The sequence below is a fragment of the Hypomesus transpacificus genome, chromosome 6 (genome assembly GCF_021917145.1).
Source record: "Hypomesus transpacificus isolate Combined female chromosome 6, fHypTra1, whole genome shotgun sequence".
NCBI lineage: Eukaryota > Metazoa > Chordata > Actinopteri > Osmeriformes > Osmeridae > Hypomesus > Hypomesus transpacificus.
In genome coordinates this window covers 405,360-549,538 of record NC_061065.1, presented here as the reverse complement: position 1 = coordinate 549,538, position 144,179 = coordinate 405,360, and the positions used below count along the sequence as shown (strand labels likewise).

Sequence of the window (144,179 nt, the reverse complement as noted above, 5' to 3'; positions counted from 1 at the left end):
TGTTTCAAAGTTTACATGTTTAGGGTTTGAAAACAGAACATCTTAACAATTGATATATCACATACAAAGTATGTATGAATAGATTATAATATATTGGAGGTGTTGAAGAGGTAATCAATATTAGCATTAAATGCCTTAGTTGGCAATGGAGTAGTATTTTAAATGAGATGACGCATCGAGGGATTAGCCTTGACTTTAGGTATATTCGAATTCATGCAGCGCCGGCGGCACCGACAGCCGGCCTCGCTGACTTGAAGGAGTGAATGCCATTGGCTGGTCCGCGCCGCCGGCCCTGCATGAAGTCGAACACACCTTTTGTGTAGGCTAGGGCTACTTAAATCATGGTGTATGGCAAGATTTGTTGGTAGCTATATTTAGCCTTTTTGGTTTGTCATAATGTGTAATTTCGCATAATTAGAAACCATCCGATTACTTCGTTTTACGATTGTTTGGAATCTCGTTGGTTTTAAAGAACTACAGTTAGCTATCAGTAGCTTTCAGCTAATTCAGGGTTCCGTTGGGAGGATCCCTATTTGCGTGGTTTATATGCGAAATATTCCCACTCATTTCTATCAACAGAAAATGCGTCTATAGGTACATTCGACTTCATGCAGCACCGGCGGCGTCGACAGCCGGCTGCCTTGAATCTGAGAATACCATTGGCTGCGTCATGTCAGCCGGGCTGCAGGCGACGCCGGCGCTGCATGAAGTCGAACGTACCTTATATTACACACAGAACTTCAACCTCATCCAGACTCAGATTTTCACTAATGGTCACTAATCAATATTAAATATTGAGATGATAGTTGTCTCGAGTTATACAGAGTTAAATCAGAATTTTTCAAAAACAATCTGGATAATTGAAATATATGATGAATAAATATATGATGAATAATAAATGAATAATTTATCCCCATCATTTCCCAATTGCCCAATCTGCCAGCCAACATAAATTGAGTCCAACCACGCAAGTCAATGTATGTAAAAAATAATACGAAAGTTTATTGAACAGAAAAACAAGACTGAGTTAGTGAAAATAAAACCAAAACCTGGGAGCCGCTGGCGCTCCCCACAATGGGAAGGCGGAGCCAGCGCGCTCCCTTACCTAACAGTGAATCTAAAACAAAAACCCGAAAACGTTAGCTTGGTCACCAACTCACCCATGTTACAAGTTAAGTGTTATGTTCTACCACTCATTTACAAATAATGCTCTGTGCTCTGCTGCAGTCATGCTCTGGAGGCAGCCTTTGTTGCAATTGACTCGCCTGGGCCATTACAGGTAAAGATCAAAGGGAGAGAACACACAGTATACATTACAGTATATCAAGTTAGGTCTCAGGCGATTACAGCTGTGACTGAGTGATTCAGATCCAAGTGACTTGAATTCAATTCTCTGCATCCTCCTCCTCATCACTATCATCATCATCCGAGCTGTTGCCACGTTGCCAGTCCATGTCTTCTTCCATTTCCCTGTCCTCCTCTTCCACCAGCCTGTTACTTGGTTTGAGAGTGCATCTGTAGGTGCCTGCTATGGTCTGCTGTTGGAGTCTCAGGTCTTGCAGTCTTCTTTTTAGTGCACTGATGAGGCCCTTGGACCCCTTCTCGGTTAATCCATTTGGCAAGCCTGGAAATGTTGTTAATTTATGTTGAAATTAATTTACCGAAGACTATACTTGCAGGATTGGTTTCCACTTAAATAGTTTGACCTATATATTTGAAAATGCATGTAGCCAGATCATTTGATTTACACTTACTTCCTGTCTGTGTGCTCACTAAAACAGTGCCCATCAGTGTCTGGACCTTTGCCACTGAGTCCTTGAGGTACTGGCAGTGCTGCAGCATCTCCTTCACAAGGATCTGCTTTTCCTCTTTTAGTCGTGAGGCAAGCATTACGTGGTCAAAGAGCTTCTTCTTTGTAAGGATGTCCACACCGTCTGTCAAGGAATAAAAACATTTGACATTAATAAACTAATTTGATGACATTTTATATGCATACTTAAGTTAAATCTTGATGCAACACCTGTGTTCTGTTCCTGCCAAGGCCAGATCATGCTCTCTGCAGCTTTGTTAGAGAGTTTCTGCACAACTAACTCTGTGTCCACAAGGTCACCATCAGTCTGTTGGTTGTATCTCTGGATGTCTTCCAGCAACCGTTTCTTTTCCTGGGCTATCTTTTGAGTTATTTTCTGTCGCCTTTTGTTGCGATCTGCAAATACAGTAAAAACAATAGTACGTAAAAAGAGCTGCCATGGTAATGAAGATATCAGTATAGCCTAAGATTTATCTGCATTGGTTATGTTTACACTATACATACCATTTTGTCTGTAAAGGTAGTGCTTTTTCTGACAAATGCTCACAAAGAGTGCTTCGATTGTGATCTGCAAACTTTGAGCATCAACAGGACCAGGTGCTGCGCTTCCTTGATTAGAGATAAAATAAATACACTTTTAACATTTAAGCTACAGATATGCAAATATTACAACCAAGTGACTGAGAGTGTTTATGAATTAAGTATTTTTCTTACTGCTACTGGCCCACTGCTTGACATCAACAACCCATTGTTTCAGCATGTCATCACAGCAATGCAACTGCTCCTGCATTGTCTTCAGGCTCTCAGCTACATCCACAGTCTTCTCTACTGTCTGAAAACAGCAATACAGAAGGTCTTTAAAACTACCAGAGGTCCTGTACCACTACAATTTCTACTAGGGGGTACTATAACAACCTGATGCATTTTGGGTATAATAAGTAAAAGTTACGTTTATATGTAACTGCTTTAAAAAGTTAATCATCTTCAGTATGTGAACACACCTTCTTGAATCTAGAAGACAGGGCTATATGGAGGCCATTCTCTTTCCGTTCATTCCACCCCATAGCATGGACAGTCAGCATGTCAGTTCTTACTGTGAAGAACAAAACAAAATCACAATACAATTTTGTAAAACAAGTACATTTGCAGGCTGGCAGGGGGAAATAAGCTTACAAACCTGACTTGGCCATATACTTGGTGGTAAGGGCACATCTGGAGAGAAAACTATTCACTTGCTCTACTTCTTCACCGAGAGTGGTGCCGGCGCCCTCCTGGTTCCTTGCAGTCCACAGAATCTACAGGAAGAAGATAATGTGTAAAGCGGTGTGGACACACGTTATTGAAGCATATCCTGAGATTACCAACTTTAGAGGGCAGCACTTAGGGGCTACAGAAAAACTTTAAACACACTCCTAGGTTGTTGTATGGGTCAGTCCAGACCACTGTGGTATGGCTATTGTCATTTATTATGGCATTTTACACTCAGTTTGCCACATCATACTCTAAAATGTACGGTCAAGTAGCTAAAAGCATCACCTCGCATTTTGTATTGTGGGCTTTGGCATGCATCACAGACAAGCAATGCCTCATTTCCTGAAGGGGTTGAAGATGCGTCAGGGCCTCTGACACTTGTCAAGTATGGCACATATCGGCAGGTTACATCCATGGCCAAAAATGTAGCACTCTGGAACTCTTTTTGGAGAAACATTGGATATGCAAAGATTTCTCCTCTATACATATTCAGACCTTTAAAGAAAGCACAATGCACATGAAAGAGGATTTAGATCATAATATAAATATATATTATTTTATTTTTTTACTACTACTTAATCAGACCCATACCAACCTTTGAGAAGAAATCCATGTCTACACACAGCAATTTCCACACCTTCTTCATGTACTGTGCCCCCTGGATAAGAATCTAGTGCTGTATCCCCACCTGATCACCTACCTCCCCTCCCCTTGTAACTTTCCGGCGCAACCTCCGCTCGCTATCCCCCTCCCACTTCTCCTCTATTGTAACATCCTCCCTCCCTCCCATTGACGTGTTCTCGTCCCACCCCACTAACTCTGCCACCGACACCTTGCTAACCACTTTAACTGCATCACTTGACTCTCTCTGTCCCCTGTCTACCAGGCCTGCACGATCTTCTCCCCCCTGCCCGTGGCTTACGGATGTTATTCGTGAAGAACGGTCCACCCTTCGAGCAGCTGAGAGGAGATGGCCCAAGTCCAAAGACGGTCTGGACCTTGATAAGTATCACTCCCTCCTCAAATCCTTCTCTTCTCACATAACTGGTGCCAAAACCCTCTACTTTCTTAACAAAATTAACTCCGCTTCAAACCCCCACAAACTTTTCTCTACCTTCTCCACCCTTCTTAACCCACCTCCCCCACCCCCTCCCTCCACCCTGACAGCAGACGACTTCTCCTCTTTCTTTGAGAAAAAAGTTGCCGACATTAGCAGTCGGTTCCCTAAACCCACCCTTCCTACCCCCTCACCCTCCATTTCTGACCCAACTAAATGTCTAAACTCCTTCTCTCCCCTGTCCGAGGCAGAGCTCTCTGACCTCATTCTCTCTCATCGCCCCACCTCCTGTCCCCTTGATCCTGTCCCCTCCCCTCTCTTTCAAACCATCTCCCCCTCTATCATAACTTTTCTGCTCCATGTTCTAAACTCCTCTCTTACCTCTGGCACCTTCCCCTCTGCCTTCAAACAGGCCAGAGTTACCCCTTTACTCAAAAAACCCTCCCTTAACCCTGCCGTCCTCCAGAACTACAGACCGGTATCATTGTTGCCCTTCTTTTCTAAAACAATTGAACGTGCTGTATCTAACCAACTGTCTAACTTCCTTTCTCAGAACAAACTGCTCGACCCCAACCAATCGGGCTTCAAGACCGGCCACTCCACAGAGACTGCCCTCCTTTCAGTCACCACTGCCCTCCAGTCTGCCAGAGCGGCTTCCAGGTCATCCGTCATCATTCTGCTGGACCTTTCTGCGGCGTTTGATACGGTTAACCACCAGATCCTGCTCTCCACACTTTCTGAGATGGGCATCACTGGCACTGCACTCCAGTGGATCTCATCCTACCTGTCGGGAAGATCCTACCAGGTCTCCTGGGGAGGCAAACTGTCAGGCCCACGCCAGCTCTCCACTGGTGTCCCACAGGGCTCCGTCCTTGGTCCCCTCCTCTTCTCTCTGTACACCACCTCACTTGGACCAATCATCACCTCCCATGGCTTCTCCTACCACTGCTACGCTGACGACACGCAGCTGTACCTGTCATTCCCTCCGACCGATCCGGGGATCTCAGCTAGGATTGAGGCCTGCCTCGCAGACATCTCCGCCTGGATGACTGAGCACCATCTCCAGCTGAACCTTGCCAAAACAGAACTTCTCATCATCCCGGCCAAACCCTCCATCTCCCATGACTTCTCAATCACCCTGGGATCTGCGACGGTGACCCCCTCATTCTCTGCCAGGAACCTTGGGGTGACCATGGACGACGAGCTCTCCCTCACGGCCCACATTGCTGCGGTCTCCCGGTCGTGTAGATTCACCCTCTACAACATCCGGAAGATCAGGAGATACCTGTCTGAGCACTCCACCCAGCTGCTTGTCCAAGCACTTGTCCTCTCCAAGTTGGACTACTGCAACTCGCTGCTCGCCGGTCTCCCATCATGCGCAACCCGCCCTCTTCAGAGAATTCAGAACGCAGCGGCCCGTCTGGTCTACAATCTACCCAGACGCTCCCACGTTACCCCGCTCCTCATCTCCCTCCACTGGCTACCCATAACGGCCCGCATCAGATTCAAGACCCTGGTACTGACCTTCCGAGCAGTGAGTGGAACTGCGCCCGACTACATCAAGTCTCTCCTGCAGCCTTACACCCCCACCCGCCACCTACGGTCTTCTTCAGACAACCGCCTGGTGGTCCCACCTCTCAAGACCGCCCGGTCCCAGCACAAGCTCTTCTCCTGCCTGGCACCTCAGTGGTGGAATCAACTCCCCACCTCCATCAGAGACACGGACTGTCTCTCCACCTTCAAGAGAAGGCTCAAGATGCACTTGTTCCGGGAGTACAATGGTACTTAGGAATGGTTTGCTGAATCCAACGCTAGTTTCCTCAAGGTTCACAATGACTCTTGCTTAGACTGTTGCTCTTGTTGGTTAGTGGTAGCTGATTTAAACTGTTGTATTCTTCTTTTTTAGTTAATCCTATTTTTATTGCTTTCCTACAGGTACACCTGCACTTAGAGATCAATGTTGTGTAATTTTAACTTGTTTAACTACATGCTCTTATGGTCTCTTCCCTTTAGCACTATTTTTTGGTTGTTCACAATATGTACTTCTTGTCTTTGACTACCCGCAATGCTGTGGGGCTATCTTGTTGTTATTATCAGTGACCTATGCACTTTGTGAAGCTCTCTCTTGGAAGTCGCTTTGGACAAAAGCGTCTGCTAAATGAATAAATGTAAATGTAAATGATCATAGACTCCCTTCTCCAAAGGCAATCGTGTTTTCTACTTTAACTTTAATTAGAACAAAATAATCCCAATAAATGTTGTTCATAATAATGTAAAACGTACACTCTTGACAGTTCCCCGGACCTCCTCAACAAAACTGGACACCTCAGAGTCTCGGGCTAAAAACACTCCATCGAAGAACCCTGGCTCTTCACTCCTTTAAGACAATGTTTAAGACAACTCTTTAAGACAAATTTCAGAAAACTTCTCTGAAATGCATCTGCATTCACTTTGCCAGTCTAAAGAAAATAATATAATACAGCTTTCAAAAACGATAAACTACATCTTTATCTTTGTATGTTTTGTGTTTTGTATGCAACTTTTCAAATCCATAAGGATGCAAATGACTATTTTGTGTGGTAAGGTCTTCAGTCTATAATCTGAAATATGTACTACCTACTACAGCCACTTGTGGACCTTGAACTGCTTTTTACTTACTCTTCCATATTGCTTTGTTCTCTGGTCCAACATTGCTGTAAAGGCTTGTCTGGACATTCCTGGAGCTGCTGTCTTCATAGCCTCAAAGGAATGGAAGAGATCCTGGTGGAACAGTGTCTGTGCCTGCATGGTAGCAGGCCAGTAACTACTCTTTACAAAGTCACTGACTTCTGGAGCCCATTTCTGGTTGCAATGTTTGCATGTTAGCACCGGAACGTGAAGATCATAACGGCCTGAGAGCACATGAAAGGCAAATCAATAACATGAAACCAAAGTGACGTGTTAGTAATATAAAAAAATTCAACAGTTTAACAAGATCCTACCATTTATGCAAACCAGTATGATGGATCTACCAACAGAGACTGCTGCATCAGCGGTGTCACAGGAGCATATCCTTTGAGGTAGAGCTGTTGGCAGAAAACAATCTGCAAGGCAAAGAACCATAAGGTATACAATTAATAATGTTTGGGTTGTGAGTAATGACTTAAATAACACATTTCAATTTCAGATAAGAATGATCTGTTAAGAAAATTGACAATCAATTGTAAAATAAATGCCAACCTTGTTCACAAATGCTGTATTTTCCAGTGTCACAGAGTGTCACTGCCTCTGTTGGTGGGATGTATTTGAAAAATCCATCCATGATGGTTTGCCTGTTGTGTAGAGTGTGGTGTTTATGTACCGAGCCATCACACTCAGCACAAAACCACTCTGAGGGCATACATTCCCCACAACGGATGACAGCTTCTTTCACGTGACAGTGATTGCATGTCATCTGTACGATGTTCTCAGCAGAAAGTAAATTGTCAAGGTTCTGTGGCCTCGCCTGTTGCCAACATTGTTGGACCTCTTTCTGCCTTTGACTCCAACTGGACAATGGTGGCTGCTGAACAAAATCTTGCGATTCCATGTTCTCTGAGTCCTGTAGAAGGTCCTCAAGCTGCCGCATATTCAAATCTTCAAAAGGGAGGAGAAAAAATAATACTATCGTAACTCCAACATCGCCACAACACACTGTTGAAATACAGCATTTGGAACGAAAGATTATTCACCATGGTCTAGGTGTTGGCCATGGTCTAATGGCGGTGAAGAAGAAACATGTCTTCCTTCGTCTGGTCTTTGTGATGTTGACTGCTTTCTAAGGGCTTGTGGGCGCTGGTGAACAATGTCCCCATTGTGGTCCCTCTTCTTCCAATGAACAGGCTTTGGTGATGTGGTCTTAGTTTTCTGTCTGTTCTTCTCTGTTAGAATTACAACTTGGTTTAAGAAAGGTTTACCAATATGGGAAATGCCTTCGGACTACTGACAGAAAAAGCAGTTAAAGTAGTGTAACCCTTCTGATTCATGTCTTTTAAATACGCCTCCATGTATCTTATATGAACTGGTAAGAAGGAATACTGTTAACTATAGACAAAACAGAAGCTGCTTTACCTCTTCTGTCTTGAGATGTTCAAGAAATGTATCTACACTCTTGAGCTCATCCTCCAATTCCATCAACTGCAAATCACTCATCATTGAGTTGAAAGAGTAGACAGACAAATGGGCAGATGGCGAGTGGGATGTTTCTTTGGGACACAAGAAAGTGCAATATTAGAACACTTTGAATACAAATAGTAGATAATAGACTCGGAAGTACAAGGAGGCCAGGAACGTAGGTACCAGGTTGTAAAAACAACGATCTGGCGGTGAGTGGAGGGCAAACCAGGGTATGTCACCGCAAGTTATTGGGAAACTGGACCGCAGGTGTGGATCTTGTGCAGGTAGGGTGGACTGGATCACTGGAGCCTGGAGATTCACACAAACACAGACAAACAGAAAGACAAACAGAAAGACAGGCAGAGCCTGTGGAGGGCGTAACAGAGGTGGACAGAGGTAGGTGGACACAGGTATACACAGGTACGTCCTGACAAATTATTAAAATAGGCAGTAAGGCAAGGATATGGTGAGGTAATAATATGGTGAGGTAATAAGGATATCGATATCGTTTCCAGAAAATGCGTGACTTCAGCTGCAAGTAAGAAAAGATAAAAAATACAATACAATAAATGTCATACCTAGCAAGCTATGACATGTAAAAAGGACCACGCCAGCAAAGATAAACATTGGTCTGAGGCTAATGAAAGTGCACCGGTTCATGACCTTGCATGACATTAAGTTAGACTAGCTAACTAGCTAGCACAGTGTATTAGCCTATTTTTGCAGTTTACAAAGTCAATTAATTTATATTGGTGATGCAAAGCACCGGGCAATGTACGTCAAACATAATAACATTAAACCAACCTAAAAACAATACAAAAAACTGTATAGTAGGATCGTATCTTAAATATACGTTTACCTCATCGATAATAGCTTACCTTTTCAGTACGAGAGAGCGGAGGTTTGGGTGACAAGAAGTAGTTCCAGCCAGATATTGAGCGTCAAACTTTTAGGCGACTTGTGTGTAATAGTAAAATTACAATAATGTTGGATAATTTATAGGTTTTGCTGTCAGTGCATTTGACATGATTGCTTACATGCGCTTAAAATTATGATTAAAATAAAATGATATTCCTCCCCCGATGGATTCTATTTTTCTTTTCTTTTTTATGCATATAGGCCTACCTTTTTAGATCGGTTTATTTGGTATCAGTCCATTTTATAAATAACTTTTATGTCCTTAAATAAGGTTTATGTCATTGATAACGTTTATGTCTTGGATATAACAAAAAAAATCATGTTGAAAGCACATCGGCCAGATTTTTACGAAATCACCCGACTTATTATGGTGACGTTTCGTAAAAATCCGAAAGCCGCTCATCAAAATCTATGGGAGACCTAATGCGTCAAAATACGACGCCATAGTTCACAATTTTCTACGGGAAAAGCCGAACATATTAACATGGAAGTCAATGGGCGTCCCTAGGCGTCAAAAAACGACGAAAAAGGCGTCCCCCGGCGTCGGTATAGTGACGCCAAAGGGCTCTGCCCAAGCGTCAATATTTGGGTTGAGTTGGGATGAGACTGGGTTGTAACACCAGACAGGCAACCTAATCTAACCTTCTATTGTAAATTGTTGTAACATGATCATTCCTTCAGGCGGCTTAGGACCAGATTTGAGAAAGATGGGGACACGGCGGACAAAAGCACCAAATTCTTTCCACAGGTTCTTTATCATCATACCTTTCAATTTTGAGGGGGTTCCACTTAATCAATATGGTGGATGGCGGCCATCTTGGATTTACAAAACGTCTTATGCTAATAAAAAACATTTTAATAAATCCGCTTCCAAGCCACTTCGAAGGTCAATCTTGGTGTCAATATATACATTTTCTTGGTCAATAAATGCAATTAAGGTATTGAAAATATCATTAGATAATTATTTATGCCAAAAATATATTAGTATATTCATTCTGGACACAATATAAAGTTATACTGAACTTTAATGATACACGAACAGGGGAAACAAAAATAACAAACCCCTTCCCTAAAATAATTTCCCTTTGTGATAAAAAAATCTTTTAATCTAATCCTTACAGCAGGTATGCTCACTGCAGCTCCCCCCTGGATTTTCATTTACCTTCCCCCCTCCCAAAAGCAACCCTCCTTTCTTACAAGTTTGTATTCAGTCAATGTCACATTTGCAACTGCAAAGACCGGTGCAATTCCACTGTGCTTTTTTGCATGAGCACCTTGCCGCACAGTCCTTTGTACAACTGCATTTGATCAGTTCACTGCAGGCTTTTGATGCGATTGGCAGAGTGCTCCACACAGGAAGCCAGGCCTGGCTGACTCCATCCAGTGTCCATCCCCATCCTTCAGGGCTGGGTATTGGCTGCTGGGTTTTTTCAGATGTTGACCAGATCCCAGACTGGTAAGTGACTCGTTTCACGTGTTGTATCAGTGCTCCTTGAGTTGGTGGAATATGTTCCATTGCTTTGGTCTTCTGGCAGAACAACTCTCTTCTTGCATCATTGACCGATTCCAAGTCACTTGTCTTGTCATAAAGGACAACAGTGTAGCGCTCCAGACATTGAAAGTGTTGGGCATCTGTGGTCACAGGAGTGTGCAGATTTGCTGCTATGTAGTTGAAGGCCTGGGTGACCTCTGGGTAGGAGTTCCAAGCAATCCATGCTGATTTCTTCCCCTTCCCGCAGAATGCTGAAGTTGTGTCACAGCCTGTGAAGCAGTGGAAGACTGGAAGAGCGGTTGACTTGTCTTTGCCCAGAGCATGGCTGATGGTGTTTATATGCAGATGGGTGTAGTTCTTGCCAGAGCCAAAAGCAATCCAGATGCTTGCAGCTGAATACTGGGTTAGCAGGGCATGGAACTTACCAATGAGGATAACGACAACATCTGTATCCACGGTGCCCACCAAGCAGGTAGAAGAGCCATGCTCCAGGGCATCAAGCAGGTGGATCAGTATCCTGGTGTCGGCCTCTTCATGGTTGCATGGCAGCATGGAGTGGCTGCTGTCTTCGCCGACCACTCTGCTTCCAGATGTAATAAGGACTAGCTTCCCCTCTGGCCACATGGTGGACTCAATCTTCCCTGAAAGAAAGGTGAAGAGTTCCTCCTTGTTCTTAGGGTCATGTAGGAAATCTGGCCAATTCCCCGGCAGCTTGTTTTGACCAGACACCTTCCGTCGTATCCTTTTGCCTCGCTTCTCCCTGGTTGACTCTTTTATACTGCTGGGGAGGTAGGTATCCCAGATGACGTCAACCCTTTCAGAGGTCCCCAAGTGTTTCATGATGTGGGGAATAAAGACACAGCTGGCATATTTGTCAAACGTGGTGATGTTGGTAGGGGACAGGAAGTGGACCACAGCAGCTCCGTCAAGTACTTTCACATCAAAAGTAACAGGAGGTTCCTGTTGTGTCTTCTGTGTTAGGACGTTTAGCAGATCTGACTTCTTTCCCAGCCGGAGTTTCCCTCTGTCGGATAGAGAAGGAGGGTATGGATGATTTTCATGCTCAAAGAAGGTGCTCAGGTCCCCCTCTCTGTGTTGAGTGGCTATGTATAATCGAGACAAGAGTGCCACATCATCCTTCAACATTGAGATCTGCCCTGCCTGCTTGCTCTTGGTCTTGGGTGTTGGGGATCTGAAGAGCGGCAGTGAGTTATTTTTGATGGGCTCATGGATGGAGTGTGTGCGGTCCACTATCACTGTCTTATGGTATTTGTTGTACTGATCCCTGCCCACTGATTCCACAGTGCGGACGGTGTTGACCACAGACCCGTCAATCACATTCCGTTTGTCCAGCGTAAGTAGCTCTGGGGTATCGTCTAGGAACGGATTGCTCATCCCACTGATGGTGGTCACCAGAGTGAGGGCTTGGCCTTTGAATATCTTCTGTGTGGACAGTCCTTCTTCGTGGTGTTGTTGTTTCTTGCCTGCTTCTGAGATATACTCCTGCTCAAACTCTTTTAGGAGTCGTGCTTGTTCAGGCCCTGCGATCATCCACTTCTTGAATGCTGAGGAACCCTTCACCAGATCGTTGTTCTGCTCATGAGCCTGATCTATCGGCATGCTAGAGAATCTGTTTGTGGTCTTGTTAACGACCCAGTGGCCATGTTCTTCATATTCCCTGTGAATGGATGAGGGCAAGCTTTCCATGTCGTGAATGTGGACAGGGATCCATCGTGCGTAGTTCTGGTGATTAAGGGCAAAGAACCATGGAACAAGAGCCTTGAGTGTCTCCACATAGAGTGGAAAATCCTGTTCTCTATGGGCCCGCACAAATATTAGACCCAGAAGTTCCATGTTGAGGATGCTATCCCAGTACTGGAATGTTGGACTCTTTCTGATCATGTCTTGTCTCCAGGCTTCTTTGGTCTTCTCATCATGTGGTCCCTCAGGCATCATGTCCAAGAAGGCATCGTGCTGCAGCTTTGCCAGTGCCAGGGCGCTTACTTGATGGGCATGTCTTGTCCTGGTGAGGTGGGATGCTTTGAGGAAGGAGTCAGCTGTGCCAGTGGATGCGATGCCCGCCTCAGTCAGTGCTGTGGTCCATCCAGAAGCTTCCAAGTAGTCACCAAATGTCTTCCACATTGCCATTTTGATATGGAGGCCGCCCAACATGACTACACATTTGTCTTCACCATGTGTTTGAGGCCAGTTCCACTGAACATATTTGGCCAGTGCGTACAGTGGTGCGTCCACAGCCATTACTGAGATCTGTCCTGGATTCAGGAACTGAGTGGCTTCATGCTGTACATCCATCCCATGCTTGATCATGGAAGCTGTAGCAGCCTTCTCGTAGAACAGTGGCAAGAGCTGGGTGAGAGCAGGCTGCAGGTCATCTGATACATCATGTAGAGATGCATGGTAAGCTGACCAGGCCACAATGTCTCCCTGGTCTAGCTCCTCCTTTTCGATCACCTTCAGTGAATGCTCAATCCAGCATTCCTCTTTCACATGTGCTCCACTAAGGTGTCCCTCGATAGTTTTTGTCGGATTGGGTGTCTTGGGAACCGCTACATTAGCCTTATTGAGTGCAACTGCTGGCACATTGGTGAAGTTGTCAGGTAAGCGATGATTTCTCTTTGTTTCTGGCGAAGGCATGCCTATTCCATCCTGGCAGTGTCCCACATTAGACATGGGGGGGAACTGAAAAAGGCTGATGCCTGTGCCATGGAAGGACCCTTTGGCTGTGGTGCTTGATGGGTTATGATCAATGTTGTCGAGAGCACTAACAGTGAAGAGCCCTTTGCGTAGCTGAGCAGGACACACAACACCGTTCTTCTCAATGTTCTCACAGACAGCTGTAGCCAGCTGATTCTCCACTTCCACCACCCGATCATAGCTGACACTGAGGCCCAAATCATAGAGCTGTGTTATCACTTTCTTTGGTCTTCTTCTTGGTCTGCGTGTGCATACTTCCATGTAAAGTGGCAAGGGTGGTTCGTACTCCAGTGAATGTCTTGATTTGGAAGTTGAAGCCTTCTTCTTACAGTTAAACAAGATGGTCTGTGATATAGTGAGGCAGGCCTGGGAGTCAGTAGTGCTCTGATCCTTCAGGTCTGCACCGACCAGCATCATTGTCACCAGGGTCTTGAGACTGGTGGGAACAGAGTTCTGCTGGCATTCCGAGGGGAATGAGGCATTGAACTTGAATCCATCAGAGTTGAATGTATCACGCCGCATGAGTTTGGCAGCCTTGGCTAGAATCAGTGCATCCTCGGTATGGTCAGAGTTTAAAGCCTGCTTCAACATTTCCTGCATTCCTGGTTCAAAAACAAGTATCACATTCTTTCCATCACTCTGCTCCTCAGCATAGGGAAAGTACTTCAAGACTTGTTCCTTGAAGTGGACCTTGTTGATTTCCTTTGTGATATTGAGCTCGAGCAGGCGGTTTTCATACAGTTTACGCAGGGATGAGAACTTGAAGTGGAATTGACCACCTTCTACATAATTCTCCACATGGCTGATAAGCTCTACAAAGGCTTTGGATTTGATTTGACTCTCTTGTTTCTTACAGTCTGAGGAGTTTTGGCGTTGCCTGGTTAGCAATCGATGTCGATTTCGAAATCCAGTCAAGCAAGTCAGGTGATATTTTGCCTCTAAAGCAATGACGTCACCACCTGCAAGTCTGCTTGATAGTTCCGTATCTCCCAGGTCTGTGGCCTTAACCTTGAGATTCTCATCTGCATCAAGACTCTCATAGTTGTGAAGTCGTCCATCAGACTTTCCACAAAACAAACATGCGCTCTTGTCAAGAGGCTCATGTCGCGGTCGTTTCTCAGCTGCAGCACAGTTCTCAGAAGATCTAGCTCTAGCCCTCTTCCGTGCTCTTTCCAGTTTGTCTGCACAGAATTTAAAGTGACAGGACTTATGCCACTGTGCACGATGCCTGGCGAACTGCTCCACATTACTGGCCTCATCAAAAGGAAGAGGTACTGGCAGTTGATTCAGCTCCCTGAAAGAATTCACATTGTCCAGGAAGGATTTGTATGGCTCAGAATTCTCTTCAAATCCATCTGCGTTTAAAGGGCATCGGAGTGGTTCATGGGTAGACTTTTGGCATACAATACACAATGTCCAATCCATCATGTGCACAGACTTCAGTCGAAGGCAGCCACTGCAACATACATTTGACTGGTTATTATTGGCTTCTGACATGACAAATTATTTAATTAACCAATAATTATTATTATTACACGGCTGTTATTAATGCTGATTTGAAGCTTAAAGAATGTTTCTCTGGCATTTATGTTAGAATATTACAACTGCAGCAAATGAAACGTGACAGCTTAAGTTAGCAACACAAAGCGATTTTGATCAAACTAGCAAATATTACATTGATTAGCCTTTTTTAACTAATATAATTCAAGATTATTAAATGTGATTAAATTTTCATTCAATTTTTGCCTAACTGGGTGGGAATGTTAAGGAAACATACGTATATTGATAAAAATACCATGAATAATTTGATACTTACATTTACCTCAGGATCAGGCAACAAGAATGATGACCGGAATCTTCACAACAATATTATTGTACAACATTTAAAGGGACAGTAACCACAATAGTAGCCTAACAGTAGCCCTTCTATTAGCCCCCTTCCCTCATCACACACACAAATAGAAACACAGACAGACGTATATTACATTTCTTATCACTTTCAAATTAATAGGAAATAACAATATGGCCATTGTAACTAAGATAATTGTCTACTAATTTGCCTAATTGTGTAAATGTCATACCAAAAAAATCATCTACTGTTGGTAAAACATCGATTATTGATATTCCTAACATCTTTACTGCATTCATTGACCCAGAAAATGTACATTTTGACACCAAGATTGACCTTCTAAGTGACTTGGAAGCTGATATATTGACATTTATGGGTTTTATATGCGAACAGCTTGGAAATCCAAGATGGCCGCCATCCGCCATCTTGATAAAGTGGAACCCCCTCAAAATTTAAAGGTATGATGATGGAGAACTTTGGAAAAAAATTGGTGCTTTTGTCCGCCGTGTCCCCATTATTTTGCTAAGCCACCTGACTATTAATCCATTTAGGAAGACGGGTTGGCTAAAATTGCTGTGATGACGTTGTTCTGGTCATGGGACCACAACAGATCTTGAGTGCATTTTCATTTGAACAGTTTTTAACCTATTGCAAGTGACAGTTTTGAAATATAATAACCTACTACATGGATTTCAATCACGCACAATAGTGTTGCATCCCAGCAGGTATAAATCTAGGCAATGTCATGTAATTAATTGGCAACGCAGCCTTACATAGTAGTCATTCATTTTCTCCTCTACAGAAACAAAGTATGACGCAAAGTGTTTATTCGAATCCAACACGGGATTGATTCCAACAAACGTGACTGACTGACATTTTTCTCCGAACATTTGCTTATATATTTGTTCTCCATTTTTTTGTCACATTTTATCATTGGTACATTATATGTGGTCACAGATTAATGTATGCATTTCACACTCGGTTGGTCCATTGTCACAGAATTTGAATAGCCTGGACTTTCCCTAACTTTCTCTCCTTCCAGGGCCCACAAGAGGCCTTGCAACCCAGCTGCACAGGTTATACTGAGTTTAAGGACATATCTGTCCCCTGATGTCTGGCGCTTGTAGTTCTCAATATCTGGGCCTTGTAGTCTTTCATGGGAGAGGCCTACACACACTTCTCTCTGTTGCACTCAAACCCTATCTATCTGGTCTTCCACATTTGGCCTCTATGTCTTCTATGTTTTAGTGGTAATACTAATCAGTCAACAGCTTTGCATCTGGTTTTCAGTAATATAGCATATAAAAGTAAAAAGGTGATTAAGAGGTTCATTTTAAATCATATAATCTATAACCATTTATCCATCTTCATAAATACAGCAGTGTGATGTTTTTTCCACAACACAGTCTGGTGATGATCCTGGTGATGCCCCAAGCCCTCCGCAGGGGACCAGGAGAGCTCTTCAGAGATGTGGACAGCCAGAAATTTGAAACTGGAGACATAAAGTTACATTTACATTTACATTTATTCATTTAGCAGACGCTTTTGTCCAAAGCGACTTCCAAGAGAGAGCTTCACAAAGTGCATAGGTCACTGATAATAACAACAAGATAGCCCCACAGCATTGCGGGTAGTCAAAAACAAGAAGTACATATTGTGGACAACCAAAAAATAGTGCTAAAGGGAAGAAACCATAAGAGCATGTAGTTAAACAAGTTAAAATTACACAACATTGATCTCTAAGTGCAGGTGTACCTGTAGGAAAGCAATAAAAATAGGATTAACTAAAAAAAAGAAGAATACAACAGTTTAAATCAGCTACCACTAACCAACAAGAGCAACAGTCTAAGCAAGAGTCATTGTGAACCTTGAGGAAACTAGCGTTGGATTCAGCAAACCATTCCTAAGTACCATTGTACTCCCGGAACAAGTGCGTCTTGAGCCTTCTCTTGAAGGTGGAGAGACAGTCCGTGTCTCTGATGGAGGTGGGGAGTTGATTCCACCACTGGGGTGCCAGGCAGGAGAAGAGCTTGTGCTGGGACCGGGCGGTCTTGAGAGGTGGGACCACCAGGCGGTTGTCTGAAGAAGACCGTAGGTGGCGGGTGGGGGTGTAAGGCTGCAGGAGAGACTTGATGTAGTCGGGCGCAGTTCCATTCACTGCTCGGAAGGTCAGTACCAGGGTCTTGAATCTGATGCGGGCCGTTATGGGTAGCCAGTGGAGGGAGATGAGGAGCGGGGTAACGTGGGAGCGTCTGGGTAGATTGTAGACCAGACGGGCCGCTGCGTTCTGAATTCTCTGAAGAGGGCGGGTTGCGCATGATGGGAGACCGGCGAGCAGCGAGTTGCAGTAGTCCAACTTGGAGAGGACAAGTGCTTGGACAAGCAGCTGGGTGGAGTGCTCAGACAGGTATCTCCTGATCTTCCGGATGTTGTAGAGGGTGAATCTACACGACCGGGAGACCGCAGCAATGTGGGCCGTGAGGGAGAGCTCGTTGTCCATGGTCACCCCAAGGTTCCTGGCAGAGGATGAGGGGGTCACCGTCGCAGATCCCAGGGTGATTGAGAAGTCATGGGAGATGGAGGGTTTGGCCGGGATGATGAGAAGTTCTGTTTTGGCAAGGTTCAGCTGGAGATGGTGCTCAGTCATCCAGGCGGAGATGTCTGCGAGGCAGGCCTCAATCCTAGCTGAGATCCCCGGATCGGTCGGAGGGAATGACAGGTACAGCTGCGTGTCGTCAGCGTAGCAGTGGTAGGAGAAGCCATGGGAGGTGATGATTGGTCCAAGTGAGGTGGTGTACAGAGAGAAGAGGAGGGGACCAAGGACGGAGCCCTGTGGGACACCAGTGGAGAGCTGGCGTGGGCCTGACAGTTTGCCTCCCCAGGAGACCTGGTAGGATCTTCCCGACAGGTAGGATGAGATCCACTGGAGTGCAGTGCCAGTGATGCCCATCTCAGAAAGTCTGGAGAGCAGGATCTGGTGGTTAACCGTATCAAACGCCGCAGAAAGGTCCAGCAGAATGATGACGGATGACCTGGAAGCCGCTCTGGCAGACTGGAGGGCAGTGGTGACTGAAAGGAGGGCAGTCTCTGTGGAGTGGCCGGTCTTGAAGCCCGATTGGTTGGGGTCGAGCAGTTTGTTCTGAGAAAGGAAGTTAGACAGTTGGTTAGATACAGCACGTTCAATTGTTTTAGAAAAGAAGGGCAACAATGATACCGGTCTGTAGTTCTGGAGGACGGCAGGGTTAAGGGAGGGTTTTTTGAGTAAAGGGGTAACTCTGGCCTGTTTGAAGGCAGAGGGGAAGGTGCCAGAGGTAAGAGAGGAGTTTAGAACATGGAGCAGAAAAGTTATGATAGAGGGGGAGATGGTTTGAAAGAGAGGGGAGGGGACAGGATCAAGGGGACAGGAGGTGGGGCGATGAGAGAGAATGAGGTCAGAGAGCTCTGCCTCGGACAGGGGAGAGAAGGAGTTTAGACATTTAGTTGGGTCAGAAATGGAGGGTGAGGGGGTAGGAAGGGTGGGTTTAGGGAACCGACTGCTAATGTCGGCGACTTTTTTCTCAAAGAAAGAGGAGAAGTCGTCTGCTGTCAGGGTGGAGGGAGGGGGTGGGGGAGGTGGGTTAAGAAGGGTGGAGAAGGTAGAAAAAAGTTTGTGGGGGTTTGAAGCGGAGTTAATTTTGTTAAGAAAGTAGAGGGTTTTGGCACCAGATATGTGAGAAGAGAAGGATTTGAGGAGGGAGTGATACTTATCAAGGTCCAGACCGTCTTTGGACTTGCGCCATCTCCTCTCAGCTGCTCGAAGGGTGGACCGTTCTTCACGAATAACATCCGTAAGCCACGGGCAGGGGGGAGAAGATCGTGCAGGCCTGGTAGACAGGGGACAGAGAGAGTCAAGTGCTGCAGTTAAAGTGGTTAGCAAGGTGTCGGTGGCAGTGTTAGTGGGGTGGGACGAGAACCCGTCAATAGGAGGGAGGGAGGATGTTACAATAGAGGAGAAGTGGGAGGGGGATAGCGAGCGGAGGTTGCGCCGGAAAGTTACAAGGGGAGGGGAGGTAGGAGGGGTTGGAGGGAGAGAGACAGTGAATTGGATAAAGTAGTGATCAGAGATGTGCAGTGGGGTTACAGAGGTTAAGTCGGTGATACAGTTGCGTGTCAGGACGAGGTCTAGCTGTTTGCCTGCCTTGTGGGTCGCCGGTGTGCTCAGCAGCGTCAGGTCGAAGGAGGTCAGGAGAGACAAGAAGTCGACAGCCTGCGTTCCTTGGAGGTGGATGTTGAAGTCCCCAAGGACTATCAGGGGGGTTCCATCATCCGGAAGGACGCTGAGGAGCATGTCCAGCTCCTCCACAAAGTCGGCAAGCGGTCCTGGTGGGCGATAAAGAACAATTAAGCATGCTTTAATAGGATTAGTTAGCATCACATAATGGTGTTCAAATGATTTGGCAGTAACAGAGAGTGGTGTGGATGTGTATTTAATATGAGGGGATAGAAGCAACCCTGTCCCACCACCCCGCCCGGTTGAGCGGGGTGAGTGAGTGAAGGAGTGTTTGACGGAGAGAGCAGCTGGAGTTGCAGTGTTCTCTGGGCGGATCCATGTCTCAGTCAGCGCAAGGGCATGAAGAGAAGCATGGGATGCAAACGCCGGGATGAAGTCTGCCTTGTTCACAGCAGACTGGCAGTTCCAGAGCCCTAAGGAAAGAGACAGGGCAGGTGGAGAAGAACTGGATATGTAGTGAAGGTTAGAAGTTGACCGAATATACTTTGTGACATATCTACGTCTACGGGTAGTGTAATGAACAGGAATGCTAAGGAAACACATGCTAGCTATGAATAAATTCTAGGTAGAATATAATCTAAATATGAATATAAATAGGTTGATGCTTATCAGAAGAGGTGATCCGCCTCGTTGGCCTTCCTCGGTGGACTCCGCAGGTAGACTCCTTGTCTTTGTTCGACTGAGTCTTCGTGCGACGAGGCTGGCAGACGAGGCTGCCTCTGTAATGCTAACCGCCTTAAATATGCTAATGCGCAGATACAACGCCCCCAATTACTGCCAAACAAAAGAATATCCTGAGTACCCCGAAACCGAAAATGACTCACTGGCTAGCTACTCCTTGACCAGTTTCAACTGGTTATCTAACTGCTGGCCCTTCTGCTCTGCCCAAGAGACTAACTTTTAGCTAAACTCAATAATATACTAGTCTTGATCACTCGCAGTCAATGCAGCGCTCTCGAAGTTCTCTTCAGTATGACGCTATACGCTCTCAGCTGATTCCAGGCGACTTCGGCTTTTAAACCAAATTCTACAACGCCCCCAATTACTGCCAAACAAAAGAATATCCTGAGTACCCCGAAACCGAAAATGACTCACTGGCTAGCTACTCCTTGACCAGTTTCAACTGGTTATCTAACTGCTGGCCCTTCTGCTCTGCCCAAGAGACTAACTTTTAGCTAAACTCAATAATATACTAGTCTTGATCACTCGCAGTCAATGCAGCGCTCTCGAAGTTCTCTTCAGTATGACGCTATACGCTCTCTACGCTCTATAAGTTAAATTGTATTAGGCTAACACTAGTTTTACAGTAGTATTTAGTAGATCAATATCTCTATATTAAGAATTATTGGGGTCAAAAGTTACATTGAGAGAATACATGTGAACATTACAGCCTACTAGTGACATCAAGAGTCCATGAGTGGAAAACAATGTTTCTGCATGTTTGTAACATATTCCCTGTGTTACCTATGAACACAGTAATGGATATGACACATATGGCATAAAAGTACAGACCTACAATGTAGATTGCCCAATTTAAAATACATCACAGTGCAATCATGTAAATAAAATATAATAATCAGTAACAACACAAGTGTTATATTTCTTGTATGTCAATAACATTTACTGTTAGAATTGATCGCACAGGCCTGGCCTGGCTCGTGAATGGGTTAACAACATTCAAACGCTAACGTTATTCTTTGCAGTTGGTGAAGGTTTTCAGCAAGACAAGACAGAGATAGATTAAGAGACTTTTAGAATATAGTTAGCCTATAGGTTTATAGTTGTATTTAGTCGTTAAATAATTTATATAGAGTAGTAGTTTTCAATAGTTCTTAGGGTTAGTGGTCCGATATAGCGTTAGGTTGTTATTTTAGCGAGTAGTGTAGGCCTACAGTAGCCAAGTGTAGTTAAGAGTGTAAAGTAGCTTATAGTAGTTTTTGTATATTTAGTGTAATAAGTTGTTTAATAGTAGTGTTTTGTATTGAAGTCCACAAGCTAGCTAGCTAGTCTAGGTTTTTACAGTGTTACAGTAGGCTGACCATCATCAACATACAGTATTGTATTATTTTAGTCGGTAGCAACAAGAAGCACAACTACTTTTTGTAGAGCAAATGACAACCTGCCAATGGACTTTATGCCTGATGTTGTGAGTATTTGCATGTGGAATATCACAAACTAATGAGAGCATCATATGGCTTGTTATATTAAATCCTTTATCTTGGTGGTACCCAGAAAGGTCTATGATGGTGTTAGTACTAGTCTAAGAGCCCAATATTATTTGAAAAAAAGTGAAGATTGAATTGTTGAAAAAGTAAGTTATTTGTATATTTGTGTATTTTGCCTAAACAACAGGGAGCCACTGGAGAGAGGAGATTGGGGCGCAAGCGGCAGGCCACTGACCACTTATATTCATTGCCTGCTTCCCCTAAGGCTATAAGATCCAAACTTGAAGTTGCCTTAGCGCGAGTGAGGAAACTGCAGCTGGAGAATAGTAATGCCTTGAGGAGAGAAAAAAGGTCCAAGAACAACATGCAGGCTCTTCTGGAGGAACTGAAGGAGAAACATCTCATCAACGAAGAGCTGAAAGACAAGCTTGAATGCTATTCAGGTCAAAAAATAATATGACATTGAATATTTTGTGTATTTTATGTTGTTTTTGGCTTCCTAGTTAATATTAAAAGGAGACCTACTGATTCACTTTTGCTAATTGAATTTTAGATCTTCCGGTTCATCTCCTGTCCAGGAAGGGTGTAGAGTACACCAAGGCCCAGAGAGATTTTGCCCTTACGCTCCATCTGCATGGTCCAAAGGCATACCACTACCTGAGAGATACTCTGCAAATTCACCTACCACATCCCAGTTCATTGCAAAGGTATTGTAACGATGGCGCTAGGGGTCTATATTGGAGTGGATGCGTAATAATCGGACGCAGAGAAGAAGACCTTTTTATCCTGTGTCCCATACACCGCTCGACTACAGGTTTTATTACTACACCAACAATCACATGTGAATGCCAACAACAAGTCATTAACTCACATACAATTCACAGTTATGGCAACAACGATAACTTATAGTTACTAATATCCATACATCATCCACTGACAAACCTAATTGACAGAACAACAACACTCAACTCAAACATGCATACAACATTAACCAAACATGAAACAAGTATGTGAATTGCGCCACCCACAATCCTTTGCGCCAACAGCGCGAGTTAACACGCGACCAATCCGTGGGTCGCTACATAGCCCCCACCTGAGGGGTCAGTCGTCCCCGACAACCCCATCACCCAACAGGTAGTCTCTTAAGTGTCCTGGCCGTAACCGCCGCCGAGTTGGCCTCCTGGGACTGGTAGAAGGTGCCATAGGGGGGGGGTTACATTGTCCAGTGGGAATGGTGCCGCTGGTGTCGTTCTCTGCTCCACCCGTCTCTGGAGCAAGCGGGCGATATGGTGATAGTCTGTCCTGGTGCAGCACCACCACACGCCCCCGACCAGGCATGCGCACCCGATACACCACCTCAGAAACCCGTTCCATAACCTCACTGGGCCCCTGCCAGTGACTGCATAGCTTGGGTGACACCCCCTTCTTACGAGTAGGGCAATACACCCAGACCTTGTCACTGGGCTTGAAGGTCAGCTTCCGACACCGGGTGTCGTAGGCTCTTTTCTGCCGCACCCCAGAGTTAGCCTGGGCCTGACGAGCGTACTCATGGACTACTTGGAGGCGATCTATCAACCTCCGGTAGTAATCCATCTCCTTTCCTCCAGCAATCTCCGGCTCGGGCGGGGTCCCGAAAACCAAGTCCACCGGTGTCCGTAATTCCCGCCCAAACATGAGGGCAGCTGGTGTGCACTGGCTGGACTCTTGGACGGCCGTCCGGTACGACCACAGGACCAGGGGCAGGTGGCGATCCCAGTCCCGCTGATGTTGGCTGGTCAGGATGGCGAGCTGGGTAGCCAGGGTGCGGTTGAACCGCTCCACCAGCCCATCGCTCTGAGGGTGGAGAGGTGTCGTCCTCGTCTTGGATACTCCCAGCCGTCGGCAGACCTCGCTAAAGACCTGGGACTCGAAGTTCCGCCCCTGGTCACTATGGAGTTCCGCAGGGACCCCGAAGCGGGCAAACATCTCCTCTACCAGCCTTTCCGCAGTTGTGGTGGCACTCTGATCCGGCACCGCGTATGCCTCCGGCCATTTGGTGAAATAATCCATGGCCACGAGGACGTAGCGGTTGCCGGAATCAGTCGCTGGAAAGGGCCCAAGTATGTCCACCGCTACTCGCTCCATCGGAGCCCCCACCAGGTACTGCTGCAATGGGGCATGGGAGCGCTGCGTTGGCCCTTTCTTAGCAGTGCAAAGGTCACAGCAGTGCACATACAGCTCCACGTCCCGTCGACAACCTGGCCAATAGAATCGGCCCCTGAGGCGGCGGAGGGTCTTGGCGATGCCGTAGTGCCCCGCCCCCACCGAGCCATGGACGGTCTGAAGGACCTGTTGGCGGAGTTCACGGGGTACCAGCAGCTGTAGGAGGTCGCTTCCCCGGCCAGGAGCTTTCCACCTCCGGTGCACCAGCCCGTCATGGAGCTCCAAGTTGCCCCACTGTGATTGGTAAGCCTTAACCTCCGGTCCGTGGGCAGACACTTCTGTCCATTCGGGACGCCGCCCCGTCGCCAGCCAGTTGATTACCACCGCCAAGGTTGCATCGGCCTCCTGGCATTGTTGCAGCTGAGCGGAGGTCCATGGAGAACTCCCCTCGCAGTCAGCTGTCTGAATGGCTGCCACCGTCAGTGGTTGGTCCCGCTCCTCTTGTCGTTGGCAATACCGACATTCCAAGACTGCACAGGGGCGGCGGGAGAGGGCATCAGCATTAGCATGCAACCGCCCTGGTCGATGCTGGATCTCGAAGTCATACTCCTGTAGGGCCTCCAGCCAGCGAGCCACCTGGCCCTCCGGGTTCTTAAAGTTCAACAGCCAGGTAAGGGAAGCATGATCGGTGCGCACAAGGAAATGGCTGCCATGCAGGTACGGCCGGAATTGTCGCAGTGCCAGGACCACTGCCAGCAGCTCACGCCGGGTCACACAGTAGTTCCTTTCAGCTCGGTTCAGAGTGCGGCTAAAGTAGGCTACTGCGCGCTCCACCCCTCCAACACTCTGGGACAGTACGGCGCCAACTCCCACGTTGCTGGCATCAGTGTCCACGATGAAGGGCTGTTCCGCATCTGGGTAGGACAAAATGGGAGCCTCGGTAAGGTCAGTTTTTAGCTGGGTGAAGGCTCCGGCACACACGTCGTCCCAGTCAAAGGGCTGTCCCTTGTCAGTCAGTCGATGGAGGGGTTTGGCAATCGTGGCGAAGCCCCGGACGAAACGCCGGTAATAGGACGCCAGGCCCAAGAAGCTCCGCAGTTCGGTGACGTTGGCAGGGGGTGGCCAATTCTGGACTGCGGCCACCTTAGCGGGGTCGGTAGCTACCCCGTGCGCGCTGACCACATGGCCCAAGAACTGCGTTTCTCTTGTCAGCAGGCGACACTTGGCAGGGTTCAACCGCAACCCAGCCTGACGAATGGCTTCAAAGACCTCTTGCAGGTTACCCAGGGCTCGGTCAAAGTCGCTGGCATGCACCAGCAGGTCATCCAGGTATACCACACAACGACTCCGTGGTATTTCAGCCAGTACCCTCTCCATCAGCCGTTCGAACGTCGCTGGTGCATTACAGAGTCCAAACGGCATAACACGAAACTGCCACAGTCCCTGTCCAATGGTAAAGGCAGTCTTTGGTCGTGCGTCAGGGGCCAACTCCACCTGCCAGTAGCCACTACGCAGATCAAGGGAACTGAACCAGCTGGAGCCTGTGATATGGTCGAGGGCGTCATCTATGCGAGGGAGGGGGTAAGAGTCCTTCTTGGTCACCGCGTTGAGACGTCGATAGTCCACGCAGAACCGCCAGCTGTCATTCTTTTTTCGAACCAGGACAGCTGGTGCGGCCCACGGACTGTCAGAGGGCTCAATTACCCCAGCAGCAGCCATCTCCCTAACTTTGTCTTCTGCCACCTGTCGCTTGCCGAGGGCCAGCCGGTGAGGCCGCAGGCGGATGGGTTGGGCGGTACCGGTGTCGATGGAATGCTGAACCAACCCCGTCCGCCTACAGTCCTCATCCTTTGCTGCAAAGATATCTGCATAGTCCTCTAGGAGGTGCCTCAACTGGCCGCACTGCTGTTGGTCAAGGCCATCACTGCTGCGGCGGCAGAGTTCCCTCACCGCCTCAGACGTCTCCGCCGATGTATGGTTGGTAGGCTGACCTGGCATGGAGTCGCTGGTGGCAGCTGTTTGGCAGCTGGCTTGCTGGTCTCTGACCTTTGTGTTCTTGTCCTGGCCGGCCTGGAGCGCCACAGTCTCCCCACCAAGGGTGATGGCTGCCCTCAGGACATCAACATAGGCACCCCAACGGGACAACAGGTCCAGGCCGATAATGCACGAGTCCTGAATATTGGCAAGCCAGAACTCGTGCTCCGCCTCCTGGTTCCCAGCCTGGATCCGCAGATGCTTCTTCCCCTTTGTAGCAGCCTTTCCCTCCAGCGCCAGGGCAAGATGAGTGGCGGCTTCCTCGCTGCTCCAACCACCATGCCACACTGCCAACTGGAACTGGGCAAGATATGGCTCCAGGAGCGTCTCTCCATTGAACTTGGGCACCTTCGCTGGTGTTCTTGGCATGGCAGTGGAACGGGGCAGGATGGCCCCAACATCCACCTGTGGGGACGCCCCAGGTAGGTCAGGTTGGATGTCCACAGCTATGGCTGTGTGTTCTGTGGTTCCACTCCCAGCCTCTAGGGGGCGACAAGGCCGTGGCACACTGGACCCATCAGCGTGGGACGACGTTCTTGCCCTGGAACGCTCCATCTTCAGCCTACGTTTCTCCAGGTGTAGCTGAGTCCTCTTAATGGTCTCTTCAAGATCTGCGATTTCTTCCTCCATCCTGCGTGGTTGCGCCATCCCACTTCTGACACCAATGTAACGATGGCGCTAGGGGTCTATATTGGAGTGGATGCGTAATAATCGGACGCAGAGAAGAAGACCTTTTTATCCTGTGTCCCATACACCGCTCGACTACAGGTTTTATTACTACACCAACAATCACATGTGAATGCCAACAACAAGTCATTAACTCACATACAATTCACAGTTATGGCAACAACGATAACTTATAGTTACTAATATCCATACATCATCCACTGACAAACCTAATTGACAGAACAACAACACTCAACTCAAACATGCATACAACATTAACCAAACATGAAACAAGTATGTGAATTGCGCCACCCACAATCCTTTGCGCCAACAGCGCGAGTTAACACGCGACCAATCCGTGGGTCGCTACAGTATTCTTCATGATGTCTAATTTTACACTGAATCACATTAAGCACTACAGACACTATAGGGATGCTCGGGTTAGTGGTTAAATGGTTACGTGGTTAAATGTCTACTTTTTAATTATACAAGGTGGCTGAGCTATTTTGATGCCAGACCTGGTCTCAATATAATGATGTTGGACATGCTGGAAAGACGGCGCCAGGAAGATGATGTCAAATACGGATGTGTCACTCTGATGCTGGATGCCATGTCCATCAAAACACACGTTCAACATGATCCTTAGACACAAACAATGTTTGGATATGTAGACATGGGGGATGGCTTGAATGAGACTGATATAGCTTCGGAGGTTCTTGTGTTTATGGTGGTTGGGCTTCAATGTTATTGGAAAGCTCCAATCGCATATTATTTCCCTAAGTCCCTCACACCAGAATCACTGAAATTGTTGGTAGAACATGCATTAGAAGAGCTGCATCATCGTCAGATACGGGTGGTGTGCATGATAATGGATGGTCAAATATCAGTATGTGCTCCCAACTTGGGTGCAATCTAAAAGCAGACCCCTGTGAGCCCTTGAAGACCCATTTCCCACATCCAGTAACCCATGACAATGTTTTTGTTATGATGGACGCTTGCCACATGCTGAAGCTGACACGCAATATGTTGCAGGTACATGCTCATTGTTGCCTATCTGCTCTGGTTGACTGTTCTGTTTTTTATACATTTTGATTGTATTTACATAATTGTGCAGACTATGGTGCTGTACAGTTGACGTGTGCAATGAAAAAAAAAAAAAAAAAATCTGATTCTGCAGGCATACAGCCCAATTAGAAGCATTACTGGCAGTATCAATTGGAAGTACATAGTTCAGCTGAACAATGTCCAAAAGAAAAGTGGACTACATGCTGCCAACCGAGTCACAGATAAGCATGTGAACTTTGCTAATCAGAAGATGAAGGTATGTTTGCATGAGGATTTATGTATAGAGGGCCGCGATAGAAATGGGCTCTAGGGCTTTGTTGTGTTTTTATACTTTTTGTTTGTATCTTGTAGCGCTAATGTGCTCTTCCTTTCTCCTTATAAACTCAATCAAGGTCTCCCTGGCTGCTCAGACTTTGAGTAACTCAGTGGCAGTGGCGCTCTGCACCTTGCAGGACGTGGGCTATGCAGAGTTCAAAGATTGTGAGGCTACTTCAGAATTAATTAAGGTAATGCAGCTAAGGTTTTGCATCATTGACCAAAAACATTTCCCAACATTCTACTGTTCTTACCAACATTTGAGTGATTAATTGCTTTAACCCTTTAACACCCACCCTCCCTTTGTAGTCGATCTGTTGGTCAGCTACCCCAAAACGAGGTTGACAGGTTTAAAGCAATGCAGCAATTTAATTTAAAAAAGCAAAGCCACAGAGGAAATGGAGAGGACATTAAGAAAAAGCAAACTATGTGTCTACTTGGTGTTTACTATCTGATACCTGTTGACACTAAGTTAAAGTGATGTTTTTCAGTGCTTTCAGTTAATTTAGATATTTGTTTATAGATAACAGACAGGCTGTTTTACATCATGAACAGTCGCAATCCCAGAGCCAAAGGATTCAAAGCCCCCCTTGGTTCTAGGAATTGGACAAGCACCAGGGAGTTCTTGGTAAAAGCCAGGGGGTACTTGCTCACTTTGAAGATGGAGGATGGCAAACCCCTTTACTGAACAAAGAGGTCTTTTAAAATAGTGACTGTTCAATTAGTGATGCACTGACACCATTTGTAGTCGTCAATACCCAGTACAAATTCTTAATTACAATTTAATTATCAGAATGAGACTACTGATTTAGAAATATAGATTTGTTAGATGTATACAAGTAGTCAATTTACAAATCATTAAATTATCTAATGTAAAACTCTACCGGTTTCAGTGCAACCCTCAAGTCCCTGATATAAGTTCAACAGATGCTCTGTTCTCTTGTTTATCTACTATCTTTGCATCTAGTTCAGATGCTCTATCCTCCTGTCTGCATCGAGTTAAGATGCTCTATCCTCCTGTCTGCATCGAGTTCATAAGATAATCTGTCCTGTAAGTTTGCATCCCTGCTTTCTTGTGTCCTGTTTTGGCAGAATCATCATATCAATATTTGCTTTTGAAGGTCCTGGGCTACATCATCAACATTGACACGTTGATGTCAATGGTTCCTGTGCTGATTGAAGGACAGCGATATGTCCTAACCTACAGATTCAGCCAGGACCACTTGGAACTTCTCTTCAACTCCATCAGAGCATCCGGTAGGGTTCATAATTTATATTTCCCAGCCGCACACTAAGTGACACAAAGTTTCAATAAATACAACTCCGTATAGGTTGGGGATTTGAACATGCAGCATTTATTGATGTATATTTGTAAAGGGAAATATTGTACCGATTTTAAAACATTATTCTATTTTTTATAACATACCATTATTAAGTAATAACTACATCTCTGACGTTGATAACAAACCAAACCGTTTAAAAATCGGTTGAAAATTGAGCAAGTTATGGTTATTTAAAAAGTACATGTTGCATCAACACAATGTTATGGGTGAGCGAGTTCCCTGTAGCAAGATGGCCGCCATGTGCGGACGTTCGACTCCGTTGTCCGGCAACGCGGACGAGACATCTAGTGTTTATATATATCTATGTTTGTCATATACAGGACTGTCTCAGAAAATTAGAATATTGTGATAAAGTTCTTCATTTTATGTAATGCAATTAAAAAAACAAAAATGTCATGCATTCTGGATTCATTACAAATCAACTGAAATATTGCAAGCCTTTTATTCTTTTAATATTGCTGATTATGGCTTACAGCTTAAGAAAACTCAAATATCCTATCTCTAAATATTAGAATATTTCCTCAGACCAAGTAAAAAAAAGATTTATAACAGCAAAACAAAATCAAACATTTGAAAATGTCCATTAATGCACTCAGTACTTGGTTGGGAATCCTTTTGCACGGATTACTGCATCAATGCGGCGTGGCATGGAGGCAATCAGCCTGTGGCATTGCTGAGGACTTATGGATGCCCAGGATGCTTCAATGAGCCTTTAGCTCATTTGCATTGTTGGGTCTGGTGTCTTTCAGCTACCTCTTCACAATACCCCACAAATTCTCTATGGGGTTCAGGTCAGGGGAATTGGCAGGCCAATCGAGGACAGTAATGCCATGGTCAGTATACCAGTTACTGGTGGTTCTGGCACTGTGGGCAGGTGCCAGATCATGCTGGAAAATGAAATCCTCATCTCCATAGAGCTTTTCAGCAGACGGAAGCATGTAGTGCTCTAAAATCTCTTGGTACACAGCTGCATTTACTCTGGACTTGAAACACAGTGGACCAACACCAGCAGCTGACATGGTTCCCCAAACCATCACTGACTGTGGGAACTTCACAATGGATTTCAAGCAACTTGGATTTTGCTCCTCTCCAGCCTTTCTCCAGACTCTGGCGCCTTGACTTCCAAATGAAATACAACACTTGCTTTCGTCTGAAAAGAGGACTTTGGACCAATCTGCAACTGTCCGGTGCTTCTTTTCCATAGCCCAAGTCAGACGCTTCTTCCGTTGTCTTGAGTTCAGAAGTGGCTTGACCATGGGAATACGGCTATTGTAGCCCATTTCCCGGACACGTCTGTGAAGAGTGGCTTTTGATACCTAGACTCCAGCTTCAGTCCACTGTCTTTGAAGCTCCCCCAAATTCTGGAAGCGACTCTTCTTCACAATGCTGTTAAGGCTGCGGTCATCTCTCTTGGTTGTGCAGCGTTTCCTGCCACATTTCCCCCTTCCAACAGACTTTTTGTGGATGTGCTTTGACACTGCACTCTGTGAACAGCTTGCTCTTTGAGAAATTTCTTTTTGTGTCTTACCCTCCTGATGGAGGGTGTCAATGATGGTCCTCTGGACAGCAGTCAGATCAGCAGTCTTCCCCATACTTGTGATTTAGTTTACTGAACCAAGCTGAGTGTTTTTCAAGGCTCAGGAAACCATTGCAGGTGTTTCGAGTTAATTAGACGATTCAAGTGATTAGTTGAATACCCTACTAGTATACTTTTTCATGATATTCTAATATTTAGAGATAGGATATTTGAGTTTTCTTAAGCTGTAAGCCATAATCAGCAATATTAAAAGAATAAAAGGCTTGCATTATTTCAGTTGATTTGTAATGAATCCAGAATGCATGACATTTTTGTTTTTTTAATTGCTTTACAGAAAATAAAGAACTTTATCACATTATTCTAATTTTCTGAGACAGTCCTGTAGTTTTTGTCTATCGGAAAATAGTAGGTTGAAATGTTCAGAATCACACGTGTGACGGTACTCTGTGGGGCCCGCGTTCGAACGACCACATCTGTGACGCTACTCCTTAAGAGGTTAAAACAAAAAATAACTTAACACCATCTTTTTCCACTTTCATATTTTTTTTAGAGCTCCAGGGAGCCACTAGGGCGGCGCTAAAGAGCCGCATGCGGCTCTGGAGCCTTAAGTTGCCGACCTCTGCGGTTAAACAAACTACTGCGTAGGAAACGTTACGTAACGGAGCTAGCTTTGGCTACAATCAGATGTGAATTTAGGAGGTAGAGCTAGCTAGCGTAGCTCTGTCAAAAACGCCAGTGTGTGTATTAACGTTAGCGTATTTAACAGGTTCATAAATATAATCCACTTCTGTAAGTGATCCCTGCAAACGCTGAATCCGGGGGCAACTGGCGGGCTTTGGCGCTGTATAGCTAAGCCATTTTCGTAAAACCGGTTGCCGCTTGGGTAGGACATGATAGTGAATGCCTTCTGTCTTGTAAAATTTGTTTGTACAACCAGCCAGTTAGATCCTACTTTGCACCTTGTTTTAGCTGGTTCGTTAAATGATTTATAATACATTACAGTAATATTCATGAACTGTCATCACCAGCTGCATCACGGGCACGGCACTATCCATAATTCCAGTTATTAATATTTGTGACATCTTAATCACTGAATGCATCACGGGCACTGTGCACTAGTGAATATAGCAACGGGAACAATGCTCGTACGACTTTATAAAGGATGCATTTATTAAAGTGATGTATTGTGCTTATTAAATTTATGTTTTATGAACTTAGAAGTGTGCTCAGGCTTAAACATTGTGAATTTCCAACTGCTGCATTAAAGCTGATATTATCGGACCTCTGCGACTCCAGACCACACTTTCTAGAACACAGATTTGTGTCATTGAATACCATCATTACATATTGGATTAGACACAGATTTTAAGTCCTTCAAATGGTGACCCCGACGCTGAAAAGAGGGAGTCCAGAGGGTTCCAGCCCGACCGACAGATCGGGAGAGAGACCCATACACCGGTACGAGGAGGCAGACGTAATCGTCAGGTGCGCAAAAAGGGCTAGAGTCCCACTGTATGTTACTAAGGGTTGAGAGGCCTTGAGGTGAAACTCTTAAAAAAGGGTTAGAGTCCCACCGTTTTATGTGTCTTAAGGGTTCGAATCTGTGTACAGTTTTGTGTGTCAAAGGTGTTAGAGTCCCTTGAGTCCTTACAAGGAGGGGTTAATAAAAGGACGACATCAGTGTGGCCATTTCAGCTAAAGCTAGCTACTGTAGAGCTAGTAGTGTTGTGCTGTATTGGCACATACCTGAACAGCCAAACTCGTTTTGTCACTGAATGGTCATTAAAACGACTGAAGTGGTAATGGTTTGATTTAATATTGAATAATTCCATAAATTATATCTGGGTTTGGTTATTGTGTACCGTGTTGAATGGGTTTTGGTCCTGACACGTCTTGGTTAGTTGCAACTTTAAATTGCCAATAATAACAAAGCGTTAAGAAACTTGTCTTCAATTTGAAGAAGTAGCCGGGTAATGTCTGGAATGGTCTGGCTTCACTTCAGGTCTCGTCTCACTAAATGATAATACATGGCATAATGGTGAGGCTAGATAGTTATAATTGGGTGCCTTATCGACCTAGCTATCCACATAATAGCAGGGCGATGTAGCGGTGGTGGCAGTGATTGTCTTCTTTGTTGCTAGCTGTGTTAGCTAACATTACCTGGCACTTATCACCCCCCACTACCTGTACATCTTGCACACGAACATAATATAATCGATAAGTCTCAAACTATTTAAGACTTCAATATCTATGTTCTGTAGAGCACTTATCCGCCCAAGTACCTCTACAAAATCTAATATCTGTTCCAAAATAATATATCCTGACAAGCCATGCTTTTCGGCAGTGCGATTCCACTGTCACCCCCATACAGGTAGCATAGCTATCTGCTGCGTTGGTCTGACGATAACCACGCCCCTCTCGTTTGCATGTGAGATCTGAAATAAATACAGCACAGAAATAAATGTGGAAATACATGTGGCGTGTAAAAGTCTCAAAAAATAAATACATGTGGCATTAGTAAATAAAAGTTCCATGAAATAAATAAATGTTGTCTTTACAAAAACGTCATTTTGAAATAAATACATGTATTTATTTATTGATGTCGGTAAATGGATTCAGCTATGTAATTATATAATGCCATATTTATATATTTATTGCAATCTTTTTTTTATTTCATAATTTATTCCATAGCCATATTTATTTATGTATGTATTTATCTATTTATTTATTGATTTAATTTTGACTAATTTGGCATTCCATAGGTTTGAGCTAATTGACTCGTTTTGAACTGCAGCAAAACCAGTTATTAAGTTCTACCTATCTGACCTTTATAGATAATATAGATAAAAAATGTTTGACTCATAGCTACATAAAGAACATTGTTTGGTCTATATTTCATTTAAGAAAAGTACAGATTCCATTCTGGTTTGGCATAATGAAAATTGCTTTTATCATATCTTTAATGAAAAGAGTTGTGATTTGGTAAAATGGAGAATCTGAAATAATATAGGTCTTAAACTTATATTTTAAAAGGAAAAAAAGTTTTTAGAAGTGAAAGAAACAAGACTAACAGTTGATTTTGTTTAAATAAGGAAACAAAGAAACAGATTGTAAATTCTGGTAGGTTATGTAAATTCACAGGAGGAACTTATATTACTAAGGAATCTGTTTCATTATGTGCTGATTTGAGCCATGGGATGAATCATGTCTCAAACAGGAGGGATGAAGATAACGAAAGAGTGTTTATAACATATGGATTTAAAAACTATTCAAGAAAGCCTTAAGATTTTTTTTTTGCATACCCCATTTGTGCAAACATGATATGCATGAACTTTATTGAACTAAAGACATGTGAAGGGGAAAATACTGCCTGGTAATTATAGATACAGTATGTTTACTATGTGAATTAAAGTCTTTCCCAGTCCTATACCAGATTCTTAACACCATTTGAATTGATTTATAGAAGAATATTGAATTGATTTATTCTCATTAGATTCTTTGTAAACCCACAACTTAAACCTTTCACATAGCATGATGAAAGAGGCTAATCAAATGGTTAACCGATTTTATAAAAAATGCTAACTAGAAAAGAGATAGCTTCTGCTTGATTCTGTTCCAGGTGAAGCTGCAACCTAAAGAGTGGAGGAGTTAAACCAAGCATAAACCAGCATACCGCTTTTGACCATCATCTGTCAACGAATATTGAAGTTTTGCAATTATTATTTTAGTTTGACATTGTGTATATTTACAACTGCTTCGCAAGCGTGAAGATTCTGTTCTTTGATGAAGAAGAAGACAATAAAAGACATCAAAAGTCAGTCATCTGGGTCTTGTGAGTAGGAACTGTGGATCAAGAGCCACTATAGAAATTGCAAGCTAGCCACGGATATGAGTCAGATCAACCTTTCATCCTGCACACATGAATAAGTGTCAAAATTAACAACTAAGATTTAAACCCGAAATGTTGTCACTACATTAAAGTCAAAAGCTTGCTAAAGTCGAAAGCTGACAAAAGTAAATTAAAGTGGTTAAGTCGAAGGACTGCAAAGAGCTAGGAAACGTTCGCCCATTGAAGCTAATGGAAGCTAGCAAAGAAGCTAAGTGGATGACTCAGCAAGCATTGGAGTCAGTTTAGCCACGCGGTTATCAAGAATGCAGTGATTTCGTTAAGTTGAGCTAAATGAAAGTGCTTATCAAAACGGGATTTTATGCGGATTCAACTTGGACGTGACTGAGCTGGGTTTTGATGGACTTGTAAGGATTTGTATTATGTTTATAACCGAAGAAAGTTGTGTCCGACTGAAACAAGGCTTGTGATTGAAGTAGATGCAACGTTGTGGACGATCAACGAACTATGACGAGTGAAAAGGACGACATGGGTGTCAATACTCGTGAGAGGACGTTGACAGCTAAAGGAGTAGAGCAGGGGTCGGCAAGTAACTTGGGCCACGGGCCAGTATTTTTCCTCGCCACTAGACGGCGGGCCAGAGTCTGGGTTACTGCCTATTTAGACGCTGCGATAGGTGCCCTTGCGATACGTGCATTCGCAACAACTAGGCCTATATGGAGAATGGGTAGGTCTACTACAAATAGCTAACGATAATAAACCATGTGCATGAGCCCATTGGTGGTCTGTTAACGAACTGTATCAACATGGTCGTCACTGTCATCCCAACGTGGTGGGTCGTCATCGTTGGTGCACATAAATACTGTCATCAAGTGAGAATAGGATTACTAGGACCTAGTCAAGGTTTTAATGTGAGGTGAAATCGGAACTTCACATTAATGCGAGCAAAAATTTAATTTTTTACCTGGCTTTTTCAGTTCCTCCTGGGATCTTATCCCTTCCATTTTATTTTTTTCGCTTCAGCTTAATCTAGCTAACTCCCTCCACAACAATAAATTATGGTTTGTGTTTGAGAAACATGCGCGACAACTGAACTGCACTTTTTAATGCACGGTCTGATCATGCGCTTAATTAGATTAAAACACAATGTAGCCTATTAGCTTACTTTTCAGTCACACAGTAACTTAACAAACTTAAGGCATATCCTGTTATTCGGTGTGTGAAAAAAACAAAGAGAAAGCAGGCGATCTTCTGGCCCAATTTATAAGCGGGCAAAGCGGCCCACCGTGAATTCTCCCTATTCTCCCGATGGCCATTCCGGGCCTGAAACTATAAATTAATAAGCAATGTCGTGGGGGGTGCTATCGGGGTGCTTTGGTCTTTCTTGGGGGTGCTGAAGCACCTGCTAGCCCCTTCCTAGCGCTGCCATAGAGAGCGCTGCCCATGATTACTAACCATAACTGTGCTTTCACATCAGGCGATCTGTCAGCCGTGAGGTGTAGCGATCATATGGTAGCGATGACATGGCGAAAAAATACTTCAGAAAAGTCAATAAGTGTATTCGACTTCATGCAGCGACGGCAGCGCCGACAGCCGGCTGCCTTGAAGCTGAGAATGCCATTGGTTACTTCAAGTCAACCGGGCTGCAGGCGACGCCGGCGCTGCATGAAGTCGACAACATCTAATTACACCATACCCAGTTTCCGGTTTCAAAATAAAAGTTGACGGGGAAAAAAACGTTATAAAAAATATATAATTGGAAATATTTTGACGGGCCAAATAAAATCGCTGGCGGGCCACAATTGGCCCGCGGGCCGCCTGTTGCCGACCCCTGGAGTAGAGAATAGACTGAATATTCTCATAAACACCAGAAGAGGTAAATTGTCACAATTGACTGCAAAATCAAACGAAATTGAGCTATTTTTGAACAGTGAAGAATTGCCTACTGTATATGACATTCAAAAGGAATTTCAAGTGTACAAGGAGCCAATATGAAGAGTTTATTGAGTGCAATTATGCAGTAGTATCATGTCTCAATGATGAAGAAAAAGGGGTTGACCAGCAATTTTGGTTTCTATCAAAGACTGAACAATGCTTCCAGTTTATGGCTAAAGTTAAAAGGTGGATTGAAGCGAAGACATGTGATGAAGAGGTAACGCATTGGGACAGTGTGTCTAGGGTGTCAAAAGTGTCAAGTGCCTCTGCAGCCCGCATGAAAGAAGAAGCCAATAGAGCTGTTCTGATGGCACAGGCAGCAGCTTTGCAAGAAAAACAAGCATAAGAATGGAAGGAGGCTGAAATTAAAGCTGAAAAGGAAAGATTAGAAGTTGACACAGCTCTTGCAGTTTCCACTGCTAAAATGAAAGTATATGAGGAGTGTGAAGAACTTCGATCCCAGACGGTACAAAAGAACCTTTATTGCTGTTGGACAGTGTTAAACGTGGGCCAGGACATGGTTTGCTATCCACCAGACCGAAGAAACCATCATATAGTCTGACTACTAACCTGGCTGGGGCTTCTGGAGCAGGTTGTGGACAGACTGATTTTCCACCACCTATCCCTAACCAACCTAGACCTGTGCCTCAACCTGATGATGGAGCAAGACAGATGTACAACATGATGCAACGTCAGACAGACATTACAGAGCTGTTCGCAAGGAACCAACAACTGTTTCGCTTACCAAAAAGAGATGTGCCAGTGTTTCAGGGAGACCCACTGGAGTTCAGATCCTTTATAAGAGCTTTCATACATGCCATTGATTCCCGTGCTGAGAGCAATGCTGATAAACTATACTTCTTGGAGCAGTACACCAGAGGCGAGGCGAGTGATCTTGTGATGAGCTGTCAGCATATGCCTGACCATCGTGGATATGAAAAGGCTTTGAGACTACTGCAAGAGAAGTGTGGAAATGAGTTGAAGGTGGCTACTACGTTAATTGAAAAGGCTTCTAAGTGGCCACAAATAAAATCTGAAGACACAAAGGCGCTAAATGCTTTCTCAGTTTTCCTTGTGAGTTGTCGTAATGTTATGGAAGACATTGAGTATATGGGAGAAATGGACAACCCCACAAATATGAGGGTCATCATTTCGAAATTGCCATTCAGAATAAGGGAGCGATGGAGAGTTCATGTATACGACATCCAGGAGAAGCAAAGTAGAAGAGTCAGGTATGCAGAGCTGGTAAACTTTGTTGAATGGCAAGCAAAGATCATGTCTGATCCTCTCTTTGGAGATCTTGACCTGTCAGTGAATGAAAATAAAACCACAAAGAAGAGTCAACAAGGAAGCAAGTACAGGAAAGAGGGGAAGCAAGGAAGTAGCTTTGCTACTAAAGTGGAACAAGTTGAATATAGTGATAATCAAGGTGAGTCATCAAAGTCAAAAACTGATGTGTCATTCAAATGTGCCTTTACAAAACCATGCATATTTTGTGAAAGGAACCACACACTGCAAGAATGTCATACAATTAGAGAGAAGCCACACAAAGACAGAGTGACATTCTTGAAGAAAAATGGGCTCTGCTTTGGTTGCTTATTCAAAGGCCACCTGAGCAGGGAATGTAAAAATAAGATGTCATGTAAGATTTGTTCTCTGAAGCATCCCAGTATGCTGCATTTCTCAAGCCAGGAGAAAACTGCAAAGGAGAAGGCAAGTGAAATTGAGGTCAGCAAAAGCAGAACAGCCAGTGCACCAACAGGTGTCTATGAAGAGACAAGTGCCTGTACTGGGGCTGGAGACTGTTGTGTGCTTGCCATCGTGCCAGTTAGAATTAAATCCAAAAGGAGTGATGAAGCCATGGAAGTCTACGCATTCATGGACCCAGGCAGCTCCGCGTCATTCTGTACTGAAGCTCTAGCAAGGCAACTGAATGTTCAAGGAAGACGAACTGAGCTTACGTTAAGCACCATCAATGCTAGAAGGCAAGTAGAGAGCTATATCCTCACTGATCTGAAAGTTGGCGGTCTAGAAGACAACAACTTCATTGCTCTATCAAAAGTCTTCACTCAGAAAAGGATTCCTGTTTCCAGAGAGAATGTACCACTACAGAAGGAGGTTGAGAAATGGCCATACCTCAGTAAAGTAATACTGCCTCACATTGATGCAGATGTGGAACTTCTCATTGGAACCAAAGAATACAGCATCTTGGAGCCATGGAAAGTGATTCCATGCAAGGACGATGGACCATATGCTGTTAAAACAGCACTTGGATGGATTTTGAACGGACCACTTAGAGAGGCAGACACCAGAGTTAATGACAGCACACAACCATCTGCTGCTGTGAACAGAATTGCCATTGACAGTGTGGAAGAGTTGCTCATCCAACAATATAATCACGACTTCCCTGAACACAACTGCGATGACAAATCTGAAATGTCACAAGAGGATAACTACTTCATGGAGGCTGTGAATATGTCTGCTCATCTTAAGGATGGACATTACTACTTAAATCTTCCCATGAAAAAGTTGAATGTTCAAATGCCAAACAACAGAAGTGCTGTTATGCAGCGTGCACTTAACCTTAAGAACAAAATGGTGAAGAATCCTACGTTCCATGAAGAATTACGTTACATTCATGAATGACATGTTGAACAAAGGATATGCCACTGAAGTGTCTGAGACAAAGCTGAACCGCCAGGATGGTAAAGTGTGGTATATTCTCCACCATAGGGTATACCACCCACAAAATAAAAAAAGCTCTGCGTAGTATTTGACTGTGCGGCCAGCTATCAAGGAGTCTCACTTAACAGTGAGCTTCTACAAGAACCGGATTTGACCAACTCGCTTGTTGGAGTGTTGTCTCGCTTCAGGCAAGAACCAGTCGCTATGATTGCTGATGTGGAAGCAATGCACTATCAAGTGAGAGTTCCTGAAGATGACACAGACCTACTGCGCTTCCTATGGTGGCCAGCAGGAGACCTAAGCCAGAACATCGCTGAATACAAGATGGTTGTTCACCTTTTCGGTGCGACTTCTTCTCCAAGTTGTGCAAATTATGCACTCCGAAGAACAGCAGAGGAGAACCGTATCACGTCGTCACCTGAGGTTGTGGACACAGTTCTGAAGAACTTTTATGTAGACGACTGTTTGAAATCAGTTGCAAGTGAAGCTCAAGCAGTCAAACTGTGCAAAGATCTCACAGCACTATGTGCAAGTGGAGGATTCCACCTGACAAAATGGACAAGAAACAGCCGTGCCTTACTTGCCTCTGTTCCGGACTGTGACAGAGCCAAGGATGTCAGAGACTTGGACTTATCTCATGATGTGCTACCAATGGAAAGAGCATTGGGTGTGCTATGGTGCACAGAATCAGATTCACTCAAGTTCAAGATCAATGTCAAAAACAAGCCCATCACAAGACGAGGAATTCTCTCAGTCACAAGCTCGATCTATGATCCGTTGGGATTTCTTGCCCCTGCAATTCTGCCCGCAAAGATGCTCATGCAACAACTATGCAAAGAAGGTCTTGCTTGGGATGATGAGATTCCAGATTGGTTGAGTAGGAAGTGGAATGCTTGGCTACAAGAGCTACACCAGTTGTCAGCTGTAACCATACCCAGATGTGTGAGACCATCAGAGTTTGGACCTGTAGAAACTGCACAGCTCCACCACTTTTCTGATGGAAGTGAAAGTGGATACGGAACAGTCTCTTACCTGAGATTGAAAAATAGGGATGGAAGTGTTCACAGTGCTTTCATGATGGGAAGATCACGTGTGGCACCACTGAAGCAGACCACTATTCCACGAATGGAACTGACTGCAGCAGTGGTTGCTGTGAACACAGACAAAATGTTGAGGAAAGAGCTTCAAATGGATCTCATTAACTCGACATTCTGGACCGACAGCACAACTGTGTTGAAATACATAGCAAATGAAAAGCTTCGCTTTAAAACCTTCGTTGCTAATCGCATTGCTGTCATCAGAGAGTCGACTAAGCTTGAGCAATGGAAATATGTCAATACTTCAATTAATCCCACTGATTGTGCTTCCAGAGGGCTTATGCCGACCAAGTTTATGAAGAATTTGAGCTGGTCTCATCGTCCAGCGTTTCTCAAAGAACCAGAATTTCAATGGCCAGGCAGATTTGATGATACAATGGTTAATGAAGACAATGACAATGAGGTGAGACACACAGCCACAGTTAATCTTACAGACGCATCTGAAGATGTACAGGCTGTGAACAAGCTGTTGAACCACTACTCCAGTTGGTACCGGGTGAAAAGAGCTGTGGCGTGGATTCTCTAACTTAAAGATCTCCTTCTACAACGTTGCAGGAGAAAGACAGAAGATTCACAGACAAGTCACAAGATTAAACAAACAATAGTCAATAAGAACAAACAAGGTGACAAATTGACGAAGACACAGACTGTACTCACAGTGGAGGACTTGACAACAGCAGAAATGGAGATTATCAAGTTCTGCCAAGGTGAAACGTTTCAAGAAGAAATCTGCCTGCTTAAGAAAGGCATTGGTGTGAAGAAAACTAGTCACTTGAGGAAGCTTGATCCAATCATTGAGAACGGGGTACTGAGAGTTGAAGGTCGTCTCTCTGCTGCTGCAATGGCGGAGCATGTAAAGCATCAGCTATCATCCCAAAGGACTTGCATGTCCCACGTTGATTTTTCAAGATATTCATGAGAAGGTCACAGCGGAAGAGTCTACATGCTCTCAAGTGCGCCAGAGATATTGGATTCCCTCAGCTAACTCAGTGGTGAGGAAGTTTCTGTCAAAGTGTGTGATTTTCAGAAAAGTCAAAGGTCAACCCCTTGGACAGAAAATGGCAGATTTACCCAAAGACAGACTTCTACCTGACAAACCACCCTTTAGAAATGTTGGGGTCGATTATTTTGGGCCTTTTGATGTGAAGCAAGGCCACAGCACTGTAAAGAGGTATGGTGCATTATTCACCTGTCTTACCACAAGGGCAGTGCACATTGAAATATCGCACACATTGGACACTGATTCATGTCTAAATGCAATCAGACGCTTTGTAAGCAGAAGAGGACAGGTATCCGTTATGCACTCAGACAACGGTACCAACCTAGTTGCTGCTGAGCGTGAGCTGTGTAAAGCCATCCAGCAATGGAACCAGTCAAAGATCCAAGATTCACTCATGCAAAAGGGAATCCAGTTGGTATTTAATCCTCCTGCTGGGTCACACATTGGAGGGATCTGGGAAAGACAGATCAGGTCTGTCAGAAAAGTTCTGAGGTCTGTACTAAAGGAGCAAACAGTCAATGATGAGTGTTTACTTTCACTTATGTGTGAAGTGGAATCAATACTAAACAACAGGCCACTGACTACAGCAACTGATGATCCTATGGATCTAGAAAGCATTGACTCCTAACCATTTGCTACTCATGAAGAAACAGCCAGTTTTGCCCCCTGGACTGTTCAACAAGGAAGACTCACACGCTCGCCAACGATGGAAGCAAGTGCAATATCTTGCTGACTTGTTTTGGAAGCGGTGGGTGCATGAGTACCTACCCATGCTTCAGGAGCGGCAAAAGTGGACTCAGATAAAGAAGAACTTGGCCACTGGGGCATTGTTTTGATTATTGATGATTGAGCACCACGGAGTTCGTGGGTGTTGGGACAAGTTCTCCAGGTCATGCCTGATGCCAAAGGACTTGTAAGGCGTGTCCTCATCAAAACGAAGACTAATAATTTGGAAAGACCCGTGGACAAACTTTGCTTGGTTTGTGAAATGGACACTTGAGTGATTGTATAAAAAAATAAAAACGTAAAAAAAGGATAAGGTGTCAATATTGTACTGTATAGGTATTTGTTTATTATGTATACAGTAATTTGTGATATTGCTTAGTTGGTATATTTACTGCATCTAATGTTGATTGACAAGTGATACCTAATGTTTGAGGATTGTTGGATACCTAATGTTTGAGGATGTTGGATTTATTTGGCTCTATTGATAAGTGAGTAATTGTCAGTCTGAATGCCTTCCAATTAGGGGCTGGAAATGTAGGAGCCAAATTATAGGAAAATGCTTTATTAATATTTTTCATTTGAATATTTAATTTACAATGTTTAATTTGGTTAAGAATTTATTCTGAATGAATATCGGACAGTTAGTGATTTAAAGTCTGTAATTAATGGTAAATGTTGATGGTAAATTTCTATTGGATAATGTATATCCTGTGCTGCACATGTGACGTAAGTGATTCGAGAATGAGAATATATGACTAGATGAGAGAGACGTGTGTAGCTGTGGAAGCATACAGCTTTTGACCATCATCTATCAACGAATATTGAAGATTTGCAATTATTCTTTTAGTTTGACATTGTGTATATTTACAACTACTTCGCAAGCGTGAAGATTCTGTTCTTTGATGAAGAAGAAGACATCAAAAGTCAGTCATCTGGGTCTTGTGAGTAGGAACTGTGGATAAAGAGCCACTATAGAAATTGCAAGCTAGCCACGGATATGAGTCAGAACAACCTTTCATCCTGCACACATGAATAAGTGTCAAAATTAACAACTAAGATTTAAACCCGAAATGTTGTCACTACAATTGGTGTTTGACTGTTCGCATCTCATTTGACTCAGTTACTGCTTGATCATTACTCTGTAGTCCACCAAATTAGATTATTGCAAATTAAGGATAACCCAATGCAAAACAACACGTACATTTTCGTTTATTACCCAGGACACAAATGTTGAATATAAAACCTTATATCGATGCATACAAAAACCCCGCATGACAACTTAACATTCCAATCATGACAGCCTGCCCTGTATCTAGGTTAAGACAAGTCTTGAACTTAAAAAAATGTCAAAGAATTAAATATGATGGCACAAGCAATTTGCGTAGATGGAATGCATTTATAAAAGTGGTTCAGGACTCTTATTTTAGTGGTGTGTCTGGATGGGGGACTGTAAGATGGATGAGCAGTCTTGCAGTCTCAAAAACTGAACTGGTTCTTGATGTCCTTGATCTGTTTCATCATTTCGGCTATGTGCTCTCCCCTTGAAAGTAAAAGAAGAGAGAATAACATTTTCACACAACTGACAACTTTCCCATGTTTGGTACGATTCCCCAGAGGTCAACAAAGTTACTTAAAGACTATACTTCAAAAAAATGACATGACAATTAAAATACAATAGATCATCCATATGATGACATGGGTTGAGGCAGTCTGATCTTTGTGCCAACTACAGTTTCCACTGAGCCAATACTTACTGTTCTTTGATGACACCCTGGACACACTTCCTCTGGTGAATGTTGAGGGAGACAGTAGCTCTGGCTGGAGACACGCCTTTATCCATCTGCTTCTTTTGGTAGTCCATCTTCATGTTCACCTAGAGACACCAAGCCAACTCGGGTCATTACAGAAAGCAATGATGTAAATCGGCTGGTACAAAGTCTTACGTATATCGCCCCTTTGGTGATTATATATTACACCTTTCCATCAGCTGTGACTAGGCTGGCTTCTCACTATTGACACCCCTACAACCACCCATACCTTTCAAATATCTGTTGACAGTGCTCCCAGGTCTCGCTCCCAAGCCCCTCACCTGTTTGATGCCGTTACCCAGGTGTCGTAGCTGGTCATTGATAGTCTGCAGCTCCTTCTTCATGTCCTTCTCACTGTCTGACAGGACGGGCAGCTGACTCCTCATGCTCCCCAACACCTGCTTCACCCTGGGGGGAGGGAGTGGCAACAACATAGGCTTTCAGCAAGATCAGGGAGAATTGTTTCTTTATTTTTATCCTCAGTTTTTTTTAACAAGTATCAACGGATTGCAGGAAGGGAGTTTGTTAGCGTCAAAGAGTGCAGTCCCATGAAAATGAAAGGCAGACTTTAAATCCACGTTGTGTGAGGCATTACCTGTTCATGATGGCCTCCTGGCGGTACTTGGCGTCTTCGTACTTGTCGGCCAGATGCTCTGCAGCCTCTCGCAGGCTCTTCCTAACAAAGCACCATGTTGGGAATACATCTGGCCATTACTCTTGTGTGCTCATCCTAGATACTCTCTAACAATGTGCTAATATTCAGCTTGCAGTAGCATTATGAGTTATTTTCAATAACATGATCATAGTCGTTATAAGTTGCGGGACACAATTTTAGAACTAGTGATCATTTTCTGTCGTTATCCTTTGGAACAGAAGCCTAGCTGGTTTTGAATATACTAGAGTGACAGCAAGTCTTGGAAAAAGACACTGTGTCACATTGCATTGTGTTATCCTGTAGTTAAGTGGCATTTCCCTGTCTGCGGGTCTATCTGCTCTGGCTCATCATGCAGTGCTTCACCCTGTCTTTTAACTTCACCTCTCTCTGTCAAATCTGTAAAAATGGGGGAAAAGGGCCATGTCTAGATCTTGTGATGTCTTCTTGGGACGGAATCACAATTGCTGAAGGGCCTTGGGAAGATCTTTCTCTGGAGCAGACCTGGGCCACATCAGCCCCACGCTACCTGCTGTGCTACCTACCACGCTGTGCCCTTTCATCAAGTGCATGCAATACAATGAAACCAGTCAAACCGCCCTCCCAAAGGTAGGGCAGTGGTAAGCGTGAGTTTCTGTCCGTGCGTACCTCTCCTCTTTGCACACAGCCAGGTCCTCCTGCTGCTTGTTCTTCTGTCCCGTCAGGAGTTTCACCCTGTAGGAGAACGGACGGTCAGCCCCCCCCAAAAAACAAGCCTTTGTCCACACACCATATCCAGGAACAATGTATGTGTGTGTGTGTGTGAGAGATAGCGACCTTCTCTGCATCTCCTCCCGGGCCATGTCCTGTTTAAGAATGTACTCTTCTCTGAACACCTGTGTGGCTCTGCTGAGGAGCTGGAGACACTCTGGGGGGGGGGACAACGTGTCCTTATCGCCCGCCCTGACGCAAACACAAGTAGTAGAGAGCAGAGCATGGAGTAGAGCTGTAGATTAAACTAAATTGGAAACGCCACACTCAGTTTACTAGATGCCTCAGGGTGCGGGTATAGAGGGAGAGATGAATGTTTTAATGCTAGAGACATAGTGGGACTCATGTACAATGCATTTATCTTAATAATTGCTTTCATTCATTAACTATATAGGGAAGGCAGTATACAATCCCAATTCCCCAAAAGTTGGGACACTGTGTAAAATGTAAATAAAAACAGAATGCAATAATTAGCAAATCTCGTAAACTCATGTCATGAGTCATTCACAATAGATCAATGAAAACATATTAAAGGTTTAAACGTAGGAAATTTACAATTTTAAGGAAAAAATAAGGTAATTTGGAATTTGATGGCCGCAACACGTCTCAAAAAAAGTTGGGACGGGGGTAATATGGCTGAAAAAAGTGTTACTAAAATTAAACAGCTGGAGGAAAATTTTGCAACTAACTGTGTTAATTGCAAACAGGTCAGTAACATGATTGGGTATGAAAAGAGTATCTTAGAGAGGCAAACCTGCATCTACATATTGTGGAACCAATTCAGAAATATAGCTGCAAGCAGCGATGCGGGTTCCTCCGCAAAATGGCAAAATATTATAAACATGTACACTGTAGAAGATCGAGACTTGGACAACAATAGAGCAAAACTACTTCATGTTTGGTCAACAACAATAGGCTGAACGGGGATTAGAACTCATAAACATAAGGTCACAAGTCAGTCTCTCTATCCTCTCTGCTATACACCAACTGCTGAAATGTTACGAACAGAAAGGGCAGAGCATTAGACTTTTGTGATATTGAAAGTCTTCTTGAGTTGATCTCTTTCCAGAATCTCAGGCAGTGCACAATTAACAGTAGTCATGTGGTCAGCTGGGCTGGGCTGGGCAGAGCTCATGTTCAGCTGCTTGCGAGAATAAGTTGTGAGAGTACAGCAGCCGACTCTCTGGTCCCATTTAAATACACAACATGCACAATCAGGGTGACCAACAATATTATATTAACTAACAAACAATAACATTACAAACATCTAACTGAACGAACACAACAACTGAAATCCCTCGCAAAGCTGTTGTACCCGAACTATTTTCCACAAGTCTTTGCGTTTTTGGACATGCCGCACTGCATGCTGGGTACCCAAGTGGCTGACGCTGATTATCTAGCTGTGTACCGACTGCGTGATATGAGTATTAGTTTTTGGTCAGCTTGGACAAAGGTTAAGAAACGGTTGACATTTCAAAGTGAAATTGCTTGAAATTGCGCGTGGTTTTTCAGAATGATGTCTGCCTGTTTAACTAAACAAGTAATCAAAATTATGACAGGCCAAAAGACTTTGCCTAGTTTCGAACCTGTGACCTTGCACTTTGCAGGACAACGTTTCAACCCATTGAGCTACCTGCAAGGCTGGGAAATTCTGGTCAGGTTCTGTATAGAAAAAGAAAGCCGTTTCTCCTGCAGCATGGATTGCTCGATTCAGCCAAAGTTTTAACAGCTGTAATTCAATGATCTTTTGACATATCAAGGTGAAATTGCGCATGGTACTTCAGATCGATGTCATCCTGTTTAACTAAACAGATATTCAAATTTAAGACGGGCTAAATGACTGTGGCTGGATTCGATCCTACGACGTTATACTTTGCAGGTGGCCGTCCCAGCCCAGTGAGGTAATCTCAATGTTGAATATTTTTACGTTCAGTTACTGTATAAAAAAAGTACGCTGTTTCTCCTGTGGTAAGCAAAAGTTGAAACAGCTCTAATTCAGTCATATTTTGACATACCAAGGTGAAATTGTGTACGGTACGTCAGAGTGATGTCACCTTAAAGCCTATTAGGTTTGAAAAACCATCATTCAAAAATGACATTTGATTTAGTGACACAAACATATTGAGGCAATGTGTACATTTACATAAATACACCCCTTTCAGCCATTTTGTACTTGATTCAATTGCCTTAAGTAACATTTTTAAATACGTCAATGATACATATATGTACCAAATTTCAAGTCAATTAGAACTTTGGTTCAAGAGAAAAGGGATTTTGAATGTTTTCCCAAATTATCACTGTAGAGGAAAATCCATCAGGGCAGACCTTATGGGTCCCTGAGGCTTTTTTGTTCCTCATGAAAAATGAGGCATGCACACCAAGTTTTAGAAGAATTGGAGGATCGGGGTGGAAATGCAATCACTTTGAAAAGTGGACATTTGGGCGTGGCCTGTGGCGCCCCCTATGGTCTAATGCGGGCCAGTCTGTGTTTGGCCGTAGTTGTGGCATGTTGTATCAATATGCCAAATTTCAAAACTTTTTACCAATGTGTTCATGAGATAAATTACGATAATAATAATAAATATAGCTGCAAGCCACGATGCGGGTTCCTCCGCAAAATATTATAAACATGTACACTGTAAAAGATCGAGAGTTGGACAACAAGAGAGCAAAACTACTTCATGTTTGGCCAACAACGATAGGCTGAATGGGGATTTGAACTCATGAGCATTAGGTTACAAGTCAGTGTCTCTATCCTCTCTGCTACAAACCAACTGTTGAGATTGTATGAATAGAAAGGGCAGAGTATTAGCTTTGGTCAGCTTTGGGACAAAGGTTAGGAATTTCAAGGTGATATTGCATGAATTTGCACAGGGCATTTCAGAATGATCTCATCCTATTGAACTTAACAGATAATCAAAATTATGACAGGCCAAAAGATTATGGCTGGATTCCAACTTACGACCTTATACTTTACAGGTCACCATCCCAGCCCATTGAGCTATTCTCAGAATTGAATATTGTCATGTTCAGTAACTGTATTAATAAGTAGGCTGTTTCTCCTGTGGTGAGCGTTGTTAGATTCAGCCAACGTTGATACTGCTCTAATTCAATCATATTTTGACATACCAAGGTGAAATTGTTTGTGGGACTTCAGAATGAAGTCATCTTATTGAACTAAACAGATAATCAAAATGATGACAGGCCAAAAGATAATTAGATTCAGCCAAAGTTGTAACTGCTTGTACATTTCCTATGAAAATGGGACAACGGGATGACTGGGTTGCTGCTGTAAAGAATAACTTACTTATAGTTTTTTTAAAAGGTTGTTTGGAGTGCCATAGCATTGTCAGATTTGGTCCAATTTCAAACAGCTGTAATTCAGTCATATTTTGACATATCAAGGTGAAACTTTGCATGGTACTTCAAGGCATGTCACCTTAAAGCCTATTAGGTTTGAACCATAATTCAAAAATACATTTGTTTTAGTGACGCAAACATATTGAGGCAATGTGGACATTTACATAAATACACCCATTTCAGCCATTTTGTACTTGATTCAATTGCCTTAAGTAACATTTTTAAACATGTCAATGATACATATATGTACCAAATATCAAGTCAATTAGACCTTTGGTTCAAGAGAAGAGGAATTTTGAATGTTTTCCCAAATTATCACTGTACAGGAAAATCCATCATGGCGGACCTTATGGGTCCTTGAGGCTTTTTTGTTTCTCATGAAAAATGAGGCATGCACACCAAGTTTCAGAAGAATTGGAGCAATAAGGTGGAAATGCCATCACTTTGAAAATCGGACTTTAGGGCGTGGCCTGTGGCGCCCCCTATGGTCCGATGTGGCCCATATTTGGTGTGGGGGTACCCACTTGGATTTAGTATCAATGTGCCAAATTAGAAAATTTATGACAAGGGACTTTTTGAGATATTGGGGCGCAAGGAGAAAAAAAATAATAATAATAATAAGAATACCAACAATAACAATAGGTTCCCTCCTACAAGAAGAACCTAATAATAATAGGAATACCAACAATAACAATAGGTTCCCTCCTACCGGAGGGACCTAATAATACCAACAATTACAATAGGGTCCTCCTGACGAAGGAACCCTAATAATGTTCCTCAATGTAAAATTGTGAAGACTTTGAATATCTCATCATCTACAGTACATACAGGGTTTCCCGCAGCACTTCTCAGCTAAGGCGGCCGAAGCAACACACACCTGCCACCTTAACTACATTGTCGTAAAAAAACTAAACAAAATGTATATGAGCGATATCCGCCATTACTCTGTCCTGTTTTCTCCCTGTCATTCCAAACCGTGACCAACGCCAGTCTCCCTTCTCTGCCAAACGCATATTATTATTTATTTTTTTAAGTGCCATGAATTGGAAAATAATTAGTTTTTACAATCTTTAAATATGTGATAGGCCTCCGAATCGTGTGATGTGTCAGAACAGCGGCATCTGGTGGTGATTGAACATCATAGCACTATCATCGTTCGCCAAACATTCTACAACATTCTTTATCGGGGAGCATCTGGGGGCATTTGGATAGCCGACAATCAACCAGTCGCATCAAGGAAAGATAATTTAGCATAATGATCTAAATTCTATTAGTACTACTAGAACAACCTGTCAACTGTTCGCTCGAAGTATCTGAAATTATTATGATAGACAATGATTTCTTATCAAGGCTAGTTGCGTTTACACATGGTTGTCTCATAGCTATACGCTTGACGATTGCACGTGATTTTCTCTCGCATTGTACCGAAAAACAACTTAAATTTGCGGGCGAAGCAGGCCTACCTCTCTGGAGTCAAATTAGGGAGAAAGATTTTGTAAAAAGGTTTTGCATCCATAGAATTAGGATCCGTAAAAAAGTGTGGTATTATGCAAAATATTTTTGACCAACACTTTTTTTAATGATGCAAAACTATTTCTGCAGATACAAATCTTTTTCTACGGATACAAAAATATTTCTACGGATGCAAAACGATTTCTACGGACACCAAATATTATTGACCCTAATTTGACTCCATATACCAAATGCAGGTTAAAGCACTATCATGCAAAGAAAAAGCCATATACAAACGTGATCCAGAAACACGGCCATCTTCTCTGGGCTGAAGCTCATTTAAAATGGACTGAGGCCCTAACCTGAAGTGGGAAACAGGGGCGTCGTTAGACCCTTTTTTACTAGGGCACGTGCCCCAGTATAAATCTGCTGTGCCCCAGTAAAATCTTAAGTTTGAGTTTTAACAATTTACTTTAGTTGAATTTAGTCAATGCATTAATTTACATTAATAATCCCGGAATACACAGTATCCCAATCAACGCTTGTAAAATGGGCAGCTTGTAAAATGGGAAGCTTGCACATTTGGAAAGGCACCATTAATGCTGAAAGGTATATACAGTACAGGTTTTAGAGTAACATTTGCTTCCTTCCAGATCTTTTTCAGGGAAGGCCTTGCATATTTCAGGAAGACTATGTTAAACCACATACTGTATCTGTTACTACAGCATGGCTTCATCGTAGAAGAGTCAGGGTGCTGAAATGGCCTGCCTGAAGTCCAGACCTTTTACCAGTTAAAAACATTAAGTGGATCATGAAACAAAAAATATGATAAAGAAGACCCAGGACCGTTGAGCTGCAAGAATCCTGTATCAGACACAAAAGGGACAACATTCCTCTCTCACAACTCCAGCAACTGGTCTCCTCAGTTCCCAGACATATACAGACTGTTGTTAAAAGAAGAGGGGATGCTACACTGTGGTAAACATGGCCTTGTCCCAACTTTTTAGAGACGTGTTGCTCTCATCAAATTTAAAATTACCTTATTTGTTCCTTAAAATTGTACATTTCATTAGTTTAAACATGTGATATGTTTCCTATTTTCTATTGTGAATAAAATATGGGTTCGAGATTTGCAAATCATTGTATCCTGTTTTTGTATTGTATTTTACACAGCGTCCCAACTTCTTGGGAATTGGGGTTGTAATAACAAACAGCACAAAGTCATTAAAGTTGTTGGCGATGTGTGCGGTGTGTGTGTGTCGCGGTACTTCCTGGTTACCACACCTCAGCATGAGGGGATTGGTGGAGCTACGGGCCAGGATGCTGCGGATGTGCTGTTCAAAGGAGTCATCGGCCAATCCCCGCAGAGGGGAGCTAGCCAAATCCATCCCTGACTGGGAACAGAGTAGGGGGGGCGAGGGGGGGCGAATGGAATTCCTGAAAACATACACACGCGTATGCACAAACACTTAACCAGCGACTTATTTGAACCTCAATGAATAAAGAATGTTCAACTGCCATGAGAATCAATTCAATACATTCAGTAAAGGACAGACAAATATAACGTTGTGGTACACAACTGCCAATTTAGTCAAGGATTGGCGAAATTCAAATATAACTTGTTTTGTGTGCGTTTTGTCAAACCGTACAGCAACGGCAGCAGAAGACACTCATAAGTGTTGGTGATGCAGACCATGGTGGCTCCCAGAGACAGGTCAGACACAATCCAGAAACCACGCACCGGGGCTGACATGCTGGGGTAAGAGGATGACGTGAGAGGGAGGAGAGGGGCAGGAGGATGACAGGAGAGGGAAGGAAAAAGGGAAGAGGGAGCAGGATGACAGGTAAGGGAGGAAGAGAAGGAGAAGAGAGAGAGAGGAGGGAGCAGGAGAATGACAAGAAAGGGAGGAAGGGGGCAGGAAGATGACAGGAAAGAGAGTGAGGGACAAAGGATGGAAGGGAGCAGGAGGATGACAGGAGAGGGATGAAGCGAAGGAGAGAGTGAGGGAAGGGAAAGCAAAAGAGCGAGATACAGACGCCATCATTATTGAGGTGACAGTGCAGCACATGACAAGAACAACCCAATTTCTAACATATATCTTGGGGGAGGGGGTCGAGTGACGTGGAGCCCTGTAGCTGGCTCTACCTGGTAGTGAGCGGCCGGGTGCAGAGGATGTGCTCCACGATGCAGCGGTGCTCCCAGGCCAGCTCCTGGAGACTATCCTTATCCTCCTCATCTGGAACGGGACACAGACAGGGAGCAGTTTGAATCATGTAGACTCCAATGAGAGTCCTGGGCCCTGTTCCATAAAGCGAGTTTACCGAGTAAGCCAGGCTTATGTCAGTTAGTCGGACTCATTTACAGGGCTCCAGACTAACTTTTAACCTTGGTTGCACTGGTGCGCCAAACTTTTTTATTTAGGTGCACCAGCACAAAATTTGGGTGCACCCACATTTTTCCTTGCGTCGCCACAATGTCAAGGTCACTTTATCACTAAGGTGTCAATAAGGTGTAGGTTTATATTTTTTTTAAGCACACTTACAGTGCCCTCCAAAAGTATTGGAACAGTGAGGCGAATTCCTTAACGTTTGCTGTAGACTGAAAACATTTGGGCTTGACATCAAACGATGAATGTGAAACCAGAGATCAACGTTTCAGCTTTTATTTCCAGGTATTTACATCAGGATCTGATGCACAAATTAGAAAATATCACCTTTTTGTTCGAACCCACCCATTTGTCACGTGAGCAAAAGTATTGGAACATGTGACTGACAGGTGTGTTTTGTTGCCCAGGTGTGTCCTATTACATACATTATTCAATCAATAAATACCACTGAATGTCTACACTCAGGTTCAGATTGGGTAAGATAGGTTTTGTCTATGCAGACTGTATTCAGAGGTGAAAACAACATGAAAACCAGAGCGCTGTCTTTGGGTGAAAAACAAGCAATTGTGAGTCTTAGAGAAGATGGAAAATCAATCAGAGCCATTGCAGAAACATTGGCCATAGCCAGTACAACCATTTGGAATGTCCTGAAGAAGAAGAAAACTACTGGTGTACTAAGTAACAGACGTCGAACAGGTAGACCAAGGAAAACATCAGCAGTTGATGACAGAAACATTGTGAGAGCTGTAAAGAAAGACCCTAAAACAACTGTTAGTGAGATCAGCAACAACCTCCAGATGGCAGGAGTGAAGGTATCACTATCTACTGTTCGCAGAAGACTTCATGAACAAAAGTACAAGGGCTACACCAGAAGATGCAAACCACTCATTAGCAAGAAGAATAGGAAGGCAAGGCTGGAAATTGCCAAAAAGTACAGAGATGAACCTCAAAAATTCTGGGACAAAGTTTTATGGACTGATGAGACAAAGATTAACTTTTACCAAAGTGATGGAAAGGCTAAAGTTTGGAGAAAGAAAGGAACTGCTCATGATCCCAAACACACAAGCTCATCTGTGAAACACGGTGGAGGTAATGTCATGGCTTGGGCTTGCATGGCTTCTTCTGGGACGGGCTCATTAATCTTCATTGAGGATGTAACACATGATGGCAGCAGCAAAATGACCTCGGAAGTCTACAGAAACATTTTGTCTGCCAATTTAAGGAAAGATGCAACCAAACTGATTGGCAGAGCCTTCATCATGCAGCAAGATAACGACCCAAAACACACTGCCAAAACAACAAAGGAGTTCATCAGGGGCAAGAAATGGAAGGTATTAGACTGGCCAAGTCAATCTCCAGACTTAAACCCTATAGAGCATGCATTTTACCTGCTTAAGAGGAGACTGAAGGGAGGAACCCCACAAAACAAACAACAACTGAAAGAGGCTGCAGTGAAAGCCTGGGAAAGCATCAAAAAGGAAGAATGCAAAAGTTTGGTGACGTCAATGGGTCACAGACTTGCTGCAGTTATTGAAAGCAAAGGATTTGCAACTAAATATTAAGTCTTATTCACTTAAATATGTTTTAAGTATATCTGTTCCAATACTTTTGCTCACATGACAAATGGGTGGATTCAAACAAAATGCGATATTTTCTTAGTTGTGCATCAGATCCTGATGTAAATACCTGGAAATAAAAGCTGAAACGTTGATCTCTGGTCTCACGTTCATTATTTGATGTCAAGCCCAAATGTTTTCAGTCTACAGCAAAAATAAAGGAATTCGCCTCACTGTTCCAATACTTTTGGAGGGCACTGTATACTGTATATACAAATATTAATATTTTAAGTGCTTCACTGAGCTGCCAAACTAAAACATTTTTAGCAAAATAAAACATTTCAAAATAGAAAGTGCTACTGTTTAAAAGTGCTTCCCTGAACTGAGACCTAACATTTCATGGCTCAAAGTCTTATAGCGGGTCTCCCCTTGCTGTCGCATGCTCGTCAGATGGCCAACGCCTGTAATTTGGCCTTCTTGCCCTTTGGCCTTGGCTAAACCAGCTTGCCACACTCTCCCTAGCATCAAAATCCCAGCTCCATGGGTTAGCTCCATGGCCCAGCTCTGTAACTCAGGGGTGGGCAATTCATTTTCACAAGGGGCCACATAAGAAACCTGAAATGTGTTGTCAATGATAACTTGAACTTAATTCTGCTCATTATTAATTTTCTCCCATTGAAAAAAGGTGTAAAGTATATATTTTGATTAGCTGCTACTGGTTATCAGAAGAATGAGGACATTCTGGAAATATATATATAAAAAAAGGTCAAATATGAAAAGACTGTAGAAGTAACGGTAAAACAAAAACAATCATTACATCAGTGTTTCATTTAATTTGTAACTAGTTAATCTTCACAAACACTGAAAAGTTGTTTTGCAGTATGTTAAAGATATGCAATTGATCAACTTTATACAAAAAGCAATACTTTTTTTCAGTTCATTTTGTTCTGTGAGAGAAATCCAATGGTCTTGAACAAGTGCATCAAAATCTGGCTGAATGTCTGAGGTGGATATGCGAAGGACAGCAGACAGGTGATGATCAAGGTCTGCAGTTTAACTAGCAAACCATCAGCGGCCCGCGCCCACTGAATCAGTCAAGTTCTTATTATGTCCGCGTTCATTGTTTTTTTTGTCCCTTAGTGCCGATTCAAATTATAATCCTTCAACACAGCGACCTGTTCTCCACAAACTAAGAACACAGCTTTGACTTTGACCTCAGCAAACATATACTTAGAATCCATGTCTTCTTAAAAACTGTACATTCTGTATCAACTTTTCGTTTTTCATTTTCAAGGGCTAACCAACAACTCTTCTGTCGGTAAGGTTGTGCAAGCGCACATATGTAAATCGCTTGATCACTGTAGTCTTTCAGGACTACATATTTGCTACCGCTCATCACATTTATTTATTTTGAATCTTTTTATTTACCTTGTCACCGGATTGTGACAGCCCATAGGGGGGTTAGGGTGAAGTGCCTTGCCCAAGGACACAATGTCATTTGGCTTGGCAGGGAATCAATCCAGCAACCTTCTGATTACTAGTCTGACTCCCTCACCGCTCAGCCATCTGACTCCCTACCACTGGTCTGGTTTAGACCACGATTTGATCCAACCATGAGTGTGAGTTTTGTCAAAGAAGAAACAAACCAGAGAATGTCTAATATATATATATATATATATGGTTCTCCCTATATTAGACATTGTCTATTGAGAGAACTCCCCCTCTCCGGAAACTTCCGGGTTCTGAACTGGTTGCAGTTCCACTTTAGTTCCATATGAGGGCGCTAACGGTCGAGTGCAGAATGAATGGAGGTCTATGGAGCTATACCCCTCAAAATCCACTTTTCTCAGGATATAATTTTTTGTCTAGTAATTTGAATTCTGAATACGAAAGGGGAGGCAAAAGAAATACACACCGCTGGGTGTTGATTTTTTTCTTTTCGCCTTTCTGTTCTAAAAAGCCTTTGAAAATGTAATTGACGTCATACACATCGTACGACCAGAGCTACTGCTTGACGGCAAGCTCTGGTTACTTCCACTTTTCTCTCGAGGCATCGACAACACAACTGACAGGTTAGGCTCTCCCTGTCAATACACATGCTAGAAAGAGTTTTGGCTTGCTAATGTTGTTGCTAATGCTCTGACATTTTGGTTCTACTTCGGATGCCATCAAGCGGGATCTCTGGTCGTAGTCAGTCCCTCACTAACCAATCAGCATTCATTAGCAGAATGCTAGCGTGTTATGGGCAACAACGACTTACCCTGTAAGAAATCGAAAAGATATAAGTACTCGTTCATTCAACTTTTGACCTGTAATCCATGTTGAACATGCAAAAACTACAATCAAATCTGAGATTTCCCAACGACAATCAGGCGAAAGAGACAAATGTAGCCGTTTAGCTCCATAGACTCCCATTCATTTTGCACTCGACCGCGATCACTCCCAGTGGAACTCTGGTGGAACTGGAACAAAATTCGGTACAATGGGGCTTGATAGGGAGTGGGCAGGCTCTCCTTAAACAGGCTCTGAACAAATGCTTCGTTCCTGGAGAGGCAGCAGATGCGAGGAGGTTAGGTGCACCAGTGCGACCTAGGAAATGTTGTTGTCGCAACTGTACAAATTTTGGTCGCATATGCGACCAAATTGGTCGCACTCTAGAGCCCTGATTTAATTAATTTGGTTCCATAAAGCCAGCTCAACGTAGTTCAAACTCAGCTATTAAGGCAACTTATGCTGCGAAACTAACCTGGTCTGGGGCAGGCTAACTGTCAGGCTTGGCGCGTGTTGTTGCTTAACCAGACGTTCCTGTAACACTGACCCAACGGGAAAACAATGATTCACCACGGACTGACTGGTGTGATGCCTTTTATTTATTTTTCTCATAATTTTTTTACCACTATCAGTTCAATGTGTACATTTATTGAAAATCTACGAAAAATTAAAAAGGTACGCATTAAACAATGATGAACAATGATTTCAGAATGATACTAACCTACATAGTCTACTTTAAACTTTTGACTATATGGTAGTTTGTGATGTTTAGGCTGATGCTACATATCTCATTCTAAATTATCCCAGTTTAATTATCATAGCTACGTTATAGTTAACAGTAGCCTACAATTGCAAAATAAATCTAAATCCATACATCTTTCCTCCAATTTTCCGACACAAAAAAAATTGTGTTTAGAGGGTGTATGTTTTTTTATTTTTTAATGAAGTAAAGGTCTTTAAAAAAGTACCTTGACCTACGTAGCCTATTGTTCATGTCAATCATTGCGTGTCATTTTATTTTAATGAAGTGGTGGATCAGCTGTCATAGCATGGGGCTTAAAGAGAAAGTTATTTTGGGAAGACATCAAGTGGTTGCGTTTAGCCATGTTGGATCAATATCATCTTTATTCTACCTCTTAGACTGTTGAAGAATAGGGGGCACCCTCAATTATCTTCATTTCTTGAATATGACTTGAATTAGTGGGATTGCGTGAACTAAAATTGGCCTTTATTGAAACGCTTTAGCCCTGACTGACTTGTTAGGTTAATTAAAGTCAGGTTTGGGACTTTAATCCTAACGTTTTTGAACAGCCTTTGTGGAGCAGGCCCCAGATCTGTTTAAAAAAGTAGCATCCTTTACCAGACCTGCAAACTCCTCAGAGTAAAAAAGGTGACAGTGTCGCGGGGGTTGGGGCCTGCCCCCGGCTCGATTTTTTTGTGATTTTAATATGCAAATGACACATTTCTGGGCGTGACTTAAAGGCCATATTGCAGGTTAAACATCACTGTTGATAAATGGGTACATGAAGCACTCAAGATATGTATATTATTAAAAAAATCTCAAAATGGTGTCTCTAAATGGTGTTAAAGGACAGTTTTTGTCGTTTTTGGTGTTAGCATTTGCATAGTAGCGCAATTTGGTGATGACGTCACGTTGGGAGACGTGGAGGAGACTAGGCATGACTGCAACTCACCAGGGCGCTTCACAGGAGCGGATCTAGAGTTTTTTTTATTCGGGGTGGCAATGGGGTGGCAGAAGGAAGTTGTTGGGTGGCCTCCTGGAGGCGAATCAAACCCAAAGTAGTGGGGTACAGTACTCCCTATGGTAAATGATTAGGCTAGAACAGCGGTTCCCAAACTTTTTAGGCCACGCACCCCCTACTACATCCCGAACGGGTTCACGCACCCCCACTCCCCCACACCTTAAAAAAAAAGCAACAGTCTATTGAGCCGCATTCAAATCGTACCAATGAGAGAACAGTTTGCTAGCGCGTGGAGTTTGTTTACAAGATTTAGTCCGCTGTTAAATGTTGCAGTGTAAACACAAACCGAACAAAGGGGCAACAGCAACATTTTATCGTATTAATCCCTGAATCGGAACAAAGCAAACAAACTACATGGGTGAAAACGCCCTGTTTTAGCAGAGTAGGTTTCTGCAGCGATCCTGGCGTAAGTATTTGACCCAGTGTTAACAGTGCAGTTGAAAGAAACACGTTTTATGAACTAGCTCTCATGGGAGAGAAACAAGAGAAATATTTATTCGACAGGAACACAACAATTTATATGCTCAAGTCACGTGCCAATCTTGCTGGCGTTCATTGGCTAACATGTACCTTTAAATAGCCTGAGGAGTGAAACGGGCAAAACTAGCCTGGCTAGCTAGTGACGGAGGTCGCTTTCTTAGGCAAATGATCAATGAAACAGGCTTGGTTGAAGAAATCAGAGATTCTGGCTATCTTCAGCAGGCACGTATCTACCAAAGGCAGTCCTCCCTGACGTTCTAAGTGTAGAATGGAGTGACAAACAACATTGTGCAGACTGCCAGTGAGCGACCTGAGTCTGACTGAGGCTAACGTCAAAAAACTACTGTACAGTAACGGGGACGCAGTCTCACTCAGATTGCCAGTTTTACACAAATCACAAAAATAATTGGAACAGCTGGCAAAAAGCAGAATTCCCAGATCTCTTGAAAGCTGCCCTGCTCGACTTTTTGTTGTTGTACGACTGACTGTAAAACTGTAAAAAAAAAAAAAAAACTTTGTCATGACGTGAAGACATGGCTGGCGGTCTACCGGGCGACATTCTCACTCAAATTTCAAGACTTTGAAAATCAAAATTCTGATGTGAAAGATCAATGTGGAATCGCTTTCTCCCAATAAGGTTTTCCTCCTTGACCTTTTTGGTCTTTTGAAATCTAACTATTGGAATAATCCATGGAACTAGCCGTTATAAAGGCTATGTTTTCCCCGTTTTCTGCCACCATGCTGTGCGCGCATCCCGAATGTTTACAAACAAATAATTGGTCCGGATCCATGTCAGATGGGCGAGGTGGGCAATACGCGGCTAGCAGGACCCATTAGCCAATCAAAAAGCTTGTACTGTCGTTGCCATATAATAATTAATATTACACCAATAGACCACCATTACATTTTTCCTCTCGCGCACCCTCTAGAGGCAGCTCGCGCGCACCACACTTTGGGAATCCCTGGGCTAGAACATTGTAGTTTAAATTAAACACTAACATTAATATTATTTATTGAAATGTTCTGTAATGTACAAATACATTTTTCCAGATTGAGGTTCATGTTGTTTAATTGTAACTTGTTTCACTACATGCTCTTATGGTTCTTCCCTTTGAGACTGTTTTTTCACACTGTATGCTCTATGTTTTGGCTACACGCAATGTTTGGGTCTATCTCGTTGTTATGATAAGAGACCTATGCACTTGTGTAAAGCTCTCTCTTGGAAGTCACTTTGGATAAAAGTGTCTGCTAAATGCATTAAAAAAAAATAGATCCGCCACTGGCGCTTCACCAACTCAGATCATTCTGCTCGGACCATCTAACTCACGGGTCTGCAACCCAAAATGTTGAAAGAGCCATATTGGACCAAAAAATAAATTAAAAATTCTGTCTGGAGCCGCAAAAAATTAAAAGCCTTATATAAGCTTTATAATGAAGGCAACACATGCTCTAAATGTCTATATTAGCTATATTAGCCTACTATCAAAATTATAAATAGGCTCCAAATACATAATGAGCATTCATAAAAAAAGCTAGCTTCCGTTACCTAGCAACCTAGCATAACACTCGTAGCCATGCTACTTCCTGCTAGTGTTAGCTTTACTTGTTAGCCTCCTCATTGTAAAATTTGAAGCCATTGGATAAAGTTTCCATAGTCAATAAGATAGATAGGTACTTTATTAACACCCAAAGGGAAATTATTGTGTCCAGACAGATAGCTAGAAAGCTCACGCAGTCCAGAAAATCTTTAATCGATAAGTTGGATATTGTAGCTACAGAACTACAGCAGTAGCTAGCGATCTCAGTCACTACGAGTTTGATACACCGTTGGGCTACAATATTACCGTTATTCGCTAACAATATCAACAGCAACGACATCGGGAACGTCTTGTTTTTCAGTTCACAAGATCAAAATCATGAAATGTGTTATAATCATAATAATCATAAAACTGTTGGCTTCAATGGCTTGTTAAGGTTTAGTATCGCCAGCCAAGATCAACGTTATCCACCCGGAAGTAAGATATTTGTTGTTGTGACGTCAGGCTTAAATGCGTTTGTCATATAGTTTTTGTCTATCGGAAAATAGTAGGTTGGAATGCTCAGAATCACACGTGTGACGGTACTCTGTGGGGCCCGCGTTCGAACGACCACATCTGTGACGCTACTCCTTAAGAGGTTAAAACAAAACAAAAAACTTTTTCAATTTTCATATTTTTTTAAAGCTCCAGGGAGCCACTAGGGCGGCGCTAAAGAGCCGCATGCAGCTCTAGAGCCGCAGGTTGCCGACCTCTGATCTAACTACATAAAACATTTACACAATTTCTCCAGAATGAAACACTTTCTATTATGTACGCTATTGCAACTTTGTCCCAAGATCTCTGAAGACCATGCAGCTAATTTAATGCTCAACACTTGAACACAGGGGCTTATTTCTTGAAAGAGGAACTAGAGATGGTACAATTTCTGGGGGAAATTGTAGGGCGTCCCTTTGAAACTAGCTATTCTAACAACCTTGTCACCACTCACCAGCAGTATTTTTCAGATGGAATTGCGATTCAAACAGTACCATCTGCTAACTGAAAATATGCCCCCCTGCACGTAAATAAGCTTGATATTTAACTAGGGGGAAATGGCTAATTCAAAAGAAGTTAGCTGGAAGCGGTCATTGTCAGTAAAACAAAGTCGACCATTTGGTCTCAGTCTAGATTCCTGCATGGAGAAGCTGCATTAAGAAGCTACGAGCCAGCTAGCCTAGCTGATGCTGCCAGCCAAACTTCACTGAATGTGCCGGAAAAGAAAAAAGTTTGTTTTGACATAACCTAGTTTAGCCTGTGGCATTGAAGACAGCGACGCACCACACAAGCTTGAATTTAAATACATTAGTTAATGTGACATTACTTACTGCACATGCAAGTCTTGAATTGCTTAAATGTATGATGCTACCATACACCACGGCACGATAGATAGTACTTAAGCTACTACTGTGCAACAGTCTATCCCATATAGTGCTAGTTCTATCCAGCCTAGCACATATGCACGTCGTATCTACTGCGTCATCTCAGTTAAACTATCATGGCTTGGAAATACTGCGACTTGCTAAACACACAGCTGCAAGCCCCAGTGAAATGTTACATACAGCTAGCAAACTAACGTTAGCTAGCATCGCTAACGACATTGGCTAACTCAACTTCGGTAGGCAAGCTGGCCAGTGCAAGTAACAGTTGACGCTGTGTGCTTAAAGATTCTGCTGCAAGTGCTAATATTCCGATAGGTCAAGAGAAAAAGTGCTAAGATTCCGATTGGCCCAGAGAAATGTCAATTATAAGAATGATCCAATAATGTTTCGCAATTCTAAGCCCGCATGGCATGCATGCCCCCCCCCCCCCCCCTACTCACTGGACTGAAGGAACTTGTGGAGTTTGTTGAACCAGGTGAGGCCCACACTGTGCACCCCTGCCTCGTGTGTGCAGTGATATCTGTGCTGGCACAGGGGGTCTGAAACAGAAGACAAGCATTGATCAGGGAACATTCTATGGCGTAGGAAAACTTGAGATGACTAAGCAAGCCATGAGTCCTTTACATCTTTCCAATGAGTTCCATCTTCAAGCTGGTGTTAAAATGTTGCACCTGCCCCTCCTCTCACCTCTGTGCAGTTTGATTGGGCAGGTGAAGTCAGAGTCGGTTGGCTCGTCCTCTTCCTCGCCAGCGGCCAGTCTGAGGGTGAGCTCCAGCTCCACACACTCAAACACATAAAGCGACGGAACCGCATCCACTCCACGGACCCACCTCTCGACAGCCTGTCCATACAGGTGAAGCAAAAGAGACAGGGGGGGGACAGGTGGCGGGTAACAGGTGGGGGGAGGAGAAAAAAAAAGAGAGGGATGTAGAGAGGGATGTATAGAGAGAAAGAGAGAGAGAGAGAGGGCATGGGGGACAGATGGTCAGAGTGAGAGAGGGAGGGGAGAGAAAGAAAGGGGGGAAAAGAGTGTGGTAGAGAGAAGGAGGGAAAGGGGGAGAGAGAGGGACGGAAACTGCATTGGTAAACATGGTGCGAGGGGAGAGAGAGAGAGAACGTTTAGTTGTGAGTGGCTTCTAGCTCACCCCCACCTCCTCGTCCTCTTCCTCAGCCTCCAACACCACACAGTGGTAGAGCGTGCCCGTCTCAGTGGCTATCACCAGGATGTTTGGGACGCAGGGCAGGCAGAGCACGGCGCAGGCATCGTAGCCGTAGTTATCCTCCGCTGCAGGGTACATGGGCAGTGGGCCCACAGGCTTGCTGAAACTGTTGCCACTGATAGAAAAGGACAATTGGAGACCAAATAAACTGAAAGTTACTTTTACTCAGTAAAAGTTCTTGTCATCTATATCTAAATGGAAATTCAATTCCATTCAAACAACTTTATTGTCTATCACATAATGATAGGAAATTGTCTCAGGTCACACACAGCATGAAACACACACAACCATGAAAGACTCACATTCAATTACATCAAAACATAAAACCTCCAGGAACTAGAGAGGGTACAATTTCTGGGGAAATTGTAGGGTGTGCTTGCTTGCGTTGGTTGCAGGGGTCCATATTTAAATTACATTCTAAAATTGGTTGTTCCCATCCTTGATTGTGATTGGTTATATCGCGTTCCATGCCGTTGTAAAATCCAGCATAACCTTACAGGTTGTCCTTATAACATTCTTTAACATTCCATATTACTGCGCATTGAATATTTCAAATAAAAAAACACGGCAAAGGTGTTCATCTGGCTGTTGTGTGGCACGATTTATGTAGGAACTATACTTTGTAGTGGTGGAAGAATGACAGTTTATTATTAAACTATTTTGTTTCTAATTGTTTTTATTTATGAAACCATATCAAATATTTGTAGTAACAGTTTTTACTCTGCTTCGCGTTGTGCCTAACTCCCCTTACCTGTTCTTAAATCTGCGCAAAACACGGCCTCTTGGGGCTTATTGCTTAATCAGGGTATATGCAGGAATCCTGAAGTTAATTTCAATACCTTTTCAAGACTTTTTGAAGACCTTGTCAAAATATTTTAAGACCTCATCGCCAATTCAAGTTCTAATCTGCAAAAACCTTCAACTTAATAAACAGTTGTAGTTTGCAAATAAATCTATAGAGCACAACCATACAACAGAACTCAGATAAGCCTGGATGAAACAAAGCTCACAATATAAAATTTAAGAATAAAAGGCAAGGTTTATAGAAATATTTGAATGTTTGGGTTCAGTGAGCGGTGATTCACCGGAGTATTGAGACACCAGATAACCTCCACGCGCATCGTTGATGCGTCACCCATAGCCACCCTGATGTCGGCAGACGATGGAGCAGAGGTTGCTGTCGTAGCCGTTTTGACAAGTTCAGCTGTCGTGTTGGGTAGTGGTGTCGCTGATGGAGCACAGAAACTGGCAATGGACAGCTCTCTGCGGCCAACGGCGGCCTTGACAGCGTTGATGCCCATCGAAGCTACGCTAATGTTCTTTTTACAATATGTACAGTAGGCTAAGCCTGTTTTCACGGACAGGGTTCAGCCATTGTATAAACTCATCCTTCTCCAACCAGGAGTCCGCAAATTTACATTTCCCCATTTCAGAGTCTGTTTTGCGACATGTGGAGGGCGAAACATCACCTAACTGTGCATTTCGCAAAATACGTGACTCGCTGACCGAGCAAGTCGTTGTTTATAATAGTCATGAGAGGAAAACAAATATTCATGCATACTTTTTGAAGTCAAACTCTTTGGACAAAGCGTGAACAAAATGTTATACCTCATAAAATCGGGATTAAGACTTTTTAATACCTTTTAAGGGCCTTAATTTTCCCTACATAGATTTATCAACTTTTAAATACTTTTTAAGACCCCGCGGATACCCTATTAATTTTACAACTGATATTTCTGTATATTTTATATAAAATTGCATAGCCTACTTACTATTTATAAAGATTACATAGATTTAAAAGCATATTTTTTTCTGCTCATTTACAACTCAAAATACTAAGAGTGAAGAGTAGAATGAAATAGTTTTGACCTAAGCTCTATGATTTAAACGTCATTGTAAGTTTTTCCCTTCTCGTGATATTTTCAGGCATTTAGCCTACTCATATTGCATTCATTAATTATCAAAGAACCCCCTTTGAAGCTTATATTAACAACGACGCTACCAGCAGTAGCTATCTCAGATCGAATCGCGATTCAAATAGTACCATCTGCTAACTGAAAAGTAAATTGTAGGCTACTACTACTACTAAACTGTATTGGTAGCGATTGCGCTGGTTGAATTTGATTTAACGTTACTTTCGTTGTACGGTTTAGGCTGAGTTCAGGTTAGTAGTCACTAACCAGATAGTTTCACCTATTGAAAGACTTTTGATTTAAGTAAGGGTACTGCCGAACATGTGCCGCCATTTGACTTCCTACGTACTGTAAACAGCTGTGGAGATGTTTTTTTTAGCTACTAGACTAGGCTACCGTACAGCGTTGCAGTGAGCTACACTGGTTTGAAATCCCAGGTAAAGATAATTTCACCAACAAATCGTTTACTTGTAATCTAATGTCATAATAAATCCTACAACGAAAATGTATTTGTGAGGAATGTTTATTTTAACGATTGAAAACAGATGCATCATAGAATGCTGTAGTATGTGTTGCCCGGGCAACAGAGGCTAATGTCATGATGCTAATGCTTCAGTGAAATAGTAGACTACTGTTTCAGAAAGTAAATGTACTTCCTTAATAATATCAGCTTATATTGTAAATTACACATCACAATTGTGTGTCATATCACAAAGTAAAATGAGCAAATAGTTATCACCCAGGCCTCTTTGCTTGTGGCATTTCTGCAGCTGCCTTGCAGTAAAGCAGTTAGCCTAGCCATCTCCCAGAAGTTAACGAGCTGCTAAACTAATGTTCTGCTAGAGATAGTCACGCGAGTTTTCGTGACGTTAGTGACGTTAGTAGCGTCAGTGACTGTGGCTAGCAAGTTAGCCACTGTTAGCTTCACTTTTCGCCACAAAAACTGAATTTATACTTAAACCGTGCAACGGAACGTAAATTCAAATACAAGCAACTCAATCGCTACCAAGACGAGACTTTTGACACCTAGGTTATCTATGTAGTCCAAATATTGACTGAGTTTTAGGGGGGCAAAAAGAATAATAAAAATAAGTAGAAAGGTACATTTCGAAGAAAATGTGTGTGTTTGCTGAGAACAGTTGAAAAGATGAATAGTGAAGGTTTTTAAAAGCTATTAAAAGAGGTATGTGCTTTAAAAACAAAATGGTGAAAAAGTGTTAAAAGTATGTCTGTCATTGTTATGCATTGCAATAATTTCTTACTGTTGAAAAAGGAGAAAAAAAGAGTTATGAAAACAGTATCTTATTGACTTTCATACATGTTTAAGCATTAAAAGTATTAAAGAATGAACGACTGAGTAACATAAATAAGTTTGGAGTTAGAAAAATGGACAAATATAGTGATTAAGATGTATTTTGCATAACAGTTATCGATATCATAGCAGACAAAAGTATGTCAGCAGTATGACGGTGAAAAAAAGTGTTGCTTTGAAACCAAAATGGTGAGACAGTGTTAAAAGTATATCTGTCATTGTTATGCATTGCAATATTTTCTTACTGTTGACAAAGGAGAACAAATAGTGAAATGAAAAGGGTATCTTATTTAATTTCATAATTGTTAAAGCGTTATGTTAGAGCTTAATGCTCTTAAGACAGTCACCCCCATTACCCTGTGCAACCCCAGTCAACACTGAGTCCTTCTGCGATTGGGAACTAAACATCAGCTCCCTCACCAAGAAAGCACAACAGAGGATGTACTTCCTACGGCAGCTGAAGAAATTCAACCTGGCAAAGACAATGATGGTGCTGATTGAAGTTTCTTGGCGAATAAAACCCATTCTGATTCTGAAAAGTATTCATAATTGAAAGATGTAAAAACAGTTGAACAGTGTTTCTAGCTCTTAAATATAGTGACGAAGAGCGTTGGCCAATCGGATTGGTTTCCTTGTTTCTTGTAACGTAGCAACGGTTGGTTATTGTCAGCAAACCTAGAACACCCAGTCTTGTTTGGACACTTAAAAAGCTGAACTATTGTGGATGGTAAATAAGATCATGCTACATCTAACCAACGGATAATTTCTTGCAAGTGTGTCAAAGTGGTATTTGTACAGACTGTATTAACACCGTAGGCGTGAATAACGCATGCATCGTCATCGTCGTCCATCTGACTTTAGCCGAAGAAGCTAGAGAGAGGATGGGAGATTTCCTACAGTATGGTAGATACTGCTTTAAATAAAAAAACTGAGACGATCTTTTGATTAAAGACAAGTTCCTTAACCTCTGTCGTCGTTATCGCCGATAAAAAGTAAATACTGTTAGGAAGCATTTGTTTGTAGGTAACAATAGACGTTACCTAGTTACCTAGATAGACCTAGTTTCGCCGTTCTATGGCAGCTATGATGACAGTCGTAGCTAGCCTTGTAAACACGTCACTAGAATGGGCATAACTTTAAAACATAAGATCATATTTCAAATCTGTCTGCTATTCTACATTGCCCACACAATTCTGTATATATTTATTAACTCTAACATGGCCTGTATCTTGTATTGAAAGTTCTCGAAAATTAGCTTGTCTAATGTATGGTGGACTGAAAAAACATGTTTGTCAAAGTGGAGCGAGCGGATGTCGTGGGAGAATTCTTACTGTATTAAATGTACTGCTTCAAATTGAAAACGGACAATATATTTAGAGTAAAGTTTCTTAACATCTGTGTTCAATATCGTCAATTAAAAGTTAAAACCTTTCAGTTACGAAGCATTTGTTCGTAGTATGGCCAGCTGCAGTAAGCCTCTTGTGAACCCCGGTTTGGCTGTTCGTGACGGTCAGCTATAACAGTGTTGAGCCTCAATTCTTTCAGATTTCTGTGAAACTTGCTTAAAGAAAAATGATCTAGCTAGATTATGTACACTTTAAGCTCAATGTACATATCTTGTTTGGCCAAATTGGTCGATTGCGGAAAAAAACGGAATCGTTTTTAGTTGTGGAGAGTCATCGCGCTAGCTTGGAATTGCGTTATCCCACTCATCACTTCAGTGGTCATAACTTTTAAACAAAATAGTCTATCTTAAACCTGTCTTCTGTTCTGAATTCATGACAAAATTACGTACATTTCATACACTCTAACCTGTCCTCTATCTTGTATTGAAAGTGGTTAAAAATTACGTTTTCTAAAAAAGTATTGACGACAGAGAAGATTTTTGTCAGAATGGCTCCGTGAAATCGTCTTGATAAAGGATGACTTTCCTAACATAATCATATAAATATTTACATCATTAGAAAGCCCTATATCTTGTCTTCAAAATGGTGTAAACAGTTCAGGTATATTATTTGAAAAAGTCTGCATATTCAGGCAAGGAAGTGTTAAACTGTAACAATTTTACTCTGTAAGAAACAGTTCTGTCAGTGCATGACGTCACAATTGAATTTGACTTAAATTCTGAATCATTGAAACCCATTAATTTTTTAAGCACTTTAAACTTTAGTAACTTAAAAACTTCTAAAGTTATCTGTGAGAAAAGTAATAGCACACTAAAGCAGTTCAGACTTTATCAAGGGAAGTTTGAACGGTGTTTCTAGCTTAAACGGTGTGAAAGGAGTAGGCGAGTAAAAAAAAAATTGTCCAAAAAAATAAAAATAAATAAAATAAGTATGCAGAATAACAATAGTGTTTTTGCTTGCAGCAAACACACTAATAATATATATGTGAGAGAACAAAGGTTGTGCCCTTGCCGAAGGCAAAGCACACCCAATAAATAAAGAGGAGGTGTGCAAAGCCGCATTAAATAGTAGACTATTTGATCTTGTTTAAAATGCCTGATAGGAGCATTTGGTTGGAGGCTAAGCTGCATGAATATACATACCAAACCTTGAAGATGCTACAGTGGAGTGTGTTGATCCCTGTGTGCTATTTGAATTTCTTAGTCATATTCAAATTCTTAAGACATTACTTTAAAGAGGGAGGGGGGGGGGGGGGTACTGTATTGCTTCCTAAGCCCACAAGCGAGCGCAATGAGCAAATATAGGCTCAACCAAATCAATTTTATTTAAATAAAATTACTTTGTTTAAAGTGCATAACATTTTAAACAATTGTTCATAAATCTAATCTCCATTCCGAAACTCCCTTTCGGGAAGAAAAGTTTGTTCTCAAGTTTGATGTTATGGGGTGATATAGCAGCGGTTTAAAAAAGCAGCGACGAAGTGTCCTCTTTTTCACAAACTCATATCTGGTCACCCTAGTACGGTAAGAAACGCTGCTGTATCAGTCTATAACATCAAGATTTTAAACACATGCAGTCTTCTCATCCCAATGACTTTTCTTGAGAATGTCAGTTTCAGAATGACAATTTGCCATTTTGTCATAAGATCCTCTCCAACTCAGAGTCCTCACTGACACACTTACAATTTTAATGCATGAATGTGCAATTTGCATTTATTTATTTGAATTCTGATTTGACAGCACTACAGGTGACACGTTTTTACCTGTGTGTGAGGCTGGTATAGCTCATGTAGGTCTCTCCGTTCTCATAGAGGATGTAGAGGGGGAAAATCAGCATGTTCTCTTTTGAGCGCTGGCCTGAGATGTGGCGAGGGCTGCCAGACACTGGCCCAAAGTCGAACGCCACGGCAATCTCTCCCAAAGACGCTGCATAGGAGCGCCTGTTGGATGGACGAGGGGGAGGGTAGAGGAGATTGGGCAATCATCCCAGTTGGAATTGGAGTAAGTGGTAGAGAGAGGTTGTGCTAGTCTTCCACGTTGTAAAAACAGTTGAAGAGTGTTTCTGGCTCTTAAATATAGTGACGAAGAGCGTTGGCCAATCGGATTGGTTTCCTTGTTTCTTGTAACGTAGCAACGGTTGGTCATTAAGTAAGTGGTAGAGAGAGGTTGTGCTAGTCTTCCACGTTGGTTAACCAAAACAGACTTCATAAGCCAGAATTTTGTCAGGGTAAGGTAGTTAAAATAGCCAGTTGTCTCACCCCCGAGTGTGAACGCTGCTGTCATCCTCCGACTGAGACACAGAGAGAACTCTGGAAGGAGTATGAGGCTCTTTCAAGCCATAAAACCTAAAGATACATACACACAGAAAATAACAATAACTGAGTTAATTTCAGTTCATTAACAACTGAAAACTACAGTTCTGGAAATAGGCATGCTTACTAACACCACAGCTACAACTCAACGCTAAAGAATCAAAAACCCATTATTTTACCTAAATAAGATGGAAACTATTGAAATGCTGTGGATCTCAATACTTGATTGTGGTACTGTGGACCAACCTGACGGTGTTGTCAGAGGTGAGCAGCACCAGGTGAGGCTCTTCCGTCTCACTGGGGTACCAGGTCGCCTGCCGCAGGGTCACTGACGCCGAGCTGGTGAAGAAACGCTCCGCAACAGGGATAGTCCTGACACACACACAAAATAAAGTAAAAACTCACTCGTGCTAGTAGACATTAGTTTTCTTACTTCTCCAGTCCTCCTTTGAACTAAGGACAATGAGCATGTGATGAGATTATTTTTGGAAGCTACCCTCTTACTTTCTACTTCATGAACATCAAGCTTAGAGATATGAGGAAACAAAACTGAAATAGGAACTGTACAGGACGTTCTACAGACTTAATGTGATCTTGAATTGTCATAACTAGTGCACAGTGCCTGTGATGCAGTTGTGATTAAAATGCCAGTGAAACACACAAATTCAGATTACTTGATATGTGCCACACAGTGCCCGTGATCAAATTGGTGGCAAACACACACACAGAGATTCCCGGAATCATGGATCGAGTACAGTGCCAGCAATAATGTTGGTGAAACAGATTTCTGGAATTATAGATAAAAAAAATCATTCAGCAGCAGCGGCGGGTCAAAAGTCCTTCAAAATTTTGGGGCATAAATAGACTCTGACCCAATCGCTTTCTGAATTGTTATGTACTACTAGTACTAGAATTTATTTTCTTTACTGAAGTTACGTTACTGCTATATTCACTGAGTTTGCTAGTCTAACTAGCTTGAGTAGTCTAGTTGTAGCTCTAGCTAAAGCTACTAGACTAGCTGGAAAATTATTTCACAATTAATTAAATGATAATAATTATTGTCCATCAACTTCACAAACATTACATTGTGAATATTAATTTCAACAAATATATTTACGTTTAGTCATTTAGCAGACGCTCTTATCCAGAGCGACTTACAGTAAGTACAGGGACATTCCCCCCGAGGCAAGTAGGGTGAAGTGCCTTGACCCCTTGGCACTTCACACAACGTCATTTGGCACGGCGGGGAATCGACCCGGTAACCTTCTGATTACTAGCCCGACTCCCTCACCTCTCAGTCATCTGACCTCTAGTAGCTAGCTACTGTGGTGAACCTGGCTTGTTTTGCAGTGGTTTACACAGTCTCGCTAAACAGACGATTTGAGTGTTGTGATGGGCTCAAATAAACACGCATTGCTATGTTTTACAACCGGAGAATTTATCGGAAGACTAGAAACCGTTTTGTCAGAATAAAAAATAAAAAACTATGCCTCTGACTGGTTTTGAACCTACAACCATTTGCTTACCAGCACAACATCTCAGCCAATTGAGCAGTTCCAGGCATGGAATACACAAAGTTCAAGACTCCTCATTTAAATATATATATATATTTAATATATAATTAATATATAAATATATATAGCTAACTTAACATTAGCTAGCTAGTTAAATGTACATTTTCTCTTGCGCCAACTGGATGATCCTTTGCCCTGGCTGATGGAGATAAGTGGTCCGTAGTGATGGGAAGTTCGGATAATTAATAAGACTCGGTTCTTTAAATCTCGTTCATTAAAAAGGACGAAAGCAAATCCTTTCTGTTCGGAGCGTATGTATACAGATCATGTGAAAAATGATCCAAAAACTCTTCAGTTTAAAGATTCTTTCCTCTGCCGACCGTGTCTTCGGATTAAAGATTCGTTCATCTCCCGAGTCTTCGGATCCTTTTTCACGTGACCTGCATAGGTTTAGTAGAGGAAACGTATACCTCATTCCTTTACGTGTGACAGCTGTGTTTGGTATAGTAAGACTAAGGCCAAAAGACTGTGCCTGGTTTCGAACCTGTGACCTTACATTTTGCAGGACAACGTTTCAACCCATTGAGCTACCTGCAAGGCTGAGAAATTCTGGTTAGTTTCTGTAAAAAACTAAAGAAAGCCGTTTCTCCTGCAGCATGGATTGTTCGATTCGGCCAAAGTTTAAACAGCTGTAATTCAATGATCTTTTGAAATATCAAGGTGAAATTGCGCATGGTACTTCAGAACGATGTCATCCTGTTTAACTTAACAGATATTCAAATTTAAAACAGGCTAAACGACTGTGGCTGGATTCGATCCTACGACCTTATACTTTGCAGGTCGCCGTCCCAGCCCAGTGAGCTAATCTCAGTGTTGAATATTTTCACGTTCAGTTACTGTATAAAAAAAGTAAGCTGTTGGTTACTGTGGTAAGCGAAAGTTGAAACAGCTCTAATTCAATCATATTTTGACATACCAAGGTGAAATTGTGTACGGTAAGTCAGAGTGATGTCAACTTAAAGCCTAATAGGTTTGAAAAACCATAATTCAAAATTACATTTGATTTAGTGACACAAACATATTGAGTTAATGTGGACATCTACATAAATACACCCCTTTCAGCCATTTTGTACTTGATTCAATTGATTAATGATCCATTACTTTGATCTAGTCTGGTTGATGCGGCTAAACATAGTCTATAAACATAGACTTTTGGAGTACGTTTTAACTTAAGGCCTCTGAGTCACTTACAGTGGATCTCCATGCTCCGAAGGAATTTACCGGAGCCTCTGAGTGATCGATTACATATCATACTAGGTCTACTATGGTTAAATCCATATTATAGTAAAGATAAACGACTGTTTAGTGAACACGCATACTTTATGGTCGGTGCTCTGATCAAGCAGACAATTTTTACCTACATCAGAGTTTCATGTCATTACCTTTTTATCAAGGTTACAGGTAACGCACTTGTGCAGCTTTTATCGCTGTGATTCAACTGCCTGTTTCAGTCATAAAAGTACCGTTTTTTCTTAATGCCAGTATTGTACGATTCCTAAAAAGCCAGTACCTTGGTACGGTACCAGTATACTGTTAAAGAATGTATTGTGCATATTAAAGTTATGCATTGTGCTTATTTAAGTTATGTCTTATGAACTTAGAAGTGTGCTCAGGCTTAAACATTGTGTCTCACACAGGGCTGGGGGAGTCATGGGTGCGGGCGGAGAAAGAGGAACAATCCAGACGAGTCTCGACCACAGAGTGTGGGAAAAAGGCTGTATTTTGTGAGTCGATCTCTTCATTTTCAGAAACAACCTTGAAACCGGGTGGAGACGGCACCCGAGCAGGTGGGACGCGCTGGCAAGAACAACTCCCTGCTGCACAAGAGAACAAGCTCAACCCTCTTCTTGTGTTTTTGTTTTACTGCACTGTATAATATATGCTGGGGAAGGGAAAGATTAGTTGGACTTTGTGAACCAACCCAAACTCTGTTCCAGGTATGGAAACGTAGACAACCCCAGAGCTCTGTACTTGTTGATTTCCAACTGCTGTTTAAAGCTGATATTATCGGACCTCTGCGACTCCAGACCACTCTTTTTAGAACACGGACTTGTGTCATTGGAATAGACAACAAATGAAATCCTTCACTGTGTAACACTAATGTAAATTGTATATTTTCTTTATTAATTTTTGCTAATCTATCAAAAAATATTAAACAAAAAATCTTCACTTTGTCATCATGGGGTATAGGTGGTGGGCCGAAGCTCAAAATCGTGCATTTGAATGATCCCTGGGGATGGAGGAGCTGGATTTTTCTGTATCGCTTAAAAACTTTTCTACAACCCTTAAAACATTTGTTGGCATGTCCAGTTCTTGCACATTTTTCAAGGAATAAACATTTTGTTTCTTTATCGACACAGGCATGTTTTCTGAACAACTATGGTCCGCATCCAATAAGAGGTCATATACATAACACCTTTATAAAATCCACCAGTCGTATACCCCGATATTCAAGGTGAGTAAAGTAGGAAGAAAATGTGCAGAACATTGTTCAAATAAATGTACAGTATTGTTGTAAGTGTGTGTCGCTTAAACATATAATAACAACAACAGGAATCAATGACATACAAAATTACAATTAGCCAAAGGGAGGTATACCACATCATTAACACATCAGTACTCTTATCTCCCAAATAAACATACCGGTACGTGTTTTTTTTCCTGAAAATTCACCCGGTACGTTCTTATTTTGGACGGTACGTTTATTTTTGGGAGAAAAATGTAGACCATTTTAGAAAATTCCATGCATTTTTTTCGGAAGGGAAGATAAATTTGAACTCTGATGTGAAAACATTAGCTAACTTAGCTAGCTAGCGGCAAGTAGCTTACATTACTAACGACGTTAGCCAAAGCCTCATTACGGCTCTGATGTTAACTCTAGCTACTGTTGAAGTGGAATAATATCACACTGTTGTAATTATGAAGATGAAAAATGAGTTTGGATTATATGATGAAGAATGCCATTTAATCACTTTTATACTTTATACTTGTATATGTTATACTTTATACGTTTATGTTACACTATTGAAAAGCCTGATGCAAAGTTGTTGACTATTTGGATTTCCCCTAAGAGATAGAAGGAAAATTAAGCCCATAGTGTTAATCTGGATGATTGTGGATGGGTGTGAGATAAATCTATGTGAGCAAGTTCCTATCATAAGAAAAACTACAAGACCCAGCAGTAATGAGAGTAGGTCTACAAAAAATAGATGAATTCTCTATGCACTTGCAATCTGAATCTCTCAGAGAGAGAGATCCGATAAGAAGTTAAATGAAAGAAGAAAGAAGTAAACTTACAGAACTGATAAGGTTTTGACATAAAAGAGAGTGTTCGGAGAGGATTTCTTCAGTCTGGTTCTGCAGAATCCCACTCAAGTTTTTTTGGAATCACCCTGCTTTTTTGGATTCTAATAAAACTCTTTGCATCAAAACTGTCGGATTTCCTGTGCTGTTTCAAACTTAGAGAATTTTTGATCCAAGGACTTAGTACGTTGAATTTAACTTCATCACTGTACACTCACATAACGGTTCCCTTTCAGCACACCAGCATGACAGTCACAACCTATTGACGAGCCTCTCATCGTCAAATAAAAATCCCAGGCTATTTACTTTTTTATATTTGCGAACTTGCTGTTAGATACTTTGAAGGTGTAACTAGTACTGGTGCAAGTTCAGGATTGTATGCCGCACAAGACGCGGAATACGAGGTGCTACGAGATGATGTCATTAGAAATATGACAGCACCTGCAATTGTGCTGCGTGGTAGTCGTTTCTACTATAAGTTTGTTGAGGTATACCAGTAGTCATGGTATGTTTGTTATTTGACAGCTTTGTAACTATGTATGATAATTAGCGTAATTTGATGAGCTGTCTGAAACCGTTCTGACAGTAACCTTTGGCCAATATTCTCAACAGGAGATTGAGAATAATAGCCCCAAAAAAGAACCTGGCAGCAATTTAAAATTGTAGGATCAAATTCAAAACGCTGAAGAAGGCCATGGTTAGTTGCACTAGATGTGGGCTACTAATGTTTTTGTCTTCACATCTTGAAAAAATTAATAAATTCCTTCAAAATAACTTTGCCACACACATTTATTAACTGATAGGCTAAATGCTGAGCTTTAAGATACAAGGGAAAGATAACCATGACTAAAATGAAATCAGTATTATTGCAGAGATCCAGCACAACATTTCAGATCAGAAGGTGACCCAAACTGTAACACACTTTGCTTGGTAGAACAGTCATTTAAAATTGCTCAGCATGCCTAAGAATATATAATTATTATATTACGCTTGCATATTTAATCAGGTGGAGTCAGGTGGCTGAGCGGTTAGGGAATCTGGCTAGTAATCAGAAGGTTGCCAGTTCGATTCCCTTTATTTATACTAAAACAGTCAAACTTTATTCATTTGTTAGTTTTTACTCTGTCATGTAAGATGATATTGGAAGCCAGTAAACAGCAAGTAAACGCTCACTACGACTTCCGTCTTACGTACAACTTACGTCTTCAGGAATGCTACGCAGCACCAGAGGTAGTTGAAAAGGCCCTCTTCACTCGACTCAACAAATTTCCTGTGCTTCGGCGAAAGAAAATCTGAAGCTAAGGGAGCTAGCAGATCTGCTGATGGAAGTGCAGTAGGCTAAGGAAGACGGCTACCTTCCAGGTTTGTCCGAACTTGGTTTAGGGGTGTCACGATACCAAAAATTCAGTAGTCGGTGCCAATACCATTAAAATAACACGATTCTCGATGCCAATTTCGATACCATGGTAAAAGAAAAAGAGGATTGTCTAAGATTCCATGTAGGCTACTTGAACCATGAACTTCTTTAAAATATTTGAAAAATAGCAAAATGTCCTACAAAGACATACAAAACATGTGCAATAGAGCATAGCACAACATAATAAAGTGCAATTAAGCCATTCAGCTAACAAGATGAACATGACATGAGTTTACCTTCTAAGCTATGGGCTAACGTTAAACTACAGCTAACCTAAACTATGTACATAAGCCATTGTAACACACGTGCCCACCATCTCAAACATCATGTAACGTGTATTTTAGTATGACAGATTAAACAAACAGAAAAAGAGCATTCTTTGGATGTACTCAGAATTTCGCCGCGACTTCAACGAACATTGATTTATTTTGTATGATGCCAGATGTTAGCATCGGTGCTGCGCCTCTTCTGGAACTGAATCAGAACTTGCCTTGAATTCTTTAAACAAATCCAGATGACGATCTTTCAGGTGCTTAGCTAAATTGGAAGTGTTCCCCCTTGGTCTGAAGACTGCGGTAGCATTTTTTGCATAATGGCTTCTGCGGATTAATTATAACGCCACAGTCATCTGCCTCAAACGCAAACTACTTTTTTTGCCTTTCTTGTCAACAAGTCGAAGCGGGGCGATCGCTAAAGCAGCAGTTGTTATCTTGTTTTTCTTAATGTAAACGTCGACTGGAACACTCCTGAAGGCGCAGCACCGATGCTAACATCTGGCATCGGCGCTCACGGTACTTACGGTGCTTCAAAAAAATGGGCATCGTCGGTGTTTTGTTATTTTAGCATCGGAAGGTACGGTAAGTATCGGTTCTCGTGACATCCCTAACCTGGATACTGCATGCGGCATTGAACCTAGTAGCCAAGCTGCCTTATGGACTTCAGGAAAAATGGATCTCTGCGGGTTCAAGGTATAAAGAATTTGAGTTCTTTACTAGGTTCATGTACTATGAGGCAAAGAAAAGGACTGATCCCAGCTTTGCCTTTTTAAATGCTAGTGGGCCTCCTTTGAAGGCTGAAAGTTCCCACTTTAAAAGCACCAAGATCCCCATTGCAGTTCATAAGACCAATGTCTCCCCAGCAGAGTCAAGCCCTTCCAGTGACCCCAATAAGAGCTGTCCAATACACGCAAAGCCACATCCACAAATGCAAAGTGTTTAGCTGGCTCAAATACTCATGTGGCAAAGGACTGCACTGCATCAGTAAAATGTTCTGAGTGTGACAGCACAAGACATGTCTCAGCTATGCATACGGGCCCTGCCCCTTCGTCACAGAATGGTGGGGAGGGAGAAGAGGACGACAACGACGGCATGGATGTCGTCAGCTCAAATTGCACTGAAGTATGTGGTGCAGGACAAGTGGGGCGGCCATGTTCCAAGATATGCCTAGGAAATGTGTATCACAAGAGTTGTCCAGCAAAAGCCATCAAGGCATACATTGTTTCAGATGACCAAAGCAACCAGTCATTGGCGAGGTCCAGTTTCTTTGACCTGTTCAACATTCTGTGTGAGTCTTATCCTTACCGACTGAGAACATGTTCCGGCACAGTAGAAATGTTTGGCAGAAGGGTTGAAGATTTTATGGTCGAAGCACTCAATGGGAAGGTTAAAATCTCTCTCCCCCCGCTTATTCAATGTAATGACTTACCTGACAACCGGGCTGAAATCCCCACGCCGATCGCCGCTCTTTATCAACCTCACCTCGTCAAAGTAGCAGAACACATCCCGGACCCCACTGCTGAGATCCTCCTGCTGCTTGGTAGAGACATAATTAGAGCGCACAAGGTAAGGGAGCAAATAAACGGCTTTGCTCAATGCCTTGATCTAGGATGGGTGTTGGTTGGTGAGGTATGCCTAGGGAATGCACACAAACCGAATGTTAGCACTTACAGGACAACAGTGCTTGATTGTTGACGGCATTCGCTCCTCATACCGTGCACAAGCTTTTTGCATGTCAGAGAAGAGCATCATGGCAAAGACAAAGAACGGTGTCTTAGGGCCTAGCAGGGCTAAAGAAGATCCGCTGGGTCAAAACACATCAGTTGAAGATGAGATCTTCTTGAGAATAATGGACAAAGAAGTCTACAGAAATGATTACACAGTTGGGTCGCTCCGTTACCGTTCAGGCAACCTAGACAACGGTTGCCTAACAACTGTGATCAGCACTTAAACAGTTTAAATCACTTCAACGCAACCTGAGGAGGAGGCCAGAGATAGAACATCAATGTGGCATTCATGGGTAAACTGCTGGAAAATTACCATGCTGAGGTGGCGCCAGGACTAACGGAATCCAAAGAGTGGTGGTACTTACCAAGCTTTGCAGTATTTCACCCACAAAAACCTGGCCAAATCAGGGTGGTGTTTGATTCAAGTGCCCAACACTCTGGAACCTCCTTGAATGATGTGCTTTTGACTGGTCCTGATCTTAACAACTCCCTTCTGGGAGTACTCCTGCGGTTCCAAAAGGAAAAGGTTGCTGTCATGGCAGATATACAGCAGATGTTTTACTGCTTCCTCGTAGAGGAAAAGCACAGGAACTATCTCAGATTTTTATGGTTCAAGGACAATGATGTGATGAATGAAGTCATAAACTACAGGATGATGGTCCATGTTTTTGGGAATAGCCCATCTCCACAATGGCTATCTACGGGCTTAGAAGAGCCATCAGAGAGGGTGTGCAAAGACACGGAGCAGACACCGTCACCTTCGTCGAGTGCCACTTTTATGTTGATGACGGTCTTTGTTCTGTCCCAACTGATGCTGAAGCCATTGACTTGCTGCATAGGACTCAAGCTTCACTTGCTGGTTCCAACCTCAGGCAACACAAGTTTGCATCGAACAGTCAGGCTGTCTTGGAGGTCTTCCCAAGTGAGGACTGTGTGGCAGCTGGGAAAGATGTAGACCTCAGTGGAGATGAGTCGCCAACTCAACACAGCTTAGGCCTCCTGTGGGAGATAGTGTTCTATCTCTCCATGGTGAACAGTGTGACGCCATGGGGTTTTTGTTTCCGGTCACGATCCAAGTAAGAGCCCTCCACAAAGAGCTGAATTCTGAGACATCAGAGTAGGACACCCCATTACCTGAAGATAAATTAGGCAATTGGGAGGCATGGCGAAACTCCCTTCAAGAGTTGAACCATTTCCATATAAGGACGTACGCATCTCTCTAATCAAGGCCGAACGAGTAGAACTCAAGTGTGTTCTGTGATGCTTCTACCAAGGCCATTGGTGCTGTAGCCTATTTGAAGACCATCCAAGAAGACATTGTTGACATTGGATTTGTCATGGGGAAGTCTTAACTTGCTCCTCAATCTGAGCCAACCATACAGAGACTCGAGCTATGCGCAGTGGTTTTGGCTGATTCAAGATTAACTTGATTTGAAGCGAGATTCCTACAGAAGTTCTCCACAGATAGCAAAGTGGTCCTTGGATACATTAACAACCAATATAGACGGTTTTATGTATATGTCCACAATCGAGTCCAGCGTATCCACCAGACCACTAATCCTGAACAATGGCACTACGTACGCACAGAGGAGAATCCGGCTGATCTTGCATCGAGGTCTGTTCCAGTATCACTCCTCACACAAACGATGTGGTTCAGCGGACCTACCTTTTTGCGTAAGCCCTCCATTTAACCGGAACCTATTCAACTTTGTCTCACCAGAAGTAGATGTGGAGATTCGTCCGGATGTGAAATGCTATGTCACCCAGCTACAGGGAAAAGGTCTCAGCATAGAGCATTTTGAGAGGTTCTCCAATTTTGACACACTCCAGCGAGCTGTGGCACTCTTAATCCATGTAGCGAGATCTTACAAGTCCCCTAACATCATGGACAAGTATAAGGGATGGCATAAATGTGAAATGCCACTCTCCCCAGATGAGCTTTACCAAGCAAGGGAAGTCATCATCAGAGCTGTGCAGAGTAAAGCATTTGAGAAAGAGTTTGAAGCTTTAGAAAGAGACAAGCCAGCTCCTCTAAACAGCTGCCTACGTTGTCTCAACCCTATCTTGCGGGAATGACCTCATCTGCCTCGGAGGCCGCCTAAAAAAGCAGACGTAGAGATTGAGCGAAAGAACCCTGTTATTCTTCCAAAAGAAAACCATGTGTCCTTGCTGCTCATCAGACACCATCATGCCCAAGTAAAACATCAGGGTCGCCATCTAACTGAAGGCGCCGTGAGAGCTGCAGGACTCTGGATCCTGGGAGGTAAAAGGCTCATTTACTCAACTCTTAACAAATGTGTGATTTGTCACAGGCTCAGAGGGCGGATGCAGGAGCAACAAATGGCAGATCTGCCACTAGAGCGTCTCAAGGTCCCTTCACTTATGTGGGGTTGGATGTCTTTGGACTATGGTACATCACTACCAGACGTACAAGAGGGGCGCAGTCTGAGAGCAAGCAGTGGGCCATATTGTTCTGTTGTATGAGCTCTAGGGCAGTTCATATCGAGGTGATTGCCTCAATGGACGCTTCAAGCTGCATCAACGCCATGAGGCGCTTCTTTGCCATAAGAGGACCAGCCAAACAACTAAGGTCAGATTGTGGTACAAATTTCATTGGGGCCTGCAGAGAACTCAGGATGAGTGCAGACCAACCACCACTGTGCAGAAGTACTTACACCAACAAGGATGTTCCTGGGTGTTTAACCCACCACATGCTTCGTATATGGGTGGTTCATCGGAACGCCTCATTGGAGTAGCCCGAAGGATCCTGGATTCAATGCTTCTTGAACATGGCACTCACCTGACCCACGAAGTGTGGACATTGGGACGGGCATTCGACTAAATTGTCTTAATCGATTGTCGGGAGAATTAACGATAGATTTTTTAATTAATGAATGGTCGTTAACAGGCTCCTGCCGAACTAGATAATGACCCATTCATTTGAATCAGGTGTGTTGGAGCAGGGAAACATCTAAAACGTGCAGGACAGGGGGTCCCAGAGGACCAGGGTTGAAGACCTCTGGAGTAGCGTATCGTTTTCGGGCTTTAACGTTCGGTTTTATATGTTTCTAAAGTTTACAGACAAATATTGAATTACGTTTTATTGGGATCCCTTAAACATACCTACACATACATACATAGTAGCTCTTCTTCCATGGCAAAGCACTGTAAAAGTTGGAAAAATTCTATGCATGTGGCACACCTGCCATAGGCTACCGCATCCAAATTTGTCAGAGTGCGGTAGATTTGCCAGAGTGGAGCAGTGCGGATCGCTTTCTATTGAAACAAATGGACCGTTGTGCATTCAATTTTCAATGTTTGGTGAGAACGAGATGTTACCCAATCCAAATCTATCGAATGCGGTAGATTAGCCGCAGTGGTGTGGAATGCATTGTCGTGAAATGTAAAGATAACCGTGATATATAACGTTACCATCAGTGCTTCAGAATTATACCGTGATATACATTTTAGGCCATACCGCCCAGTCCTAGCTGTAACATAACAAAATGTGGAAAAAGTGCTGTGAATACTTTCCGGATGCACTGTACATTTATGCAAATGATTATGTAGACTAACGGGTGTTTGCTATATTTATATCAACGTTTGCATGTTGTCCTTTGTGCTATGCAATGCTGTAAAACTTTATTGTATTTCTGTATGCATTCTCATAAATAAGCCACTCCAACTGACTGAAGAGACAACATTTGTGCGAACATTGTTCCTGTCGCTATATTCATGCCTTAAGAAACCGACCAAGGAGGCTGAAGTGGTAGGAATAGAGCCCATGCAATCTGGTGATTATAATGTTGTAGCTGATTTGGTGTTGAGAGTTTTGTGCGCATTTACAATGTGCAGGTAGTGTTTTGACATCAGTAAACATTAATTTATGTAACAAAATTCACTATACTGAAAGTATCCAGTTTATATTGTCATTCTGTTAGCTAGACTGCATTTCATCCATAAAGGTAACCCTTTGAAAGCAGCTGATTCAATGTCATGTTAATGTTCAGGGTTTTTCCTGCATAGAGAAAATGTGGGCGAGCGCCTAAGCCGTTTTTTCAGAGCGCCTATGACAAAAAAAACCTGTGTTCATCACGCGTGCAATGCATGTCAGCGAATATGTTCTCAATAGTATGTTTCAAGTAAGCTACAGCTGAACCCTTGTTCTGTTTTGATTCTGATCAATACGCAACTGTGAGGTGCGCGAATGGACAGAGCGTCGTTCTGCTGCGAGGGCCAGACCGACGTGCACGAATACAGCTGTACAAATGCAAATGAAATTTCCACTCAAAATGCTGACAAAAATGTGATTAACGAATTCCAACGCAGCCTCCATTGGTATTCTTAACCCGGAATGATAATATATAGTGTAGGCACGTAGAAAATTAAAGGAAATGGCAAAACACCTGGGAATAAATACATTGTTTAGAAAATATATATAAAGTTATATGCACTCGCTATAACTTCTATTGGAGCCGTCAACGCAATTAATCACTCGTGCAATACATGTCCGCGAATATGTTTAATGGTATTTTTCAAGTACAGCCGAACTCTCGTTGTTTTGATCAATAGTAATCGCGTTGATAGAAAGATCGAGTGTGTCTTGTCTGATCAAGACGCAACTGTGATGTGCGCGAACAATAGCTTGCTTCGATAAACTTGAATTTCATAATTTGTGTGTTCCATTTCTGACCACTGATTAGTGCGCGACGCTTCGCGTCGGGTGCTGTTCGTCCTGTAGGGGCTTATTTTCCCGATAATGACCGGCGTTTTATACATTATCCCGCCTATTACACGGTGTAAAGCTGGGTGTCAAACCTGCCCCCACCTCTCATATGCTAAAGTCTGGAGTTTCTGGACGGTCTCATCTTGATGGCTCTCACACCCCATTCAAGATGTGGTCTGATTGGTTGTTCTTGTGTATAAAGGGAATTGTAATGCATTGTTCTTTGGATTCTTCATCTCCTGAGACCTTCTCCTCAGTTCTCCCTTGTCCTACTGTCCTACTCCTTGCTCACCTCTTGCTTTCTCTCCGATTTACAATGATCACGGTAGAGTGGGTAAGATTTAAAGCCTTCATTTTGTAACATGTTTGCCTTGTAATTGATTTCCTTCATTTGCAATGTTATTAAATGCGTATTTCATTTAACCGTACTTTGACCATTCTTGCTTTGCTTTAACCCATATTGTCAAATACCTGGAATTCTATTGGTATTGGCATTATTTGGTTCATGCTAATACACTGTTCAGTTTCCCGTCTTCCTTTAAACCATAGGGGAATTCGTTTTGGTTGCTTGGCCAATATTTAACCGCCTACAACAGCTACTTGCCAAAAAAATACATTAACACAGTGTGTCTTTTTTAGTGGTGGGCATAGATTGATTTTTTAAAAATCTAGATTAATCTCACTGTAATCTTGGCGTTAATCTAGATTAATCTAGATTAAAATGGCTCGTTTGAATTTCGTCGAAGGCATTCAGATTATGTGTGCTACCCAAATAATGACTAAAAGTAAGTCTTTGAGAAGGGGTTTCTCAAGCCAGGTGGTGCATTTAGACCAGGGGCTCATCTCCTGTTTCCAAAATGCATCACAAACTGCTTGAGAAAGCTGTTCTACTATGATAATTGGTGATGAAAATAAATGATGTTCAATAACATGTAGCCTACTTGTGTTTTTTAACTGTTTATTAGATTAGTCAGCTTGGCTTATAAAGCTGTGCTGACGGGCTTGCCTCGGTTGCACTCAAACATCATGGTTTGACTCTTCCCCTGCGCTACATCAGTGCTTGGCCCGGCATCTTCCGCATTAGCTAAGGGATGCTTTGCGTTTAGGTGGTATTTGAGACTGGAAGAACTCCTACAGTAAACTAATTCCGCATAGCACAAGGTGCAAACAACCTTAGTCTTGTCGAGGTTTCCATTGGGAAGCTTCTTAAAACTACATTTTCCCTGAAGCAAACCAGACGGCTTCATGGCTGCATCCATGTTAGCACGTCACGTTTGATGTGGTAATTTCATAAACAAGGCATACAGACAGGTTCGAAGACTCGTTCTCGCCCCCTACAGTGCAATTCGGCTAGGTATACATCCGTGCTAATATATCAAGGTGAAAGTCATCATAGCTTGCGTGGTATAGACCCAGCTCCCAACCCAACTTTGAGAATAGATCAACGGCGATATATTTATCGCGCGATAAGAGTCTCACGTTAACGCAGCACGTTAACGCCGATAACGGCCCACCACTAGTCTTTTTACTATTTATTTGTTACCATTCGTAGTGTTGATCAGCAGAGAAATAGTTCGCCAAAGACGTTGAACTTCATAGACGTTGAACATTCTTTAGGCTTCAAATCAGCTGACGTCGCTAAGCAAGGGAGTACGCTGGGGTCGAAAAGTTACCGGATTACTTGCGGAGTGCTACGAAAGACGTGAATCCGAGGCAAAAAGGCCACTTCCCTTGACAGCGGTTAATTATATGTAGCAACGGTCTGTTATCGAAAAATAATTGACCGCAGAACGTTGGGAAGCCCCATTCAAGTGAATGGGGCATTCTACAGCATTAAGAACAGTAAATAAATAAATGAATAAATAAATACACGAATACATAAATACATGTAAATAAGGTAATATTGATTGACAATTGTGAATTAATTAATACATGTATTCATTTATTTATGTCTAAATGCATGGATGTGGACATTTATTTATTAATTCATTCATTTGTAAATATGGCAGGTTTCGTCCTCCATACTGGATAAGAGCGTCTGCTAAATGACTAAATGTAAATGTGAAACTCACTCCTCAAGTATGTAGCAGGCCACCCGGGTCAACAAAGGGCTAGCTTTTCTTTGGCATAGCTGGTAGTGGTGTCGCTCGGGAAGTCAGAGATGGCGGGTTCGATTCACGGTGAGGGATGAACACGGTCCTGAAAAGCCTGACAGAGTTTGCAAGACCACGTCTGTTGCATACAATGGTGGCATCAGAAAACGCACAAGGAGAACTAACAACCGCTACACTAGCAGTCAGCACTGCAAACTAATTGGACCTGATAACCTTCCAGCTATACCAACTGAAATAAACCATCCATTTTACATTTTGTATTTTTTTTGTTAGAACCTGTATTTCATCAGTAAAATAGTCTAGGATTTTCTTAATTGCACTGACATGAATAATAGTGTTTCTGTCGGATGCCTGTTTTCTCATTCTACACAAATCGTTTCGGCTCGCGAGACCTATCTTATAGTGCAGCTCAGTAAACTCAACATGACCGAGAGTTGAGAGAGCGCAGAAAACAAAATTGGCAGCAAAATGTTTTTGGGGAAAAACCCTGTTTTCTGATAATCATGGGAAACTCGCTGCCTTAAAATTCCATTCAACATAGGCCTACACACTGTATAAAAAAATTATGCGTTCTATTATCCACCCTATACACAGCCACACAGATACAAGGACAGAGAATCCTGGCATTATTAGAGAGATCCTGGTGGAAATCCTCAGAGTCCAGTGTTTACTCTAGACCCCCCCCCTTCCCCAGCAAAAACAAAGTGCTAACCCTAACCCTATATTTCGGAGCAGGTTCATGTAATAGTCTAATAGCTAATGTAATATTGCACATATTTTCATCCTATTTCCCGTAAAGAAATAAAGTTAGCCTCCTTAAAGACACCTTACGCTCATTAAGTATGTTCTAAATGGCATAAATGCTGCCAATTAATAATTGACGTAACAACTTATTGTAAATGGTCAGTGGCCTAGCCTATCGATTAAGGTAGGCCACTCGAAAGCATGTACACGGTCTGCTTCATTTGATATTGATAGGCTAAGCATTCTGTAGCAAATAATAACAATAAACCCACTTTTTATTAATTAAAACTACTTCAGCATAATAATGGGGTCAAACCCTCTCTGATAACTTTTCCGCCTGTCATGGACTGCTGCAAGGCAGCCTACTCTCACCAATTTTGTTTAATGTATATGTTTCTGATTTGAGTGAAGAGTTGTCTAAGACCGGGGTTGGTTGTTTTGTGGGTCCCACCGTGGTTAACCACCTTATGTACACTGACGACATCTACCTTATTTGTCCGTCCGCTAAAGCCCTGCAGAAGTTACTCCATGTATTCAAGCTCTCAGGAGCAGATATTGACATGCTGTTTAATGAAAAGAAAACCATGTGCATGTATCTCCCATGTTGCCGCTTCTGTATGAACAAACCGCCTCCACCTCTAATGCTGTAAGGTTCCATTTTAAAGTATTTTTCATCCGCCAACTATCTAGGCTACTGTATTACGCCCGACCTCTCTGACGACTCCGTCATTCAAAGCCTCTCCAGAGCAAATTCGCTCCTTTGATGGTTTCGCTACAGCACTACAGAGCTGAAGAAAATTTTATTCTCGGCTTACTGCTCATCAATGTACTGCTCTTAAATTGGTCAAACTACAGTGTGGGCGCTATCTAAAAAATAAGTGTAGCATACCATAGCGCCTTTAAGATGTTGCTTGCTGTCAGTAGACAGACCAGCATCAGTACCATATTTGCCAGTAGCAGGCTTGATACCTTTGACGCTAGACGCTGCAAACTGACACATACATTTGTCTCTCGACTACTCTGTTCCAATAATGCCATCATCCAGACACTTGTCCACTCAGATTCTTACCATTTTTGCTCCTTCTGGAGGCACTATGTAAAAATGGCCTTCAAAAGGTAGTTTTTTTTATTTATTCTTTTTAGGTCAAGTTTAGTTTAGGTGACACGTATGTTAGGTTAATTATTTTAGCAGTTTTGTATTCTCCCTTTGTGTATGTGTCTGTATCTGCTCATATGGGCCAGGTGCCTGATTTAAATAAAGAGAAATAATGCACCTAAAATACAAACGTGAGCAACGGCAGCAAACGCTATCGAATCAATAGACGTGCAATTTCGCTAGCAGAGAAGAATACAAACAACGAAAGTCACAAGTCAACTTAATTAAAATTTGCAAACTATAGACTAATACAATAACAGGTTTGGATGAACTGACAACATAAGTTATACGACTAAAAGCCAATTTATACTTCTGCGTTTTTACGGACACGCACACAGGGAACGCCCTCTCCGTCAAGGAACTCCCTCTCCGTGCCCTCTCCGAACCCCTCGGAGAGCTCTGCGTGCACCTCCCGATTTTCCTGACTCTCCGTCCGTCTGTCCGTTATTTTACGGATACCCCTTGGCTGTGATTGGTCCGTATTAAAAACTGCTCGAGTCAGGGGCAGGGTTGCCGTGACCAACAAGAGAACAGAATCCTTTGACCGCCATTGTTGTACGTTTTTACAATTCATATTTCAGCCTAAACAGTACATGTAAATCTGAATTAAAATGTGACGAGAAATGGGCAGTGTAGTTGCTGAATATGTGCTTATTTTATTGATGAAACGGCTAATTTGTAAATTTGCTCCCGACTTTTCGATAATTTAGCTAGCATCGCAGTGCAGCTATATCTACTGTTCTGGTGGTGAATTGCTTTCAGCACAAGAGCCGTCGGAGTAGTATAAATTCAACCAATCCGTCCGACTCCGTGCGTCTGTCCATAATGGAGTCAGAGAAGTATAAATTGGCCTTTATAGTTCTCAAGGACGCACACACGCAATCTCAACTGCGCTGTGAAGCGCGTGTCCGTGCTATTCTCCGACATGCACTCTAAAGGCCAAAATACTTCTGCGTTTTTACGGACATGCACAAAGGGAACGCCCTCTCCGTCAAGGAACTCCCTCTCCGTGCCCTTTCCGAACCCCTCGGAGAGCTCTGCGTGCACCTCCTGATTTTCCTGACTCTCCGTTCGTCCGTCATTTCACGGATACCCCTTGGCTGTGATTGGTCCGTATCAAGAATTGCTTGAGTCAGGGGCGGGGTTGCCGTGACCAACAAGAGAACATAATCCTTTGACCGCCATTGTTGTAAGTTTTTACAATTCATATTTCAGCCTAAACAGTACATGTAAATCAGCATCTGAATTAAAATGTGACGAGAAATGGGCAGTGTAGTTGCTGATTATGTGCTTATTTTATTGATGAAACGGCTAATTTGTAAATTTGCTCCCGACTTTTCGATAATTTAGCTAGCATCGCAGTGCAGCTATATCCACTGTTCTGGTGGTGAATTGCTTTCAGCAGTAGAGCCGTCGGAGTAGTATAAATTCAACCAATCCGTCCAGCTCCGTGCGTGCGTCTGCCCGTAAGGGAGTCGGCCTTCACAATCACGGCTGATAGACGGCCTAAAATTGTGTACTGCCCGATTTCTGATACCGTGGTGGCAGACATTTAGACATAAAGGATTGGTTTGCTTACCTTTTGACTTTTACTTCTAGAGCTAGGTTTCATGACAAGAATTCCATTAAAAAGCTTTATCGTAAAAAACTAAATCTAAAAGTAAGTTGTTTGATAGATTACTTCCAGCTACTTACTTGCAGTTGATTTCAGTTCTTCCACCCTCGAACTCAGACTTTTTGCCCCATCGTTGCGGTAGTTCCAGAACCGTGACACCTCTCTGTCCAATGAGGGCAACATGATAATGTGTTGGACTGAGCAGTACCTGACAGACTTCGAACCGCGGTGGGTTGATGCTGAGTAGAGTCTATGAAAGTTAAGGAGGGGAGAGAACATTAGTAGCCTGTATAAAATGTAGTAAGCCTGGCCACAGTGCAGCAGATATCTATCATTGGTGGTCTATCCTATGCTCTGAAAAGAATGTGTTATGTGCTTACAAAGACAACATCAAATGTAGCCAGCCAGTCTACATTACCTGATATTTCGCGCTGTCCGAATTCTGTTCTGAGTTGAGCTGCCTCAAGTTGGTTGTGTAAAAAACGCTGTCTGCATCATTCCATACGAATAAATCTCCGTTCAAACAAAATATTAGATTTTTAGCTGTCCTCTTGTTGTTAGCTTTTGGTTCATACTCGAGGTTTTCTCGTAATTTAGCAAAAATATCATGATTTGGCAGCTCATTTCGCCAGCACTCTCCAGCAAACGCCGCCATTTTTTCTGTCGTCTGAAGATGACGTATTCTGAGACCCTACCAATGAAAGTGAGTTTAGAAAGAATACAAAGTTGAAAATGTAAAATATGAAAAGTTTTCAATAAAGTTTATTTTTCACCCAGAATAATTTACCGTTACGTTTGCCGTTTGCCTACACTTTATATTTACATTTACTCATTTAGCAGACTCTTATAGTAAAGGGAAATTAAATACTACGAGTCGAGTGGATATTTTGACATATTTTTGGTTTTGTTCAGGTAGTTAATCTAAATGACACATTGTTATATTATAATTAGGCCAACACCAAAAAGAGTAGTTAGTACCTTTAAAATAACTATAATGTAACCCTTCTGCCTCCAGCATGCCTTGTGGTTGTGAGTGGCATTACAAGTAAGTGCTAACGTGGTAAGAATGTGTCACTACATATTGCATTGTCTCCACCAACAGAAACGTTTCTTCCTCAGAAAGGGTTTTGCTTCTACACAACATTCTGTAGTAGCGGTGCCATCTGCGATCGATATGGAAGCGACTCTTCAAGTCGTCTGAACCGCTCTTGAAGGAATACAATGTCCCATTTGAACGACTCAAACTCTTACCCAGACGGGTATAGGGCTCTAAACACCAGTGAATTGCAGGAGCTTTTGCTAAATGAAGACAAAATGGACCAAATTGTCAGACTGAATGAAAAGGTATGTGTGAAAGTGGTTTATACTGTACTCTGCGTTTTCTAACAACGGTTTCATGTATATAGAATAATTTCATGAAACAAATCCACATTATTCTGGTTTGCTTTACACTGCATTGAAATGTCCGGTTCCTCTCATCATCCTATGGCACGTGTGTAGGCAATGCATTTGGTCGCTGTATAGTGCGCTGGTGAATGGTTTAAGAAGCTTTTTATTTTCGCCTAGATTTTCGTTAGCCGTGTACAGACTTATGAGATTCACAAGAAATTATGTCAACTGTTTTTGAGTGTGACTATAATCAATGCAGACCATAAGTGCTCTGAACAGGAAATATTTCTGTTCAGAAATGTATTCGCATCCTAATTATAAGACTCGCTCTCTTTCTGTCTCACAAACCCTCTTGCTCTGTGTCACCATCTCTTTCAAAAATACAAACATTCTCACACACAATGGTCAACATTGCGTGGGCTCTGTCTTTCTGTTTCTCCGTCTCTCATTTCTTCTAACACCAAGATCGCTGTTGCTGATTGCAATTATAAATAAGAGAGTGCAGTCCACATTTTCGTTGTTTAAAACATTGGGATTCAGGGTACACAGCGACCCAAACTGAATCAGGTATGACATTCATTCTTGGGTAGAGAGAAAATCATTACTTTTTTGAGACTGGACCCGCTTGTGTCCAATTCCGAGCGTGACATGACATTTAAACCTGCCTCACTGCAGTAAAGAATGAATTAGAGAGATGTTACCAAAGAGGTTGCTTCTCACCAATATGCAATCCAATTCTCCCATAGGAATAAAGCCGAATTACTGAGAGGTAAAAGCCACGGTTCCAGCAATGGTTTTAGCTATCTCTATCCATAGTGAAGACATTCTATCCAATATACTGTAGATGTGTTAAGTGTTACATGCAGGTACGTAGTAATATACAATGGGAGTCTTGTAGAGAGGCTTCTCATGCCTTATTAAATCACTATTACTAGTTATTTAAAACAAACATCATTGGGGTGCCTGGGTGTGTCAACCTCTCATTGTCCTCCTTGCAGATGCCATTAAAGTTGAATCTGTAGCCTATATATGCATGGTTGACTAACGTTTGGCCATGTGGTGGTTGAGGTCATTGTGGCGGCTGCATCCACAGCCCCTGCAATCCACTGGAGTGCCTCCCTACAATTCATTATAGCTTTGGGGTCTCCTAGGGCAACCACCTTGGAAGGGCCATTAATAGCAAAGTAAGATGGATGCCCTTGAGTGGCTACATCTCACTAGCTACAACCTAGTTAGCTCCTTCTGTAAAATGTAAACTCCTGAATTCAATAAGATAATCTGGATAATGTCAAGGCTCTCTGAAGACACTGATTTCCTTTGGAAACTCAGTTGCCACAAATAGAAATGGGGAAGAGTGATACATCAGTCCCAAGACAAATGTATCTTACATCTGGGGGGTTATTGTACTGAGCAATCTAAGAACAAAACAAATAAATGTTTATTGCAAATTTATGCAAGGTATGTCTTGTCTTCTTGGATAAAGACAAAAGTGCTTGAACGACAACGGTACATTTTCAGTCCAAGGATGGTTAAAGTCTAAATTGCAACTCTCAAGTACTCCTCAAGTGTTGTTCGCAGTGATGGTAAACATTATCAGCTTTAATTTAGAACCAGTGCATCATCACAAACATACAGTCACCGGGGCTCCTGGAGCTTCCAGCTTCGTAAACGAAGGTCGGGGCCCCTAGAGCAGGAAGTGGAAAGTCTGTTTCGATTCCTGTTTGGGGAAAGCATGAGCGATGATGAGTAGCCATGGGTGATGTAGGATTTGAAGCTAAATGAGCTCTACTGTGTTCTTTTAACATGTGAATTTAAAGTAGAACTGTGAATCGCATCCTCCACTCTTACATCTTGCATGATTGCATCTTGAGACCTCAAATACTCTAGATTCTATGGAACCTGGTGCTCTTATTGCTCCTGGTGCTCTTACATAAACCACAAGTGTGACAGAAATGCAAAATGGGACACTTGTGGATGCATGTAGATTTCCTTGGATTTAGGAAGACTGTTGGGGGAGGACAACCATCAGTCACACATTTTTTTAATCACAAGAACTCTGATAGTTTAATATAATCTTCAGAACACTCTCAAATGTGCCTCCAATTTCTGTTCTCCAGCCAAATTACAAACGAACCACACAATGTGGCAGCATAAAAGACTTGAAACCCTATAGGCTTTGCATTGTCGCCTGCTGTGATGTGACAATGCAGATATTTCAAGCGGCTCCCATGACAAGACTTAGGTATGCAAAGAGGACTGACAAGACTGAGAGACTGGTATTTGGCCTACTTATAAAAACTACAGAGACTTGTAGATTTAAGGAATTTGTGTAAGCAACTGTGCTCTCAGAATAACCAAAACCCTAGATCTTCAAGTCAGATGGGAGTCGTCAAGGAGTAAAGTTTACCCAACCAAGCAATAGTATATCCACAGGGCTAAGATACCACAGACATGACTGCAACACAATCTCATTTGCAGCTGTGAAGTCCAGAGGTCAGACACAAATCAAAGCCAACTTATTTCTCTCATTTTAGTTTGTGACAAAAAGCAGCGGGAATGGCATCACTACTTCATTTGATTATTGAAATATCATCTTGTACATCCTCTGCAGATGGTTCTCAGGACTTCATTCAAGGGATACATCTTACTCGCTCATGTCTCCTGATGATGCTTAGGGAGAGGAATGGGGTTGAGATTGCTCAGAACAGGCCTTCTTATTCGAGAAGAAGGACCCTTGTTTGAGAAAAGCCCCTTTTCTAATGAAAGAACACCCTCTCATTTTATCGCATTGTAGTGAACCATAAGATGTTGTTGAAAATCAGTCCTTCTACTCAAGTTCTGTGTTTTGAGTATGGAAGGGAAAAGATGGATAATTTTGACCCACAAACCTGCTGTGATTTTTACTGTTTAGTCAGTGGCACTCCTAAAAGTGTCCAGTGCCCAGTCAGGCACCTTCCTCAGTACTGGATTCCCAAGACCAATGACACAGTTTCAAAGTTAAAACCCACTCCAGTTCTCCATGTTGAGTGAGAGAGAGGTTTTAATTAGCCCTGATTATCACCCAGAGCCTTAACCTATTCCTCTTCTTAGATAAATACTTTCTTAGTGTGAAATGCTCTTTAATTTGCTGGAAATGTAACTGCCTTCAATTAGCAAAGGTTTTATCTTGCAGCTTGCTCTGCTGTTTTAGCTTACAGGAATGGAAACATTAAATCCGTGGGACTTTATCCCTTCCATTCTAGGAGGTGTGAGACATGAAAGGCGCCCTTGCTTTGAAACTAAGATGATTGGATCAGTGGGTTTCTGATCTCTTCTCAAGCTATGGTTGGGAATTGACATTGGTCTCACATTGCAACAAAAGTCAATGTTTGTTTGAGGTAAGAGGTGTGGTTTGTCAACTACAGCAACATGGAAACCCATTGCAGAGAAATATTGACCATTTGAACAGAAAACATCTTGCCAACAGACCTAATAGAATTGAAAGCACCTTTGCCTTCACTGTCTAAAATAGTATTCCAGTCTGGGGTAGAATCTCCAATTACATGTTATTTTTCCTTATTCTTTTTATGTAGAAATTGTCCATCCTTCCTCATGTAACACAGCCTGATTATCCTCACCCCAAATAACCACAGCACTTTCAGTTTACTAAAGAACATATTTGACAATTTTCAAAGTCAAGTCATTTCAGCAGAAAACAGGTTGTTGAGTGTAAAAAGATGCTTTAGTGAACACGAATTTGCACATTCCTGCAGGAAAATACATTTTAAATGGAATCCTGCTATCAGGAACACCTTAATCATGTTTTTCTTTCAAAGTAGAATTTGAGACCAAAACATTCTCATACTGTAAAGAAATTTATCATTTATTATTTATATTCTTGGTGTGGTGATGGTCTACTAGAATTAACAATATGTAAAACAACAGAAAGAAGATAAAAGTCACTGTTTTACTCTGGGCACATGGTAAATAGTGATTTCTAGTAATGGCAGATAAGCACTTTTCGCCTCACATTTGGTGGGACCATTTGGTTTTGTGGTTGGCTCAGGCCGTGCTGTCTGTTGTTAACTATGGGGAATGTCTTCCATGAGGATATTGGATGGAATTCCGCTCAAGTTCCAATGCTGAAGTTCTCTGGTGGCTGTCAAATCTGTCTTGAAGGAGCCCATTGTATCATTTTGGGAACAAGATGGAGGGACATGCATTGATGACAGGCCACATACTTAATCAATTTACTTTTTTGTCATTGTGGTTTACAGGTTTAAGTTGAGCAAAATCCTCTGGATGCAACAGTTGACACGTCCCAACTCTTAATCTTTCCTTTGTTCAATAATTATTGCCATATGAGGCCACATACGATCATATTACTAGCAAGCAAAATAGAGTTGTGTGTAATTGTAGCTGGATCCTGCAGAACTGTCCCCATTAGTTTATGCACAGATCATCAGATTTCTAATGGTATAGAGATTGATGAGTTGTCAGCTAATCTAAGTTGAGAGATCTAGAAAGTTAAAGAAGTGATGTATTAGGTAAGCACAATATGACCTCTCAAATGCCACTTCATCACTGCTTACCATGCCTTTGCCAAAGCCACAAGCATAGTAATGCAGTCCATTGGTAACATGAGCAAGATTCTTGAACAGGAATTTAAAAGCAGCTATTTGCCAGTTGGAAAGTCACCTCAGTTGGAGAATGCAAGCCCTTTTTTGCACCAACTTCTACTGATCTGCTTAACTGAAAAACACATCTTGACTTTCACTTAAAATCAGATTAGCGACTGAATGAGTTGATCTGATGTATCAAGTGTTGGTGTGAGAGCTTTATTTAGCTTGGCCAAGGGGCTTTTGAAAAGTGCTCAGTGTGTAGTATAATGGCTAAAGTTTTGACAGGACTTGTTTAGTAACACCCTCTGCAGTCAAAGATTCACACATTCATTGTTTACTTTATGAGAGTGGAACTTGATGACCCTGTCTTTTCATACTCTCAGTTTAACACTTTCCTCAGTGCCTTAACCCTTTTACCGTTTCCATAGAAGACAAAATGTTCCGACTATATGCAATTGAAACTGTGTTAGAGCATTTCCTGCAATTAAATTAACGATAAGGACTGTGGTCCTTGGCAAGTGGTCCTGATTCGAGTAGGACAAGTGGATACATAGACAATATCTATATTTTAAAGGTCACATGACATGAAAAATAACCTCCTAAAATGAAGTTAACATTAACCTTCCCTTAGTTCCCCTAGCCTGCCTTCGGTCCCCCAGTGGCTAGAATTTTCGATAGGTGTAAACCAAGCCCTGGGTGTTCTTCTCCGCCTTTGACAAAATGAAGGCTCAATTGCTCTGTTTGAAAATCTCCTCCTAGGGACGAAGATAGGAGCAAGGTTACCTCCCCTCCCTCTGCTTAGCCCGCCCAGATCATCTGGTCCGCCCATGAGAAACTGAGCTACCACCTTGCAAGGGCGAGTGCGATATCGTTTTTTCCTGGAGAGACATCATGGCGAGCAAACAAACGAATCATAACAGTTGCTCAGTGCTTGGATGTACAAATGCAAGCACAAATCGTTTTTTAGTTCCTTCATCCGAGCCTCTGCACAACCAGTATCTCAATTTTATTTTCGCTGGAAATGCGCCGACACAACTTCCCAAAGTTTTGTATGTCTGCGCCAAACATTTCAGCCACTACTGTTTCCTCAACTTGAGCCAACACAAAGCTGGCCTTGCTGAAATTAAATTCTGGATCATTACTAAATCTCCTTGGTCAAGCTAAAAACCTTGGACAAGTAAGTTAACTAACGCTATATCATTTTGTTGCTTTACTGTATATGGTTACCGAGCTTGCTACCCTTAGAAGGTGGCTGTAACATTAGTTCTGCAGCCAACAGCTGAGTTACTGTTGCTAATGTAAAGGTAGGTGGCATCAAGTGTGTGTGTGTGAATACAAACGCTGTAACGCGAGTGTTGTACACTTCTTTGTTATTTGGATAACCGTTCTGCTGTTGGTGTTATGGCTCGCGATATCCGACTTTCTCCTCATTGAAATGACTATGAGTGTGCACCTCTGTAAAACCGTGATCAGATGAGAATGGCTAAATTCGAGGCATCTTACAGCAACGGGGGCTACGAGCCATTGCAATACATCCGTTGTAAACATTAGCGCATGTTGCCGCCCCTCTCCTCCTCTTTAGCATTTAAAGCTACAGACACAGAAACAGCGCATTTTGAGGAAAGCTCATTGAGGGACTGCTCGTAGTGGCTGTAATTATGCACCAAGGCTGAATTTCGGGAAAGATACTTCAGATACAGTAGAAGGGAACCACTAAGTCCTATATAAAAGCATCAAAAAACAGCATATGTGACCTTCAAACATTCTCTTAGAAATTTGGTTCTTCAATACTGCAAAACCAATACATTATTGAACAGTGTACATAGAACATGCTAATAAATATATTTTTAAATAGTTTGATATCACAAGTTCTGAAATGCTCACACTTATTTATTTCATACATCACTCATGTAATTATTCACTCTCGCAGTCTTTCACTTCCACACCTGTATTGTTTTACTCAAATATGAGTAAACATCACAGTTCATCTACAGACACTTTTCCCTTGTGCTCTGTAGTAAGCATCCCTAGTATTCCTTTGACTCTGTTTCTGTGTCCAGTTTCAGGAGCTGCTGGTGGACAGAGACACCCTGCTGACCTCCAATCGAAGCTTGGCCGAGGAGAGCCTCACTCGGCGACCCTACCTCAACAATGGCAAACTCCAGCTGTCTGAGAAGTACGGGGAGCTATCCAATTTGGCAACTGTCTGCCAGGAAAAGCAGTGCCGGTTGGGTGAGTTTGCACACGTGTTCAAGAAGCATTGGATTGTAGGGTAGGAAGGTGACAAACACAGGGTTTCAATCTCAGACAGGAAGTTGATGGAATATTAACTGTCAGATGTGATAATATTTTTGGGGGAGAACCAAGTCTGGATGAGAGTATATGGAAATTATTATTATAAATGATCTGCATGCTGCATGATCACAGATCTGAGAATTAGGATTTTATCAGCTGCTGTGGCATAAATTTTTTTATGTCCGCCACAGCAACTACAATGTTTTTGTATTTACAGCCAAACAACCTCTGGGCGTGTGTGCATTTGCGCCGTTGGAACAACATCACCAAGAAACACGATTCCATAGCTACACGCCTGGTTGTAGGCTATGTTTAATTTATAAAATTGTGTTGACCTGTGTCGCGACCTCTGTGTGGATTGTTATGCCATATGACTGGCTGACTGGCTCCTGGCATCGTTGGTATTCAAAGATGGCCCGGGTGACCCGTCTGGTTCAGTCCCCAAATTGAGCTGCCTTCTCGCTAAAGGAGCAGCTTATTAGGGTTCCTCCGGTAGGAGAACCCTATCGTTATTAGGATCCCTCCGTAATGAGGAAACCTATTCTTATTGGGGTGTGCATGCCTTCGGCTAGCACAAACCATTGTTATCTCACATATATATTATTATTGTGAGAATGCTGTTAAGCATTCTCACTATTGTTTTTCTGTTTCTCTTTATTATTATTCCAACTTCTTAGTTCTTCCGTAGGTTTTTTGGCCTTTAACTAGTCCTGCATACTTTCACCGATTTCTACAATTTTGGTATCAAAACGTTCAGCTCCTTCAGGAGATGATGGCTATGATTCTGGTATTTCTCACTTTTATACTTTTTAATGAATTAAGGTTTTTGTGCAAATTATTGTCCCATTAAAAGTAATGGTAAATCCTTTCAAATCATTAAAAAGCTTCCTCCTCTTTCAAACTTAACTGCTTCAGCATACTTTCAGCTAGAGACACCATTCAAACTTTAAAATGTTCACAAGACATTCAGCTATTCCCAAATGATTCAGCTTTTTCAAATATTCAGCCAATTTTGAATTGTGACAGTTTGAAATACATGAAAAATGTTGCTCCTTCTTGATTTTTATGATTGAGCAGCCAGCAGAGTGGCACACTCTGCTGGCTGCTCTTTTTCTGATATTCAACGAAATTGTCAAAATAATTCCTCTGACGTTCATATAGTTTAACTTACAAAAACAAGTTTTACCTTAAAATGTAGGAAAACGTGTCCTCTTTCAGCCAATGTAACTACTAAAGAGCTCACATTTACAGATGTTCAGCTTTGAGCCTTGAAGCGAGAGCAGCCTTTCAAATTATCTCACTAACTTCAATGGAGAGGTGGGTAAAATTCTTCAGATAATTTCGAAAGTAGACGTGTTTTTAAACTGCCGGTAGAGTCGTATTTCTGACCGCACGGACATATAAAGGACATGTCTGGTTTCGGGAGTGTCTTGGGTCTCGGACGTATAGTTTTGCGTCTAGGTTAACTTGTTTGAGGTGTGGATTACAGCTAAATGTGTGATTCTCTGCCCAGCTTGTTAGCGAGCACAGCTGCGCCATCACCGTGGCAACCAAACAGACACGCACCATGAAAGCAGAATTGGGTGACGTTTTGGAAACTGCCAAAAGAGTTGTTTTTCTGACTGCACAGATATCAATGGTTTCGGCAGAGTCTTGGGTCTCGGAAAATATCCTTATTTTTTGGATTGGACGTACAGTTTTGCTTCTAGGTTAACTTGTTTGAGGTGTGGATGCTAGGTAAATGTTTGTTATTGTCATAATTGAGCTAGCCTGATGGCTCTCCATAACTAATAACGGTTCGACTTTTTTCCACAATCGACCAAATTGGCCAAACAACAAGGTATGTACATTGAGCTTAAAGTGTCAATAACCTAGCTAGATCGTTTTTATTTTAGCAAGTTTTACAGAAATATGCAAAAATCGAAGCTCAAGACAGTCATAGCTGACCATCACGAACGAGCCGTGGCTGGGGTAAGTGTTTGCTGCAGCTGGCGTTAATCCTACCTTTAAAATACTTCGTAACTGAAGAGTATTTACTTTTTATTGGCGATATTGACAACAGAGGTTAAGGAACTTGTCCTTAATCAAAAGATGGTCTCCATTTTCAATTTGAAGGAGTTGATGTAGCTTATGTAGGAAATCTTCCATTGCATCCTCTCTGTAGCTTCATGCCTTCGGTTATTATTCAAGCCTACAGTGCGGTGTTAATACATACCACTTTGACACACTTGCAAGAAATGATCCGCTGGTTAGATGTAGCATGATCTTATTATTTACGTATAAAAAACTCACCAGGGACAACGACAACATCGGCAACCCTGCACTATTTATTATTATGATGTCATCTTAAATTAAGTGTCTGAACAGGACTGGGTGTGCAGGCACGCATGATTAGTTTCTCCTCCGTTTGAAACTGAAACCTAGATTCTGGGTTAGAAATGTTGCCAACGACCAACGGTTGCTCCGTTACAAGAAACAAGGAACCAATCCGATTGGCCAACGCTCTTCACTGTTCCACTGTCCTTCCACAAGTACTTTCCAGCTCTGAAAAGAGTTCCAGAAACTGAATTTCTGCAAATGTTTCCCTCTTCTCAACATATTTAGCATCTTTAAATGACTTCATTTTATAAGGATGAAAAATAATTCAAAATATGAACATCATTCATCTCCCATCTCCTTCTTTAAACCTTCAACTTTTTCTGCTCGGACTTATAACTTTTTTTCAGCCATTTAATCAATTCTGCCTTTTTTCCAGCAAGTTCAAGTAATTCCAGTGTTGTCCTTTTACCTTCATATTCGTTCAACCCAGACTTCAGCAACTGGTATTCTGCTCAATTTAAAAATGTTCCTGCCGCTCATCTTTCTGAATTTTTCCCCTTTTTGTTTTGCATTTTTCTTCTTCTTTTTTTCTGTTTTCTGCCTTCATCTTACTCCAGGTCTTTTCAAAAATAAATTTCATAGCAGTATCTTCCAACTGCCAGTACTTTTGCATTATTTCCTTCTTTTCTGCCTTCATCTTGCTGCAGGTCTTTTCTAACATACATTTCAGGCCTTTAGAAACTCCAGCAAATATTTTTTTGCTAAATGTTCACATTTGTATACATTGTTTCTCTTCTATCAGATTTTTTTCACGTTGTTTTGCATTTTTCTGCCTTCGTCCTGCTCCAGCCCCTATTTAAAATACCTTTCGGTCACTTTGAAGCTTCAGCTTATAACTTTCTGAAAAATTTCACAATTTTCAGCTTTTTTAGCATGTTCAGCTATCCCCATTCAGGTTTCCAGCATTCTCACTGCTGTTTCACAGGAACAGCCTTTTCTAGTTATTATTATATCAACTTCTTAGTTCTTCCGCCGTTTTTTTAGCCTTTAACTAGTCCTGCATACTTTCACCGATTCCTACAATTTTTGTATCAAAACGTTCAGCTCCTTCAGGAGATGTTGCCCATGACTTGTGATATTTCTCACTTTTATACCTTTTAAAGAATTAAGGTTTTTGTGCAAATTATTGTCCCATTGAAAGTAATGGTAAATCCTTTCAAATCATTAAAAATATGCCTCCTCTTTCAAACGTAACTGCTTCAGCATACTTTCAGCTAGAGACACCATTCAAACTTTAAAATGTTCACAAGACATTCAGCTATTCCCAAATGATTCAGCTTTTTCAAATATTCAGCCAATTTTGAATTGTGACAGTTTGAAATACATGAAAAATGTTGCTCCTTCTTGATTTTTATGATTGAGCAGCCAGCAGAGTGGCACACTCTGCTGGCTGCTCTTTTTCTGATATTCAACTAAATTGTCAAACTAATTCCTTTGACGTTCATATAGTTTAACTTACAGAAACAAGTTTTACCTTAAAATGTAGGAAAACTTGTCCTCTTTCAGCCAATTTAACTACTAAAGAGCTCACATTTATAGATTTTCAGTTTTGAGCCTTGAAGCGAGAGCAGCCTTTCAAATTCTCTCACTAACTTCAATGGAGAGGTGGGTAAAATTCATCAAAGAATTTCGAAAGTAGACGTGTTTTTAAACTGCCGGTAGAGTCGTATTTCTGACCGCACAGACATATAAAGGACATGTCTGGTTTCGGCAGAGTCTTTGGTCTCGGAAAATATCCTAATTTTTTGGATTGGACATATAGTTTTGCATCTAGGTTAACTTGTTTGAGGTGTGGATTCCAGCTAAATGTGTTTTTCTCTCTGCCCAGCTCGTTAGCGATCACAGCTGCGCCATCACCGTGGCAACCAAACAGACACGCACCATGAAAGCAGAATTGGGTGACGTTTTGGAAACTGCCAAAAGAGTTGTACTTCTGACCGCACAGACACATAAAGGATATCAATGGTTTTGGCAGAGTCTTGGGTCTCGGAAAATATCCTTATTTTTGGGATTGGATGTACAGTTTTGCGTCTAGGTTAACTTGTTTGAGGTGTGGATTCTAGCTACATTTCTCATAATCGAGCTAGCGCGATGGCTCTCCATAACTAAAAACGGTTTGACTTTTTTTCCACAATCGACCAAACAAGCTATGTACATAGAGCTTAAAGTGTACATAATCTAGCTAGATAGTTTTTATTTTTGTAAGTTTTACAGAAATCTGCAAAAATCGAAGCTCACTGTCATAGCTGACCGTCACAAACAGCCAAACCAGGCCTTGGGTAAGTGTTTGCTGCACTGCTGGCGTTAATCCTACGAACAAACGCTAAGTAACTGGAAAACTTTTACTGTTTTCTTTTACTGATGATATTGAACACATATGTAGAGTAACTTGTCTTTACTCTAAATATCTTCTCCGTTTTCAATTTGAAGTTGTACATCTAGCTTATGTAGGAAATCTTCCATTGCATCCTCTCTAGCTTCACGCCTTCGGTTATTATTCAAGCCTACGGTGTTAATACATACCACTTTGACACACTTGCAAGAAATGATCCGCTGCTTAGATGTATCATGATCTTGTTATTTACGTATAAAAAACTCACCAGGGAAAACGACAACATCGGCAACCCTGCACTATGAATTATTATTTTGATGTCATCTTAGTGTCTGAACAGGACTGGGTTTGCAGTTACGCATGATTAGTTTCTCCTCCGTCTTGAACCTGAAACTTAGATTCTAGGTTAGAAATGTTGCCAGTCTGTTGCCAATGACCAACAGTTGCTACCTTTTTCCAGCAAGTTCAAGTCATTCCAATGTTGTCCTTTTACCTTCAAATTCGTTCAACCCAGACTTCAGCAACTGGAGCAGAGTGCACCAGCTGGGCGTACGCCTGGACGTATGCTACGTCCGACGTAGAATTGAAAGTTACAACTAACTTAAAGTTATGACTAGTGCACCAGTTAGACTTAAGCCCTTTATGTGCTGCACCTGGGTGTACATTTTACGCCTAGTGGGGAGCAGGCGTAAGTTGGAAAATCGGACCAATATCCTATCCATGGTAGTAGGGAGGACAATAGAACGCGTCATTTTTGGCCTAGGCTAACCAACTGTCAAATACTGTGGAACGCTGGTAGCAAACGCATTAAATCGAATGCTAAGTTAGCCTGAATGTAGCTAAGAACGTCACTGAGAAATCTGGCACCGGAATTTTAAGGTCCACGTCCTTTTCTTACCTCTATAACTAGCGACTACTATCGAGATATTAAAAACAAACATGCCAGTTAACATGTAGACACTTACCCCTTAATGCTATCAAATGTTGGTTGCAATACATATTGAGGAAGTGTGTGAAAATAATGTTTATAGTTTTTGCTGCTTTGGCTACATTTCATAGAAGGCCGGGAGACATATCTTAAATGAAAGAGTAGGTTGTTTTCTTCAAAATAAGGTATATTTAGTCAATTTTAAAACATATACATTTTGAGAAAAATCAAGTTGAAGACATGTTGCTGAAAATCCCATAGGAATGCATTGAAATCTGAACGTTCTATTGAGAAAAAGGTTGGTTTTTCCCTTGTAACTTTTTCCCGCATGTCGGCACCACCCTGATACTTCCTGGAAAGCAAGGTTACGTATAAAGACGTCATCAGTCAAATTTTAAAGAAAATCGAAAGACATACATTTTGTGTTTTGGCTCCTTGAATGAGTCTTTCAGAAACCTGTGACGTCAGACGTTTTGAGCCTCTGTAACTCCCGCGCTTGACTGATGTTAAGTTGCTTCTAATGCTCACATCAACTGATTGACATCATTTGTGTGCTACTAGCCTTACTATATATACCCGTATGTGGATGCAAGTATCGGTCATGGTTACTGGTTTAAAAAAATAAATATGTTTGACACTTAACATGTATCTTTACAGTGTGCAGAACAAAAAACAAAGGTAGGTAATATAAAACCCACTCTCTTGGTGACTTTTAAATAAATGTTTCTACCGAAATGATTCATGGTAGTGATATGCAAATGTTCTTGTCACGTAGCACAAATCGGAACCAATCATAACCTTTTTTGTCTGTCAGGAAATGCAAAACTTCAAAAAAAAGTGTGAATATTCTTTCTTTCTGGCAATCAATTTTGCAAGAAAAGAAATTCTATGGCAGATAAAAAAACAAGAACTACTGAAATTGCATTCATAGGTGAGAGGGAGCAACACATAGCCACTTGCAAAAGTTTAGGTATCATTTTAGATCCAAATAGTCTTAGGGTTTGTGGTAAATTACCATTAGAAACCTTAACAAATGGGATCATGATAGACATTATCACGCGTAGTCACAAATTAGTATTTCAAATGCCAGCGCACCTTGTAACGTTTAATATAATTAAAAATAACTTTAAACTCCACGAACATGACTTTGATGATAAAATATGGAACAGAGTACATACTGTTACTGTAAGTAAACTGATGAAACGATTTGATAATTTAGTCAGAGTTAGTGATAAAGAATCGTGTCTCGGTGTGGTGTTTGAGCTACTGCCTCCATAATATGGGCGTGAAGTTGTAGAAACTCCGCCCAAGCGTCTCATGATGCCAATGAGACAAGTCAAAATGACATTTTTTATGTTAGAGAAGCTAATGATTTAGTAATTGGTTTACAGGAACAAGTTAGCATTGTTAACGCCACTAATATAGAGTACCAAATAGTAGAAGTAGATAAATCAACTAAGGAACTTAAATATATGTGGCTTTAAATATACCAGGCCGAGAAAGAAAGAAAAGTCTGGTCAACGTAGCCTACGTAACATACATAGAAAAATTAAGAGGAAAGACAATCACATAGATCACCTTGAAGTTCGATGTAAAGGGAATTTGCAATTGTTCGAGCAGGTAAATGCAGAGCTCAAAACAGAGAGAGATTAGAGCAGAATATTGACAGCTTGCAATTCCAAATGTTTGTTTTAGGGTAAAAGATAATAGCAAAACCCACAAGAGGAAAGATGTAACTTTACCGGACAAAATGACCAATTTAAATGACCAAATACTGTAGGCCTACTGGCAGGGCCGCCCATAGAAATGGCTGGGCCCCTGAAAAAGTCCAGTGAATGCCCCCCCCCCCCAATAGGTCTTTAGGCTACTTATATTAACGCATGTACGTGTGCTCTCTCTCTACATAAGACATATGTAAACTCCCATTACTGAGACTTACTCAGTAATGGGAGCTACATTATAGAAAAACAAATTCAAAAACAAATATAAACATCTTTATACATAAAACTTAAACATAAAGTTTAATAAATATAACTGAGGCCTTAAAGGGGCAATTGACTGGGTTTTTTGGGTATTTCACACTGTTCCTTAAGGTCTCCGAATAGGGTATGTAACATTGGTTGGGTTGAAAATGGCCCGGGTGCTGTTCTATGCCCTCTGACAGATCCTCTGAAATGTTCCCGGGAAAAAACACTAGCTTTTCTCCTTTTATGGTATGCTCATTAATATTTAGATAAGCTGCGCGCTGATTGGTTGGTTATCAACGAGTGAAGCTGGGAGCAAAAACGCAACACGGCCAACAGCAGCACTCGCTGAAACACCGAAGTTGGAGACTTGAAATAAAAATGCGCAAATAAATCTATTGTGTCTACACAACACTGTTTTCAACAGATTGACTATATATCATTTGAAAAGATAGCATTACTTGTTTCCACTTCTGTTGTTGAAGCAAACGGATTTACTTAGGTGGGTAGAACGTTAGGCTACAGCTTAGCAACCAAACCATATCGTGATTCTACTCAGCTTCAGTTAGCTAGCTAGGCTAGCTCTAGATATCTTGCTGTAAAATAACATGACAAAGATCTGGACAAACATGCATCTTGAATTGTAGATTTTCATTACACAGGTTATTTATTTGAATGAAACAGTCAGGAACATGAATCAACGTTAGCCCAATTGCCAATAAACTAGGCTAAATTATCACACATTCTACCTATGCTCTTGCGTTAACTAGAAAGCTAAACTTGTTTACATGCCTACAGTCTAGGTATTACTAGTAACAGTTACTAGCAATGCTAACGTATCCTGTATCTAGAACCTGCCTTTCTCCAGTTCTTTCAAATAGATTATCTAGACAGGCATTAGCAATAAGCCAGACTGCAGTTCGTTTTCTGGCTATTTTTCGGAAGCTTCCCTCTAATGCCGACTACAGCTAGTCTAGCTAGAGTCATTTGATGTGTGTAGAAACGTATTTAGCATTCTACCTGGTATGCTATATACAGGAAACGTTAGCATTGCTAATAACTGTTAGCACAACATCATACTGTCCTTATAGCTTGCGGTTGAAATGAGCATACGGTTGGAACAGCACCTCTTTCCAGGTTCAGCTTCCTAGCATATCCTGCTTGAAATTGTCCAAGGTTGTCAAAACTGTCTTGGGTGAAATGTTCAGAGCAAATGAATGATTGAGTGTCGAACTTCGCCGGGATCTTCTCATAGACAACAGCAGCCATGCCTGTTGAATGTTTGGCTCCTTGGGAAGACTGTTAGCCTTCCCTGTACAGCCTGGAACACAGCATCTACGACCGTGGTCCATTTTCAATATCCTTGTTATAATTCAAAACGTTCTTCTTTGCAATTCCTTATAAGTAGCCTACACAGAGCAGCGCGCAGCTAAACTAGTATCGGAGATAGACGCTACCTCGGGCTGGTCTGGATGTAAATTCTGGGGCGTGACAAAGATACAGACCAGAGCCAATAAGAGGGCGATCACCGGTCCTACGTAGGACCGGTGGCTTTGTTGAAAAGCTAGCGTTTTACAGCCAAATTTTTTCTTTTTGAGATTTGAATAGGAAAGAGGTGTCAATGGACTTTGATATTCACGGTATGTTCAGTTTACCCTCCGAACTGTCTTTTTTCAACAATGACAAGGTAAAATCGGTTTTGCAGTCAATTGCCCCTTTAACAACTTGTGTGGCACCGCGCCAGACACACACACACATAAAATTAACAATTTGACACACTGAGATCTGCTACACTCACACCACATTTTCTAGTATAAAATGCAATTTACCTGCCTTCATCTTTGCCTGTTATACAGCTATCTTCCTTGTCTTTCTGGATGCAAAGTCTTTTATAATGTATTTGAAGTCAATTTGTTTAGCCATTTCACACGCAATGGCAAGTATTGTGATTGAGCCTCTCCTGGCTCATTGTGGAGCGCAAGTCATTTTTATGATTTTGAGTTTACTTAAGGACCTTTCTCCTCCTGCCACAGTTAAGTGGTTAAGGTAAAGTGCAGAATATCCTCAGAGCAATGAGCAATGCAGAACATGCGCTTTCTCAGTGTCAGCTTTGCTCAAACTAGCTTCCTCTTGGCTAGCATCGTGGCTACTGCTGCTCGTCTCTGCCATAGATGTATCGATGGTCTCTGCAGCCTGGCTGGGAGCATCTTTCGAAGTTGACTGGAAAGCAAGCAACAACAACCATTATCTAGCATTGTCACCGGCTAACTTGGTCAAGCGTTATGTTGTGTAGTCTGTCCTGTACCCTGACTCTGTTTAATAATCAACACTTGGTCCAACCCTGCGTTCGCACCACTCGTTACAAAGGGTGAGGTCTTCACCGGTTAAGACAACAATACAATGTTTATGTTTGCTTTTTTTAAGTAGGCCCTAATCGTGAGTATTTCAGTTCAAAATAAAATTAGTTATCATTTCTTAAAATATTTAGGAAGAAACATGATTATTGCTGGCATCGCGGCTGGGCCCCACCACGGCCCCAGAAAGTTTTCCCATATATGGGCGCCTACTGAACATGTATTAGCAATGAATGATAGGTATAGAACGCTTGTTATAAAGCTTAGAGAGTGGCAGGCAGACAGCAGGCAGTTTATGAAGGGTGAGGTCACTCTGTTTGAGGATGTAGACATCCACAGGGGACCCATCTTAGATATGTTGTTGGAGTCAACATCAGAAGAGTTTGATGCTATGACTCAACAAGTTCTAGAACTTGTATCTGCTAGTTTAGTGAAAGTTTGCTGTAGGTTGGTAGCAGACCACTTGGAACATGGACGGTATGATGATGTGTCTGAAGATCAGTATCATGTCCTCAGATCAGTGCCCAAAACAAATGTTTCATGCGAGAGGGATTTTGGGATATTTGATTAGATCAAAGTTCAGGGCAAGTAAAATAGCATTAGAGGGTATGGTCATGTTTAAGCAGAATAGGTCCTGGGAATGGTTGTCAGGGTTAGATCCAGATAGAAAAGCTGAAGTTCTCGCCTCAGCTCGGACATCTGTGAAAGGATTTATAAATAGGTTTGTAGTCTTGCAATTGGTATGTAATATTCAGACTGTATTGGGTAAATACTCATTTGTTTGGTTTTAGCATTTGGTTGTCTGATCAAGTGGGCCTGTGCGGCACTGACAGACTTAGCTTTGCAGTGTGTCATTTAGCTATTGGTTTGTAATATTGAGGCTTTGTGGTAGCTTGAGGATATTCATGATGGACCATTTTGTGATATGAGACAGGGGGCCCCAGTAGGGGGTGACTCCCTGTTAAGCCAAATGGTCTGCCATAATATCTGATAGCTGCATTGGGTAAGTAGTAGTAGTATTTGTTTGGTTTTAGCATTGGGTTGTCTGATCAAGTGGGCCTGTGCGGACACAGACAGACTTAGCTTTGCAATATTAAAACGGACTATGTCTATAAAAGTAGATACAGGTAGGATTAGAAGTAGTAGCTGATTTAAACTGTTGTATTCTATTTGAGTTAATTAAGCAATAAGCCCCAAGAGGCCGTGGTTTACGCTGATTTTAGAACAGGTAAGGGGAGTTGTTAGGCACGACGCGAAGCGGTCAGTGGAAAAAACATCCTTGTCATCTCTTTCTGCCTGAAACAGACGCCTAAGTCTGAACACGGCCAAAAGTACCATAATGATAACATGATTTACATCTCAGAAATCTTCATATGAAAAATCTACATTAAGCTTATTATTATCAATATGAAAGAATGCTCAGTGCATCTCCATGTCTCCTGATATAGGTGGTAGAGATTGAGAGTGAGTCAGAGGCAGGGGCAGCATGCAGGGGCAGTGGTGACAGCTCTGTTGCTGAGGTGAGTGCTGAAAGGTGACAGTTAGTTGAAGATGTCCCATTGCTTATTGGGAAGTTTAGTTTTCAAAATATTTTAATGTCCAGCCCCTCAGTATATGTATAACAACTATGGTAAATAGTTGTGGTAAATGCACCAGAATGCGGGAAATTGCATCTACATCTCAAAAAATTCTAGGGGAGAAACCCCCAGACCCCCCGCATAATGTGTGTGTCCCCACTCTCAAAATCCTGCTGACGCCCATGGCTACAGTTCTGTCTTCAATGCCACAGCTATGGCTAAACTTTATTATGTCTTATTACACGGCTGTTCTTTAATGCTGTAGAATGCTCCATTCACTTGAATGGGGCTTCCCAACGTTCTGCGGTGAACAATTTTCTCATATTTGACCGTTGCTATGCACATTTGACCGCTGTCAAGGGAAGTGGCCTTTTTGCCTCGGATTCACGTCTTTTGTAGCACTCCGCAAGTAGTCCGGTAACTTTTCAACCCCAGCGTACTCTGTTGCTTAGCGACGTCAGCTGATTTGAAGCCTAAAGAATGTTGAAAGTGTATGAAGTTCAACATCTTTGGCGTACTATTTCTCTGCTGATCAACAATACGAATGGTAACAAATACATTGTAAAAAGACACACTGTGTTAAGTTATTTTTGTTGGCAAGTAGCCGTGTAATAAGCGGGATAACGCATAGAACGCCGGTCATTATTGGGAAAATAAGCCCCTTCAGGGCGAAACGAAACCCTTACGCTTCGCGTCGGGGTGCTGTTCGCCCTGTCGGGGCTTATTTTCCCGATAATGACCGGCGTTCTATACATTATCCCTTACAAAAGAAACATTCTAATTTCCGGCACTTTCAAACAATCAGTGAAGTGTTGATAGCAACGGCAGCTAACTTGCCTCTAGCAAACTGCTTTTTAATTAGCCATGTCCCCCTAAATTAATATCAAACTTATTTACGTTTTGGGGGGGCTTATTTTCAGTTAGCAGACGGTACTATTTGAATCGCAATTCCATCTGAAATACTGCCAGTGACAACGTTGTTACAGTAGCTTGTTTCAAAGGGGGTTCCTTGTTTCAAAGGGTGTTCTTAATGAATTATGCAATATGAGTAGGCTAAATGCTGGAAAATATCACTAGAAGGGAAAACGGACCCACCTGCAACCGACGCAAGCAAGCACACCCTACAATTTCCCCAGAAATTGTACCCTCTCTAGTTGTTGTTGTTATTGTTATTATTATTATGAGGATTCCTCCGTATTATTGGTGGCCAAGCAGCGAAGCGGCAAAGCCACCTAAGTGTTTCTACCTTTTCTTATTATTGGTGGCCAAGCAGCAAAGCTTCAAAGCCACATAAGTGTTTCTACCTTTTCTTATTTGTGTTGCTCACGCCTTCGGTGAGCACAACCTTTTGTTCTCTCACATATATACATTTATTATTATTTTTATTTTCCCACCCTTGAGGGTCTGTCAATATTTGGACTACATAGATAACGTTTTTGTCAAAAGTTTTTCTTGGTATTGATTGAGTTGCTTGTGTTTTTATGTACCTTCCGTTGCATGGTTCAAGTTGAAATTAAGTTTTTAAGGGAATCAGTGCAAGCCTAACGTTGCAACGTCAGCACAAGTTAGCAACGATGCATAAATACGACGTGCATAGATGTAGTAAGACTGTTGCGCACAGTACTGGCACTATCATACATTTAAGTAATTCAAGACTTGCATGTACAGTAAGTAATTTCACATTAAATAATGTATTTAAACTCAAGCTTGTGTGGTGTGTCGCTGTCTTCAATACCACAGCCTAAACTTAAACATTTTTCATTTCCGGCGCATTCAAACAATCCCCTTAAGTTTGGCTAGCAACAGCAGCTAGGCTAATTGCTCGTAGCACAATTTACCGAGGTCAGTAACTCCACCGTGCAGGGCTCTAGTCTAGCTAATAATACTGCCTGTGACAGAAGCTCGTTTCAAGGGGGTTCAGCTTGTTTCAAAGGTGGTTATTAATGAATGAATGCAAATATGAGTGGGCTAAATGCTTGAAAATATCACTACTGTAGAAGGGAAAAACTTAAGGTGACGTCTAAGTCATATAGGTTGGGTTCATTCTACATTTAGTACAGGGACAGGCTACACTCAGGGTCGGCCCAAGCCTTTATGGGGCCCTAAGCAGAATTGATTCGGGGCCCCTCTGAGTCGCTTTAAAAATAAATTACATTAAACTGTAATTTAATGTGCTCTTGGGGGCCCTCTGGTGGCCACGGGGGCCCTAAGCAGCCGCTTAGTTCATTTATGCCTTGGGGCGGCCCTGGCTACACTTAAATTTTTTATATTTTGAATTGTACATAGGCAGCAACTAATGTAGGATATGATCTTAAATCCATGCAATCTTCATAAATAATACATAGGCATTTTTATATGAAATATACAGAAATATCAGTTGTAAACATAGCAGTTAATAAATGGTCCCATCTGCAACCGATGCAAGCAAGCACACCCTACAATTTCCCCAGAAATTGTACCCTGTCTAGTTAATCTTCATCTCCCATTGGAGTCTATGGCAGCCCGTAGAACCGTATGGCAAAAAGTTGTGAAATTTAGCACACTCATTAAGGACAGTCCCTTCTTTATTTACACCAAGTTTCATGTCTCCCATTGGAGCACTCTAGTACCACCAACGGGTCAAAGTTTGATTTGCGTTTACACACCTTATCTCTCCCATGCGTTACTTTGTGTATTCCATGCCTGGGAATTGCTCAATTGGCTGAGATGTGCTGGTAAGCAAAGGGTTGTAGGTTCAAAACCAGTCAGAGGCATAGTTTTTTATTTTTTGTTCTGACAAAACGGTTTCTAGTCTTCCGATAAATCCTCCGGTAGTAAAACATAGCAATGCGTGTTTATTTGAGCCCATCACAACAGTCCAATCGTCTGTTTAGCGAGACTGTGTAAACCACTGCAAAACAAGCCAGGTTCACTACAGTAGCTAGCTACTGGAGGTCAGATGGCTGAGCCGTTAGGGAGTCGGGCTATGAATCAGAAGGTTGTTGGTTCGATTCCCGCCCGTGCCAAATGATGTTGTGTCCTTGGGCAAGGCACTTCATCCTACTTGCCTATATCCCTGTACTTACTGTAAGTCGCTCTGGATAAGACCGTCTGCTAAAATGACTAAATGTACTTGTAGTCTACGCATGGTAGAGATAACGCTAATGGTTATCTCTAATGAAGTAAATTGATTGTTCAGGTGGATGCCAGGTTACTGAACATGACAATATTCAACACTGGGAATAGCTCAATGGGCTGGGATGGTGACCTGTATAGTATAAGGTTCGAATCCAGCCATAATCTTATGGCCTTTCATCATTTTGATTATCTGTTTAGTTCAATGGGATGACATCATTCTGAAGTCCCACAAACAATTTCACCTTGGTATGTCAAAATATGATTGAATTAGAGCAGTTTCAACGTTGGCTGAATCTAACAACGCTCACCACAGGAGAAACAGCGTACTTTTTTATACAATTACTGAACATAACATTACTCAACACTGATAATAGCTCAATGGGCTGGGATGGTGACCTGTAAAGTATAAAGTATTAGGGTGGAATCCAGCCATTATATTTTGGCCTGTCATAATTTTTATTATCTGTTTAGTCAAACAGGACGACATCATTCTGAAATACCCTGCACAAATTTATGCAATTTCACCTTGAAATTCCTTACCTTTGTCGCAAAGCTGACCAAAGCTAATACTCTGCCCTTTCTATTCATACAATCTCAACAGTTGGTGTGTAGCAGAGACGATAGAGACTGACTTGTAACCTTATGCTCATGAGTTCAAATCCCCATTCAGCCTATTGTTGTTGGCCAAACATGAAGTAGTTTTGCTCTCTTGTTGTCCAACTCTCGATCTTCTACAGTGTACATGTTTATAATATTTTGCGGAGGAACCTGCATTGCTGCTTGCAGCTATATTTATTAGGGTTCCTCCGTCAGGAGGACTATTGTAATTGTTGGTATTACTATTATTCTTGTAATTTATCTAATTACAGGGTTCCCGCGGGGTCTTAAAAAGTCTAAAAAAGTCTTAAATTCGTAACTTTAAATTTAAGGCCTTAAAAAGTCTTAAAAACGTCCCTATTTTCATCCGAGGTCTTAAATTTCATTTTGTCAGGTCTTAAAAAGGTATTACTCTCGTTAATTTCCAGACACGCAGGCTGCAGAAAGTTATTACAAGGTAGCAAAAAAGTATTGAGTCGTAGCCTACAAAGCGAGTCTTTGCTACAAACAAAACCAGCAGAACGCTGCCCTCCAAACGTTGGTTTGGTGTGTTGTATTTCTTTCTGGAGGATAGCCGTACGCGGGGATAAAACTACAAATCCTGTGATAACTGCAATACCTGCATGCGAAATACGTCTGCGCTTCCTCAGAGTTTGTTTAAATTCGGCGACGTGTGGAAAATGGGAAAGTGTACTTTCAACGAGACATGAGTTGCATTCGACATGGACTGAATTCATGCAGCGGCACAGCCGGCTGCAGACGACGCCGGCGCTGCATGAAGTCGAACGCACCTATGGCTAGAGATCACAGCGATTTCCGCTGTTGGTTACAAGCACTACCCAGCTCCAGGCTCGCTGCAAACTTTGCCCCAAAAATATTCAATTTGGTTACTAATGTGATTGCTTTATCTGTAAATTAAATGTATGCTTTTTTTAATTTAAATGAATTCCATTCATAGAAATTACATGTTTTTTCAGTCTTTTGATTTAAATATTTTTCGGGTAATGCGTTGTGTAGGTCTTAAATTTAAATCTCTATGGTCTTAAAATGTCTTAAAAAGGTCTTAAATTTGACTTACTGAAACCTGCAAGAACCCTGCATTAACACATTGGTAAAAAGTTTTGAAATTTAGCATATTGATACAACATGCCACAACTACGGCCCAAACACAGACTGGCCCACATCAGACCATAGGGGGCGCCACAGGCCACGCCCAAATGTCCACTTTTCAGAGTGATTGCATTTCCACCCCATTGCTCAAATTCTTCTGAAACTTAGTGTGCATGCCTTATTTCTCATGGCAAACAAAAAAGCCTCAAGGACCCATAAGGTCCGCCTGATGGATTTTCCTGTACAGTGATAATTTGGGAAAAACTTCCAAATTCCTCTTCTCTTGAACCAAAGGTCTAATTAACTTGAAATTTTGAACAGATATGTATCATTGACGTATTATTATTGTTTATATATAGCAATTGAATAAAATACAAAATGGCTGAAAGGGGTGTATTTATTTATTTATGTATGTAAATGTCCACATTGCCTCAATATGTTTGTGTCCCTAAATCAAATGTCATTTTGAATGATGGGTTTTCAAACCTAATAGGCTTTAAGGTGACACGCCCCTGAAGTACCATAAACAATTTCACCTTGATATGTCAAAATATGACTGAATTACAGCTGTTTGAACTTGGACCAAATCTGACAATGCTCGCCATTGGAGAAACAGCTTTTTTTCTTATCCAGTTACTGAACTTTGTGTATTCCATTAGCCTGGTCCTAACCAGACCCTCGTGCATTTCATTTGTACAGAGGGTCTGGGATGTCTCGATTGACAAACGTTAACTTCCTTGAAGGCGGGTCCTCTGTTGAAGTTTAAAACTATTGGATCCGCCACTCTGATTTGCCATAACCAATCGCAAGCGTTCGCCTTAGCCAACTCCTTCACCACTACTGTAACGGAGCTAGCTGCCGTAGCTGGAAAATCCAACTTTTCCCGAACCCCTATGGGGATGAGGGCCACAACATAATGGCCACCAACAAAACTCAGCAAGGAATGTTCTTGCTCCGGCTTTAACCTATATTCGGCAGCGTTGCCACAACGGCAGAATAGTTTCGCTCGCATCTTTCTCCGCCGCCATTACTGAACTACTCAAACAAGTGCACGACATTAACGTCATCGTTCTCAGCCACTCCCTCTGTTCGCTGATTGGACCTACAAAAAATGTGTTTCTGGAAACCGACTTCAGAACCGACATCCCAGACCTAGTACAGAAGCAAAATCCAAATTGAGCGGAAGTACGTAGGAGGGCAGAGCCAGGCTAGTATTCCATGCCTGGTAATGGCTCAATTGGCAATTGAATCAAATACAAAATGGCTGAAAGAGGTGTATTTATGTAAATGTACACTTTGCCTGTGATAATTTTGAATACTTATTTAGTTAAACAGGCTGACATCCTTCTGAAATACCATGCGCAATTTCATGCAATTTCACCTTGAAATGTCAACCGTTTCTTAACCTTTGTCCCACAGCTGACCAAAAACTAATACTCATATCATGCAGTCGGCATCCTTGGGTACCCAGCATAAAGTGGGGCATGTCAAAAAACGCAAAGACTTGTGGAAAATAGTTTGGTTACAAAAGCCGTGCGAGGGATTTCAGTTGTTGTGTTCGTTCAGTTGGATGTTTGTAATGTTATTGTTGGTTAGTTATAATAATCGTTGGTCACCCTGATTGAGTATGTTGTGTAGTTTAATCGGACCAGAGAATCGGCTGCTATACAGTCATCGACTATTCTCGCAAGGAGCTGAATATGAGCGCTGCCCTAGCTCAGTTGCCCACATGACTATTATTAGTTGTGCATTGACTGAGAGTCTGGAAAGAGATCAACTCAAGAAGAGTTTCAATATCCTATAAAAAGTTAATACTTAGCCCTTCCTAATTATACAGTCTCAGCAGTTGGTGTGTAGCAGAGATGCTAGAGTGACTGACTTGTTACCTTATGCTCATGAATTCAAATCCCCGTTCAGCCTATTGTTGATGGCCAAACATTAAGTCGTTTTGCTCTCTTGTTGTCCAAGTCTCGATCTTCTACAGTGTACATGTTTATAATATTTTGCCATTTTGCGGAGGAACTCGCATCGCTGCTTGCAGCTATATTTTGAATTGTTATTTCAGTTAGCAAAAATACTAAATATTATTGTGTTTCTGCCTGGTTCCTTTTTGGCAGTGTTCAAAGCTGGCTGTTTTCTCACAGTTTTTATCCGTCTGAGTGAAGCCTGACAGGGTCATGTTGAGCGTATCGAGGGAGAAGAACATATTTTTGAAACACAGACAAAAAAGTTTATTCTTTTTAAATGCTGGCCTCCAAGGCCAAAGCAGACACAAGCCAAAGGTAACTCCGACCCTTAAACCACAGAACCTTAGGGAAAGCCAGGTTCCTAACCTCCATGGTTTAAGTAAGTGTATGGGGATGGTGTGAGGTGGCCCACACTGTCGCTCCTCGCATTTACGACGAGACCACGAGGCCCCAACAGAAGGTTTGTACTAAGAAGAAATATATCAGAATTCACAGCCTCCCCCTCCCTCTTTCTTCTCTTAAACAGTAATCTCCGTTTGAACTCTTTGCTGAGGTTTTTAACACCCAGGTGAGCGCTGGGAATGAATGATTTAGATTATGTAGATTTGGGAACAAGGGGGGGGGGGGGAGTACAAAGTCAAGATTAGTTTTTACTCTCTCAGGTGCATCAATTTATGCAGTAGATATGAGGACTAGCATAGGAAGGAGTTTGCACCTGGCGGATCCCCCATGTCAAGTGCAGTCCCTGGCCCCCATTCCAATACAACCTCCAATACAACCAGCCAGTATGTTCCTCCAGTCAAACCAGACAAGGAGATATGAATTATTTGTTGACTCTTAATCCCCCTCTCCTCCTCCCTCCATCTTCCCAATGTTGTACAGTCTAACTGGTGCCGCAAAGGTTGCTCGAAGGCCTTTTGTCTTCTTGTTCTCCTGCTAGCTGGTAGTTCAAAGACAAGGGCAAGTTTCAGATGATTGTACAGAGTGGCTTCAGAAAGTTGGTGAGGCAGGCCCACCATTTTCAGGATGAGTTTGAGCCTCCAACTGTGTGCAAACCAAACTAGCTAATGGTCATGGGAAACACATTGGGCACATCAAGTGCCAGCAGGAAGTGAGACCAGTTGTCAGGGGATTTGGAGGCTACGGCAAGGGGCCTTGTCTTTGCTTAGCAGTCATGTTGTTGACAGGGGGACTATAAAACTGCACCAGAGGGTCTGTGCGAGAGTCCACTTGAGCACTTTATCTGAGCTATAGTCATTTTGGAGAGGAAGTCTTATAAATCTCTTTCCCTAAATCCTCAGCCTGACCGGAAAATTATTTAAATGCCTTGAATTGTGATGGTAAAATCTGCCTCTCCAATGATTTTGTCATCCTGACACATGCTGAAGAGTTTGAATTTACTTATCTGTAATATGTGAGAATGAGGGAGTCTCAACAACAACTGGTTTGAACTGACATGGGTGAACATGCTGCTTGTTTCAGAGACCGGTTTATAAACTGTTGAATAGCTCTAACAGCTGTCCAATGATGGAAGGAGGGTGGAATGTTCACCTTCCTGTTAATAAAGACACACACACACACTAGACACATGTTCTGTACCAACTCTCCAGCTGCAGCAATGAAGCAGGATGGGTGGGAGTCCTTCCTTCCTCCAGAAAACATCTGATTTTCATTTGACCCAAGGAGGGGGGAAAAAGGTGAAAAAGTAGTTTTCTTGAAGCCAGAGTGTATTTTAGCTGAAGACAGAGAATGGAGCCATTGCGTAATGCGTCTTCATGGGACATATTGAGTGTGGAATATGGTCATGGTTGCAGTGGATCCAAGACGGAATTTCAGCCGTGGACTGTGTGGATGTTTACTCACTCTTCAACACTACCGGTGTCAGGATCTGTTCCAAAAAATATGTTTCCACAATAGCTAGGCCTCATTGGCGGTAATGCCTTTCATATTTTCTACCCCTCACTTCAAATAAGTGCCCATAGGTGATGTCAAGGCACTTTTCTTCGCTTCTGTGTGTTATTTTCATTTGCCAAGCTATAACTCTAACCTTAATCTCAGAATATAACGTTTGACAGTGAGTGGGCCAAAAATCTGCTTTTTTTTCTTCCGATGACCGCTGATCCCTCTGAAGTCATCTCCCCCCTTTGAGAATTCATAAAGAACACAAGGAGACACCTGTGGTCGGACTGCTAGAGACCAGTGTTCCCCCCCACACACACACACAGTCCTTAAGGCCAATTTGTACTTCTGCGTTTTTACGGACACGCACACAGGGAACGCCCTCTCCGTCAAGGAACTCCCTCTCCGTGCTCTCTCCAAACCCCTCGGAGAGCCCTGCGTGCACGTCCTGATTTTCCTGACTGTCTGTCCGTCCGTCATTTTACGGATACCCCTTGGCTGTAATTGGTCCGTATTAGGAACTGCTTGAGTCAGGGGCGGGGGCGGGGTTGCCGTTACCAACAAGAGAACAGAATCTTTTGACCGCCATTGTTGTACGTTTTTACAATTTATATTTCAGCTAAGCAGTACATGTAAATCAGCATCTGAATTAAAATGTGACGAGAAATGGGCAGTGTAGTTGCTGAAAACGTGCTTATTTTTTTGATAAAACGGCTAATTTATAAATTTGCTCCGACTTTTCGATATTCTAGCTAGCATCGCAGTGCAGCGCTATCTACTGTCTGGCGGTGAATTGCTTTCAGCACGCAGAGCCGTCGGAGTAGTATAAATTCAACCAATCCGTCCGACTCGGTGCGTGCGTCTGTCCGTAACGGAGTCAGAGAAGTATAAATCAGTCTTTAGTCTCCAATGTGGACTCTTCCCACCTCACAGAGGTCTTTCAGCAAGGCTTGAGAATCCCATCTGGGACCATCCCCAAAAATGGGGGTGGGGACCCAAGGCCAATGTACATGAAAAGAAAATCCAGGATGTAAGAAAGTCCACTTCCCTGGCTCTGACCAGCATGGTTTTTCTAATGGCCGCTGACACACCAATGAGGACTGAGAAGAAGTCAGTGTCTTAGTGTGTGGGTGTGGGAGCGGACTGTTAGGATTGGCAGTAACTAAGTCTCAGTTTCATTCTAGTATTTGTGTTGGTGGGGGTTAGTTATCACAGTTGGATTGAAGCTATTAAACTCCCCTTACAGCAGATTTAACCACATTGGGTGGGGAAGAGGACCTTAGCAAGGCTTTTGAACTCAATCCCCCTGAGAATCCAACTCGCAACTGCACTGTCATTGTTTTAGAAATCCTGAACGTTCCATTCATGTACAATTGATGTACACATGTGGAGCATAAGTCTATTCCTTCATCAACTCAACAAAGGTCCTTTAGAGTTTGGACATAGCTGCGATGTTTCACAAATGTAACAAAATGAGGAGCTTCATTGTATTTTTTTTTACAATTGATAATTGCGTCTGATACTTTGAGGTCACCTCACACATTTTTCTATGAATAATTTAACTATGCAAAACCAAACATATTTACAGAAAATGTATATTATTCTATTCTTACCTCTCATTGTCTCCCTTCTTTCAGAGCTGTGTTTGACTTTTAAACATCATAGACAAAATCCAAACTCCAAATCCATGTCAAGAGATTGGTGACATATTACTAAGTAATAATATTTCCCTGTGCCTCGTCACCACAAATTATTTTTCTCTTCATGTCTCACATTGATTGGTTTTTCAAAACAGTAAATATGAAAACGTCTTATACAGTAGCCCAAAATAGCTTGTACAGCAGTATGTAGGAGTGATTTAGTGCTTAACTACCAAAGCTGTAAGTGGAAGTTATCTACAGACTGAATCTTCTACATCAAGCTTAGCCTGCAGGTGTAATTTATCTTGTTGGATTTGTCTCCAGAATTCTGTATTATTTATTGCTGGTGTGGAGAAACAGTTTCTGCTACTAAGCTTATAAAGGCGGAGCGAGATGGTAATGTCGCCACAGTTGTCAGTTTGTGGTGAGGCTGAAGTTGTAGTTGCTGCAGATTCAGCTCTCCTTAGCTCTCAAGTGAAAGCACCCCACTCTAGCATCTAATGTTGTCTCCTTGGATAGACGGGTAAAAAATAACTGTAGACCACTGTGGAAATTACATTGGGCAAGATGCTGGTGTGCATTTCTCTCCCTTGTGAGGGTTAGGGTTAGCTTGGATGACTAGTTGAAAATTGTCAAAGGGAGGGCATAGCTCACTGTCACACTGTCTGAAGAAAAGAAAGGCTTGTAAAGGAACAAAGAAGACAGAGTGACACGCTCAGGAAACATTGCTGTGTGTCTGTGTACAAAGACAATCAGGCTCATTTTCATCACAGTTGAGAGTCAGCAGTGTTTGTCTCAACAGACAAGAAAGAGAAAATCCACTGTTATGACAGGATGTATGTGTTTTGCGAGTGCGCAAAACACAAAGGGAGAGGGGGCTCTTGTTATGCTGTATGAAGTGGTCTCAAAGCTTGCGTGATGCTTTCTTTCCCATCCTCACCTAATTAGTCAGAGAGACATGTTGGGGTCCGGAGCAACGGCCTATGTCAAGGTCCTTCAATGTGTTCATTAACTGGATGACCCAGTGGCTGAGAATCAGGGGTAGAGTACTTTCACTATGACCTATATGTGTATTGCATAGTAATAACGCGTCAGCAAGCTCGAGAGCTTAGTAGTAGTCTTGACTTGACATCGTCTCCCTCTAACACAGTTCCCCCACATGCGAGGCCTAGAGTGAGTGTCTGGCTGCAATGCTATATTTAATTGCCAATGACGATAGAGACACCAGCATTGCAATTCCGTAGTTTGGCCTAAACGCCAGATGGGATACAATTCGATTATTATGAAGGTGTTGATGCAAAAAAATTCACAAACACACAATTCAGTTTATCACCATCATCTTTTTCACTGGGAATTTCAATTCCAGCTTAGGTCTTTTCCTTGATTTGTTTTGGAACTGGAACAGCTAAAACAGTTTTTTATTACTTTGTTGGAAAAGCGTCTATGCTGTTCAAATAAATGTTATTTTCCTAAAGCAAAACCTCCCCCAGGTTATAACCATATAAGATTTCAAAAGAAATGTGTAATTTACTTCAAGCAACTCAAGTCAGAGGCAAAAATGAGCCATTACAGTAAATATATTACACATTAGTACACAAACAAAAGTATAACAACATTTCAGTCATATTCATGGTAAAACATTGAGCATGTGAGTCAGTCTTTAGAGGAGAGGGGATAGGGGTCAAAAGACAAAACAGCTCATTCTGTGTTTTAATTCTTTGTGGCACAATCGGCTATCATTCAGCTGATAACAGAAAGGTTGGTTGTCCAAACTCACAAAGGGACAAAGTGATTATGCAGATAACAGTGGCCGCTTAGTGACCCTCAATGGATCTTCTTCACCTGAGCAACAGGACGCAGAGTTGATCCACTGCCGGGTGATGGAGGAAGCAGAGAGTGGGTTTGTTCTAGAAATCCTGGTTCCTGGCTGTAGCTAACAGCTTTCCCTCACAGGAGGACATGCTGGGCTACAGTGCTAACCTCTTGGCCAGATGAAGGACTTCTCCCAGTCCCCCATATGCAAATGTAGGTCACATGGAGCTGCTGAAATGTTTGTTTAGATATATGCCACCTCTCATTCCAACAGCTTGTGGTCATGCACGTGGCATGCCTCACCACTTTCCTTCAAGCTCATTTTGCACGTATTTGGAGCGCCATGTTTACATGGTGGTCGGCAGAACCTCAAAGCCCCTATCATTGACTTGGATTATTTATGATGAGGCGATGGAAAGCGTGGAAGTACAGACTGGAGATTGGGCACCTGGGAACCATTCGTCTGCTCTCAGCTCCAGCCTTTTTATCTTATCCACGCAGTGTGCTGAATAAATCATTAGCATGTTAAATGCATTCGCATAGGTCTGCTGTAGGACCATTAAAGCAATCTTGTGTGGACAAATTTAACTGCATCTGTGGTAAAAAAAACGCTGTTATGCATCTGTTCAGGTGTTCAGATATGCCCTTACAAATCTTATATTTGGGCTCCATCTTGTTACACTACAAGGAGACGTCTTCCCCTGGTGGAGAAAGATAGTGTCATTGTGACCTTTTTTTGCTCCGATTAGTTACGCTGGCCAACATTTGCTACTCGCCGCCCGTGGTCGTAAAAAAATGTAAACAATGTGACACGCTGTGTTGCCATGGTAACGGTAAAAGCTACACTTCAAGGGACAAAGCCCCCTTTTCTGTCAGCTGAGTTCAGCTAATAGTATATGATTGCTTTCTTCCCCAGGGCCTAGTGATGACACTGCAAACATTAGTCTATGGGAGCAGAGACAAGCTGTGAGTGTAAACCTCTCCTGGGTTGACTGGAAAATACAGAAATGCTCAAGGTTTCTCCTCAGCTGAGCAAACCGCTGAAGTGTTTGCTCGCAGGCAACGGTTCTTGCAATTTCACCAGTTCCCCAACACCTTCATAACTCACCCCCTGTCTTTGTGTGTTTAAGATGATTTATTCTCCTCCGGCCTCCCAGTGGTGACCCGAGTTCTCCCTGAGTTATGAGCTATTCATAAGTCACTCACTACGTTTCCATGATGGTATCAATTCGAATCTAGCTTTATTCGGACAATGCTATTTTTTGGGGCAACTGCTATTATCCTAATATATATGGCAGTGAATAAACCGAATCCGCAAAGACGCAGAGTTCAGTTCATAGCCCAATTCACCGTTTACAAGGATGCGATGTCCGAATTATCAACCAACTCCGACCGAGTTATCTCGGGGTGTCGATCGGATCGTAGTCAGACTGCAATTATTCGAACAAAGGTGTTTACAAGAAAGGGATAATTCTATTTCCATCCAAATAAGCCAGTAATTCGAATCCATGTAACCACGGTGACTCTTTTTATGAATCATTTTAGTTTTAAACTGCTCAGTCTGTCACTGCCATTCTCTGTGAATCCTTTGTTTCTTTGTCCTTGCAGAGGCCCACAGACAGAAGTACTGTCTGCAAAGGGTGCAGAACCTTCTCCAAGAGGAGGTGGCACATGCTGAGGAACAGTCTGAGGTAAAACATTTTTTTTAAAGCTCTTATTGTTTGGGTCTTACCCTTAACACAGTATAGGAATGACAGTGGTTATCAGCAGTGCTATGGCTTCCCAGAATATCCCACGCTCTACTCAACAGAAAGGACACTTCACTGCATTGCTCTCTACCAATAATTCACACATTACTGCATGTTCTAGGAACAGTCCATGAATATCATGAGCATTCCAACCCTGAAGATTTGGCACTTAATGGTTGCTTTTTGAAAAATAAATATACGATTTGAAGAGGAAAGAACATTGCAATGACGTTGCAACGATTTCATTACTGTTAATGTGATATACAGTAGATGTAATCTCAACAAGCTATATAGAATATATATTTAAGTTAAAGACAGCCATTATCCATCATGCAGTTTAGGAAAATCCATACAGGGAACATTACCCTATGCTTTTTTCACCGTTTCCCTCTGCCAGGCTGAGCAATAGCATAGTACACGTTCAAATCAATCTGCAGCCTGTGCATTCCAGGGAGAGTGGAAACACAATGAAGCTGAAGTCATGTGGCTGCAGCTATCGGTTGTCTCTCTCCCCGGCCTCCACCAACCCCCAATATCTGGCTATACGCCCTCATCGGCCACACATTTAATTAATAACGCTCTGCATCCCACACAGGCAGATAAGCTGTCTTTTACTATGAACCATAATGTACACATACCTACTTCCGCCCCTCCCCCCGCCCCCCCCCACGATTAACATTTGTCTTTTACGTGTGTGCCACAGCATGGACAAACACTACAATGTTTACAGCGTTGGTCCTCTAAATTTCAAGTTTAAAATGGGTTGTTTAAGGAGAATGTAACTTACATACGTTTTCATATATTTCTAGCTTTTATTTTGAGTCGCTTTAATATGCGTGTGGCTTGCCATGTTTTACTGAACAGCCTGTCTTGTACAACGACTTGCTATAAGCTGCACTACAACAGCTTTTGTTTACAATACATTCTTAATGAATTTCATAAATGCTTACCTTGCTTCTGGTTCTCCATCTTGGAGAACACCATGTTACTGTCTTCACATTTAGTCTGCCCACTTTGTTGGGCTTCAAATATTACATTGTACTCTAAACATTCATTGAGATGCTATTTGTAAGTGGTTGTTAACTTTGATTTCACTAACCTCAAAAGTGACTGAAGGTCTTTACTTCAGGACATTGCTTTGGTCTAACATGAGGAAATGAAGATGGCTTACTTGCACACACTGACGATGGCTTTGGCCGAAACGCGTCTGTGAATAAACTGGTCAAAATAAGCAATGACACAAGCTTGAGAATGCATTTTTAAAATATAAATTACAAAAACGTACAGCAATGGCGGTCAAAGGACTCTGTTCGTCTTGTTGGTCACGGCAACCCCGCCCCTGACACAAGCGGTTCTTAATACGGACCAATCACAGCCAAGGGATATTTGTAAAATGACGAACGGACTTATAGTCAGGAAAATCAGGAGGTGCACGTAGAGCAGGGGCTCGGAGAGGGTGTTCCACATTGGAGAGGGCGTTCCCTGTGTCTGTGTCCGTGAAAACTGAGTTGTATATTTCGGCCTCAAGGCCTTACTGCAGTAGCCTGGTCCTAACCAGACCCTCGTACATTTCATTTGTACAGAGGGTCTGGGATCGCTCCATTGACAAGCGTTAACTTCTTTGAAGGCGGGTACTCTGTTGAAGTTTAAAACTATTGGATCTGCCCAGAGCCACTCTGATCTGCCATAACCAATCGCTAGTGTTCACCTTAGCCAACTCCTTCACCACGGAGCTAGCTTGGATTTGAATCCAGCCCGGGCCATTTCCTGCATGTCTTCCCCGCTTTCTCCCCATTCAATTTTATGTTGCTCCTCACTGTCCTGTACATCAGAAATACCAGCACATTTTCAGAGAGAGGAACTCTCTAACAATATAGGAGGGGCCCCGGACTTCCTTTTGTGCATGGAGCTAATGTATGCTTGCTAATAGAGTTGTTCCCCAGGGCTATGGCCAAGGAGAGCTCTGTGTGTTTTGGGGAGGTGGGATCAGCAGACGAGATTGTCATAAATTATTCACTGGCCACATACTGGACCAGACAGAGATGACCGTCTGCAGCCTAGTACTTGGGGAACTTAGACAATTTACAGTCATTCTTTGAAGGTTTGTTAAGTGTTGTACTGTATCAAGGCCAGGTGAAATAAATATGTTGCCAATAATATAAATTGACTAAGCTAGCTCTTAAAAAAAAAAAAAAGTAAGTTTATTGAAAATTATAGCAAGCCATATGAAATTCCCCTTCTACATGTGAGGAACTGTTTGAAGTATTTCTGGGGTTGAGAATCCTTTTGTCTGACTTCCTGTCTCCTCATACCTGTTCATTTGTCCCACTTCACAGGATATCCTAGAGAAATTAATGGAGGGGAACGTGCCCTTGGAGGAGTTCATGGACTCCTTCCAAAGCTCCAGGAAGTCTTACCACATCCGCCGGGCGCAAGCTGAGAAAATCCAAGACATAAGCTGGGCCAAGCGGCAGACGGGCAAAGCCAAGACAGCGGAGGAGCAGGAGGAAAGAAAAGAGAGAGAGAGGGAAGTGAAAATGGAACAGGAGCCTCATCGTCCCAATGGCTTTGTGGCCCAGGGCCCACCCCGCGTCTTCCAGCTCCGCTACGGCCTCACCCCAGCGATCCTGCTGCCCCACTTCCCCCTCCCTCCCCCCTCCACTGCCACTCCTCCCTCTGCCCCCACCCACCACAGCAGTCTACCTCCGCTGGACCCTCAGCCGGGCCATGCCCACATCTTGAGCTCCAGTGCCTCGCTGTCTGGACACGGCCAGCCCGTGGGCCTCAGGGTCATTGGACAGATTCCCGGTGGTTGGCCGGTCAACGGGAGGCCAGTGCGGTTACAGCAGCTCTACAGGCCCAACCCCCACCACCCAGAGCCCCCTTATCGATAACTAGGCCAAAGGTTGGAACCAGTGGTCACCTCAGACACGGAACCAAACAATGGGTGCCACTCATGCACGCAAACGGCAGGCTCTCACAGCCTTTTGTGGAATTGATCTGAAACAGACGTCTACCATCCATGATACACAAATGTTAACATACCTAAAAAAAAAGGGAGAACATGGGAAGCCATGAAACAAGTGTAAGTGTAGCCAAGAGAGATATTGAGTGAGCGGATGAACAAATAGACAGTGGGTTTTTGTTGTTGACGGTTTTATTTTAATTTGAATGTCTGGGAATGTCTTGTCAGGGATATGCAGGGTTGTGAAGCACAGCTGTGGTGGGGAACTGTCCCAGATGGGCTAGTCTCATCAGCTTGTCATAAAGGACCTCATTGTCGATTCATATGCCTGAAAACTGGAAGGCTTTTTGAAATGGCTTGGTGTCGTTTTTGCTGATGATCAATAAAGTCCAAATCAAGGTGTTTTACTATATACCTATCCTTGTTTGTTCCTTATTTGACTGTTGTATTCAGTCAGTGGTATCTATATAGCCTTGAAGCCATTTACAATACAGATATAGCACTATGCTGAAAGGAAATAGTGTACAAGCTAATTGGGGTGTGCTTGCTTTTGACAAGCACAAACCATTGTTATCTCACATATATATTATTTATTATTGTTTATTTTCGCACCCCTATGGCTCAGTCAATATTTGGACTACATACACAACGTCGGTGTCAAAATGTTCGTCTTGGTCACGATGGCGTTGCTTCTATTCGAATTTACGTTCCGTTGCACAGTTTAGCAATAGTATAAACCTGCAGAGCCAGAGACCCCGGAGGCCCCGGAGAGCCGGAGAGCTGCAGTTTCAAGACCGCAGTTTCAGGACCTCAGTTCTAGGACCCTGACAGCGCCACCAAGCGAATTGAAAGGCAGTGTCACTAGATCGCAACAAGATTTTAATGGTTTGCGAGGCACAAGGAAAAGTCATGTGATGATGTTTGATGACACAATTATATAGAAAGGTATAATATTTGAAAATATGTTCTTATAATATAGAAAGGTATAATATTTGAAAACATGTTCGAATAATAAATATTTGATAATTAAATAAATTAAAATCACATACAATTCAAAAAAAATTGCATATGTCTTAGATGTCAAGATCTAGTGTAATTTGATCAAATTAAGTAAGCAAATGAAGAAAGATAACATAGAAAAAAAGGTGGAAAATATATCAATGTGATAAAATGAAGTAGGCCTAAGCAAATTAAGGAAGCTAAAATAGCCTAAAGAAAAGGTGGAAAATATATCAATGTGGACAGATGTGTGATGTCTGGAGTGGCCTTAAAGGTTTTCTGGGACTACAGAGAACCAATGTGAGAATCAACAAAGCATTATGATAACATCAGTAATAACAAGCTCCTGGAGACCTGCTACAAACAACTGTCTTCTGTGAACTGTTCAACTGGTCCTTGGAGGAGCTGGAACACACAGTTCCAGCTCTTTGGAAGACCTCTGCCATCTGCCTTGTTCCAATGAAGAGCAGACCCAGGCTTCCCAATTACTTCCAACATGTATCTCTTACATCAGTGGTGATGAAGAGTTTTGAATGTCTGATACTTTTGTAACTTCGAGACAATCCAGAACCTGGCAGATCAACTCCAGTTTGCCTACAGTTTCTACAAGTGTAGAAATCTCGATGATGCTGCCCTGTCCTGCATCATCTCTCCCATCTGGAAAAACTAAAAGCACATGCTAGGCTTGCGTTTGTGGAATATCTCTAGTTCCTTTAACATAATGTAACCACATCTGTTGAGAATACAACTACTAAACATGAGTAAATCCTTGATTCATACTGCAGATAATTAAATTCCACACACACACAGGGTTTACATTTACATTTTAGTCATTTAGCAGACGCTCTTATCCAGAGCGACTTACAGTAAGTACAGGGACATTCCCCCGAGGCAAGTAGGGTGAAGTGCCATGCCCAAGGACACAACGTCATGTGGCACAGCCGGAAATCGAACTGGCGACCTTCTGATTACTAGCCCGACTCCCTCACCGTTTAGCCACCTGACTCCGGGGTTCTGTGAAAATACTTATGCAATGTACGTATTCTGTGATTCGTTTCATTATTTTATTTGATGCTCTATTATACATAAATATTAAAGTTATCTGAGGAAATACAAGTTTAATTTTAATCTGTTATACTTTATTTTATTTAATGTCATCATCACAAAAAAAAACATTTTCTTTGAGTAATGTGGGATGGTGGTGCTGCGGAGGATCCACCGCTTCCTCCTCTGCTGCTGGTGGTGAACCTCTATGGTGGATGGGCTGCATGAGGATGTTTCCTTTGGTGTGGATGGGCATGCTAGATGATGTTTTGTGTTAGACATGACTCAAAACATTGATCACATCAGTGGATCAGATCATCTTTCATATTCCTGTAAATACTGCACATGCCTGTGTGCATGCTACAATTTGGATGTGTCTGACACCACAAAGTTCTGGAAGAGTGAAGTTCTATTCTATTTGCTATGGCTTTTGCAGTCACTCAATCTCAACCACAAATGTGTAATGTTAGAGAGGCAAGACACAAGGTTGACTCTCAGGGCAGATTCAAGATATACATAGTTTATTTTGAATAATTGTCAAACAATGACAATCACCCCTCCATATCACTCCATCCCCTCCATATCACTCCATCTAGACCTCCATACAACTTCATCCTTCAATGAGAGATAGAAGCAAGAAAAACAAATATAAAAAAACATTATGGATATTTGACTTTTCCTGACCGTACAATATTCAAACCCCATATTGTGATGTCAGTAACAGCACTACTTACTAGTTGAATGGTCTCCCTTCAGTGCGCAATTGTTATGTATCCCCCTATCAAACTCCTCCACTTCACTGAAATAGTACAGACAATATTACTTCTAAGCATAAATATCAGTTACCCTAAAAAAGTAGTGTACATTAATTAGCATTACTTAAGTGGTTGATAATACAGGTATTAATAGTAGATTATGAAGTTGTATGGCATTGTGCAGAAAATGTACATTCTCTACTTACCTCCGATGATAAACTGGTCCAGAGATGAAGACATTTTCTGCATCCTGCAGGGACAGATTCCTCAGCATACTCAGGCCGTAGCCTATATGATGGCCTACAAAAATTATATTGTTAATTTTTAAGACAGTAGGCTGCAGATTTCTTTTAACTGACAGATCGAATCCACTTAGTTTTAACCTATCATTTTTTTTTCAAGTTTTATTAATGTGCTGGCTTTATCATGAGACACCTACAGTAGTTGGGCTTGCATTTTGGCACTATGGTTTCAAAAAAATAAATAAAAATAGTCTAAAAGTTTGTATTTCATAAAATTATCATAAGTGAACAGATAATTGTACCAGAATAGTTTTGAACGTTTAGCTAACTTAAATATGTTGAACAATACTTGATTTACATAAGCTACGTCGCGCTACTGTTTCATTAAAGAAATAAACAGAGTAACAATTTACAGTTTGTTTTTAAAATCTATGTGTGTAGAGCTAGCTAGCTAGGGCTATAACTACTGAATGTTAGCTCTAGCTAATGAAGTAGTTTGTTTGACGTTGAAAACCACTCCAGTGTCTTGAAATGATTTTGACAGCAAAGTTTAAGTTAGCTAGCTAACGTTGTACAATTCAAGACACCAGAATTGTTTATACATAACCATACGCGATTCGCATTAGCTACTTACACTCTGATTCTAGTCCATCTTGTTCTGAGCCGTAATCCTACAATATTCACTACTGCAGGAAAATATTATCTTGTTCCGGTCCATGTTTATTCTATTCGCTACGTGGCGCTGTCAGATAAAACGAGGGTCCTAGAACTGCGGTCCTGAAACTGCAGCTCTCCGGCTCTCCGGGGCCTCCGGGGTCTCCGGCTCTGAAGGTACCCCCTACTCCAGTTTAGGATGTTACAACGTTTTTGTGGCAAAACAGTGCATTCTGTCAACAAACGGTACTCACTAGCCTACGTCACTACGTCAGCACACGTTAGCAACGACGCATGGATACAAGGTGATAGAGACGTTGTAGCACGCAATTTGGAGCTTGGATTATGAATGAAAAATACCACCCCCAAAAATCCTTTTCTACCCCCAAAAATTCTTTGTTGAGAAAGCGATTTCGAGTGGAACTTCAATCTCGGATTTTTGATTTAAGTCGTGAAAGTCTTTGTAATTGGAGCGAGTGCGGGTCGCCCGTGAGACTGCGTAGTCTTTTAGGCGGCAGCCATGCTAGAAAGCGTCATAGTAGTATTTTCGTAATTTTAGAGTTAAATTTTACACGAAAAAACAGAAAGAGGAACATGTTATGACGATATGACTATTGTGAAGACAGCCAGGTGGTGATATTTTAATGCAGGTTGCTGTAAAAACTTTGATTTGTTTGCTAGTGAGATCCCCAACTAGCCTGACGTTGTCATACTCATAATTCTAGTCAGAATATGAGTCTGAGAACTCTCCGTTGGGCTTTGACTACAGGGCGTGTTTCAAACGAGCCTGGAAAACAGATGCCTCTTCGCTCAATTGGATAGATCTACAACCAATCAGAGCAACAGAGTATGTGACGTATGTTAAGCACCGCATAGTTGTTGTCAACAGAACTAAACTACAAGCAGACTTGAAGTATGCTTGAAGAATGAATACAAACGATTTTTGCCGGTGTTGTAAAATTAATTTAAGGGTAGGGAGAGTACTTGTTCACACGGTCAACCTTTTTGAGCGAAACAATAAAGGGCAATGCATATACGAAGTTCTCCGTTTAGGATTACAACTCCATCGGGGCCAGCTGATAAATTAAACTTTTACCGAATCCCGTAGGAAGGACGGCAAAAACATATTTTCCATCGACAAATGCCTTGATTGCGTCTCTCTGTTCCTCTTTCAAAATGTATGCGCTGTCGATGTCTTCTAAAACAGACTCGATGGCAGAATCACAACATCCCAGATCTCCAGCGGTAGCCATGTTTGTTCAAAACAAATTCAACTTAAGCGCTCTTTTGTGACGTGGGTGATTACGTTACTGTTGATCATCTGTCCATCATCGTATAAAGCCCGCCCTGGCAATTTCATTGGTTCGCCCAGATTCTGGTTTTCTGTAGTTGGTCCCCAATACGAGACCCTCCAGACCCAATTTCCCGAACAAATTTCTTTTGGGCGGGGAGAAGTTGGGCTGGCAGCCAGGCTAATCCCCAACAGCCTCCATGGACGATTGCAGCAGCTGTTGTCGATCTGAGTCTGTTGAGTATTTTCTTAATTTCGTACCAGGGTCAATTCTACATCAAAATGGAGAGCAGTGTTTTAAAGATATGGCGATTGCCAGCCAGCGGGTCAGCATATTTTTGTGATTTGTGTAAAACTTGGAATTTGAGTGAGACCGCGTCTTGTTTTGACGTTAGCCTCAGAGTCACAGACTTGGCTCGCCCACTGGCAGTGTGTAGTAGTAGGCTACACTACAGGGGGGTGTTCCATCAACGTTGATTAAGGGTAAGCGAGACTTATTTCGCCAAGTCTCACTTACTTTAGCGAGAGTTCCATTCCATTAAAGTGGATTATTCTAGTTCTAGCTACGTAACCAAGGTTCGGAACTAGCCTGATCCGTGTCAGATTAGAAGTCAAGCTAAACTGAAATGTGTTGCAAATAATTTCAAATAAGCGGAAACAGAATCTCAAAAGACAGTTCCGTCGAGTAAATTCCTGCGCGCAAAGCACTTTAGTCCGTGTTCGGAAACGTAAATTCAGACTTTTTGAAGTGCAAACATGAATGATTCACGTGTTTAGGCCTACATCTCCCAAAAATATATTACTTTAAATTAACAAGTTAAGAAATAATGTCACTTTATCTGTTTTCAAAAGCCATTGGTTAATTGACATAAAATATGGCCTTAGAAACTAAGCAGAGCCTCAAGACAAGTTACAATCAATTATGGCGTATCCGTTCTTTGACAAGCCTGTGGTGGATGAAGGTGCTCAGATTATACAAAGAGCGTTTATCCCACCAGCCCCAAGGGTCTTCAAAGACAGTAATGCTTCCCTGACCAGTACCTGTGGAAGAAGTATAGGTTCAGCAGGCCCAGCATAGTTTATCTAGATAGATTTAATTGTCTATTCTTATAAAAAAACATTACATATATATATATGTACATATATATATTAGGGGTGGGCGATATGGCCAAAATCTCCTATCACGGTATGAGTAATTTTATATCACGGTTACAGTATATATCACGGTATAGTAATTGATATAGTAAATATAGTCAATTTAATTAAGAAATTGTACTATATAACCATACCGTACTTCATCATCACACTTGATTATTTATTACAAACAAAAACAACTGCCTCACATGAGACAACACTTGAGTTAAAAACAAGACTCAAAGTTACTAGTAGGAGCGTTCCGATTGGCTGATGCGCAGTCATGCCATCCGTAATGCCCTCAGACAAACGGGGGGTTAAAAATAATTCCTTCGTTAATAATTTGTTACACAGAACTTTATTTTATTAAATATTCATCTAAAATTATTCACACCTTCACAAAATCAACCACAAACAAATAATTTCTGCATATGCACGTAGCAACGCTAGTGCTAAATAACTATTTAACTGGTCGGCTCCATGACGCCGGGTAAGTAGTGATGTGTCGTTCGTGAACGATTCGTTCATTTTGAACGAATCCTTATAAGGACTCGGGAGTAACGAGTCCTCTCAACGAGTGATTCGTTCATTTCCCGACTCGATCTTTCTACGAGTCTTTGGATCATTTTTCACGTGACCTGCATAGGCTCTGTAGCTAGAGGAAACGAACGATTCGTTCCTTTCCCGACTCGGTCTTTCTACGAGTCTTTGGATCATTTTTCACGTGACCTGTATAGGCTGTAGCAAGAGGAAACGAACGATTCGTTCCTTTCCCGACTCGGTCTTTCTACGAGTCTTTGGATCATTTTTCACGTGACCTGTATAGGCTGTAGCAAGAGGAAACGAACGATTCGTTCCTTTCCCGACTCGGTCTTTCTACGAGTCTTTGGATCATTTTTCACGTGACCTGCATAGACTCTGTAGCCAGAGGAAACGAATGATTAGTTCCTTCCCCGACTCGGTCTTTCTACGAGTCTTTGGATCCTTTTTTCACGTGACCCGCATTGTATTTTTTAGTAGAGGAAACAGTTTCCTTATTCCCTTTCGCGTGGCCGCTGTTTTAGTAAGACGTGAATGAATGATATTCGCTCAAGTCATCATACTGACTGGTTTTGTTATTTTCACTTTACATTTACACTTACAGTTTAGTGCAGTGTAATTGTTTGACGTGATAATTAAATGCTAGTGTGATAATACATGACCAAATCATACAAACTCATGATACATTTTAATGCAGGAATTTATTTTGAAATAGTATTTGCTGGTGCACATGTCATGCACTAACCTACAGTGGACGTATAGGGGCTATACGTCCTTTGCAGTGGACGTATAGCCCCCAACCCCCCCCCCCCCCCCCCCCCCCCCCCCCCCCCCCCCCCCCCCCCCCCCCCCCCCCTCCCCCCCCCCTGAAATGAACAAATGACTCGAAAAAAGATTCGTTCATTTTACTGAACGAGATTCAAAGAACCGAATCAGTAAAAAGAACCGAACTTCCCATCACTACGGGTAAGTAGCTAGCTCCTGAGACTTCTCACCAAAAGAACGAAGGGGAACCTTCGATTAAGACATGTTCGTAGGTACCTAGCGAAAAGTAGCCTGAACTTTCCTAGATCTTAAGCTGATGCTGAATGCTCGCAGATATAGCTGTCTGTCTTACTCGGCGAATGTATGCATCGTTGCTAACGTGTGCTGACGTTGTGACTATGTATGTGAGAAAGACGCGTAAGTAAGTGACAGAGAGAAGGAGGGAGAGCAGGGAAAGGAAATGCAGCTGAAAGAATTCGCAGTATGTTTAAAGGCCGTATGGCAGGTTAACCACCACTGTCGATTAATGGGTACTTAAAGCACTCAAGATATGAATATTATACAATAAATCTCCAAATGGTGTCTCAAAATGGTGTTAAAGACCAGTTGTTGTCATTTTTTGTGTTAGCATTAGCATATTAGCGCAATTTGACGATGACGTCCACGTTGGAGTCGTGGAGCAGTAGCCTCAGTCTAGTACTAGAACTATGGTGACTGACCAGGATGAAGAAGAGGTGGCAAGAACCACTAAATGTATATGATGGCCTGCAGCCGGCCGTCAAAGCCAAATAAATGATTCATATACCATTTATTAAATGATTAATTTATTAAACGGTTCATTGTACCGAGGAGAATGAGTCGAGAGTTGATGAAGTGTCCTCCTAGTGAGTTGCTATCATTTAGCAACGCAGCAACGACCTCTGGAGCTTGTCTACGAACAGCAGTGCATATATACAATTTATTTTTACTGTCAGTGAATAGCACCGAGTGGAAGTCAATGTTTTCTTTATATCTAGTGATCATTCAGTGCCTGACATTACTTTTTGAGGCACTACACTAGCCTACATTTACGTTTCACTTTTCTATGCACAAAAGTCACGTCCGGGTAAACATTGTGTCTTTGACCAACGAAGATGAGCTGTAATATTATACAAATGATAACAATTGGGGTGTTATAAAAAACGGTATTCGTTACATTAAACATTTACACAATTTCGGCAGAATGTAACACTTTCTGTTATGTACTGTATTGCAGCTTCGTCCCAATATCTCTACAGACCGTGCAGCTAATTTGACTTGAACGGGGGCTTATTACTTGAAAGAGGAATTATTTACTGAGTCTTCTCGGTTACATTATCAGGGCTTGGAAATACTGTGACTTGCTAAAATAGGCAAATGACTAGCTAGTAACTAGTAGAACATAACATTTGATAATAATTGCAGTCAATCAAACAGCTGCAAGACCCAGTGAAATGTTATATACAGTTAGCAAACTAACGTTAGCTAGCATCGCTAACGACATTGGCTAACTCAAGTAGGTAGGTAGGCTATCCTCAGAATTTGCAAGCTGGCCAGTGCAAGTAACATGCCATTTTATTTTGTATGAGTTTAAGCTTGTCCAGTGGGGCAAGTACATTCTCTTCCACTTGTCCTACAAATCCACTTGTCCCGGACAATCATGTCGTTGTAGTTCAGATAGACTACCGTGTAAACGTAGCTCTATCTAGATCTAGAAGACATCATGCTAGCTATGGGCTAGCTATAGGCTAACTTGCCAGTTTCACCTGTAAAATCCCCCCAAGATCATCCAAAATTAATTATTTTCCCCTACAATGTAAAAACCTTTCCAATTAGATGTCCCACGTTTTGATGGTACTAGCAGAGCCCATATTAGACATTATCTGGTACTATCCTAGTGTTTTTACTAATGAATTTCAATGGTCTCATAGCAGACTTTTGTCTGTTGTCTCCCCAACGTGACATCATGTGGGGGAAAGAAAAATCTTTGCAAAAAGTTGCAACTTTTTCGTAATATATTGCGTTTTGTGACACCCAACAACATCAAATACAATGGATAACAGTTTAAATGTTTATTACCAACATGCAAATGGGGCAAATTCGTTGGAAAAATGTACCTGCCATATGGACTTTAACCTAAATAGTTTTTTACGAAACGCAATATGTGGCGGCCGGTGTTGATTCTGTGGCGCATCGCCACAAATTAGTCTGTGTGGGAAACACTGAAAAGTATACCACGATTGAAACGGTATAGCCAAATCTCTACCCGTAGACACATTTCTACCGTTGCACGGTATATACCGTCATACCGCCCAGCCCTAATATATATATATATATATATATATATATATATATATATATATATATATATATATATATATATATATATATATATATATATATATATTAATATAAAATAACACTTTAGCAACTCCTAAGGATGGCAATGAACACATAAGAGCAACCCACCATCCTTTGTAGAAAGTAATAGAAAGGAGAGTAAACTAGCCTATAATAGTAGAAAGGAAGGTAGTAGACTGCAGTTTATGTAGGTAGGCCTAGACTATGTAGTCTGCTGGAATCAAACACAAGGAAGCAAATTACCCACTGTAGCCAAGCCTTGACACTGTTCAGTCTGTCTGCATCTGTCTATGTCTTTGCATGTGAGACGTTCTTGAACTATGCCATGAAATATGAAAGGTATACTTTGCTCCAAGCAGTACCTGAATATTATCATCAGTTGTTCAGGTAATCTTGAAACACAAAGAATCAAGGAGACTTTTTATTCAATTGTATAAAGTATTTTCATTGTTTAAAGTAGCCTTTAGACCAATTATTTGTTTGTAAACAATCGGGATGCACGCGCAAAGTGGCTGCAGAAAACCGGGAAAGGATAGCATTTTAAATGGCTAAAGGACCACACGGATAATACAAATAGTTAGATAGATAGATTTAAAAAGACCAAAAGCGTCAAGGAGGACATGCCTTTAGGAGAGAAAGCGATTAAAGCACTTGGACAGGCTATTTAAGGGTATCGGGGTCAAGTGACTGTTGTGCATAGGCAAGTGAACGTAAATGTATTTGTCCAAAGGCCAAGAGCCTCAAAAAGTTAATATCAAGCCCTGCAATCCAGTGGCCAGAGATATATGATGACCTGAACGACACTTCAAGAGTAATAGAACGGGGAGAAGTTCGTCTTTTGTAACCCGCATGCGCAGTTGAGACTGCTTGACAGTTGTGTGACGTAGGGTGATAATTGGTCTATATGTTGACAAGCCTCTATATTACCTCTCCTCTGGCTTCCCCAATATTATAGGTGCAATATACTGGCCCCAATGGGTGTATCCAGGCCCAGTGGAAGACTCAGTGGGTGACTGCCTGGTGCCCCCATGGTTGAAAGTGTTTCTAAAATGCCCCTGAGTGGCAAAAATTAGACCAAGTGCCCTACTGTCTGCCATTCACATTGTGAAATATGCTTGAGTGCCCAGGATGCCCCACGCAATAAATGACAGTGTGCCCTCTATAAGTGTAAAAACATGTCTTAATGAGTTCCTTTATAGTATAGAAAGTATTTACATCTAAGCTCAGCATAGATGTAAATTTGTTCTGTGTACTTATATATTATGCCAGGTGCTTGCGTTGTCTTGTCTTAAGAATTTCAGTGCCCAGTCTAACCTTGTGTTGTTCTGTGCACCTGACAAATGAAAAACTTGAACTTGAAAATGTGATGCAGTACCCTATAAGGTGCCCTTATAATGGCCTAAATGGACTGTTCCCATGCCCTTACCTCCAATGGAAAAAGGTGCTGTTATGAAGTGCCCTTTATGCTGCCCCTACATGACAGTGTCCCAAATGTTGCCCTTTCCAAATAAGACAATTAGATGCTGTGACCAACAGTCTCCCCTAATGTTCCCAGTAGGGCATGCTTTCCCAAAGTGAGTCTGTCACTGTCCAAGCCCCCTCTGGATCTGTGGAGGCAGACTATGTTAATTGGAAATACTCATGATATAATAATGATAGTCATGCTGAGCAATTTTAAATGACTGTTCTTCCAAACAAAGTGTGCAGTTTGGGTCACCTTCTGATCTAAAAAGTCAGTGCTGGATCTGTGCAATACTAGTCATTTCAGTGAATCCCTATTTTAGTCATTTACATTTACATTTATTCATTTAGCAGACGCTTTTATCCAAAGCGACTTCCAAGAGAGAGCTTCACAAAGTGCATAGGTCACTGATAATAACAACAAGATAGCCCCACAGCATTGCGGGTAGTCAAAAACAAGAAGTACATATTGTGAACAACCAAAAAAAATAGTGCTAAAGGGAAGAAACCATAAGAGCATGTAGTTAAACAAGTTAAAATTACACAACATTAAACTCTAAGTGCAGGTGTACCTGTAGGAAAGCAAGAAAAATAGGATTAACTAAAAAAAGAATACAACAGTTTGAATCAGCTACCACTAACCAACAAGAGCAACAGTCTAAGCAAGAGTCATTGTGAACCTTGAGGAAACTAGCGTTGGGTTCAGCAAACCATTCCTAAGTACCATTGTACTCCCGGAACAAGTGCGTCTTGAGCCTTCTCTTGAAGGTGGAGAGACAGTCCGTGTCTCTGATGGAGGTGGGGAGTTGATTCCACCACTGGGGTGCCAGGCAGGAGAAGAGCTTGTGCTGGGACCGGGCGGTCTTGAGAGGTGGGACCACCAGGCGGTTGTCTGAAGAAGACCGTAGGTGGCGGGTGGGGGTGTAAGGCTGCAGGAGAGACTTGATGTAGTCGGGCGCAGTCCCGTTCACTGCTTGGAAGGTCAGTACCAGGGTCTTGAATCTGATGCGGGCCGTTATGGGTAGCCAGTGGAGGGAGATGAGGAGCGGGGTGACGTGGGAGCGTCTGGGTAGATTGTAGACCAGACGGGCCGCTGCATTCTGAATTCTCTGAAGAGGGCGGGTTGCGCATGATGGGAGACCGGCGAGCAGCGAGTTGCAGTAGTCCAACTTGGAGAGGACAAGTGCTTGGACAAGCAGCTGGGTGGAGTGCTCAGACAGGTATCTCCTGATCTTCCGGATGTTGTAGAGGGTGAATCTACACGACCGGGAGACCGCAGCAATGTGGGCCGTGAGGGAGAGCTCGTCATCCATGGTAACCCCAAGGTTCCTGGCAGAGGATGAGGGGGTCACCGTCGCAGATCCCAGGGTGATTGAGAAGTCATGGGAGATGGAGGGTTTGGCCGGGATGATGAGAAGTTCCGTTTTGGCAAGGTTCAGCTGGAGGTGGTGCTCAGTCATCCAGGCGGAGATGTCTGCGAGGCAGGCCTCAATCCTAGCTGAGATCCCCGGATCGGTCGGAGGGAATGACAGGTACAGCTGCGTGTCGTCAGCGTAGCAGTGGTAGGAGAAGCCATGGGAGGTGATGATTGGTCCAAGTGAGGTGGTGTACAGAGAGAAGAGGAGGGGACCAAGGACGGAGCCCTGTGGGACACCAGTGGAGAGCTGGCGTCGGCCTGACAGTTTGCCTCCCCAGGAGACCTGGTAGGATCTTCCCGACAGGTAGGATGAAATCCACTGGAGTGCAGTGCCAGTGATGCCCATCTCAGAAAGTCTGGAGAGCAGGATCTGGTGGTTAACCGTATCAAACGCCGCAGAAAGGTCCAGCAGAATGATGACGGATGACCTGGAAGCCGCTCTGGCAGACTGGAGGGCAGTGGTGACTGAAAGGAGGGCAGTCTCTGTGGAGTGGCCGGTCTTGAAGCCCGATTGGTTGGGGTCGAGCAGGTTGTTCTGAGAAAGGAGGTTAGACAGTTGGTTAGATACAGCACGTTCAATTGTTTTAGAAAAGAAGGGCAACAATGATACCGGTCTGTAGTTCTGGAGGACGGCAGGGTTAAGGGAGGGTTTTTTGAGTAAAGGGGTAACTCTGGCCTGTTTGAAGGCAGAGGGGAAGGTGCCAGAGGTAAGAGAGAAGTTTAGAACATGGAGCAGAAAAGTTATGATAGAGGGGGAGATGGTTTGAAAGAGAGGGGAGGGGACAGGATAAAGGGGACAGGAGGTGGGGCGATGAGAGAGAATGAGGTCAGAGAGCTCTGTCTCGGACAAGGGAGAGAAGGAGTTTAGACATTTAGTTGGGTCAGTAATGGAGGGTGAGGGGGTAGGAAGGGTGGGTTTAGGGAACCGACTGCTAATGTCTGCGACTTTTTTCTCAAAGAAGGAGGAGAAGTCGTCTGCTGTCAGGGTGGAGGGAGGGGGTGTGGGAGGTGGGTTGAGAAGGGTGGAGAAGGTAGAGAAAAGTTTGTGGGGGTTTGAAGCGGAGTTAATTTTGTTAAGAAAGTAGAGGGTTTTGGCACCAGTTATGTGAGAAGAGAAGGATTTGAGGAGGGAGTGATACTTATCAAGGTCCAGACCGTCTTGGGACTTGCGCCATCTCCTCTCAGCTGCTCGAAGGGTGGCCCGTTCTTCACGAATAACATCCGTAAGCCACGGGCAGGGGGGAGAAGATCGTGCAGGCCTGGTAGACAGGGGACAGAGAGAGTCAAGTGATGCAGTTAAAGTGGTTAGCAAGGTGTCGGTGGCAGTGTTAGTGGGGTGGGACGAGAACTCGTCAATGGGAGGGAGGGAGGATGTTACAATAGAGGAGAAGTGGGAGGGGGATAGCGAGCGGAGGTTGCGCCGGAAAGTTACGAGGGGAGGGGAGGTAGGAGGGGTTGGAGGGAGAGAGACAGTGAATTGGATAAAGTAGTGATCAGAGATGTGCAGTGGGGTTACAGAGGTTAAGTCAGTGATATAGTTACGTGTCAGCTGTAGTTGCAGTGTTCTCTGGGCGGATCCATGTCTCAGTCAGCGCAAGGGCATGAAGAGAAGCATGGGATGCAAACGCCGGGATGAAGTCTGCCTTGTTCACAGCAGACTGGCAGTTCCAGAGCCCTAAGGAAAGAGACAGGGCAGATGGAGAAGAACTGGATAGGTAGTGAAGGTTAGAAGTTGACCGAATATACTTTGTGACATATCTACGTCTACGGTTAGTGTAATGAACAGGAATGCTAAGGAAACACATGCTAGCTATGAATAAATTCTAGGTAGAATATAATCTAAATATGAATATAAATAGGTTGATACTTATCAGAAGAGGTGATCCGCCTCGTCGGCCTTCCTTGGTGGACTCCGCAGGTAGACTCCTTTGTCTTTGATCGACTGAGTCTTCGTGCGACGAGGCTGGCAGACGAGGCTGCCTCTGTAATGCTAACCGCCTTAAATATGCTAATGCGCAGATACAACGCCCCCAATTACTGCCAAACAAAAGAATACCCCGAGTACCCTGAAACCGAAAACGACTCACTGGCTAGCTACTCCTTGACCAGTTTCAACTGCTGACCCTTCTGCTCTGCCCAAGAGACTAACTTTTAGCTAAACTCAATAATATACTAGTCTTGATCACTCGCAGTCAATGCAGCGCTCTCGAAGTTCTCTTCAGTATGACGCTATACGCTCTCGTACGCTCTAGTCATGGTTATCTTTCCCTCCCTTACAAAAAAGAAGTATATTAAAGTATACTATAAGTGTACTAAAATATGGATAGTATACTTAGTTCACTTTTGATATACTTATAAGAAGTATGCTTAGAAAATTGTTCACTTTTGATATACTTTTAAGAAGTATACTTAGAAAATATAGTCCTGATAGTCCTTGGGGACTTCAACATCCACCTCCAAGGAACGCAGGCCGTCGACTTCTTGTCTCTCCTGACTTCCTTTGACCTGATGCTGCTGAGCACACCGGCGACCCACAAGGCAGGCAAACAGCTAGACCTCGTCCTGACACGTAACTGTATCACTGACTTAACCTCTGTAACCCCACTGCACACTTCTGATCACTACTTTATCCATTTCTCTGTCTCTCTCCCTCCAACCCCTCCTACGTCCCCTCCCCTTGTAACTTTCCGCCGCAACCTCCGCTCCTTATCCCCCTCCCATTTCTCCTCTATTGTAACATCCTCCCTCCCTCCCATTGACGAGTTCTAGTCCCACCCCACTAACACTGCCACCGACTCCTTGTTAACCACTCTAACTGCATCACTTGACTCTCTCTGTCCCCTGTCAACCAGGCCTGCGCGATCTTCTCCCTCCTGCCCGTGGCTTACGGATGTTATTCGTGAAGAGCGGTCCACCCTTAAGGCAGCTGAGAGGAGATGGCGCAAGTCCAAAGACGGTCTGCACCTTGATAAGTATCACTCCCTCCTTAAATCTTTCTCTTCTCACATAACTGGTGCTAAAACTCTCTACTTTCTGAACAAAATTAACTCTGCTTCAAACCCCCACAAGCTTTTTTCTACCTTCTCCACCCTCTTAACCCACCTCCCCCACCCCCTCCCTCCACCCTGACAGCAGACGACTTCTCCTCCTTCTTTGAGAAAAAAGTTGCCGACATTAGCAGTCGGTTCCCTAAACCCACCTTTCCTACCCTCTCACCCTCCATGACTGACCCAACTAAATGTCTAAACTCTTTCTCTCCTCTGTCCGAGGCAGAGACCTCTGACCTCATTCTCTCTCATCGCCCCACCTCCTGTCCCCTTGATCCTATCCCCTCCCCTCTCTTTCAAACCATCTCCCCCTCCATCATAACTTTTCTTCTCCATGTCCTAAACTCCTCTCTTACCTCCGGCACCTTTCCCTCTACCTTCACACAGGCCAGAGTTACCCCTCTACTCAAAAAACCCTCCCTTAACCCTGCCGTCCTCAAGAACTACAGACCGGTATCACTGTTACCCTTCTTCTCAAAAACAATTGAACATGCTGTATCTAACCAACTGTCTTACTTTTTCTCTCAGAACAACCTGCTTGACCCCAACCAATCGGGCTTCAAGACTGGCCACTCCACAGAGACTGCCCTCCAGTCTGCCAGAGCGGCTTCCAGGTCATCTTTCATCATTCTGCTGGACCTTTCTGCAGCGTTTGACACGGATAACCACCAGTTCCTGCTCTCCAGACTTTCTGAGATGGGCATCACTGGCACTGCACTCCAGTGGATCTCATCCTACCTGTCTGGAAGATCCTACCAGGTCTCCTGGGGAGGCAAACTTTCAGGCCTTCGCCAGCTCTCCACTGGTGTCCCACAGGGCTCCGTCCTTGGCCCCCTCCTCTTCTCTCTGTACACCACCTCACTTGGACCAATCATCACCTCCCATGGCTTCTCCTACCACTGCTACGCTGACGACACGCAGCTGTACCTGTCGTTCCCCCCGACTGATCCGGGGATCTCAGCTAGGATTGAGGCCTGCCTCACAGACATCGCCCCCTGGATGACCGGGCACCACCTCCAGCTGAACCTCGCCAAAACAGAACTTCTCATCATCCCGGCTAAACCCTCCATCTCCCCTGATCTGTCAATCACCCTGGGATCTGCGACGGTGACCCCTTCATCCTCTGCCAGGAACCTTGGGGTTACCATGGATGACGAGCTCTCCCTAACGGCCCACATTGCCGCAGTCTCCCGGTATAGATTCACCCTCTACAATATCTGGAAGATCAGGAGATACCTGTCTGAGCACTCCACCCAGCTGCTAGTCCAAGCACTGGTCCTCTCCAAGTTGGACTACTGCAACTCGCTGCTCGCTGGTCTCCCAGCATGTGCAACCCGCCCTCTTCAGAGGATTCAGAACGCAGCAACCCGCCTGGTCTACAATCTACCCAGAAGCTCCCATGTTACCCGCTCCTCATCTCTCTCCACTGGCTACCCATCAACGCCCGTATCAGATTCAAGACCCTGGTACTGACCTTCCGAGCAGTGAACGGGACTGCACCCGACTACATCAAGTCTCTCCTGCAACCTTACACCCCCACCCGTCACCTACGGTCTTCCTCAGACAACCGCCTGGTGGTCCCACCGCTCAAGACTGCCCGGTCCCAACACAAGCTCTTCTCCTGCCTGGCCCCCCAATGGTGGAACCAGCTCCTCACCTCCATCAGGGACACTGACTGTCTCCCCCCTGCAAGAAAAGGCTCAAGACGCTCTTGTTCCGGGAGTACAACGGCACTTAGGAATGCTTGGCTGGACCTGTTGTTAGTTTCCTCCAGGATCACAATGAGTCTTATTGAGTGACTTGTTGCTATTGTAGGTTAGTTATAACAAAGTTAAGTCTTGTACTCGCTGTGAAATATTTTACTGTTGATTATTCTTCTACAGGTACAGTCCTGCACTTTTTTGTGCTTCATGTTGTTTTAATTTGTAACTTGTATAACTGCATGCTCTTATGGGTCTTCCCTTTTGGCACTTGTTTAGTTTTTTCACAATGTATGCTTCATGTTTTGGCTGCTTGCAATGTTTGGGACTACCTCGATGTTATGATCAGTGACCTATGCTCTTTTGTAAAGCTCTCTCTTGGAAGTCGCTTTGGATAAAAGCGTCTGCTAAATGCATAAATGTAAATGTAAATAGTTCACTTTTGATATACCTTTAAGTATGCTTTGAAAATAGTTCACTTTTGTAAGAAGTATACTTAGAAAATAGGTTACTTTTGATGTACATTTAAGTATGGTTTGAAAATAGTTCACTTTTACTTCTAAGAAGTATGCTTAGAAACTGGTATACATTTCTTCTGGAGTAGGAGTCCAAATAATTTTTAAGTACATTACAGGTAACATTTTTTAGATCCATCTTATTCTAATTATTAATGTCTATGAAAATCTATTATGCATTGCACATTAAATCTTTTTTGGTATTGAAGCTGTAACCTTAATTACTGCCAAAACATTCTGAAGCCCTATAATCTTATACTAATAATTATCAATTGGAGCATTAATGGAAAAAACTATTTGAGAAAGAAGCAGACAGAAGGGTTGCATTATGCATTTGAAGGTTATACTGTCAAACTGACTGAAGAACAAAAAACGACGTGAAATAATGAAGATAGTGTGGCCATGTCAATTCAGTCAATTCCCATGATGCAAGGCGGTAAATAGTGTTAAAATTTGCTGATAAGTTTGCCGTTTGTTCGAAATACAAATGTAACTTCATGAATTTCGTTTTTTAAATGTGTCTGCTTAGAATGTAGTGTTTTGTTGCGTGGTAATTGTCATTGTTGTGCTGGTTTACCACCATGAGTTAAATGACTGTTACATTTCATAAGAACAGCTGGATTCCTATAATGTTAATGTTATGCAGTGAATAACTTCTTTCAGCTGAGAATCAGTAGTAAATTGTTATGAGGGCCCCGTTCTCGTCAAGAGACCTAAACATCTGAGGCGTTTTAGGGGCCCCTACACATTTTAATACATTAGTAAGTAATAGTAAAATTAAATTTAGAAGATTGCTTCTAGAAGTACTTACATTAAATGAAAGTGCACTTGAAAGTATTACAAAGTATACTTTGAGGGTCTTTAGGAAGTATACTTGATGAACTGAAAGTGCACTACACAGATTACTTTAGAGTATTCCAAAGTATACTTTGAAGTTCTTGAGGAAGTATACTCGATGAACTGAAAGTGCACTACACAGGTTACTTTGCAGTATTCAAAAGTAAACCTTGAAATTCACTATAAGTGTACTTTAAAGTGTACTAATTGACCTAAAAAGTGGGCCAATTCAGTTTACTTAGTACAAAAAAAGTATATAAATAAGTACACTGCTAGTAACATGATAATAGTATACTTTTTATACTTACAAAATAAACTTGAAGTATACTTCTTTTTTGTAAGGGCTTTTATCTTAAATCTCAGCATTTAGCCTATCAGTTAATAAATGCGTGTGGCAAAGTTATTTTGAAGTAATTTAAAACAT

The 144,179-nt window shown here is 42.4% G+C and overlaps 4 protein-coding genes and 2 long non-coding RNA genes across 8 annotated transcripts; 1 reads left to right on the top strand and 5 right to left on the bottom strand.

Annotated features, from left to right (window-relative positions):
• Positions 1 to 768: 768 nt before the first annotated feature.
• Positions 769 to 3,712, bottom strand: LOC124469117. Of its 2 annotated transcripts, XM_047022212.1 has the most exons (9): positions 3,657 to 3,712; positions 3,347 to 3,556; positions 2,988 to 3,105; positions 2,812 to 2,903; positions 2,525 to 2,642; positions 2,315 to 2,419; positions 2,021 to 2,206; positions 1,755 to 1,934; positions 769 to 1,624 (listed from the first exon to the last, which is right to left on the bottom strand). In XM_047022212.1, exons 2-9 carry the CDS (start codon positions 3,398 to 3,400, stop codon positions 1,386 to 1,388), a joined length of 1,092 nt encoding a protein of 363 aa, XP_046878168.1. In that variant the 5' UTR covers positions 3,401 to 3,556; positions 3,657 to 3,712; the 3' UTR covers positions 769 to 1,385. The 2 variants fall into 2 exon arrangements, with proteins under 2 accessions (XP_046878168.1, XP_046878169.1); XM_047022213.1 differs by lacking the exon at positions 2,315 to 2,419.
• Positions 3,713 to 6,457: 2,745 nt separating this feature from the next.
• On the bottom strand, positions 6,458 to 8,014 carry LOC124469004. Its single transcript, XM_047022086.1, has 5 exons — positions 7,829 to 8,014; positions 7,338 to 7,733; positions 7,134 to 7,201; positions 6,777 to 6,878; positions 6,458 to 6,577 (listed from the first exon to the last, which is right to left on the bottom strand). The coding sequence occupies exons 2-5, from the start codon at positions 7,723 to 7,725 to the stop codon at positions 6,458 to 6,460; spliced, it is 678 nt and encodes a 225-aa protein (XP_046878042.1). The 5' UTR covers positions 7,726 to 7,733; positions 7,829 to 8,014.
• Positions 8,015 to 8,206: 192 nt separating this feature from the next.
• Positions 8,207 to 8,476, bottom strand: LOC124469118. Its single transcript, XR_006956257.1, has 2 exons — positions 8,436 to 8,476; positions 8,207 to 8,341 (listed from the first exon to the last, which is right to left on the bottom strand). It is a non-coding gene; the product is annotated as an uncharacterized LOC124469118 (long non-coding RNA).
• Positions 8,477 to 43,244: 34,768 nt separating this feature from the next.
• nup88 (nucleoporin 88) lies at positions 43,245 to 88,975 on the bottom strand. Of its 2 annotated transcripts, none has more exons than XM_047021729.1 (17): positions 88,720 to 88,975; positions 88,382 to 88,551; positions 69,897 to 70,022; positions 69,597 to 69,683; positions 69,102 to 69,278; positions 62,634 to 62,823; positions 62,176 to 62,329; positions 61,929 to 62,027; positions 52,222 to 52,312; positions 51,725 to 51,829; positions 51,360 to 51,512; positions 45,330 to 45,455; positions 45,162 to 45,227; positions 44,457 to 44,537; positions 44,143 to 44,269; positions 43,808 to 43,926; positions 43,245 to 43,593 (listed from the first exon to the last, which is right to left on the bottom strand). In XM_047021729.1, the coding sequence occupies exons 1-17, from the start codon at positions 88,954 to 88,956 to the stop codon at positions 43,530 to 43,532; spliced, it is 2,172 nt and encodes a 723-aa protein (XP_046877685.1). In that variant the 5' UTR covers positions 88,957 to 88,975; the 3' UTR covers positions 43,245 to 43,529. The 2 variants fall into 2 exon arrangements, with proteins under 2 accessions (XP_046877685.1, XP_046877686.1); XM_047021730.1 differs by having other exon boundaries at positions 62,640 to 62,823.
• Positions 88,976 to 89,359: 384 nt separating this feature from the next.
• Positions 89,360 to 125,378, top strand: vps37d (VPS37D subunit of ESCRT-I). Its single transcript, XM_047022248.1, has 4 exons — positions 89,360 to 89,645; positions 96,352 to 96,523; positions 121,871 to 121,953; positions 124,347 to 125,378. The coding sequence occupies exons 1-4, from the start codon at positions 89,523 to 89,525 to the stop codon at positions 124,902 to 124,904; spliced, it is 936 nt and encodes a 311-aa protein (XP_046878204.1). The 5' UTR covers positions 89,360 to 89,522; the 3' UTR covers positions 124,905 to 125,378.
• Positions 125,379 to 127,375: 1,997 nt separating this feature from the next.
• LOC124468928 lies at positions 127,376 to 128,909 on the bottom strand. The gene is made up of 4 exons (XR_006956247.1): positions 128,650 to 128,909; positions 127,980 to 128,073; positions 127,753 to 127,817; positions 127,376 to 127,633 (listed from the first exon to the last, which is right to left on the bottom strand). It is a non-coding gene; the product is annotated as an uncharacterized LOC124468928 (long non-coding RNA).
• Positions 128,910 to 144,179: the final 15,270 nt, after the last annotated feature.

Coding starts and splice junctions, on each gene's coding strand:
- nup88 (XM_047021729.1), bottom strand. CDS start 88,956: ATGGCGGCGTTTGCTGGAGAGTGCTGGCGAAATGAGCTGCCAAATCAT. Junction 69,279..69,596: donor AGCAGCGTTCACACTCGGGG/GTGAGACAACTG, acceptor TCCATCCAACAG/GCGCTCCTATGCAGCGTCTT. Junction 52,313..61,928: donor CCACAAGTTCCTTCAGTCCA/GTGAGTAGGGGG, acceptor GTCCCGTTCCAG/ATGAGGAGGATAAGGATAGT.
- vps37d (XM_047022248.1), top strand. CDS start 89,523: ATGTCCCATTTGAACGACTCAAACTCTTACCCAGACGGGTATAGGGCT. Junction 96,524..121,870: donor GGAAAAGCAGTGCCGGTTGG/GTGAGTTTGCAC, acceptor TTGTCCTTGCAG/AGGCCCACAGACAGAAGTAC. Junction 121,954..124,346: donor ATGCTGAGGAACAGTCTGAG/GTAAAACATTTT, acceptor CCCACTTCACAG/GATATCCTAGAGAAATTAAT.
- LOC124469004 (XM_047022086.1), bottom strand. CDS start 7,725: ATGCGGCAGCTTGAGGACCTTCTACAGGACTCAGAGAACATGGAATCG. Junction 6,879..7,133: donor CCGCTGATGCAGCAGTCTCT/GTTGGTAGATCC, acceptor CTGTTCCACCAG/GATCTCTTCCATTCCTTTGA. Junction 6,578..6,776: donor GAACAAAGCAATATGGAAGA/GTAAGTAAAAAG, acceptor TATTTTCTTTAG/ACTGGCAAAGTGAATGCAGA.
- LOC124469117 (XM_047022212.1), bottom strand. CDS start 3,400: ATGAGGCATTGCTTGTCTGTGATGCATGCCAAAGCCCACAATACAAAA. Junction 2,643..2,811: donor TGTCTTCTAGATTCAAGAAG/GTGTGTTCACAT, acceptor TGCTGTTTTCAG/ACAGTAGAGAAGACTGTGGA. Junction 1,935..2,020: donor TTGGCAGGAACAGAACACAG/GTGTTGCATCAA, acceptor ATTCCTTGACAG/ACGGTGTGGACATCCTTACA.